Source organism: Tenrec ecaudatus, chromosome 1 (genome assembly GCF_050624435.1).
Source record: "Tenrec ecaudatus isolate mTenEca1 chromosome 1, mTenEca1.hap1, whole genome shotgun sequence".
Classification (NCBI taxonomy): domain Eukaryota; kingdom Metazoa; phylum Chordata; class Mammalia; order Afrosoricida; family Tenrecidae; genus Tenrec; species Tenrec ecaudatus.
The window spans coordinates 72194273-72338451 of record NC_134530.1 but is presented as its reverse complement, the minus strand read 5'-3'; the positions used below and the strand labels follow the sequence as shown (position 1 = coordinate 72338451).

Below are 144179 nucleotides of genomic sequence, written 5' to 3'. Positions count from 1 at the left end.
TGCTACAGAGCAATGGCTCTGGATCCTATAGCCATGTGATATGAATGCTATTGCTTAATAACTTATGCATTCCATCAGGTCACCTTTGGAATGGGCACAAAGGTGGGCTCTCTTCAACCGGGTGGCCAGGTGGCTGTCTCTCAAATTTATTGACATAGATGCATGAGTGCTTCCAGGCTTCATCCGCTTACTGAAACATTTTAATCGCTGTTTGTAACTAACGCTGCAGTCAAAGGTATTTTTCCTTTTTGGTGTGTTCTCGCAACAATTATTAAGTTCCTATATGCGCAAACACTGGGCTAGGCTTTCGGAAAGCGGGATGAACAAGATAGTCATACAGAGAGCGATAGGATCCGGACTAATAACTACCTAGGGGCATGGCAAGAAAGGTTGAGGGGACACGGGCGCTGCCAGTGAGCGTGAGAAGGAAGAAAGTGTTCTGAAGTTGGCTGTGGTGCTGACTGCTCAACTCCCAATAGGTGCAGCTACTAAATTGTACAACAGGTGAATGACAAGCCAATGCATTTTTTTAGGGGCATTTTCCCACAAACTTTTGAAAACCCCCTTTGATGTGCCAAATGGGTCAACAAGTTTTTTGTAACACGGTCACTGAGTGCTAGTGTCATCTCCCAGTCTGGTTTCCTGACGCATCACCTAATGCAGGCACAGACAGTAACAGACTCTGTTGTCAGGTGCAGGGGTCAGCCCTTCTCTAAAATTTAACTTGCACAACTGAGCAGTTAGATAATTGTGCTTCTAGACTCTTGAAAGAATGCTTATAAACTACAACATGCCTTCTCTAAGCCTCGAGTTCCTATTTTGCCACTGGCCATCATCTGTATGTTGTCATGTATGATGAGTTCCTTTTGGGATACTTACAGAGCTGCTTGTTAAACACGCACGCTAAACTCAGAAATACCCATCAGATGACTAAAACTACACATTAAAGGCAAACGAAGCCCAGATGGCTTGGTGTTAAGGGAGTCACCGTCTTCAAACCCATTTCCATCAACAAAATATTCATGGAGAGGAGGAGAAATGTGGTCCTGGATTAGGACAACTTTCAGACTGATTAGGTAAGCTCCTGAAAAAGCCACCTGATATGAATTAGGACAATTGAGTACAACAGTCATTAGTCTCTACTCCCATCCTATCCCTGAAACTACTAATCTTCCATCGGCACACAGCAGCAGCAGCCCAGTGCCGTAGGACAGGCATTGAGCTGCTAACCGTGGGGTCAGCGGTTCAAACATACAGGCAGCTCAGCAGAGGAAAGATGAAGCTATCTGGTCTTAAAAAGACTTAGTTTTATAGTTTCAGAAACCCTGTATAATGTCCACTGTCTGTCAGATGTGTCCATTCTGTGCCTAAGGTTTGCAGGGGCTACTTCCTGAAAGTGGGCAACTGATTCGTCTTCAGTCTGTTCTTGGTCGGGAAGCTCAGCTGAAACCTCTTTGCGTTGGGTGACCCTGCTGGCATTTGAAATACGAGTGACAGAGCTTCCAAGATCACAGCAACACACAAGCCACCACAGTACGACAAACTGAAAAGCAAAGATGTTATTTTGAGAAGTAAGGCGCACATGTCCCAAGCCATGGTATTTTCAATTGCCTCAAATGCATGGGGAAGCTGCACATGAATAAAGAAGACCAAAGAAGAACTGATGTATTTGCATTATGGTGCTGACAAATATTGAAAGTACCATGGACTGCCAAAAGAACCATCCAATCTCTCTTGGAAGAAGTACAGCCAGATTACTCCTTCGAGGCAAGGATAGTGAGACTTCATCTTACATACTTTGGACATGTTGTCAGGAGACCAAAGGGCAGTGAAAAAGAAGGCCCTTCAGTGAGATGGATTGACACAGTGGCTACAACATTGGGCTTACGCATAGGAACAATTGTGAGGACAGCACAGGACCGGGCAGCGCTTCCTACTGTTGGGTCGCTATGGGTCAGAATCAACTTGATGGCAGAGGGGTTTGGGCTGGTCTTTCCCTACCTAGTACTTACCCAGACCTCAGTAGAGGTGCCACACGGATGAATAAAGCCTCTGCTCAAACATGTCTCATCGTGGGTCTGACATGGGCATTCTGACACATCTGATGCCTAGGGTATTTTGACATAATTGGTCCAGCTTGATCATTTTGCTGTGGGAATACTCTGACCCAATCTAAATGTTTGCCATTAAACTTTAGCATATTTCTTCCAAATGTTTAAAAAAAAGTGTCCTTCATTTGGCCTCTACTCAAGTACTCCCTCAATGCAAGAATACTTTGTTCTATTAAACTGACATTCTATGATGCTCACCTTCCCGACACGATCGCTGAAGACAAAGCGGGTGTATAAGCAAATGTGATGAAGAAAGCTGGTAGTGCCTAGCTATCAAAAGATATAGTGTCTGGGGTTTTAAAGGTTTGAAGGTAAACAAACAGCCATCTAGCTGAGATGGAAGAAGCACACCAGCCTGTGTGATCAGAAGGTGTTGACAAGATCAGGTAGCAGGCATCAAAGAACAAAAAAATCATATCATTGTGAATGAGGGGGACTACGGAGTAGAAACCCAAAGCCCATCTGTAGGCAACTGGACATCCCCTTACAGAAGGGTTGCGGGGAGGGGACAAGCAAGTCAGGGTGCAGTGTAGCACCAATGAAACATACTTTCCTCTAGTTCTTTAATGCTTCTCCCCCTCCCCCCTCCCACAATCATAATCCCAATTCTACCTCACAAATCTGGCTAGACCAGAGGATGTACACTGGTAAAGATATGAGCTGGAAACCAGGATAGATAAACTCCTCAGGACCAATAATGAGAGTAGCAATACCAGGAGGGGATGAGGAAGGTGGGGGGAAAAAGGGGGAACCGATCACAATGATATACATATAACCTCCTCCCTGCAGGACAGACAACAGAAAAGAGTGAAGGGAGACATCAGACAGTGCAAGATATGACAAAATAATTATTTATAAAATATCAAGGGTGAGGGGGGGAAGGGAGGGAGTGGGGGAAGAGGAGCTGATACCAAAGGTTCAAGTAGAAAGAAAATGTTTTGAGAATGAGGAGGGCAAGAAATGTACAAATGTGCTTGATACAATGGATGTAAGTGTGGATTGTGTTAAGAGTTGTATGAGCCCCAATTAAATGATTTAAAAACAAGTGTCCTTCTTGACCACTCTCTGGTTGAGTACATGAGGGGAGTGCCTGCTGTGCAAGTTTCCCGGAAACCAGAAAGAAGAAATGTTCTCCATTTGATGCAGCCTCGAGACTGCAGTCACTCGACTGCTCTAGTTCTCGAAGCAGGTTTGGAGCCAATGGTTAAACAGCTTCTCTATAAAGCTAGCGTAAGAGTGAGCCACGTGCCCGACAGCTTTGTGCTTTAAGCGCTGACTGCTTGTCAAGGACTGAATTGTGTTGTGTGTGTTGCTCCCCGCCCCCCACCCCAATATGGGTCAACTTGACTGAGCCACAAGTCTCCATGGTTTGTCAGTGTACAACGATGTAAATCAGCAACCATGCAATGATGTCATGCGGTGTGATCAGTTCGTCAGTTGTGAAGGGATTAAGGGGGATGCAACACCCTTACTCAGGCCACAGCCCTTATCTGATGGACCAGGAGTTCCCCAAGGGTGTGGCCTTGTAAGAGCTTTGATCTTACAAGAGACAGGGAGAGAAAAGCCAGAAGAGAGGGATCTAACAAACATCAAGACAGAACTGCACGTGGAGCAGTCTTTTGGGCCCAGGGTCTGTGCTGAGAACCTCCTAAACCCACAGAAAGACTGATGCAGGACCCATGGACATCTCCAAGGCACCTGAATCCTAACTTCTGGCCTCAAAAACAGAGAGAACTGACTGTGCTCGTTAAAGGCACCCACTTGAGGCATTCCTGTGGCAGCACTAAGTAACTAAGACCCTGCTTGCCTTGGAGCCGAGGCAGCTGGGAGAGGGCCACTCACAGCCAGAGTCCTCAAAAGACTGCAAGGATCGAGAACATGGTAAGGCAAGCCCACCAAATATCATGGAAGTAGCTAACTACGTTCCAGAACTAGTTGCTAGCGATCACTCGGATTCAGGGAGACCCCAAGTGTGTCTCAAGAGAACTGCAGTCCACAGTCCTTGGACAGCAGATCACCAAGCCTTCCTTGAGGCTCCAGTCTAGAAGCAGCTACTGAAAGTATATTTATGAGGGAAGTCTTCAATCTCATACAAAACTCATACCTGTAGCTTTTTTGTTTTTTAAATACAGTTTCTCGAATGAAAGTATATGTTCTATGCATGCAGTATGTTGCTTAACTGCTGGATTTCAACTGTTGAATACAATTCCCAGTTTATGATAATCTAATATTTAAGCTGGAATATATACAACTGACCACATATGCTTTTCCTCTGGTTGATTAAAATGTCAAAGGCCGATTTCAGTAGTAACATAAAGTTGCTTCAAAATGTAGTTAATAAAAGAACCTCCATTACACAAATGTTCTCATTTGTTACCCTGTTTCCTTAAATAGCACAAAGCAGTTGGACCCTCTTATGTCCGAGTCTTAGGAGGTCAAAGTCATAAGAGAGAAGCCTTTTGAAAAGAGACCCACAAGAAGCAGGTTCACTCTTTTGAGCAGGCCAGCTGGGATCTCATGAAAGTAGAAGTCCTGTTAATAGTCCGAACCTGGCACGGTTGCTTAGAAAGAAGGCCTGAAACGTCGGCTCTCCCAAGATAGGAAAGCAGACTTGACCCAAGTCGAGAAGCATGACAATCACAATAACCACATCCATGATAAAGGGAAGCATGCTTGGATCCATGAGCATACTCATTTATCCACTATCTCTTTTTGTGACATCTTACACATCACAATTATAAATAACCTCCTATCTGTTTTGTGCAGTAGACGTAACAAATACTAAGGTACGAGGTGAGAAGAACACTGGATGTCATTTTAAAGACTGCATGTCAACTTCCTGGGCCATGATTCTCAGTGGTTTGGAAGTTATATATGGATGTGATCTGGCAGTCATGTAATGATAGCGTCATCCTCCAAATTATGATCTGATGAGGTCTTCCTCCATTTTTGCATAATGTTGATTTTTGTATAACAGCCTAGTCTTTGGAACCTAACTATATTGACACATGAGGAATGGGGTGTATTTACCTTGCAGACAGGGAGGAAAAAGAGAGGGGTGATCAGGACCATATTTACTTTTTCTCTTTGACACACAATGAGCTTCCTTTTACTTTTTTTTTTAAGTGCTTTAAAGAGTAGTTAATGAAGATGAAGGATGAAAGTGGGGTACAGAGAAGTGAAATGCACTAGAAATGATTAAAGTTGGCAAACAAAAGATAACTGAAATGTGGCCCACCACGTACTATGGCTGATGCAATCAGTAGTAAGTTTCTGAAGAGTGACCAGCCCTGGAGGAAAGATCACTGGACCTGGCCAGTGCTCTGGACCCCGGGGATGTTAGGCAACCACTTAAATTCCATGGACAAGGCACAAGCCTACTAAAAAGAAAATCATACTTTGAGACCCACTGCCGGGGGCAATTTGCCCCCGAAAGGGACAAACAATCGGTGCTGTGGGCGGGTAATGAAATAGGCTACTTGTGCCTCAATCCAGATTAGTTCTTGAAAAAAATCAGAAGTTACACTCTCCTGCTAATTCCAGATACACAGATATAACACACGGAGCAGAAAATTCTCCAGGATCTCGGACTCTGCTTTTGCCATGTGAGGACACACAGGTTAAACATGATACTTTGTGCTCTTTAATATGCTTGAGAGAACAGAAATCTAAACTAGCAAATAGCAAAGACCACAGCACAAATTTTACTGGAATTATTTACTAGATAATTCATATACATTCAACATCATTAAATGGAAGCGTCAGTTCATTTCATTTAAGGGGAGAAAAAAGGCAGCAAGGGTCCAAGTGGTGTGTCTCAGAATGTAAAGAAGCATCTTGGTGACTACATCTTTAACAAATAAAATAGCCAAACTAGTGGAGGCAGATGCATCTCAATCAACTCCAAAACTAAATGTTGCCAACATGTTTTTCTACTTAGAAGCAAACAAAAAACAAAGTCTCATAATTTAGAAATGACTATGTTTCTTGGTTTTCTGTTCTCATATGCCATAGAAAGATATCTGATGAGTGGAAGTAATGCACCTCATCTAAACAGTCTGCTTTAAAAAATCTTAAGGTTGCTTTTATAATATTAATATAAATATTTAGATCCTTATCTGACAGGTTTCTGCACATATGTGTAGAATTTTAGCCTTTGGATGCATACCAAAGCAGTTTGTTTAAACCGCCAATCCCTTTGTAAGACTGGACTGCATCATTGAATAAGGATGAGTCCATTACAGCCTCTTCCAAGAAACCAAGATAATGTCAGTACAAATTCTGGTGGCCAATCGGTTACTTAGTTACAAAATCACAAAGAACATATGACTCCTACGGCTTCCAAAGGTAAGTATGTTGAAATATGCATCTTTGATAAGTGAATGTCAAAACACACACAGAAATAAATAACTCTAGTACATTTTAAGAGCATTTATCAAACTGTCCCATCTCCCCAATGACTTTAAACATAAAATCTAATTACACTAATTACACAAAATCTTGCCCTGTTTAACCCTGTATTTCTAACAGCAAAAATGCTGAGAATGAGATACATTTTAAGAAATCTCATATTAAGAACACTGGGCACCACTTTTTATTCATCGTCAGAGAAAACAGTAAGAACAATGAAAATTAATTTCCCAAAGAAAATTCATTTAAAAGGAAAACGAATTCATGAGAAGATTCCTTTGGATTGATTTTATATTATACCTTTCAATGTGTCAGCATGATCCAAAAAAATTAAATTTACTGAAAAAAGTAACCAGAAAGGGAATCAAACATTTATAAGACATATTTATTATTTTTCTGACCAAAGTGCAATGATTTTAAAATCTTTTTAAACAACTGAAAAATATTCAAGAAAAAGGAATACAAACAAAAAATTGAACCAACTAGCTTTCCTCTTTTTTAAATTAAACTTGTATTCAGTCTGAAACAAACAAAACAAAAAGAAGCATTACTAAAACTCTATTAGACGAATTCTTAGCCATAAATCCAGCACATGCATTTCAGTGTTCTACTGGTGTAATCAATAATAACACTCTGTAACAGAGCCTAAGGGACATGGCCATTAGATGTGACCCTCGCCCTCAGGTTTATGTCAGAGTAAAGCTGACCTGCTGCCAGACTCTGCGCCCAAGTGCTCCCAGCCCAAGCCCTGAAACCAAAGCACCTGCCCTGTCACAAAATTTTATTCAAGTTGTAGTAAAACAAAACCAGTTTTCTTATTTTTCTACAGGAGATGGTCAGTTATTTGACAAACACTAAAACACTTCTGGGAAGTTATTTATGAGTTTGTTTACCAAACACAATTTTCAAGAAGCAGCCACACGAAAATTCGTTTGAAAATTTGGTCCACAAAGTCACTTAACAGACTGGAAACTTTGGGATCCCGAGGGAGTATAAAGGATGGACTTTGGGGTCAGGACATGGCACCCCACAAGTTTCATCTGGAAAACACTCCTAAAGGTCAACAAACAGACCTTGAACTACTAGCAATCTTTTTCTCTTTGCTATCTTTTTGTTTTGTCTTTTTTTAATCTTGTAAATTTTGTATGTTAGTGGCTTTTTTGCCTATCAGCGTGTTGGTGTTGCTGCTTCGAAGCCATGTTCTTATGTGCCACTTGGGCGCTGTCAAAGCCATCTGCATCTGTATGCACATATTACTATATCAGCAGGTGCACCTAGACAAGACAGGCTGGACAAACAATGAGAGAAGAAAATAATGGGACCAGTGGTCCCGGAGGGACATGAGAGCGTGGGAGGTAGGGGAAGGGAGGAGGTGTTGGCCAACACAGGGACAAGGGAACAACGAGTGGTTCAAAACGAGTGGAGGGAGGGGAGGGGAAGACTGGTAGGAAATGAGCAAGGGCAAGGTAACTGAGAGGAAGTACTGAAACCAGAGTGAAGGCTGAACATGGTAGTGGGACAGGAAGAAAGCGTAAGGAAATGGAGTAGGAGGCAAAGGGCATACAGAGAAGCCTAAATACAGACATGTACATATGTAAATATATTTATGATTATGGGGGAGATAGACCTATGTGCATATATTTATAGGTTCAGTAGGGTAGCAGGTGGGCATTGGGCCTCCTCACACACACTTCCTCAAAACAATAGCACCTTGCCCAGCTAAACGGTCATTCCATGATACCCACCTTCCCAACATGATCACTGAAGACAGACGTGTGTGTAAGCAAACGTGGTGAAGAAAGCTGATGGTGCCCGGCTATCAAAAAGATATAGTGTCTGGGGTCTTAAAGGCTGAAGGCAAATAAGCGGCCATCTAGCTTAGAAGCAACAAAGTCCACAGAGAAGAAGCACACAGCCTAAGCGAATACGTCCACAGAGAAGAAGCACACAGCCTAAGCGAATACAAGGTGTTGAATGGACCAGGTAGCAGACACCAAGGAACAAAAACAATCATTGTGTGATCACCTTCCTCACATAAACGCTAAAGACGAATGTGTGCATAAGCAAGTGTGGTGAAGAAGGCTGATGGTGCCCGGCTATTGAGAGATATAGCGTCTGGGGACTTAAAGGCTTAAAAGAAAACAAGTGGCCATCTAGCCCAGAAACAACAAAGCCCACACGGAAGCAGCACACCAACATGTGTGATCGTGAAGGGCAGAGGAGACCAGGTCTCAAACAACAAAGGTGGTGGTGGTGGGGGAAGGGATCATATCACCATGAATGAGGGGGAGTGCGTGCGTGATGGGGACCCAATGCCCATCTGTAGACAGCTGGACATCCCTTGCAGAGAGGTAGTGGGGAGGAGATGAGTCACTCAGGGTTCAGTGTAGCAACAATGAAACTCAAAACCTTCCTCTAGTTCTTGAACGCTTCCTCCCCTCCCAATTATCATGACCCCAATTCTACCTTGCGGACCTGGTTAGACCAGAGGATGTACAGTGGTGCAGTAGGGATCTGGAAACACAGGGAATCTAGGACGGATGAACCCCTCAGGACCAGCAGTGGGAGTGGCGACACCGGGAGGGAAGGGGGTGTAGAAAGGGAGAACCGATCTTGGAGATCTATGTGTAACCTCCTCTCTGGGAGATGGGCAATGGGAAGGTGGGTGAGGGGAGACACCGAGCAGTGTAAAACAAGATAAAATAATTATTTATAAACTCTTATGGGTGCAGGGGGAAGGGGGAAGCGGGGAGGGAGGAGGAGGGAAAAAAAGGAAACCGAGCTGATTCCAGGAACCCAAGTGGAAGGCGAATTTTGAGAATGATGAGGGCAACGAATGTATAAGGGTGCTTTGCTCAATTGATGTAAGTATGGATTGTGATAAGAGTTGTATGAACCCCAATACAAAAATTAATTTTAAAAAGGAAGAAAAATAAATAAATCTGCAAGAAAAGGGGAGAACTGGGGATTCCTAATCCTAACATATTGCAATTAGTAAGGGGACATATATATACACACTAAAAATTTTGCTCACAGAAGGCACAGACTTAAAAGAAACAGTCTTTTTAAATAAAAGCAAAAAGTAGCCGATATCCTTCTATGTTTTGTGAGCACCAAAACTAACATGAAGCTGAACCTTAATTCACTGTCTATCTAATCATTCCTGTGACAAAAGAAGAAAATCAAAACAAAACAAAAACCCTGAAAGTAGAAATTTAATTTGTCTTACTACACACTTTCCAGCCATTAAATGAGATGTAATTATGAAAGATCAAAATTGCCTTAAGAGGGGTGTGTAGCAGCTATCAAAGCAATATTCAAGCATGATTTCAAGGACGCCTTTGGGTGTAGAGTCAGCCTTCTTTATCAAAAATCTTTACAACTGCATCGAAAACCTGTAATGGAAAAAAACGTTAATTTACAGAGCAGACATTGTGAAAGCACCATATGCTTAAGTCCATTTTATATTAAATTTTAAATGGTTGACCAAAACCAAACTCACTGTCATCGAGTCAATGCTGACTCGCCGCAACCCCCTGTCTGTTTTTAAGACTAGTTTTTTTTAATCATTTTATTAGGGGCTCATACAACTCTTGTCACAATCCATAGATACATCAATTGTGTCAAGCACATTTGTACATATGTTGCCATTATCATTCTCAAAACACCTGCTTTCTACTTGAGCCCTTGGTATCAGCTCACTTTTTCCCCTCTCTCCTCCCCACTGAACCCTTAATAATTTATAAATTATTATTATTGTTTGAGACTGTAACTCTTTGCAGGAATAGAAAGTTCAGTCTTTCTCCAAGGAGCTGCTGGTGGTTTTGAACTCTTGACCATGTGGATCACAGCCCAATGTATAACCACTAGACCACTAGGGTTCCTTTTACTTTAGAGAAAGAGTAATCATAAATACATTTAAAATTAAGAATATGCTGTATTCAACTTTACAAGTATCTTAAGGGCATGACAGATCTCTTGAGAGATGATCAGTATTTTGATAAAACATAAACTAAAGTGGGTTATCTTCTTAGTTCTGAGTCTAGTGCACAGGTTTTCTTATATATTGGCTGGCCTCTTTAGGAAGTAGTGATGGATGACAAAAAAATGTCAGCGTCAAGACCACAAATCAAGGTCCAGGATAAGCAGATTTAGGGAGTTAGGAGAAGGGAGACTAGGTGAATCAAGAGACACTGGACATCTTCAGCAGGCACTATGGGCTTGTAACTCCCCATTTAGAGGTGGCTGGCTTGTGAGGGAGAGAGGGGCAATGAGTCGGGGAAAGCCTGCCCCTGGGGAGCGCTGTGCTCTGCTACATGATGAGCAGAGCAACCTGGGCTTCTACACGACAATGCTGTTCATGTTACAGTTCTAAATATTAACTCGGTACTTGGGTTTGTTGTTTTTCTTCATCGCAAAATGCCAATTTGTCAATGCTTAAGTAAAGGCTCTGGGATTAATCACCAAAGACCACTTCACACACTATCCCCAAAGGAGACGAAGCATAAATGAATCTTTCATTTAGCCTCCAGCCTTGAAAAAAATTAATGCCACGGTTTTTTTGTCTGCCTGCCTCAAAAGAAATCAACCATGTTCGTTTAGCTGACTTCTTATTAAGGCAGGTTATGGAGAGATACTCACTTCATCAACAGACTTGGATGCATCTATTTTCCTGACTTTCCCCATTTCCTCATATAAGTCAATAATTGGCTTTGTTGATTCAAGATAGGTCTGAATTCTGCAAAAGAAGCAACTATTAACAACGTTCTTGTTAGCCACCCTCTCTCCTCCATGACACAGAATAACTGAGAGGCCAATGCCGGCCCTGACCCAAATGCTCTTAGATGAAGCAGTGTACGCATTTTATTAGTCTAGGCCAAAAGGTGGCAGATATCTCATCTGTCACCAAGCTGCGCAGTGAGGCTGAGGTGGAAATAGATGAACTTGGCAAGTACCTCTTTTCCAAGCTCTCTCTGTTGTCATCAGTTCTACCACTGCTCTTCCCCCTCTCGAGACATCGTTCAGTACAGATCTAGAGACAAAGGTCATCAACAGAACAGGAAGATAGGAATTTGTTATTCACTTAAACTGAAAAAAAATCTAAAGATGTTACCCAAAAAAATCTCTACATTAAACCCAATGTATCTAATTCATTAATCAACATGCAAAACTCTTTTAAATTTAAACATGTGGTTCAATTTATATAAACTAGCATAAATAAGTACAGAGCATAAGAATTCACACATGACTCAGTTTTTCCTGTGCGTGCTTTTTATAAACCGCAATAAAAAGAAGATCTGTAAGTATGTGGCTCCATCTAAGATATACTATTAACTTATTAGGTATGAATTACATGCTTTAAACTTCGTTCCCTTTTCCCTTATTTGTCAATAATTCCATACATATCCAAATATTTAAGAGTCGACATATTTGCATTGAATAAAGCATCCCTTATTAATGGTGAACACACATTCCTTGGTTATAAAGCTGTGGTAACATTCTAAAGTTAACTTTGAAGAATAAGTGAAAACACATTTTGGGGAGTTGGAGGAAGAGTTATACTTTAAAACAATGCAAAGACTGCAGCCAGTCTCTCCACGGAAGGCACAGCATTTGCAACTTAGCCTAAGAATAGCAACCCTTCAAGGCACAACTTCAGACTCCTCTTCCTTCAGGAGGACGGCACTGATTCAAGGAAGTTTATATTCCAGCAGCTGTCAGAGGCTGGCATTTGAATGAACTGATTCTCAGAAGTTCCATTTAGTTATTCCAAGGTAACTCTGGGTATGTCGTTCGAAGTGGCCGAGGAAAAAAAGAACACTTTTCCCAGGTCATTTCACTCCCAGAAGACAAATTAGGCTGTTCTGTGGGTCTCTACATGCCTTCGTTTTGGATTGTAACTCAATGTACAGAAAGCCAAAGTCCTCACAACTGGACCAATAAGTAACATCATAATAATCAGAAAAAGACTGACGCTATCAAGGATGCCATCCTGCTTGGACCCACAGTCAACACTGACAGAAGCACCAGTCAAGAAGTCAGATGACATAATGTGTTGGGCAAATCTGATTCGCAAGACTTCTTTAAAGGAAAAAATAACAGGGAGGGCTCTATTCACCTTGGGGACTCAGGTACACCTGACCCAAGCTATGGTATTTTCAACTGTCTCATATGCAAGCACAAGTTAGAAAATGAATAAGGATGACTGAGAAGAATTGATGCATTTGAATTATAATACTGGCCAAGAATACTGAAAGTGCTATGGACTTCCAGAAAAACAAGCAAATCTGTCTTAAAAGAAATGCAACCAGAATGACCCTTAGAGAGCGGGGTGAGCTTCATCTAACACACTTAGGGCACGTTATCAGGAGCAGTTAGACCCCAGAAAGGACACCATGCTGGGTAAAGTAGAGGAGTGTGAAAAGGGAGACCTTGGCGAAGATGGGCTGATGCAGGGGTCCCAACAAGGGGCTCAAACAGAACCACAATGGTGAGGATGGTGCAGGACCAGAACTTGGTGTGTTGCATTGCACACGGGTCTCTAGGAATCGAGCTGACTCTGCAGCACCTCCATAACAACATATTTTTAAGGAGTCCAAAGGGTGCAGTGTTTAAGTGCTCAGCTGCTAACCAAAAGGGGATTCAAACCCACCAGCACCCCACAGGAAAAAGACTTTACAGCTGGTAAAGCTTTACAGCCTGGGACCCTACAGGGGAACTCTAATCTGTCCTATAGGGTCACTATGAGTCAGAACCAACTTAATGCCAACAGCGTTCTTTGTTGTCTTTAATTTTACGTCTCTTTAAAATAGATTGCTTTTTCTAAGTCCAGAAATGTCTTTCTCTTCCAGTAAAACTACCCTAAGACTAGATGCTGATCATAATGCATGTTTAAGAAAACAGTAGCTCAGCTTTATTGGGGATAACAATGTTGTGCATACCAATGCTTAAAACAACCAAGCTCTTATTATTCTAATGATAAAGTTAATTTTAGGTCCACAAGGCTATTCAACAGCCAGACAGTGCTGTTCTGTCCATCCAGCTACCGATTCAGAAAATAATGCTGCCACAAGAAAATACAGATCTGTTAAAAATCACTTTGTTTGACCAGCAGTTGCTTAAAGCCCATGTGGGCTGACAACAATCTTCATTACCTCATTGTTACAGTCAAAAAACAGGACGAAAGATACATCTGCCTTCCCATCCATAGTCTTGTTCCAACCTTGAAGGTTGTCTTGGTTTCTTGGAAATCCATCAATCAAGAATTTATTCTTCTGAACATTAGCAGTCATTGCTTGATCCATTTCCTAATGGAAAAAGGAGGGATTTAGCTTCAACACTACATTAAAAATACATAGTTCTAGTAAGCAGGGTGGTGGATACAGGATGTGTGTTCTATACTGTATAGCATAAGTAAAGATTGAAGGACGCACAGAAGAAATACACAACCAAACTTGAATGCGCTATTAATACGGTTGTCCCAAGCTGGTAGAGTTATAGGGTTATGTGTGGGTATGTGTACATGTATAGGTACGTAGATTTTCACTTCCAAATTTTCTACAATAAACAGAAGTGTCCATACAAAATGCAAAAATAGGTTTTAAAAAATCACTGCTTTGAAAATAAAATCAAGCATTCAATACTATCTATATGTATAAATCAATACAGAACATATGTAAGATAATGAAGACTACATTAGCAATCCATGCACATGCAAAATAGGGCCTGGTTTGCACATACAGTTGTGTTATGTAAGCAGCAAGTAAATAAATAGTCATGAGAAATGTAGTTTGAACTCAACGTTCTCTCAGAAATACACTTTTCCCATGTAGACTGAGATGATTACAATCTACAGGAAAGTATATGACCAACTGATGGTCGACTATTAGAGACTATCACGGCTTTTCTCTAAGCGATGATCAACAGACCATCAATTGATCATATACTTTCATGTACTCTGCTCGGGCCACTGGGCGTCTTACTTCGCCCTCCTCTATGCGCCTCTGAAGTCACGGTGCTAGGCTCGGAAAGACACCACTCCGACCAGTACCCAGCTTGCAATGAGCTTGACACAAACACAGGGTTAGCACTGATTATTAGTGCTGCAGTACTTCTCCCCTCAATGCGCAAACTGTTTCCCTGGTTCTTCAAGGGAAAAAATGGCTGAGTACCCCCAATTCTTTATCTGAGGCTAAGCTTTATCTTAGCCTCTGCTTCCCCTCAAGTACTCACAGAAGCTTCTACTGAATGCTTTTGAGCCCGTGACATGTCATTTCTGCCTCAACTCTGGTAGTGGGGGAATCTGAAGGAGGCAGGCCAGTGTCTGCCCACTCAGTACACTCTGATTGCAAGCCTGGTATCAGATGCCATGAAGAACAAGTGCCTGACTCGGATTCCCAAGGGAGGGCAGCCACAACAGTGATGGCTCAAGATGAATCAACGGGTTAAATGCTTGGCCGCTAACGGAAGGTTAGCGTTGGAATCTAGGGAGGAACGCCTTTGAACAAAGGTCTGGTGATTCAGCCCCTGAAAACTCGGTGTAGTACATGTCTACTCTGACATATCTAGGGTGACCAGGAGTTACTTAAAAGTTCCTTGATGGCAACTAATATGTCTCGGTTTTAGTAGTGGTGTCGAGGTAAGCAAAAAAATTAAGAAAGATATGAACTAAATTAATAGAGAAAAGAAAGCGGACAATTAGGAGAAACTAATTGGAACGATCCGCTCACTGAAGGGATGTGGAGAAATGAGATGAAAGAGAAAAATTTAGGATGGGTTGGAATTTGTGGTCTGTTTCTTCTCTTTCCTGGGAAGGTTAATAGATGGCTTAGCTCAGTAGATGGCAGAATCATTAACCCGGGCAGAGAATACAGGAAGATCACATTTTAAAATATAGAAAGTGGATTAGGTCCAAGAACGAGAAGAGAAGATTTACTCTGGAATGAAAACAACTTTCTCCAACCTGAGGCAAGAGTGCTTGGGAGAGAGTTGTTTCTTCATCTTTACATGGCTCTGGTTTGAAGTGAAAAGAGGATGGGGGTGGGGGAGATGGAAAAGTTATAAGAGAATCATTGTCTGAAAATTGGGAAGGAACAGTCAAGTGTTCATAGTCAAGTCTAGGTGCTTACACAAGGCTAAGCCAAAAATCTTACTAGGGCTCCAGCTCATACATGCATGAATCTATCTCAAACAAACCATGTTTAAACATGTCTTAATGATTCCTGGATGGCTGCAGACAAGTAGTCTCCGTAATACATCTGTCGGGGTCTTGCTAAAGTGTCTTCAAAGAATCCAATCCAGGGGAGAGTGGAGAGGGAGGGGAATAAAAAAAAGAGGACCTGATGCCAAGGGCTTAAGTGGAGAGCAAATGCTTTGAAAATGATGAGGACAATGAATGTACAAATGTGCTTTACACAATTGCTGTATGTATGGATTGTGATAAGAGTTGTATGAGCCCCTAATAAAACGTTAAAAAAAAAGAATCCATTCCAAACAGTGACTTCTGAAAAGATCAGCTGGGCCAGTTAAATGAAAAGCAGAGACGTCAGCTCAGAAGTTCACAGGAGGATCACAGGGGCTTATTCTGAACACTGTTTGAAGACAGAAAACTGTACTGGAGAGAAACAGGTCAGGAAAGCTGTGGGGGGAGGTCAGATGCTCACAGACATCATCCCAGAGGGCGATCAGTTGCCAGACTATAGGGGAGGCCCCACTCCCTGCTGTTAAAGACAATGGAGGCCTGCAGTCATCTATTTGGTTCCAGTAGGTGGGGTTTACACCATACTGAAAATGGTTCTTATGGAGATCTAGGGAATAGGTCAAAATTAAGCCGCCATCCTAAACCTAGGATCTGCCCATCTTGTCACATGTATAACCTCAATCCCTCCCCTTCCTACTGCGTGGATGTTCCTAGACCACCCCTCTCTCATTACTGTATACCTATAGGACAGCCCCTTCCAGTGACATATGTCCTCACCTATAATTAGGGGGCTTGCACGTCCCCAGAGAATATAAAAAGCCTGGGCTGGCATTAAAGATCTCTCTCTCTCTCCCTCCACGTGGACCATCAAGTGGAGCAGAGGTGAGCATGCTACCATGAATCGTGTCTGACTCCATTTATTTCAATACTTCTATCTCTCATGCTCTCTATAACTTTACTATGATCTTTACTTATCGCTGTACAATTGCACCTACTGGACCCGTAATGATGTGTTAGGGGCTGGATTCCCCTGACAGAAAGCAGTGCCATGACAGCAATGCACCTACTTATCCTTCAGGGATTGCCAGGGCTCCCCCGGGAGAATTCCATTGGGAAAGTTTACCCTATCCACCCTACAGTCTCTTCTCGACCCTTTCTGACTTCCTTTTGTTTTCACGACTCAAAGAATATTTAAAAGGAACAAGACTTGAGTCCTTTGATGAGGTCATAGAATGTAAATCAGAGGGCACAGAATGCTCTGGGGAAGGATTACCCCAACCAACTGTCAAGTAGTTGATGCCAACACATAGTGACCCTATGGGACAGAGCAGAACGCCCCTGTGGGCTTCCTAGGCTGCCTTATTTTTCTCTGGCAAAGTGGCTGGTGAGTTCAAACTGCTGACCTTGATGACACGAGGGCTAAAACACCTCTTTCAGAAGTGAATGGACTTAGATGGAGACTGTATGCAAAGACAGTTAACTTCATATTGTGATATTTTTAATAAGTTCCTATAATTTTGTAGCAATACTTTTTCATTTACTCTCATTTATCTCTTTCTCATCAGGCTTTAGCTAGTTCTTGTTCCCAGTCTTGCTTTTCTCCTTCAACACTTCTTCTGTACGAAAATACCTTCTCAGGAAGAAAAAGAATGTTTGGAACCTGATTGTGGTAGCAATTGTACATGGAATAACTCCCCATTAATAATAAATACATTTTTGTAAAAAGAAAGAAAATACCTTCCAATCACTGTGGTCTTCAGAATCTACAGGGGAAAGTTGTCGAGTCAACGCGAGAGACTTGTGCTGTGGAAAGGACATCCCTATTCATCTTAGGACTCAAGATAAAGCGGCAAGACCGACACTGGAAACGCAGGCATGCAGACCGAAAAAGTTCAACAGCGGGTGGGCCCCAAGGTTTGAAAGGAAAAGGAGAAAAGGCATACAAGAAAACTAAAAGGAGGCCGTGTGGTGGGGGCGGGGGAGTAAAAACAATCGCCATGCATGTCTTGATGCTGGAAAGGAAGAGTCAAGTGTGCACACATACGTGGATGTCACACTGAGCCCTACCTCATCCACAGCAGTGTTCTTGCGACTACTCAAGAATAGCATTTATGCCCAAGTGGGAACAGGATTTTCTGTTTTACCATTCTCAAATGGCATGACTTCCTTCTACAAGGGAGAAATTCAATCCCCTGATTTTTTCCTTACTTAAACAAAAGGTAGACATAATTCTGTCTTCTTGCTGGTTTAACTGGTCACCACTCACACTCCTTACCCTTTTTAACAAGCTGATGGTTATCTCAACTGGCACAATCTTTCCTTCTCTGATGCACTTTTCAATGAGTTCACCATACTGGGAATCTGGGTTCCTTCTTTCATCTCGAAGAAGTTCTCCTGCAGAAAGGTGTGTGTAGCCATATTTCTGAAAGAGAGACAATGAGGGAAAATCTAAACCAGAATACAACCAAGCCGGTAATAGGATTAGTGATTTTCATCCTTTGCTAATTTGCATATTCTATGTTTACACAATAAGCATGTTTATCTGTATGCTAACTAAATAATAAATGTAAGAGAGATTTCACACATTTTGCTTAACAAATATCTTTAATTTACATAGCGTGTAAGTAGTTTTGATGTTTATACACCATAAACCCAAAATCATGACGAGTCAGTTTCCACTAATACCCCTATAGAGCAAGGGAAGGGAATCTTTTTACTGCCGACGCCATGCAGGTATGTATGACATCATTCTCAGGCTGCACTAGTCAAACATGTAACTAACTCACCCTTAAAGTGATGGTTGGACCTATTTCTCTCTGGTGAGGCATGTGACATTACCTGGAATTAGTGATTTTGCAGGCCTTATACGCCCTGTGGGCCAGACATTTCCTAACCGTGCAGAGGGTTTGCAGAGCTGTAAATTTTTACTTAAGCAGACAGCCTCACCTTCCTCCTGCGGCCAATGGGTTTGAGGCCCCAACCTTTTGGTCAGCAGCCCAAAGCTTACTGACTACCACTACCAGGGCTCCTTACATACCAGGAGATCACCCTCAAACTTGCTGAACTATTCAAGATGGATTGAGAATTTGATACATAATGAGCAGCTCACTATACAAGGAGGCGGTCTGCTTCTGTAAAGATTCATACTCTTGGAAGCTGTATATAGGGTCATTACAAGACGGAATCAACTCAGTGGCATTGGGTTTGGTTTGGGGTTTGGCTTGTACTTTCTGCAGTTTTTCTAGAAAACTAAAATTGATCTAAAAAATAAGGTCTATTTAAGACAAAAATAAAATCTAGCTATAAAATTCAAGGCAAAAAAATTCTAAATTTTATCACTACTGACTAATTCTTTAAGTGGCTTTTATTGCTTCCAAAGAGTAACAGTTAAGTAATCAGCAAAGGAAAATACAGCTATGTGCTGACTAAAATTGTATAAAGTTTGATGAGAATAAACATCCCTGTCTCTCTTAGCTGCTTCCTCGCCACTAGAAGAAATGATTGAAAGTATTTAATTTTGATACTTTTTTCTAATCACTAGAATGGAAATAAGTACAAGAGAGTTTATGTTTATTTTCACATCATTTATAAATTGCTACTCTGTTCACCCAATAAGCAAACTTTGAAAGCCAGGGACAAGAAATGGCTTTTTAAATGAGGTAGGACCTACTCTAAAAAAAATAGCATCCATCGGGCGCTGGAGACTCAGCATTAGCAACCCAAGGCTGAGCGCACTGAGGAGGGACCTTCTTAGCGATTCTGACACCAGCCATCCCCTTCTCTGTTTATAAGGGATCTGAATAGGTGTTGCGATAGTCACACAGAACTTACACACCATACTGTGAGTTATACTGTTCACTAAGGAAGGAGCAAGTTACAATTCAGGATCAGGACTGTCTCAGGATACAGTTCTCAGGTACAGATAGCTTCTCAGCTGTGCACACCAGTAAGTCTCTTGACTTGCTCCACAGACTAGCTTCTGCCCCGCTCAGGCAAATGTTACAAAGTTCTTATAGATCTGCTATTAAGTGCCAGGAGGCACCCCTCCCATTCCACCAGCAAGTCTCCTATCTGAAGACACTCTCTTCCTCCATGGGTTGGCACCCCCATGGTAGCCACCTTACTCCAAGGACTGTCAAGCTTACTATGCCATCTTGCACCAGTCTGCTGACTATGCTGCTGCTATTTCTCTGCCATTGCTTCTCACCACCTTGAGCCATCTTCTGGATTGCAGTTCTCTCACTATGTATACCTGGGTCAAGGAGGGTTCAGCCCAGGGTTCTCAGGTCTCAAGTATACACTCCATCCTGGCTCTTCTTTCTTCGTCGTAGTGAAGTCCCCCTTCCCACCTCCAGGATGGCTCATTTGAAGTCAATCCTTTCATTATAATTCTGTAACTTCATTTGCATGACCTCACCCCTACAAGGATGCCACATTATTAGTAAAGCTTCCAATCCCCTTGGTGGGCCACGGGTCCTAGTTTTGCATAGTTGCACCCAATCACTTGGGAGGAGTTACAAGACCGTGTAGAAAAAGCAATCTTACCATTCCTACTTTTCCACATCTGATAAGTTTTTAAAAATCATTTTGCAGCTACTGTCCACAAAATTTCATAGCAGCTTCATTTTCCCACTGTTTATCTTGGCTCTTGGTTGGTAGTCTATGCTTGCCTGACGCTCTAATCTGGTCTAGTGATTATAGAATATGGTAATATGAATAAATGCTGAAACAAACAGTACTAAATGGCAAACAAACGCTCATAGTGAAATACCAACAATACAGATTGTAACACTCTGCTGTATGAATAACATATATACTTGGAAGCCTAGCTAGTAATTTAGAAATTAGTGTATATGCTATTTGTTTGCTAACAGATATAGAGCTCAAATTAGCAAGCTTTAAATTGCATTAAAATGGAGTTTTAGCATTTTAACAAGTTTAAATATAAATTTATATAAAATTTAGCAAGTTTATGTACTTTTAATTTTTAAAAGTAGTTATAAACTATCTAAAAAAAAAAAATCAAACTCATTGCCGTCATGTCAATGGTGACTCGTCACAACCCTGCCAGACTGCCTACAGAACTGCCCCTGTGAATTTCTGAGATGGTAACCCTGCAGTAGAGTAGAAAGCCCTGTTTTTCTCTCATGAAGCAAGCAGCTGGTGGTTTTGAACTGCCAATCTTGTGCACTCTAGTCCAACATGTAAACACTCCAACGCTCCTCAGTTATAAACCATGGAGGCATACAATTGATATTTTATAAAACAATTACACAATTTGTCAGGAAGAGAAAATCATCTTACCCACAAAATCCAAGGAAACCAAGAGTTTAAGTATGATCATATCGTGTTTCTTTTATTTCTCATTATATTCCATGTTTTAATATCATCTGTTTACCAGTTATATTTTTATACTGCATGTTTATTTCCAGGAGGATTTTGCCGAAATTTCCTCTCACCACAGTTTCAATGACAAAAAATAACAACTGCTATTTACACACTAGTTATTATGGTATTTAATAATTACTACACTTTAAAGAGCATTTAATGTGTTCAAAGCATTCTACTGCCATTAAGTAGTGACTGATGCCAAATTTGAGGAAAGAATGCTATTTTTCCAGTCTTAATCAAAACTTTTTTACATTCTCTGTAAGTTCCTAGCAATTAAAACTTAATAGGTCACTAACTACAGTCTTAAAGCAACATTCAAAACCACAGCAGATTATAAATACTATAAACTACAGTAACTATAATTACCAGTAGTTTTTCTAATGACAAAAGTATAAACTCAATTCCTTTAGAGTAACTGTCTCAAAGTTTTACTTTCACTTTCTCCCTAAGAAGTTTACAACACACAACTCAATGACCTTCACAAATCACACAGTAAGAACTGGATGGGGAGAAAAGCACCATGTTCTTCCTAAATTCAGAATGAGCCTCTATTTTACTACAAGTAGGCAAATGTTGACCATCTATGGCATCAAATCAAAGACAATCTTGATTAACATAGCACTTACATTTTAGCATTTTCCTCCTTCTAAATTCAAGGGATGTGCTTGGCTCATCTTCCCATATGGATAACAACAGCAAATAAGTAAAAAATGAAACAAAACAATAATAATAAACAGTATCCAGACTACAGAAGACACACAACCAGCAAGTCCTTGGAGGCAGGGAGAGATGCAGGTGGCAGATGTGCATTCAGAAAGCGCCACTGGATCACTCCTGAGCTCACGTTACAGTGAGAACAGAGCTCCGGATACAGACTTGTATACGTGGTTGAAAAATACTGGGTGTTCTTTAGCTAACTGACACAATTATGAAGCACTGAGCACTAAAATAGCAATGAACTTCAAAACCTAGATGTTGGTTACATTCTCTCAACACCAGAACTGCAGCAGGGACTATGTTTGGATTGCAAACAGCATGGTTTGGGACCCCAGCATCCCAATTACACCCTGTGTGCTCTGGATAGCCTTTGTTATACTCACTCACTCACTCACTCACTCACTCACTCACAGCCATGGAGTCCAGGCTGACTCCCAGCGACCTTATAGGTCAGAGCAGAACTGCCCCCGTGAGTTTCAGAGACTGTAACGGTTTACCAGAGTACAAAGTCTCATCTTTCTTCCACTGACCAGCTTGGTGGTTTCAAACTACCAACCTTGCAGATTGTAGCCCAATGGGTAAACCCAGGGCTCAAATGTGTTACAAAGACATCACAAATCTAACTGATCTAAATAAGACGTGTGAGAAGGGCTTCCCAAGGAGGATCCCTACCTGTCCAGGGGAATTTACCTTTGAATTCTAAGTACAACAGTACGGTGACTGTGGGCAGTGCCACAGCAGCTGACTCTAAAGGGTTCTTTCCAAGTCCACCCACAAAATGGCAGGGGGAGGTTTTCCTACAATCATCATTAAAGAAAGATTATCATTAACAAAAAGTCTATTATCCAGTAAGAGAACTTTGTGTAACATTTGACTTAAATTGCTAGAGGATTTCCGATCGTGTTCAGTCTGCCCTTACTATATTTCTAAATGCATACACTGCATCTGGCCATATGATCTAACTGCAAATTTACCTATTAACTACAAAGGATAGGAGTCACAATTAAGCTAAGTCTTCTTAAAGAAGAAGCTTTAACAGAGATTCCTTCTTTCTCTAATTACAGAGTGATATTTTAAAGGCTTACACTGTGCAAAGGAAAAAAAGAAGAGGGATATAATCCATTCAAGGGAAGACAGCTACAGCACCATTTCATTGTCCTTGCTGCTTAGCTCTTCACGCAAGAAAACCTTAATTTAAGCAATCCTCAGAACTTTCCTATTTTAAATCTGTAAACCGGGAGTGTCTGCAAAATCACAGGCAGTGTGCTGATCAGGGAGAGGTAGGCAAGCTACATTTAAAAAGGGATGGAATAGTAGCTGGTACCTATAAAGTGACTGGAGCTCGATTATGACAAATAAAGGCAACTTATATTTGCAAAAAACTTTCCTAAGGAATTAAAAGTCTTTGCCAGCACTGGGTACTTGGAGCAGTTGATTCTTCAAAGACAGCATTAAGAAGACAGGACAATAAATTAAAAAAAGAAAGACTGGACTAGAAGTCACTGAACAGACTGCTTCCTTGTCTGTCTGAGGTGAGACTGCTCCCCTAACAGTTCACCGCAGGCTGCTCCAGATAAGGGAGCACTGTGGTATCTGATTTACATAGCCCAGCGCCCCTACAGCAACTGTGAATTGGAATTTTCAACTCTAATTTCATTCCACAGTGGGCCATTTCAAAGGTATATATATTTTTCTTTTTCTTAATTCAACTCAGTTGTCTAAATCGATCTGCATTCCCTTCTTAAAAAGTAGATGGAAAATAGTCAGAGAAGGTCAGTCCCAGAAACTACCAGACATTCCAGGCTCCCAGAGGCTGTAATGTGAAAACTTTCACCATTAATGGACAGGTACAGAGGCTTCAGGACCCATTTAGACACACAGAGTTCAAAAGGATCACAAGAACAATAGAACCTCGCACGAAGTCAGATACTCGGTGCATGACTAGGAAGTAGAAGAAAGGTCTTAACTAAGCTGTTAAAATCCCGTATGATTCTAGGGGACGCATTTAGCCTTTTTTCTATCTTGTTTTCTTTGTTTATAAACTAGAAATACTACACTACTTATATTCTTACAATAACAAGATATCATGATTGGCTGTTAGCACTAGACACCTGGATTATATATATTAAAGACCTGCAAAAGCACGCCAAAGGATCAACTCATACAGGTTACTCCTAGAGCAGAGTCCAAAAAATCAAACTCTAAACTACAAATTACACACCAATAAAGAAACAAAAATATCAAATTGGCTCGACATCAAATGAACTGTGTATAAAGGAGCAAAGTCAAAGAACGGTATGATACATAAAAAACCATAAAACCAACTCACTATGCAAATATCACAAACTTCCAAACCAAAACCAAACTCACTGCCATCGAGTCAATTCCAATTCTTAGTAACCCTACAGGAAAGGGGAGAATGCCCCTGTGGGTTTCTGAGACTGTAACTTTTTATAGGAGCGGAAATTCTCATCTTTCTCCCTCAGAGTGGCTGGTGGTTTCAAACTACTAACCTTATGGGTTGTAGCCCAACATGTACTGACTACATCACCAGGACTCTCAAAAAGCAGTATCACAAATGTGTTTGAACATATAAATATTATTGAGAACAATAATTTATTTCTCTTCCCATCTTCTTAGAAATAAAGATCAATGGCTTCCTAACACACAAGTAGTGACTAATTAAAATATATGTATAAATTCTACTCAAAGTAGTAATAGAAACTTACATTTAAGCTAATTTTAAAATTAAATGCACAAGAATTACATAGAAAAATTAAAACTATTTTAACTAAGAAACATAATGAATATTAGAAAGGCCTTAATACTGTAAATCTAAATTTTATAAAAACCAATCAATAACTTTATTGTAACCTCTATCAAAATTCAACTGGGATTAGTTTTTTTCTTTTTAAAAAATAAAATCTGGTAAACTGATTCATCAGGAAGAGTAAATGTGAGTAAATGGCCAAAACTTAAAATATTAATTACAAATGGGAATTTATCTTACCCAATGGCACAAATATGATACAGTGATTATATTTAAATCACTGCACACAAAACTAGACAAACTAATGGAACACTTTCGGTTCCAGAAACAGACTCACATATAACAGCTGACTCACCCACCTACTGGAAATTCAGTCTGTGCTAACAGAATTTGAAAATCAATGGAGAAAAGATAAATAAATGTTATTTGTGCCACTATCTACCCATATGGGAAAAAAATAGACCCCTGTCTCATACCATACACAAATCTAAATTCCAGTTGAATTAAGCATCTAAAAAAATACAAAAGCCCCTATGGTAGTACAGGAAGAAAATAAAGAATTGTATTTTCAGTTTTGAGATTGGGAAAGGTATTACTAAATTAATACCAAAGACAGCAAAATTTGTTTTGCCACATAAATAATAAAATATTCTGAACATGAAAAACATCAAAAATATAATCAAATGACAAGCAACAGCCTGGAAGAAAAGTTCTAGTATGAAAAGATGACAGAATAATATACCCTGGTGGTAGTGCAGGACAAGTTGGACTGCAACCCACAAGGTCAGCAATCTGAACGCACCAGCTGCGGCACAGAAGAAAGATGAGGCTTTCTACTCCCTTCACGAGTTAATGTCTCAGTCACCCACAAGGGCAGTTCTACCCTGTCCTGCAGGGATGCTATGAGTCAGAGGCTACCAATGACAATGAGTTGAGTTGTTTTGTTTTGATAAAGAGAACCTACTAATAAATAAAGAAAACAGCCTAAAAGAAAACGAGTCAAAGGGTAAGAACACTTTCAAAAAAGAGAAAAAATAACAGATGCTCAACCTCACCTAGTCATCAAGAAAATGCAAATGCAAATTAAACTATGTGATTCCATTTTCTACCCACTGGATTGAAAAATAGAAACGATTACATCCAGCAATGACACAGATGTGGGAGAGACCCTTAAATGATGTCGGAGTGTAAATTGGGTCAGCCTTTTTAGAGGGCAATTTGGCAGAATCTATCAAATTTTAAGTTTGCATACCCTTTGACTTAGAACGCTACTGAAATGGTTACATATCTGCATAAAGCCACACATGTACATGAATGCTCACTATAGCGTAATTTGTAAACAACAAATCTAAATGTCCACCAATACATGTATGGTTAAATTAGCACATATTCATAAATACAATGTTGTATAGCTAAAGTAGAAGTAGCTAGCTATGTTTTTATATAGAAATCTGTCTAACATACACTTAAACAAAACATGCAAGTCACAAAATAAGTAACAAGTATGTGTGTATGCACACATGCATAGGTGGATACGTGTATTAAGTATGTGTATAAAAACTCTAAAACAGAACCTGAAAGGCTTCTAAATGATTTTAAGTGAGTATGCAGGGGAATAGGACAAGGATGATTAAGGTGACCTTTCCATTTGTGCTCTAGGTACTTTCAAATGTATTTAATTTTTTATAATGTACACACACAAGCATATATATAATTTGTTAAAGCATCTACATGCATAGGTAACCACACATTTTAAAAAGGAAATTACCTCATGGCAAAATTGATGTTTTATATGTTGTATTAATAGCAAATCCTACGAACAGGGCAAAATGAAATTCAAAGTATCCTCTCATTAAGTGAGCATAAGAATCCAAATACAAAAAAACACCATCTGATTTGAAGGAAAAAGAGAAACCGTACCTACAACATACTATAAACTTACTTAAAATTTAAAACTAAATTGCTATATATACAAAACAGCAGCTTTGAAGACAGATATTGGTGAGATGTTTAAATGAATAAAATCACTTCAAGTGTTTAGATAAAAATTTCTCTGGAAAGAAATCCATTCCTCAAACAAAGGAGAAAGAAAATCATAATAGAGTAATGCAGAAACACTGCATGGGCGCGAAGTCAAGAGTCATAGAAGGAGACAGAAAACAGTCCAGTTTTACAGTCTAGAAACAGATGGAAATGTAGAGATCCTCAGTTTGAGAAGACCCAAAAGGCACAGCAAGCAAGCATTTAAGAGGAAACATATTTGAATGAAGTCCTAATCCACATAATAAAGTTAAAAATATAAGCAAGATGTTCTGCAAATGCCACCTCCATGGCAGAGGCAAAGTCCCACACGCCTAGTCTCCCCAGCGATCAGCTTTTAGAGTGAAACTGTACAAGCAACCTCGCTCAATTAACTTTTAGCGAATAGTGATCATGGCTTAGACAGCTAAGAAGTCCTTCCATTTTAGTCCCAAAGCCCGTGCAAATTGAAGAAAGTGGAAGCAAAATCATTATTTGGTTTTCAAAAGCAGTACTTTTTAAAATTTCTGATATAAAACTTTCTTTCACGTTTACATCCTGTTCCATCTAAAATTAAAGCTGGCCTAGGAATATATGTTTTTTTTTTATGATAGCCATCAAATTCCAACATAGCCTGGGATACAGTATTGACAAGAAATAACAGTATTCACTTATATAATCTAGAAAAAAATATTAATGGCTTCTGATTCTAGTGAAAGACCATTTCTTTGTATGAGGGAATTATGCCCTAAAATGTAGCAAGCTTATGAAAAAACTGCTCTCTTACTATGACTAAGCAACTGAAGAGCTCTGGAAACCATTTGCAGAGCCTACAATTTCTCCCACCCTCCTAGTCTGACTTGTCACTTCAACCCAATTATGTGCCTGCATGGGTCAAGTAAGTAATGAGTATCCTCACCCTTCCTTCCCATCTACTGCTGACCCCCTACCCTTTTCTTCTACCGCCAAGTCTCTGCCTCAGGCACAATACAGATCATTTCCAATTATGTCTTTTTTGCAATTTTAGATGTAGTCTTTTAGTTCCTGCATGATAAGTAATAGAAAGTATACTATACATTATAATGGGCAAGATATAAGACTTCATTAAAAGTTTCAATATTTGCATATCTCATCTGGATAAAGCATGTATCAAGATGTAGAATATATAAACAATAATTTAAAAGACAGCCATTTAAAAACAGGACAAAAACTATTTTAAAAACATTGTTCAGCGGGGGAAAAAAAGAAGAGGAGTCGGGGAGACAAAATGATGTAAACAACTATTTCTCCAAAGAAGGTACATAGCTGCCCAGCAATTACATAAAAAGATGCTCAGCAGCATTAGTTCCCGGGGAAACCCAAAAGTAAAGCACAATGAGATGCACCTTCAGCCTTCCACCTGGTGCTATCCAGTCCATTCTGACTTATGGCGACCGCATGTGTCAGGGCTTCACTGCACTTCACAGAGTTTCCAAAGGCAGAATTTTCTTAAGTAGCTCACCAGACCTTTCTTCCCAGAGGCCTCTGGGTGAACTAGAATGTTTTGCTTAGCAGTCATGCTCATTAACCTTTTGTACCACCAGAGTGTCTAATAATAGCACAGTGTATATAGTATTAGCTCGTGATACTTATCAGTTTATTAGGCCATTAGCCTCATTTGGAATCTATTCGGCTGCTTTGAATATAACTAGCATCTATTATACTATCAATTTTTCCTTAAATCTATTTCCCAATTTGTTACAGATTAACTAGTGTGCTCAAAAAAGTTATGCTGTCCTATTCCATCTATCTGTAAATAAAGACTGCTTAGAAATAGGGGTTTTCTTCTGCTGTACTAATGAAGTCATACCAGTGTACAACCAATCCTAAACCTAATCCCCTCTCAATAGTGTCACATAAAAATCTAAGACTAGACATGCAAGATTGAGCATGTGCGCACACACAAAGGACGCACAGATCAAGATATTTCGACTAGCAGAAAAGCACTACGACAGGGGGACCAATGTCCTGATTTAGACTTTCAGCCTCTAAAACTGACAATAAGGTCTTATTCATTAAAGCAACTCACTTGTGGTGTTTTAGTTGTGATGACAGCACTAGGTAACAATAACACCCTTCTAGCACTGAAGTCTAAGTTAATGCCAAACACTTTCCCTAAATATAAAGATCTTTATTATTCAAAAGAATAAGAAAAAATACAGCAGGATTTTAAAAATAAAGTTGTATTTTACTGTGTAAAATATGACCATGTAATTATGCTACACATTGTACGGAGAACATCTCATTTAATCTTTAAATTAGGTCTTTAATGTTTAAATCAGATTAAATCTCTACCTAATTAATCTGTACAACCTAGTAGAATTGGCATTATCATTTTAACATATGAAAATACAGCATCAGACTTCCTAGAAGTCAAACCAGTGTCTGACCTCAAAGCCTACATTCTTTGTAATATTATGCTATACTGTAAAAGTCAGTCATAATAGTTCATTTTTAAATTAAATCTATACATATACACCATTGTTTTATTTCAAGCAGCCATTTGTTTTCCTTGCCTTTACAAGTTCTTGCTACCACCTTTAAATTCTAGGTAAACAAAAATTACAAAAGAGATTTTATTAAACACAATTCTCTTTCTTGATGCTCCCATTCACGTAGTATAGAATAGCAAAGAGGGCCTATGTAGCCATATAGAGTGAATAATTTGTATTTGTGAGTGACTGTATTAATCAAGATGCCATCTAACACTGAAGCCTTCAGGTATAGGTATGACATATTTTAGAGCTGGTAAGACCACCCACTCTCCACCTTTGATTAAACCCTACATACGGCTTCTTAGGCTATAAATCTTTACAGGAACACACGACCTGTCTATTCTCCCTCAGAGTGACTAGTGGGTTTGAACCACTGACCTTGTGGTTAGCAGTCTAGTGCTTTAGCCTTCAAGCTATTATTCCTTTCCAGCAACAGAATCAACTGATACAAAGTAAAGATTCTGAAGTTGATACCCTTTATCATTTTGTTGTATCCTGTATTCCACCAATTTTTAAAGCCTCTCATATGTTTTAAACGTTTTATTAGGGGCTCATACAACTCTTATCAAAATACATACATACATCAATTGTGTAAAGCACATCTGTACATTCATTGCCCTCATCATTTTCTTTTTTTTTGTTGCCCTCATAATTTTCAAAGCATTTGCTCTCCACTTAAGCCCTTTGAAGCCTGTCATATTTTGACCACCTTCACTCAGTCAGATTCTGACCAACTTTCTCTTATTACGACCTTTCTCTACTTCTGAAGCCTTTTCTAGTTCCACTTTCCTCTCATCTCACTCACTAATCATTAAATAAATAAGCAGCAAAGAAAATATCCAACTATTTAAAAACCAAAATTGGCCATTAGGTCTATTTCCAATTACATAATTAAAACACTTTCTCAGCTGTCTGTCTCTTCCCTGTAAACACCAAGAAAAGAGAAATTCATGTTATTATCTCCATAAATCATATAGATTGATAAAAGTAACACCTATGGATAGAATTAATCACAATACTTTCTCATGGTAAATATCAATAACTAACATAGGTTGTCCAACTTACAACATATTCAAGTTACAAGGAACTGCACTTGTGACAATCCAGTGATATTGCTGTTTTGGGAATCGTTATCATTAGTAATATGCATTGCATTCAATGTTGTAACATGTAGTTTCCTGAGGTTATCATTCTCAGATGTAATGCTGCCAACCTCCAAAGACACAGAGATCATATTTATAGATACCAATAAATGAAAGTAATAATAATAAAAACAGGGGGAGGAGTGAGGCTTCAACTTACATCAGAGCTGACTTATGACAGAGTGGAATTGTCAGAATGGAGTCCAGTCTTATGTCAGGGACTTCCAGTGTATGGTGGAAAACACAAACACAAAGTGGCAGGTAAGCAGTCTCTTATGTGGCCCACGTTAGGCATATTTAATTGCCTATTGATATGGGTTGTATCCTAATGGTGATTGGAACCAACCCCTGGGCTGAAGACTGACACAAAACAGATAAAGAATGAATATATGTTTTATGAAACCCAGTCTCTCAAACTTTCTCAGGACAGTAGGTAACAATTGGAACTTTTTACTTTAACAAAGTGATGTTTGTTAACTTTTCTTACAAAGCAGCATAAAACTGTTGGTCAGCAAACAATATGTCAGACACATCTGTTATCTATTAGGTCTAAATGTGCTTATCACATGTTTCGTCTGTGAAAACGTTCTTGATTTGTCAGGTTAAATGCTGGATTTGTTAACTGAAATGCTAGAACAAATACATTTTCTTGTTCACTAAACTCAAAGTATTAGCTTTAAGGTCGCAAGAATGAACGTCATCAGGTCAAGACAAGAGAAGATTATCCCCTCTCTGACTTGTCTCAGTGCCCCACTACTAGAGGGCCAGAGAAAGACTAGAATTCACACTAAACAGAGAGTCCCCAGCTAACAACACATTAAAAGTTACTCTGAACCACACACATGTAGTTTTTAAGTACCTGAGACACTGCATTTTTCCGGGAGGATGCAATGGGGAAATGCATGCAGAGATTATAGGAAAAAATGTTGAGCTATGTGAACATGCTTCCAGCATCTGATCAGGATAATATGACAGAAGATAGTTTATCTCCTCTAATGCTCATAAAGACTAATAATAATCTATATGACAAGAATACTGAATTCAGAATTTGATTATCATCAATGTGAATTACAAATAGAAGCTGGCAAATCACTATTTAAATTTTTGAAGAAGAAAATGCTGAAGAAAGAAAGGAAGAAGAGTGATGAAAAAGGTTATCAAAAAATTTTTTACAGGGAACCAATTACAAGGATCTACATATAACCTCCTCCCTGGGGGATGGACAACAGAAAAGTGGGTGGAGAGAGACTTAAGATATGACAAAATAATAATAATTTATAAATTATCATGGGTTCCTGAGAGAGGGGTGCAGCGAGGGAGGGGAATAATGAGGAGCTGATGATACCAAGGGCTCAAATAGATAGCAAATTTTTTGAGGATGAGGGCAATAAATGTACAAATGTGCGTGACACATAATGGAGGGATGTCTGGATTGTGATAAGAGTTGTACGAGCCCCCAGTAAAATAATTAAAAAACAAACTCTCACCACTAAGTCTAGGACAGATAAACCCCTCAGGAGCAGCGAGGGTGGGGAAAGGTGGGGGAAGAAAGTGATCATCGTATAAACCCTCCATTCCCCTCCCCCAGGAAGATGAACAACAGAAATGTGGGTGAAGGGAGACAGTGGATGGTGTAAGACATGAAAATAATAGTAATTTATAATTTATCAAGGGGTCACAAAGGGGGGAGGGGGGAGGGAGGCAAAAAAGAGGAGCTCATACCTAGGGCTCAAGTAGAAAGAAAATGTTTTGAAAATGATGATGGCAACATGTACAGATGTGCTTGGTACAATTGATATATGGATTGTTTTAAGAGCCCCAATAAAATTATTTATAGTATGTTTGCTTCGGCAACATATGTGCTAAAATTGGAACGATACAGAGAAGATTAGCATGGCCTCTGCACAAGGATGACACACAAATTCATGAAGCGGTCCATAAAAAAATTATAGTTTAAAAAAAGAAATAAAAACTATAATACAAAAAATGTTTTACAGTGACAGATTGTCTTGATTTTTTTCTAAATTAAATCAGGGGCTCCAGTTGCTAAAGAACATGGGTCCAAACCACTAATCACTTTGCTAAAGTTAATGGGTAGATTTGGAGAACAGAAGGTCACTACCACAAAATAGAGAAAAAATAGAACAGAATCATACAGGCAACTTTCACTAATTTTCTGACTAGAAACACCATCCTCATTCCCAGCAATGATCAACAGAGTCTTCCAAGTGGAGTTATTACTACAGCTGACAAAATATCAACTCATCCAACTCTTCTGCATCTTATGTTCAATTTTTATGATTTGTGTGTACCCAGTCCTCACTTAACAATATGGTTAGGTTGCAAAGACTGGGTAGTTACATGAAACTGGCATTATACAGGAGTATGAGGATTATACCCTGTCTTCAAACACTTGTGTCACTGACTGCCTGTCAGACACCCCCACGTCTTGGTATGTGTGTAGTGTAGCAGACCTACCCACAACCTCCGAGCACCCGCCCTGGATGGAGCCCTGCTTGTCCTGTATCCATCCTGGCCCTGCAGGTCCACATAAACCCCTTATCTTTCCCTCCTCCCCCAATGTGCTTTTGGGCCCTGGCCTGTTCTGTCTGCCAGCAACCTTGTGTTGTCCCACTACCACCCCATGCCGTCTGGGGCCAGACTAAGTCACTGCAGACAAATGGGAGATTTTAATAGCCAGCCAGCCACCATCCCTCACATAGGGCCGTCATCACTGGAATCTCTGACATTTGGTTTGGGATAACCCATGGAGATTCCCCACGTCTGACCACAGCCCCATAGAATCTAGATAATTGGAGTCGCCACCGATTTTTCCCCCCACTTTATCAAAAATGCAGTTAAAATATATTTGCAAGTTTATATGTAATATCTTCAACCCCCAAAGGCAAATATCAGATTTATAAAAACATTGATCATGAAAGGCAATAATAATAATAAAAGGGGAAGACTTGGTTTATATCAGAATCTACTTCTGATGGAGTTATCACAGTAAAAGCCTGCCTATACATCTATGTAACTTGGGAGATCTTCAGTGAGGATGGAGTTCCTGAGCAGATACATAAGATTACAGAGGTTGGTTGCTAACTGAAAGTTTAGAGGTTTATTAAACTATTATGACTTATTTTAATGTGACCTTTATTATAGATTTTCATATATATTGAGATCTGTTCCAGTTCTAGATCACTCATCAATCAAATGTTTTATACCTGATCAAGTATATACTATGTTAGTAAGGGAAATACATATTTTATAAGCAGTAGAATATGATTCTACTACTCTTATTTTGCTTTTTCCACAACCCATTTGATATCATACAATTGCACATATTAAATTAAATTTAAAATAAGCTTATTAATTTTTCTTATAAAAGTTATTTGTGAACTTGATTGGAATTGCAGTGTATTTATTAATTGCTTTGAAATAAATTAATATCCTTATAAGACTAAAGTATTTCATTCATAAAATTAATGCATGGTCACTTATTCACATAAAACATCAGGATTGTTTAGATATGTTTTATTTTTAGTTTAACCAATATTCCTTTATGAAGAAAACTTTTTTAAACTAAAACTTCTCTTTGGTTACATTTAGTATGTAACAAAGCAAGAATGTTCAATTTTTTTTAAAGTTTGGAGGTTTGAGTCCACCAGAGATACCTTAAGAAGGGTCGCTCTATAGGGGAAGTTGGGGAAAATGGGAAGCTAATAACTGGTTGGGGCTGGTCTGGACTAAGGCAGCCCCTTGTAGAGAAGACAAATGACCTGGCTGAATTTCAAAGCACCTGCCTTCAGTGTTCACAGAGCTTACCTCCCTGGACAGAACACGGCCCCCCTCTCCCTAGCATTGTTTCCTAGGAACATGATTTACTAACAAAACGTCACCTGGCCCGAAATTTGCAACCACGGCACAAAGAACTTCCCTTCCCCTTACAGGTTCATGTGCCTTTAAGCTGATATCCTATATAAGACCCACTGCCAAACATCAAGGGAATGGAGCGGCAAGGTCCCCAGGGAATGCTGAAGGTGGACTTTGGGGCCAGGGCATGGTACCCCAAAAGACTAGACTAGAAAACACTCATAAAGGCCAACAAATGATCCTTGAACTAACGACAAGCTTTTCTATCTTGTTGTGCTTTGGTTTGTTCCTTGTCAGTGGTTTGTTGTTGTTTTCTTGTACATTGTTGCTTGGTTTTGCTCTTTCTTGTTTTTGTGCATGTTATTATCTCCACAGGTCTGTCTAAATAAGACAGGCTGGATGAACAAGCTGAAGGAAAAACAATGGGACTGACAGTTCCGGGGGGGGGGGATGGGAGAGGGGGAGGTAGGGGGGTAAGGAAGTGGTGTTAATAAACCCAGGGACAAGGGAAAACAAGTGATACAAATTGGTGGTGAGGTGGGTGTGGCAGGCCTGGTAGGGAATGATCAAGGGTAATCTAACAAAGGGGTACTGCTGAAACCCAGGGGGAGACAGAGCATGATAGTGGGACAAGAGAAAAGTCAAGGGAAATAGAGAAAAGACCTGGGAGGCAAAGGGCATTTATAGAACTCTAGATAAAGACATGTACATATGCAAATATATTTACATATGAGGATGGGGAAATAGATCTATGTGCCTATATTTATAGGTTTAGTATTAAGGTGGTGGAAGGACATTGGGCCTCTACTCAAGTACTCCCTCAATGAAAGAATACTTTCTTCTATTGGCATTCTATGATGCTCACCCTCCTGACACAACCGCTGAAGACAAAGAGGGTGAATAAGCAAATGTGGTGAAGAAAGCTGATGGTGCTCGGTTATCAAAAAGATACAGCGTCTGGGGTCTTAAAGGCTTGAAGGTGAACAAGCGGCCATCTAGCTCAGAAGCAACAAAGCCCACATGGAAGAACACACCAGCCTGTGTGATCAGGTGGTCTCCGAAGGGATCAGTTATCAGGTATCAAAGAACAAAAATTCATATCATTGGGTGCACACCTCCATGATACAATCGCTGAGGGCAAACGGGTGCATAAGCAAATGTGGCAAAGAAAGCTGATGGTGCCCGGCTATCAAAAGAGATAACGTCTGGGGTCTTACTCAGAAGCAACAAAGCCCACATGGAAGAAGCACACCAGCCTGTGCGATCACAAGGTGTTGAAGGGATCAGGTATAAGTCATCATCAGAACAAAAAAATCTTACCATAGTGAATGAAGTGGGAAGTGCAGAGTGGAGACCCAAAGCCCATTTGTCGGCCACTGGAGATCCCCTTGCAGAGGGGTCTAAGGGAGGAGATGAGTCAGTCAGGGTGCGATGTATAGCACCGATGAAGAATACAGCTTTCCCCCAGTTCCTAAATGCTTCCTGTCCCCCACCCCTCTCCACTGTCATGATCTGAATTCTACCTTGCAAGTCTGCATAGAGCAGAGAATGTACACTGGTGCATATAGGAGCTGGAGGCACAGGGAATCCAGGGCAGATGATACCTTCAGGACCAGTGGTGTTAGTGACGATACTGGGAGGGTAGAGGGAGAGCGGGTTGGAAAGAGGGAACCGATTACAAGGATCTACATGTTACCTCCTCCCCGGGAGACGGACAACAGAAAAGGGGGTGAAGGGAGACGTTGGACAGGGCAAGATATGACAAAATAATTATTTATAAATTATCAATGGCTCATGAGGCAAAGGGCTTAAGTGGAGAGCAAATGCTTTGAAAATGATGAGGGCAATGAATGTATAGATGTGCTTTACACAATTGATGTATGTATGGACTGTGATAAGAGTTGTATGAGCACCTAATAAAATGTTTAAAAAAAAAAAGTTTCACTGCCTCACTGCCAGGCTCGACTTCCCTGACTCCATGGGTCGTGGAACCCAACCAGGGGCTCAAGATGCCCCCATCCCTTTCCCTGCCCTCCCTTCCCTCCCCGGAGTTCTTTCCCTGCCTCACTAAAATCTTTCTCAACTTCACATTCTATCTCTGTTCCATGGCTCCGTCTCCAATCCGTCAATAACAATGAGTACAAGATTAAAGAACATGTTCTAAAACTGTGGTGATTGTACACTCTTCCTGATGTGAGGGAACTATTAAATTTTATGATATGTGAATCATAAAACTGTTGAGGGGGAAATGAGCCACTACAAGCCTGTGAAGCACAGCTCTACAAAGATATCCACAGAGTTCCAAGAGTCTGAAGCAACTCTGTGTTAGGCTGGGTTGACCAGAGAAACAAACCCAGAGATATTCACATAAGGAGCTTTATATCAAGAAGTAATTGAATGTAAAGAGAAATCCCAGCATAGTCCAACTCAAATCCATAGGTACAATATTGGTCTGTAAGTCCAATTCTAGTCCATAGATCCCTCCTCAGACTCATGAAGCCATATGCAATGAGACAGGAAGGTCATATGCAGATGGGTGGAGCCAATGGGAGTAAACGCATCTCCAGGGCTCTGCAGGTCTCAGTGTGGCTCACAGGCATGAAGGCAAAGGCAGAAAGAGAACAGCTTGCCTCCAGCAAGCCATTTATCTTGGTGGCAAGAATGAGGTCATCAAGCTGTGACCTGACTGACAGGCTACACTCCACCCAAACTTTCTTAAGGGTGCCATGTTGGCACAAAAAAACCTATCATAAACTCCATAGCAAATGATTATATTTCTGGTTTTTAATGACTCTCTCAACAAAAAATTCAGTCATCCAATGGATTCTGACTCATAAACAACAGAGTAGAACTGCCTTTATGGGTTTCCGAGACGAAATCTTTATGGGAGTAGAAAGCTTCATCTTTCTCCCTTGGAATGGCTGGTGGGTTCGAACTTCTGACCTTGTTCTTAGCAGCCCAATGCATAATCCACTATTCCATCAAGTTCCTCTTCAATACTAACTTAACTATAATTTGGATTTAAATTAACAAATTGTTGATGCTTTAGCCCAGAGGGCTAAAAATTCAAAGGGAGTAATAAGGAAAAAGGGAAGAACTGATATTGGGGAGGGACTTTGAGCCAGGGTAAACTTAGATCTTATTAACCCATTGCCATTGAGTCAATTCCAACCCTCAGCAACCTTACAGGGCAGAATAGAACTGCCCGTAGGATTTCCAAGGCTTTAAGGATTACAGACGCAACCTGACCTATCTTTCTCCAGCCCAGTCCTCCTCCCATGAAGCTGCTGTTGGTTCCCAACTGCCCACTTTAACTGTTAGATATTTCTTTTGAACTAAGTGTTGTTGGGCAGGGGAGATACTCCTGAGGCAGAAAAGGCTATGAGACCATCTGGGAATCCCTGAAATAAACTAAAATCTGAGAGATGGTGAACAGTGAGGAGAAAGCACAAAAGACAATCGCCCCCACCCCCGCTTTAAAAAATTAAAAAAAAAAAAATAGCCTCACCTTGAAAACATTACAACTTAGTTCAGGCAAGAAAGTTATTATTTGTAAAAGCTCACTCATATGCTCATAAAATTCTATCCCCGCAAGCATTTCGCAGTCAGGAAGTAGTTTTCTGGTCAGTCTCACTGAAAGCGGCTTTACTCTCTCAGGTTTCTCTCAGACGGACCTGAAACTTCCAATAGCCAACTATGTCTGGCTTAGCGCCTGCTCCTGATGCTGTCCACTCACTCACAGTTCTCAGCTCCCTTCCTACTGAGCTGACTTCATACAGATCACCTCTCTGGGGAGTCTTCCCTGACCGACTGATTTCGTGCCCCACTGTTTATATTTAGATGCCCCTTATACATAAATGGTATGGTTTGTATATTTCTCTCAAAGACACTCTACAACCCAACCTGCAGCCACCAATTAACTTTGTGGTCTTCCCTGCACAGTTAAGCCCTTGTGATAGTAGTCACCTGTGTCTTACTCATCTTAAGGAACTTGGCAGAGTACATGGCTCTCAAAATGGATTGTGAGTAAATAGCTAAGTATAAAGGAAAAGAATATTTTTCTTAAATGAAGTTAACTATACCCTTTCATCTTAGTGGACATTTTGGAGGTAAACAAGGAATTTATTCGGTAAAACTTCAGAAAGAGAACCATCAAACACCAAATCTGCAAAAATTAAAATGATTGGTAATATCCAATACTAGTGAAGAATCATACACTTCTGATAAAAAAAGTAGTAAGCATGCTTTTGAAAATAATCAGACAATATATCATTGAGAAATTTAAATGCATAAACCTCTGACCCAGCAATACCAATTTTAGGAAGTTAGCCTACAAAAATGCAAACATCCTTCATATGCAATGCTGTATTCTCAAGGACATTTATTGAAACACTATTTTCAAAAGCCAAATAGCCCCTAGAAATAATCTGAATATATAGCCTCTACACCACTCACCAAATTCTTAACATAAAAACAGGTTATAATCCCTTCGAATGAAACTGTGGTGTTTCAGGATCAGAGATTCATAGTATCACCTCTTTTACAGAAAAGATCAAGTGTTTTTCAAATGCCACAGGAGCCCTTGTGGCATAGCTATTAAGTACTGAGGTTACCTATAAGGTCAGTAGTTTGAAACCACCAGTTGCTTTGTGGGAGAACGATGAGCCTTTCTACTCCAGTAAAGAAGTGACCGTCTCAGAACCACACAGGGGCAGTTCTACCCTGTCCTACAGCATCACTCTGAGTTGGCATTGACTGGAAGAAGTTACATCAAACCCCATCCCATGAAAAAGATAAAGGCGGTCTGGGAGGCTGGCCCCAGTACCAAATATTAAGTGGATGCCTGCCCCTCCCCCCAAAAGAATTTGTTTCAAAGGACGACATTGATTCTGCAGCTCCGGGAGAGGGACATATCTGATCAGAGCACACGGAGCAGATGAAGGGGGAGGAGGAGAGAGTGGAGCACAGCCTGGCCCACCAGGCCGTGAAGATGATGTTCCTGATTAGAGCAGCCAGTCCACAGAGAGGACAACATGGCTGGCCCCACTATGAGATATGACGCCCCTCACTGACCCATGGCGCTACAGGGAACAGCACCAGAGACACAGTGTGGGAATTGCTCCTGACCTGATCCCATCACACCGAGGCAAAGCACTGGGGGAGAGCAGCGGAACAGCAAGGGAATGGAGTGGCAAGGTCCCCAGGGAATGCTGAAAGTGGACTTTGGAGCCAGGGCGTGGTGCCCCAACAGACTGGACTGGAAAACACTCCTAAAGGCCAACAAATGATCCTTGAACTAAACAAAAAGAAAAAGATAAAGGCCTATTCTTGACCACCCTTAGCATCCAAGGGATCTTCCCATTTGGTTTCTTATATAAATGGAACTCTACTTTGAAAATTAGAAATTCTAGAACTTAGAAACTTTAGAATGATAAGGAGATTTCCACAATACGACAAGAGCTAAGTTTCACATTCAAGCAAACACTAACTGCTACTTAAAGGAGCCCTGGTGGTGTAGTGATTGCGCACTGGGGTGCAAACCTCATGGTTGGCAGTTCAAAATCAAACCCACTGGGCTTTCTAATCCTGTAAACAGTTAAGTCTCAGAAACCCACAGGAGGTCTCAATGAGTCAGCATGGCAGTGAGTCTGTTTTGTTTTGCTTTATATAACTGCTACTAAAGGAGCCCTAGAGGAGGATTGAGTTGGGTTGCAAACACAAAAGCGCAGCTCAAATCTACCGTCTGCTCTGTGGGCAAAGATGAGGCTTTCTGCTCCCATGTAGATTGACAGCCATGACAACCTGAAGGCAAAGTTCTACTCTTTCTATAGGCTTGCTACAGAATCTACTGGAACTTTTAGTTTGGGTTTAACTGCTACTTGGGCGCCCCCTAGAGACCAAATTTTTAAATGTTTCAAACACCTTCAAAAATCTGTCTTCTAGAAAACGTTCACAAACATTCATTCCACAAACACTTAATAAGCACTGTGACATAAAAACGGGACTGCTAACCATAAGATAAGAGGTTCAAAAATCTACCAGCTGCTCCCTGGGAGAGAGATGAGGCCATCAGACTGACTACCTCAGAAACCCTACATAGGCTTGCTCTGAGTCCCAATCAACTCACTGACAGTGGGTGTGGTCTTCTTTTGTTCATAATGTGCTAGGCAAGAAGCCCTGGTGGCTCAGTGGTTAAAGTGCTTGGTTGCGAATCCATCCACAGTTTGAGGGTTCAAACCCACCAGCTGGTCTGTGGGAGAAAGGCATGGCGATCTACTTCAGTAAAGACTTACGGCCTGGGAAACCTAGTAGAGAACCGTATCGACTGGCTAGAGGTCAAAATTGTCTTGATGGCAATGGGTTTGGGGGTTTTGTTGTTGTTCGGTATATGTCCAGGACAATGCTCAGTGCTAGAGATACAATATATAAATGTCTAGCCAAGTTTCTGGTTTCTACAAACTTAACGCCAGTATCTGCCTGTCGTGGAAGGATAGCAGAGGCAAAGACAGTAAGACGTCACCTTACATACTTTAGACCAGTCCCTGGAGAAGGACATCATGCTTTGTAAAGTGGAGAGGAAGCAAAAAGGAGGAAGGCCCTCAGTGAGTTGGGCTGACACAGTGGCTGCAATAATTGGATCAGGCATAGGAAGGAACACTTGTAAGGATGGGGCAGTGTTTTGCTCTGTCGTGCATAAGGTTGCTTGGCGTCGTGTAACCGGCTAGCGGCGCCTAACAAAACGTCAGTATCACTCTAAGCTTTTTCTAAGCACGACAGTTAGAACAGCTACACAATACATGGTGTGGCTGGATGACCTGGAGTCACTCCCAACTTAGTGACCAACCTGCCGGAGCAGAATTGCCCCATAGATTTATCTTGTTATAATCTTACACAACCAGGTCCCCAGGCCTCACACAGAGCAGTCATTCACTTACCCCTTGCCCGTCTGGGCTCCTTATGTATACATCCTATGGAAAGTACCCTATGGTTTCTGGAGGAAGTTATGATAAGAATACTGGGTGCTACAAAAAGCAAGAAGATTTAGAAGACGGCTAATCTTCGAAAACAAGTTTAGTACTAGAGGGCACAAATTAGAACCAGTCCGCTAGAAAGTAACAAAAGAAAACATCTAATTGGAAAAGCACGATACAAGTGAACAAAGTCAATTCTAAAACCTCTCTCAAATAATTTGTTCCCAATTCGCAATACTTCAGAAGACACCAGTTTGGTCTGGCAGAGCAAGCAGCAGAAAAAGAATTTGCCTTCAGAGAGAAAACAAGTACAAGCTGCTCCTACTCACAGCCCAAGCCCAACGCTCCCCTACTGCAATGCCTCAGGCCCTTTCACGGCCTCAGGCTGTGTGGCCAAGGGTCCAAGATAAGGCTTCTTGGAAAAGTAGCTTGGAAATCAAAGTAGCTTTGTAAAAGAAACTATTCTATTTTAGCTACAAGTCAAGTACCTGAAGAGGCTGAATTACTAGTGGCAAAGATACTCCGGGGAATGTAACCTTGGTATATATTGTTCCCTACAGAGGAAAAAAAATTGGTTCCAAAAGTCTTTGGCGATTCAGTTTAAGTGCCTGTATAATAAATTACTGAGCTAAAATACTACACACACACACACACACACACCCTCTGACCTAACCAACACACACACACACACACACACCCCACACACACCCCCTCTGACCTAACCAACCATACACATTCCAATGTTCTGTTTTATCACCTAAACACTCAAACCCAGTACCATACAGTTGACTCTGACTGTTAGGGTTTCCAGTCTCATATCGCTCAGAGCAGCGGGTGGGTGTAAACCACTCACCCAGCAGTTAGCAGGGCAAATAATGCTTAACTGCCAATGCCAGTCAGCTAGGGTTATCAACTGCTTGATTATTAGCTATTTGCAATTAGTTGATACCAGCTTAGTTGCACAGCAATAAGAATCAAAAGAAAATGCAAAGTTTAAAATTAAATAGATCGTATAATTGCTGAAATGCTAAATGTTATAGAACATAGTATCCCATCATGGAAATCTTACTACTGACAATCAACAAGTTTAAAATATCATCAGCCATCACTGAAACAGAGGAACGAATAAACACTAGTAACAAAATGTATATATAATTTTTAGACTAGTGGAATAATATATGATTATTAGTTTGGATGTATACACCTTAAGCCACATTATGAGTCAAAAACAAAATATTAAAATGAGTTCAAATGTAACAGTTATAAACCAATTTCAACATAATACTACTTCAAAGTAAAAATAATCTAATAAAATCAGAGTCTAAAAAAATTATTTGCATCTTTCTGCACATGTTAGATATTTTACATGAACCTCATGTACAATTCAAAATTACTATGCAAGATGCTATTATTTCTCCCTTTTTCAACAGAAAAACTTATCTAAAAATAACTTCTTTGAATCTAGAGAAACAGGAAATCAAGAGTCAGGTTTCGAATCCATTTGCTGTTTGGCTCCAAAGGCTTTGGGTCCTTACCCTCTCGTGCTGTTTCCAGGCAAAAGTCATTTTATATATAAAACAAAAATTGCAAATAATCTACTTGCCATATATCTTTTAGAAAAATGAGAAGAATGCATTATACAATTGATGTATGTATATGTATGGGCTGTGATAAGAGTTGTATGAGCCCCTAATAAATTGTTAAAAAGAAAAATGAGAAGAATCGACAAAAATGAAAAAGTATGCATACTTTTTAGGTAACACTTTTACATTTAAAATTGATAGTAATTATAAATACAGAAGCAGGGCAATGAATCATATGTTATCGATCACCACTTTTGGAGGGAAACTCTTTAGGCAAAAATATAGGGCAGAGGTTGGTTGTACAAACATAGATGGTGAATGTAAAAGTCCACAATAGCTCTATCCCAGAGAAGGGAAAAGGGTGGGGATTATCCTCAGAAGTTCTGTTAAAAAAATAAAACGTTTGTTGATCACGGAGTTTCACTGTCATTCATCTGCGTGTTTTGCACAATCACAACTCCCTATTTCTGTTCTGTTGCCCAATCTCTCCCCCAACATGCCTCAGGTTCTCCAATAAGCCTTTTTCCTCCCAGTCTCTACGCGGCTGAGCACCTGTGTGCTACTCGGGTAGGAAATATAGTGCAAAAGAATTGCACTGCTAAGTTTTAAATGGTAACACCATTTCAGAGTTGGGAGATATTTTACAAATGCGGGTAAATCTGGGTGCCTGACCTCTTCTTATTTTACAGAATGGGCAACTGAGACTAAGGAGAGGAGGAAGTGACTCGCCCAAGGACAAGAGTGAGTTGGCAGCAGGGCCAGAGGTTGAAGCAGGATCTCCGCCCAGGACTGCACAGCTGGCTTTCCAGCCACGTAGATCCCGGCACTGCCTGAGCTGCCACTGCCCAGGAGCCTCCTACCGACTGGGTCAGAAAGAGCTCTCGGGAGATTCCAGAGCAGCTCGAATAGCCCCACCGCCCCCACGGGGCTCCTTTCTAGGGAAGAGACCGGTCTGTGGGGTTTCGGGATAGAGAGGTCCTGCGACACGGGGCGGAGAGGAAAAGACCAGTCTCTCCTGTGGGCACCAAACCGCCTCTACCCTAAACCCCCGTTCCTAGCTACACACACCTAGCGACACACTGCCCCGGCGCTGGGAGGTCCTGGAAGCCAGTCCTCGCGGGACGCCCTCTCCCAGCCCACCCTTCAGTCCGATTCCGTCTGCGAATGAATTACGTGAGGGGCCGCCGGAACAAAGCGACCCCAAGCCGTCCCCCTCCACTGAGAGCCCCCGGCGCAGGCGGACGCAGACTACGAGTTCCGGCAGGCTACGCGCCTGCACGCCCTCGGTCCCAGGCACGCTGCCGGCGCGAAGGTTGCCGGGACTCGTAGTCTGTGGCCCGGGATCCTGGGGGCGGCGACGGCAAACGCCGCGGGACAAGCAGGCCCCGCGTCCCGTCAAGCTTCAGGGAGCCCATCCGCTACCCGGGTCTGACCTCCACGATGCGGGTGCACTGGGTCCCCTTGCCGGCTCCCGGCCCTCCGAGGACGAAGACGACCAGCGGCTTCATGAGGCGGTGTGGGCCGAAGAGAAGCGGGCGGCGCGTCGGCAGCGGGAAACGAAAGCCCAGGGCGCGCTGCAGCTGGCGGCAGTAGCGGCTCCGCATACAGTGTGGGCCCGAAGGAGCTGACAGCGGCCGGGCGCGGGGCGGGGCGGGGCGGCGAGGCGGCGGCGAAAGGGGCGGGCCGAGCTGGCACCCGCTGCGGCTCAGCCGCTGTGGCAGCCCGGGCGCTCGCCCCGCCTCCGGAAAGGGAGGAGCTTCGGGCCCCGCCCAACGGCGGCCTTGCCCTGGCGACTACTTAGGGCGCGACGCGTGCACGCCCCGCTTCGTCCAGACTGGTGTTGCTTTCTCCATTCCTCAGAAAGTTTGTATCGTACCTCCATCCAAAACAATGTGTTATCTCTCCTTGCATAGATTTTAACTACTGGTGAGAAGCCAGGCGATGTGAACAGATGAATATATAGAGAGAGATAGGAATGGTGATAACGACTTTGGAAGAAACATGGACAGCTAAAAGAACAAACAAATCTGACGGGGCGCGTCCGGAAATGCGGCCGCCCCCTCGCCCGTCACGCACTGCACGTTCGTGGGGAGCCTGGTGCTAAACCATTCGTAGAGGACCTGCTTCTGGGTCGGGGTTTCATACTTAGCAGAGCAGCTCCCTCGCTGCGATCCATTGAAAGTCAGCCCTCAACACAAGGGTTTGTCAAAAGATAAAAAAATTTTTTAAAAAGAAAAGAAATACAAAAGAACAAAAAATTAAAAAGAACAAACAAATCTGTCTTGGAAGAAGTACAGCCAGAATGTTTCTTAGACGCAAGCATGGTGAGTGAAATCTCATGTGCTGTGGACATGTCATCATCAGGAGAGGCCAGTCCCTGGGAAAGGACATCATGCTCAGTAGAGTGGGGGAACGGAGGAAGACCCTCGACGGGATGGATGGATTAGCAAGGTGGCTACAACAGTGGACTCAACCAAGCACAATTGTGAGGATGGTGTAGGACCGGTGGCCTTTCTGTTGGACATAGGATTAATGTGAGTTTGAATTCACTCGGCAGCACCTAACAACATATACAAAGTCTATAGACAGGGATCTCTTTATATGTCCATTATTACTATCCTTTAACACTAAAGGAATTGTGGTTAGATCTTTTGCCAACTTCCTGTCACCTGTGTGGATACAGTCCTTTGGACAATAGCACGTCATCTCAGCCATGCTTGCAGTCACACCCAGGCCTCGCTTATGGCCTGCTGGAGCAAGTGAAACAAAGTTCTTTTAGCTCTGGCCCTCTCAGTCCCATGGTTCCTTGTCTTCAGTCCTGATTAAGTGCCCACTCCACCAGTAAGCCTCAGCCAAAAAGCTCTATCTGCGTCTGTAGGTTGGCAAATTTAGCTATTCCTAATTAATTTCCCAGAGGCATCCCTCTGCCGGCAAGTCTCCTGCCCAAAGGTACCCAGCTTTCTCGCTGTAAGGGCCAGAAGGCCACTACTCGGTCTCATGCTCTCGGTTCTGCTGCCTTTGCTACTGCAACTCTTAACGCTTCTCGGACACCACTCACTGCCGCCAGAGTCATAGCTCTGTTTCCTGGATTGAGGAGGTTCCATGCAACCGATCCTGATTGCTAAAGGATACACACCATCCTGCAGCTTTTTTCTTGATGGTAATGAGATTCATTTGCCCATTTCTGAAATGGCTCATTTTAAACCCAGTGGGATAGCAAAACTAACCAATCCCCACATTAGGGTTCCACAAGCTTTATGTGCATGTTTCCACCCCGTGTACATTATTTCCCTTATTAGCCAACTATCCAATCCCCTTGGTGGGTGACAGATAGCTCACAGTTTTGTAGTCCTGCACAATCATTTGGTAGGAATTGCAAAGAGTATGGGCAGAAGTGCTATATCAAGTAATTCACTGTACCACACTTATAAAATCCTCATAATACTATGAATATCATTTTATAAAGAACCAGACCTCCAAGGCAGTAAATGTCAAAATCAAACTATATGGTTTTTAAATTGGCAACTTTTTGTACAATATTGACTCCCTATGAAATAAAATATTTTCACAAAATTCCTTTCAAGTAAATTGTATTACAGGTAGAAGGCTGTTTTCAGACAGAGGTATAGCAAGAGCTAAGCTCAAAGCCCATCCCACCCCATATGGGCTTACCATAAAGTGTATTAGCCTATTGGCCTATATTTTCCAGGCAAGTATTCCCAGTGTATACCTATGTTCCTAGTGAACTCTCTAAGCTAAGGGCTTAACAAAGTAAGCCTTATTCATCTGCCCTATTAATCATAATTGGCCTTTAAGAGAGACCATCTGTTCCCACTTTCCATTCTTGAACACTGGACAGGAGCGAAGAGCAAGGACTGAACACCCACAAGACTGAATGCTAGCCCTCGGAACCTCGTCCGGGAGCTTTCCTCTAATAAAGCTACTGCTGTTTCTGCACGCCCTTGTCCTGTCAGCTATCTTTGTCTGTCTCCTTGTGCCTCAGTTTACCTTATAATCACTCCCATATTTTATTCACTTCTCAGGATTCAATTCAGAATTTATCTTCTGGAAGTCTTTAAATTCCCAAGGCTGGATTAGGTAGCCCTCTTTTGTGCTTCTACAACTCCCTGCCTCATTCCTGGGCTTACTCCTATTGTAGCAGTATGTATATTGCACAGTGATCACTTTATATATTTTCACACTAAGCTCTGAGCTCCTTCAAAGTAGGTACTGTTGATACTATTATCTGATTATCAGTGAAGTCAGTGCAGGACAAATGTGTTAGCTATACCATGGTTCACTCTCAAAGGAACTTCAAGTTTCTTGGAAAACTTAGACTATGATATTGTTGTTACCATTGACTTTATCTACTTTATCTTTGGCAGATATTTTCTTAATTCCAGAGATACCTTTCTTAGAACAATACACCTTAGAGTTGGTCTCCCCTAGGATGTCTGGGTGATAGAGCAAAAACATTGTATTATAGGTTGGTGGATGGTAAGCTACATACATTGTATTCATGTCGTGTTTTGGTGTGCTTTCTTTCCTCCTACATAGCCCATTGCATAACCAATTATTTAATGGAGCTTAACAAATAAAGGTCCCTGTTAGTCACACTGATGTGGTTATTACCCTAATGCATTATCAAGGGACATCTTATCAAATAATCTGAATTCATTGGTTTAAAATGTTTTCAACAAGCTAATATGCCAGATGTGGCTGAAGCCAACATGCCTACTGCACAGAAGTGACTGTGCTGAGCTTGGTCTGTTCCATTATGCAAAATGATAGCAGTGAACTTTCCACTAAAAGGAAATTTTTGTTGACTAGTAATAGAAATTTCTACAGCTTCTTTGTTCATTAATTTCATAGGTTTGTGGAGGTTAGCTATACCTTGTCTGCAAAATCAGGATGATGACATATTAATTAACTTGGTGTACAAAATATTTTTTGGCCAGTGTGCGATTTTTGATCAATTTAGTCTTTATCCCAAATTATTAAAATAAGAAAGTCAACCTGCTTAAGCTTTTAGAGTCTGAAACTTTTTCCATAAATCAACAGATTAGTAATCCTTCTTAAAAATATATTTCTTATTGTGATAAGAGTTGTATGAGCCCCTAATAAAAAGATATAAAAATAATAATAACTTATAAATTGTCAAGGTTTTGTGAGGGAGGGAGGGAAAAGGAGGAACTGATACCTCGGGTTCAAGTAGAAAGAAAATGATGATCGCAACAAATGTACAAATGTACTTGCATGGATGGATTGTGATAAGTGCTATATGAGCCCCCAATAAAATATATTTTTAAAGTATCACTTTGAAGATGGAGGTATCTGACCTAAGTCATGTTTTTATCCAATTATAAATGATATTTACAAAATTTCTCACATGCATGCAAAAATGGTACAATGAGTAAGGAAGATGGAAGAATTGATGCACTTGAATTATAGAGCTGACAAAGGAAGTTGAATATTCCACGGACTGTGAGATTGATCAAATTTGTCTTTGATGAAGTACAACTGAATCCTTCTTGGAAGTAGAGGGAGAGACTTTATTTCAAGTACTTCCGAGATGTTATCAGGAGGCACAAGTCCTTGAAATCACAGCATGCTAGGCACAGAGTCAAACACCCTCCCCCCCCCCGCCCACCCCAAAAAAGGAAGACTCTGAGATAGATTTACACAATGTCTGCAGCAAGGGTCTCAAATGTAACAACAATTATGACCAGGCAGTGTTTTGTCTGTTGTACATAGGATCAGGGTCACTATGTGTTGGAACCAACTCAACAACACTGAAGAACAGAATGTTTTAGAAACTAAGCATCTCACACCGACCGCTGTCGCCTGTCCCCTCAAGTTCCTGTTGTTCTTCTTCCTGGAGGAGTGTGTCTGGTTATATGTCATTCATTAATTGAATGATTCATAGCGATTGATAACAACCTATAATCTATCAAGGGGCCACATGGTGATGGGGGAGTAATGGAGAAAAAAAAAGAGCTGATCTCAAGGGCTCAATAGAAAGTAATGTGTAGAACAGAACGAAGACAATATATGCAGATATGTCCGATACAATTGCTGTATGGATTGTAACAAGAGTTGGTGGAGCCCCCAATAAAATGATCTAAAAATGCTTTACGTATGTTTTAAATTCTATAACATTGTACTGTTAGGTTTGATGATCCTCTTGGACAATAGAGCGTATGTCTTCCTTCATTTTGCAGAAGCTAGAACACAATAGATGTTCAACAGTTGATTGTTGACTTGAATTATATTTTAATGAAATTCCAGAATAAAAATTCTTTAGAAAGAAAATATATATATATGTAACAAAAAATAAGTCCATCTTAGCTCAGAAGTATAAATTGAGAGTGAAAATTGGCTAGCTCTAGAAACTTAGTAAATATGTGAAGGACAGAGGAGAGTACGTAGTGATTCCAACTTCCTACGTCCTGGTGATAACAAAAGCTCTTTCATCCCTACAGTCAAGTTTTATAACAGTGATTGTTTACCTGGTCTAATAATAAAGACCGTATCATGTGAATAGGAACAAAAAATGAACAGGGGAAAATGAAAAATAATCACGGTGTTAGGATGTAGAATTTGGGATGAATTCTTCTTTTTCAAATGGCCCTTTCTTATAATGTTGTGTAATTTAATCATAATATATATATTTTTAAGTATAAAAACCAAAAACCTCACCCCACCCCACCCAGAGACAAACAACAGAAAAGTGGGTGAAGGGAGACAGCGGTCAGTGTAAGACATGAAAATTTTTTTTATAAATGATCAAGGGTTCATGAGGGAGGAAGGGTGGGGGAAGGAAGGGAAAAAAAAACATGGAGCTGATACCAAGGAGTCAAGTAGAAAGAAAATGTTTTGAAAATGATGACAACATATGTACAAATGTGCCTGACACAATGGATGGAAGTATGGATTGTGGCAAAATCTGTAAAAGCCCCAATAAAATGACTTAAAAAAACCACCTTCAAATTCAATGCATAGATTCTACTGCGACTCATAGTGACCCTATAGAATGGGGTAAACTGCCACTTTTTGGGTTCCCAAGCCTAAATTTTTACAATAGACAGCCTCATCTTTCTCCTGCAGGTGCAAATTGCTGACCTCGTAGTTAAGCTCAGTGCATAGCTAGCCCACTACACTACGAGGCCTCTGGAAATGGTCTATCTAAAGCAAATGGAAAATTGGGTATTCTAAAATTAAGGCTGCTAGCTGTCCTCTGTGAAGCCAGTTGTAATTGTTAGCTGTCACTGAGTTGGGTCTCATATAGACCCTATGTACAAAAGAATGAAACATTGGCAGTAGGGATCCAAGCAAAATGAATTCCTTGACAATTTCAGTGGTTTTATTGTTTATTGAAGCCAATAGCCAAATCAATGTTAGTGTTCTGAAAAGGCACATAAATATATAAACAAAGATCAAAGAGTGGTTGCAATATAGGGGCCCACTCACAGTCATCGAGTCGATTGTGGACCCATAGCAACTCTAAATAGTGTTCCCCTAGAGACTATAAGTCTTTATGGGAACAGACAGCACCACTTTTTCTCATGGAGTGGCTGGTGGATTTGAATTCTGACCTATGGGTAACAGTCTAACACTTACCTGAAAGCACCACCAGAACTCTTCATATGTGGGCAACTTTAAAAATTAATTTTCATACACATTAACTTTTTAATGCAATATGCAAATTCAGGTGCCACCAATTTGTCCTCAATGTAAAGTTGAGTCATTCTAACCCTAAAATTATGAATTGAATATTTCTCTAGATTCAACTTTTTAAAAAGTACTTATGCATTAGATGTATATGCTGTGCAGAAATAACCAGTCTTGTAGTAATAAAATATTTAATTGAGGTTTTATTGGTATTTATTGTTTAAAAATTAGTATGCTTCAATCCTGCTTTCACTCCTTCCTTTTATTTTTAATAGGCGTTATTTACTGGAACAGTATTAGACTCACAGAAAAAAAAAGAAATAATAGTTATATTGAAGATTAGTACATTTGTCTTCATATGGCTTCTTTAAATAAGTAAAACCAGGGGAGGAGACAAGGCAGACAGGATGCGATGTAGCAACAATGAAAAATACAACTTTCCTCTAGTTCCTAAATGCTTCCTCCCCCCGCACTATCTTGATCCCAATTCTACCTTGCAAGTCTGACTAGAGCAGATGTACACTGGTACAGATAGGAACCAGAAACACAGGGAATCCAGGGCAGATGATCCCTTCAGGACCAGTGGTATGTGTGGCCATACTGGGAGGGTAGAGAGAGGGTGAGTTGGAAAGGGGGAACCGATTACAAGGATTTACCTATAACTTCCTCCCTGGGGGGATGGACAACAGAAAAGTGGGTGAAGAGAGATGTCAGACAGGGAAAGATATGACAAAATAATAATTTATAAATTATCAAGGGTTCACGAGGGAGGGGAGCACGGGGAGGGAAGGGAAAAAGGACCTGATGCCAGGGGCTTAAGTGGTGAGCAAATGTTTTGAGAATGATGAGAGGAATGAATGTAAAAATGTGCTTTACACAACTGATGTATGTATGGATTGTGATAGTTGTATGAACCCCTAATAAAACGATTAAAAAGAAATAAATCCTGAATAAAAAAGTAAAACCAGTGAACACTGTATATGTATACACACAGAGAGAAGTTTATATCAAAGGAATGGCACACACAGTTGCAGAGATGGTCAAGTTCAAGTCCCTGGATTAAATGTCAGGCTCGAGCTTCTTTCTTTTTAAATTTAACTTTTTATTGGAAATTAGGTGAAGGCTTACTGAACAGATCATCAGTTTGACATTCTGCTTCAACTCACCCATTGCAGTCTCTCAATGGACCATCACTTATCCCACTTCCTCTCTGTATTTCCAGTTTCTATCCTAATCCTCTATATTTTGGCCTTGGGTAAATACTTCCCTTTTGGTCTCAAATGATTATTTGAACACAGGGGTGAGATTATTTCCAGACCTGAAGGGTAACTAAGGGCCATAATCTTGGGGATGCACCAGTCTATCTCTGACTAGTAAACCTTCTCTTTTATGATTTGAGGCTTTGCTCTACATTCCCCCCACCCCCACTCAATCCAGAACCTCTGGGGTGATCCTTTTCTGAGCAGTTAGCAGTGGTGGCCAGGCATGATCTAGTTCTTCTGGTCTCAGGGTATTGGAATCAGATGTTTACATTCTTCATTAGTCCATTGGACTAAATGTTTCAACATGCTGATATATATTTAACTTTTCATTTTCTTTTCTCCCTTCACAGGGAGAGGCCAATAGTTACACCTTAAATAGCTGTTCAGGGGCTTTTAAGGCTCCAGTCACTTTTCACCAAAATAGGATGTAGAACATTGTCTTTGTGAATTGTGTTTTGTGCAATCTTAACTCATGTAGCTGTAGGGGCTGATAAACTCAAGATCAGCAGGTCAAACAGCATGTTTCTGGTTGCAGAGGTGGACGAATCCAGAGCTGATGGGTAAGATGACAGACTGCTGATAAGTCCCAAGATTGGGAGGCATTATGGCAGCATGGTGGCTGAATATCAAAGAACCAGAGATCAAATGATGAGCCAGATGCCCAATCCAGACCCAGTAAAAAGCAAACAAATTTCTCCAGTGTCCACTTATATTGGAAGCAGGTCAAACCCCTGAGGAAATCTCCTTTTAAAGTCTGGCTGTTCGTAGACGATCTCATCATGGAAGAAGTGATTATATGTTAGCTTTCATCACCGGGGTGGGGGGGGGGGGTGGGGGGGGGGGTGGGGGGGTGGGGTGGGGTGGGGGGGGGTGGGGTGGGGGGAGGTTAAAGGGGATTACTAAATCCTAACTGCCAAACCACTGAGAACCCTGGCCCAGCCAAACTGACACCATAGGTCTAACAATTTGTTGTAATTAATGAAACAATGTTGATACATGAGCACTAATACGGAATGGTTTAGTTAATTTCCTTAGTTTTCACCTAATGTTCTTTTTCTGCTCCATGATCCCATCTAGGATAGCACTTTACATTTAATCGTTGGCGTCTCTTTAGTTTTTTTAGTGCTATTCCAAAAAGAAGTCACTACCTAAAGCCCACACTTGCATATGGAAAGTTATGTGTTGTGCCTGTTCCATCCTTTTGGTCTAACTCATAACACTTTTTGTACTATTTTTGTACTATTTCAGAGCAGTTAAAAAACATAAATCTTGAGGAGCCCATACAAAGCCCCTCTCACATCCTATACTTAATAGGCCATCAAATCTTGCTGATTCTACTTCAAAATATATCTAGAATCCAACATCTCTCATGATTGCTACTATTTTGGCCCAAGTAAGCATCACTTTCTGCTCTACATTATTGTAGCAGCCTTTGAATTCTTCTCCTTGCTTTTTGCCCTTGGTCCTTAGTTTCTTTCCAACAGAGGAATCATAGCGATCCCTTTAACGCTTACAAGTGAAGTGATGTCAGACCTGTAGTTAGAATCTGCCAGTGTTTTTCTATCTGACTCAGAGTGCAGAATGTACTATCGTGCCTTCTTCCTTGAAGAGCCTTTGTACTTAATGTGCCCATGGCGGGCATGTCATGGAACTGTCTTTCAGATAACCTTCCTGGAAGAACCTGCCAGTCAGCTGTAAGATATGTGGTTTGTAGACAACTTCCTCCTGGGACCTTTAGAAGGTGTCTCATGTCAACTATTCCACACATAACTTTACAGAAAAACATTGCTTTATTCTCCCCATGCTATTACTTACCTAGCAGAAATTTCTCACACTTTTTATTAAATTGAAATGCTCTAATTGTCACTTTTTTAAAGGTATTTTGACACAGTGGTTGCAAGAATGGGCTCAAACATAAGGACAATTCCACAACTGTGGGGATGGCACGGGACCAGGCAGTACTTCACTCTGTTGTACAGAGGGCTGCGAGTTGGAACCAACTCGATGGCACTTAACATCTTTAACTGGATTAAATCTTGCATCATCTACTTCTTTGGCTGTGTGATCTCTTCTCAGTTAACAAATATTAACCGAGTACCTATCAAGTTGCAAGGCTTTTTTCTGAGGGTAGAGGGTCAAAAAAAGATGTACAGACTTTGTGCCCATGAGCTTAGAGATAGCAGTCTGACCAAAAAGTTCTTTGTCCTTTCCAAACCTCTAGCTCATCGATAGACAAGGAAAACCAGCTATACTTTCCCTTCACAATCCCATGTTCCATAAGGTTTTCTTATGATCCATACGTGTTCCCAGGGCTTTTCTTTCAGAGCCACTAGCTGGGTGGATTTGAATTTGCCCAAATTCAGGCTAGCAGTTGCACACAGCAAATAGATGACAACTACTATTTCTTCAGGGGAGATGAGATGGTGGCATGTCTGATGCCTCTCCCACAATTTCCACTTACTTTTTCCTATTCAAGGAGATCTGGTAGCTTAGTGGGTTAGGTTTGGTCTGCTAACTGCAGGGTCAGTAGTTGGAAACCACCAGCCAATCTGAGGAAGAAAAATGAGGCCGTCTACTCCCGTAAAGATTTAAAGTTCTCGAACCCGTTCTGTAGGTTTGCTATCAGTAGGAATCAACTAGGTGGCAATGAGTTTGAGTGTATTCAAGCTTTCACACTCACTGGACATAATTTTCAAGAGGTGTGCCCTAGATTACAAGAATTTTTCCAGGACATATTATGACACTCTATGGGATATCTAGTTTGGTGCATTGCTCAGAATAGTACTTTCATTTGCTCAAAAGGGCAGATATTAGCTCGCACTTTGTAAGTCAATCAGCCGACTAACAAAAGTGAAATCTGGTGTGAACGGCGATAACTCTTGTCTAGTCTGGTAGAATAAAATGACGGAGAAAGCCAAACCGACGTTAGGTGTAGACTAGATGAGTATAAGGGTTATTATACCTTTAAGTCATTTTTTTTTATGCTTACCAGGAAATATCCCGTAACTTACAATTATGTTACGGAGAAGAGGAAAGGTTTCTTGAGAAAAGCCTCTGGAAGAAACCTACTTCCCTTACTCCTTGCTCTTTCCAGGTGGGTTTGGGGACTTCCTAACGCGTCCTCCTCCAAGGGTCGCAAACGCCAGCAACAACTTCCGGGTTCCTCTGCCGCTCCCTTCTCACGGTTCGCCAGCGGGGCTTCTCACTGCGCACGCGCAGGACTCCGCCCCACCCCGGAACTCAAGACCGTTGCGGAAAAAGCAGCATTTAAATCCTCCGGATCCCGATCCTGGCGCGCCCGTGGCGCTCCGTTCTCTTTCTAGGTTTAGGATTGGCCGAGCGAGGGGCCTGTTCTGCCGCTGATTGGCTGGTGGGTTGGCCGGTTGCGGAAACCACGCTTGACGTCAGTAGCCCCGCCTCCGCCCCGGACGGGCTGGCTTTCTGACCACTCAGCTAACGCGGCGCGGTCTTCGGTTTCGCGAGCTGGTGTTTGCCGCTCGGGTTCCCGCGACCCCAACGTCCTGGAGGCGGGGCTGGCGTGGGCCCTGGCGTTCCTAGGCGCTGCCCTGTGTTCTGGCCTAACAAACACCCCAGCTTCGGAAGAGGTTGACGTGAGTGGGCTTTTTCCCTCTGGTTCTTCCCGAGCGGTGGCAGCTAGGAATGGGTGGGTTTTCTCCCGGGTTCTCGGCGGGGGGTGGGGAAGGACCGTGGGTAACACTTAGGGTCCTGTAGTGGGCTCAGCCTAGGGCCGCCAACCACACGAGGCCCTAGTGGGGGAGGCTCAGTGGGTCGGTCACATTAAATTCATTGGAAACCAGGCCCGGTATGTGCCAAGTTTAGAATAGATTGCATGGCGCGCTAAGTAGTTTTCATTGAAAAAGGCTATTGAGGACTGAGATCAGGTATTCGTACTTGTCATTTCTCTCAGTCGATACCTGGACTCTCACACAGGAAGGAGTCATTCAGCTTTTGACGTTCGTTGTCTAGTGGACGGGAGCCCTGATGTTGCGGGGTGAAAGCGATGGGCTGCTAACCTAAAGGTAATCGGTTTAAATCCACAGTCCTCCCATGGGGGGAACGATTTGGCAGTCAGCTTCTGTAAAGATTACATCCGGAACACACTCCCAGCGGCAGAAACACCACCCCAGAGACTAGGAGGAGGTTTCAGAGGGAGTGACACGAATTATGTTGTGAAGCATGATAGAATCCTCACAGGGCAAAGACAACCCAATGCGGGTGGGGAGGGCGGGCAACTGCCAGTAGTTCAGTTGGGGGATGTTAGAAAAATGGGTGTGTGTGTCAGATTGTGAAAACTACATTAGGGGTCTAAAGAAGGACATCCGGATTTTTAAACCTCAGCAATTACTTGGTCAGATTTGTATTAGAAGTATCCTTCAAGCAACACTATGGAGACTTCTCAGTAAAGCTGGTGAGGATGGATTAGTCCAAGATTTAAGGCAGGCAGTGGCAAAAAAAGACAATTTGTATATATAGCAGTCAACATAAAAAACAAGAGGTAAGAAGGACCTTCTAGTTTACATTCAGTAGCTATAAATGCCACTATCTGAGGATATATTTTGTAAGCATAGCAAAAAGAATGTGTTTTGATAGGTGTTGATTAGGTTGGACTTTGCTTAACTAATCATTTGTGTGCTATTTGTCAGAACACCTTAACGTTTTGCTTTAAAATTAAAAAATTGATCATTTTCCTATTTTTTGTTAAATGCAAAAAGTTTTAAGGCTTAAGTTTAATAAAGAAATTTGCAGTTTCATATAGCTTCTAAAGTTATATATCCTATTATTCATGATGGGAGGAAAATGCAGCTTTTTACTCCTGTACACATTTACAGCCTCAGAAACTCTACCCTGCTCTATAGGGTCGCCATGAGTCTGATTTGACTTGTTGGCAGTGAGTTGAGTTAGCCATGATAACCACATGACATAAAAAGGCTTTGGAAAACCGGACATTCCATAGGCATCCCATTAAACCTTTGAAATCCGTGTCTCCAAAAGGAACTTTTTAGGCATTCTTGCAGGGGTATAGAAAGATTATATGTTTTGGTAAGTAGTCAGTGTTATCTAATGGGAAATTAGAAGTTTGGATTTGAAATTCAGAAGCGAGGTGGAAGCTGTGTTTATGTAGATGGATGTGGAAACAATGGGAGTGAATAGAATTACCCAGAGAGGATATCTGAAGGCGACAAACAGCCACTGATTTATCACCGATAAGGTCAGTTTGTGTAGGTGAAGTTTTTGTCTTCCATCTCTACAAAATTGAAGATTTTTTTGTTCGGTTCATTGTAGATCCAATAGATATCTAACCAGAGTTGTTCCTGTCTGCGATTTTGTGATTTTTCTGTACACTGTGAAATTTTTGTTTAAAACTCCCTTCCTTGGCAGTTTGTTATTGCTACATTTAACTTCTTTCAAGAGTCGAAGAGCAAGGATGACTTTGAGCACTAATGTGCGCCTCACTCAAGCCCTGGAATTCCAATGGTCTCATGTCCATGTGAAAGTTAGACAGTGAATAAGGAGGACTGCAGAAAAACGGATGATAGGGAAGAATTTTGTAAGTACCATGGACTGCCAGAAGAACCAACAAACCTGTCTTGGAAGAAGTACAGCCAGGAAGCTTCTTGGAAGCAAGGATAGTGAGACTTTGTCTCAAATACTGTGGTCTTGTTATTTGGAGAGATCAGCCCCTGGAGAAGGACATCATACTTGGTAAAGTGGTATGGCAATCAAAAAGAGGAGTGCTGTTTAAGAGATACATTGACACAGTGACTCCAACAATGGACTTGAACATGACAATTGTGAAGGTGGCACAGGACAGGGCAGTGTTGTGCTTAGAGGTGCTATGAGTCATCCTACAACCAGAAGAGCATATTTAATTAACATTGGATGTGCTAATATATTTTTTAACAATTTATTGGGGCTCATATAATTCTTATCACAGTTCATACATATACATACATCAATTGTATAAAGCACATCTGTACAGTATTTGCCCTAATCATTTTCTTCCCCTCTTTTCTTTGTTTACATTTTATTAGGGACTCATACAACTCTTATCACAATCCATACATATACATACATCAATTGTAGAAAGCCTCATCTTTCTCCTGTGGAGAAGCTGGTGGTTTTGAACTGCTGACCTCATGGTTAGCAGCCCAAGCAGTAGCCCATTATGCCACCAGGACTCCTGATTACATACATCAATTGTATAAAGCACATCCATACATTCCCTGCCCCAATCTTTCTCAAAGCATTTGCTCTCCACTTAAATGCTAATATATTTTAAATATTTTCATACCAGCTCTCGGAGGAGTAAATGACAATAGCTAGGTACATACAACAGGCTTTCAGACTAAATCATTGTTGCCACGTCACCATGAGCAAAGATGTTTTTTGATGTTTCTGTAAGGTGTTTCTGTATGCCTCATTGCAAAGAAGGTCATGTTTTAGATCCTTTTCTTAGTCCTTAAGAACCTGTTAACTATAAAGTAGCAATAAATGTTTTAAAATATTGCAACAGTTCACTACTTTGAAGAAATGGCAAGAGAGCAGAGGACTTGAGGATGTAAACCAGAGGTCCTCAAGCTACGGCCTGCCGAGGACATTTATCTGGCCCGCCGGGTATTTGTGCCCCGTGTTGTTTTTTTGCTTCAAAATAAGATATGTACAGTGTGCATAGGAATTTGTTCATAGTTTTTTTTTTTTAAACTATAGTCTGACCCTCCAATGGTCTGAAGGACAGTGAACCTGTTTTAAAAGTTTGAGGGCCCCTGATGTAAATACTGCCAATTCTGGTTATAAATTTTGTCAGAATGTTCATGATGTTGGCACAGTCATATGACACACATCTTTGCATCTAAGAAAGAAAAAGAGACAAACTGTCGACAGACAGATTGACCGACTGTGTTGAAATGCTGGCCCTATCCAGCTCATTAAGTTAATGCAAGAATCTTAGGGAATACTTAATTTATAAGAAGAGTGATTATAAAATATGAAAATGGTTAGTAGAATCCATAAGCATTTTATTAACCTATAATATACATCATATAAGTAACATTTTTGCCTCTAATTTTGTTAATAAGTAGTTGAATCATGTTTTTGTTAATAAATGGTTAAACCTTTGTTTTTGTCACTCATTCATATTATGCTCTATTTTTAGGTAACAGCATTTGAAATTGAGTAAGTCATTCAAATTTTCATGGAGCCTGTGTATCCTCTTGCAGGACCCCTGATAAATGGCAGGTACAGAAATATTTTTACAAAAATAATTATTACAATAGCTGTTTGCTTACGTAACTTGGGAACATAGGTTGGAATAGAACAGCGGTTCTCAATCTTCCTAATGCTGTGACCCTTTAATACAGTTCATGTTGTGGTGACCCCCAACCATGAAATTATTTTCATTGCTACTTCATAACTGTCATTTTGCCACGGCTGTGAATTGAGCAACCTCTGTGAAAAGGTTGTTTGGCCCCTAGAGGGGTCCCGACCCACAGGTTGAGAACCGCTGGAATAGAAGAAACTATCCACTTGAATTGGAAAAAACTGGTTCAGTATTTCCAGCTTTACCACTTAGATTGCTGACTTTGGTCAAATTGATGAACTTCTCTAAGCCGTAGATTCCTTCTCTGTAAAATTAAGATAATTCTCAAATTCCAAACATAGTTGATTTCAGCTCCTAGGACCCTGCATCCACTTCCTGAGTGGTGCAATTGGTCCACACACTCAACTGCTAACCAAAAGGTTGGGGGTTTTGTTCACTTCGAGGGCTCTGAGAAGAAAGTCCTACTGATCTGCTTCAGAAGAGTCAGCACCTGAAAACTGAAGCCACACTGATGTAGTCTCCTGTTTTCATTTTCTCTTAATCTCTTACCAGATTTTTATGAGGGGCTCATTAAGATTACTAAAACCAAGAGCCTGCCTTTCTGTTGTTATAGGTCTGGTAACCCTGAGGCTAAATCTCCTACATCCTGTGGGAAAGCGATTGGGTTTCTTTGCTCCTTCAATCGCGGTTCATTTCTGGACCAGAAGCGTTGCACAGCGGGTGCCTCTCAAAGTCCCCACACTCCCACCCATGCGGAATAGAAAAGGAGGAGCTGCCACCTGCCTCCTGATTTTCTTACTCTGTCATTACTATGAGGGCCAAGCAAGTTGGCATGTGTTATTTGGCTTCTTGGATCATTTATTGTTTTTCCCTTGGGAAGAGGAAGTAATGCTGCTGAGATGTGATTTCTTCTTTCTCCTCCCTCAATGAGAATTGCATCCTTAGGGTGCCTTTCCGCTCCGTATTGTTTCTTTGTGTGCCAGATGTTCTTGATGAAGACAATGGGAAACAGGATCTGAGGAGCATATCATATTCCTTTTGCTTTAATTTTAGCCCCTTCTGTTCTACCCTACTCCTCCCTCCTAGATTAAAGCAATTGAACGCTTTTGAGAATGTGTCGACCTTTTTAAAGTTCTTCTAAAGATTCTGTTGTGTGGTAGGTTTAATACAGTCTTATTTTGTTATCAATATTTGTCCTTTCCCTCATTTCGGGTAAGATACTCATGCTTTAAATTATTTCTAGTATATTCAAATCTAGCTTGTTGTACTCATTTTGAAGTCTCTTGGTTTTCGGTAATTTCTGAGTTCTGATGCCAAGCTAAACATTTATTTTAGTTTAGCTGAGAGACCCTTTGGAATCCCATTTGCAAGAAAAAACTATTACATACACAGACACACCAGTTTGCCCCTGATTTCAAGGGGTTTGTCTCCCTAGCTCTAAAATCTCTCTTTTTAGCCCAGATGAAGAAAAAAAGCTAAAAGTAATAACAGGCTAAATCATAACTTTTAGGAGTCCTGGTGGGTAAAGTGGGTTACTTATTTGGGTTACTAGCCTCATGGTCAGTAGCCGTCAGCCACTCTGTGGGAGAAATATAAGGCTTTCTGCTCGTATAAGGATTTACGGACTCAGACACCCACAGGAGCAGTTCTCCCTGCCATACAGAATTGCTATGACTTGGAAAGCTTTATAATCTTCTTCGTATGTAACGAACTGTAATTTTTCTGACTCCATACAGCAATTACAGTATTTGGTAGCAGATTTGGAATGTGAATCTAGGTGTGTCTGTTATCAAAACTTGTGTTTTTAAGTATGACTGGTACTTCTAAGCATGACTAAATAAAAACTGCTCAAACATCCATTAAAAATTGGAATGTGTCAAGAGGTGTCGACAGGCTCAGGTATCAGGCATCAGAAGACCCCAAATAAGCAATCATATTAATTTGAACTAGGGGAGGGTGGAGTGGAGACCCAAAGCCCATCTGTAGACAATTGGACATCTCCCACAGAAGGGTCACAAGGAAGGGACGAGCCAGCCAGGATGCAGTAGCACCGACAAAACACACAACTCTCCTCTAGTTCTTTAATGCTTACCCCCACCCCCACTCTCATGATCCCAATTCTACCTTATAAATCTGGCTAGACCAGAGCCTATACACTGGTACTAATAAGAGCTCCCAAGACAGGGTCCAGGAGAGAGGAGCCCCTCAGGAACAATAATGGGAATAGCAACACCATGAGGGTAGGGGAAAGGGTGGGGGCAGAAAGGGGGAACTGATCGCAGTGATGGACATATAACACCACTACCACCCAGGGTGACAAACAACAGAAGATGAGTGAAGGGAGACAGTGGATGGTGTAAGATATGAAAATAATAATTTATCAAAGGTTCATGAGGGAGCAGGGAGGGAGGGAAAAATGAGCTGGTACCAAGGGCACAAGTAGAAAGAAAATGTTTTGAAAGGGATGATGGCAGCATATGTACAAATGTGCTTGACACGTGGATGTATGGATTGTGATAAGAGCTTAAGAGCCCTCAATACAATGATTTCTTTTTAAATGAAATAGGGTGCATAAAGAGCAATATCCTCGTTTCTAGTGGCTGAAATCGACTAGTATTGGCCACTTTTAATCATATGTTTTACTATACCTGGAATAACAAATTGAAGAGGAATGGCGTTAGGTTCACTGAAAAAAGACCATTTCAAGATATATTTTGACATGTAATACTGTGTGTATATAGAAAAAGGAAAGGGTTATACCCCAATTTGAAGTGTTCTCCTGATAATTGGGATTACAAGTGAGTGTCCTTTTTTCTTCATAAATATTTTTCAACTTTTCTAAATTTATAATTTCAAATTCTTTCATGTAATAAAAGTTAACTGTTGCAAAATTTGATTTTCCTTGCACTTTCATCATAAAGTGTTTTTTAATTTTGTTTAAAGATTTTCTTCAAAGATGGTACCTTTCTACTTTCCTCCATCAAAATGTGCACTTTGGAACCAAACTCCAATTGGGGATTTCACCTACTTACATCTTAATTATTACAGGTATGTTTCTCTTTTCCGACCAAACTAGTATAAACAGGAGTCCTAGAAGAATGTGTATGACAGAGTTGCTTACTTTGATCAGTTTGCTCAGGTAAGTCGTATTTCTTTTCTATGTAGGAGATCTCAGACAAAATGATTCTTCTGCTTCTTCTTAAATCTGTTCCTCATTTTTAGGAGAAATTCACATTTAAAATACTCCACAAACCAAGGCGTCTTGAGTAGTGTAGGAATTCAGGAGAGAAGAATAAAAAAACACGATTTTTCATTATGCTTCAGCATAATGTCGATAAAACCATGAAAAGATTGAGTTGATTTTGTCGTCGTGAACAGAACTGCAGTTAACATTGGTGTTCAAGTATCTTTTTGATACCCTGTTTGCAGGTCTTTGGGGTCTGTCCTTAGGAGCGAGAGTGCTGGGTGCTTTGGTAATGTTTTAGGAATTGCAGTTCCTTCTTTAGGTATTGCCAAACTGTCTGGCATGATCAGTTTTGATAGTATCTTGTTCCTAGAGTATAGTTTAGAGTCTCTTCTATATGTCTTTAAATATTTAATCATTTTACATTCTGTATTCAGTAGTGATGTACATTTGCTTAGTTTGCACAAATGGGATATGTGAATAAGTGGGTATTGCCATGTTCAAACAACGTTTTATTCACACCAATAGGAGACTTGCTTCATAACTTGTGAAGCCCAGGTCTTGTTCATACAGTTAAGTAGGGACCTGGAGAAAAATGATAACAGAAGAGGTGGCTCATTTCTGCTGTGGTTTCCAGGCATTCCTCCCTTTCACAGTGGTTTCGCTGATGACCTTGTACATTTTCAAGATAGAGTTTTAATTTTAATAAAATGTATTTTAGGCAGCGTTTTATGATAGGAGAGTTTAAAATGTTTAAATATATTTTAGCTCTAATTTGGCAAAGAATCCTACAATAAAAGCTTTTCTTAACAACCAACAATTGTTTTAAAATTTCTCAGGTTAGCATTGCAGCAAAAGAAGGTCTAGCAGTACCTAGACATTAGACATAGCTTTACTAAGATGAGAACTTTACACGGAAGAGATTCAAATTATATGTCATTTGGTTTGGCTTCAAAAACTTACATAAAGGTTTTAGTTTTATTTTATTATTTTTATTTTTTTTACATTTTATTAGGGGTGCATACAACTCTTACAACAATCCATACATATACATACATCAATTGTATAAAGCACATCTGTACATTCTTTGCCCTAATCATTCTCGAAGCATTTGCTCTCCACTTAAGCCCTTTGCATTAGATCTTCCTTTTTTCTTTCCCTCCCCGCTCCCTCCTCCCTCATGAGCCCTTGATAATTTATAAATATTTTGTCATATCTTGCCCTATCCGGCGTCTCCCTTCACCCCCTTTTCTGTTGTCCATCCCCCAGGGAGGAGGTCACATGTAGATCCTTGTAATTGGTTCCCTCTTTCCAACCCACTCTCCCTCTACCCTCCCAGTATCGCCCCTCACCCCCTGGTCCTGAAGGTATCATTCGCCCTGGATTCCCTGTGCCTCCAGCTCCTATCTGCACCAGTGTACATCCTCTGCTCTATCCAGACCTGCAAGGAGTTTTAGTTTTATAACCTCTTTATAGCCTAGCGGCTTCTTAGGTTGTGAAATAATTTTCCATAATCTTGACATTTTCCTCAGATAGCCTGTTTTTCAGTTGTACCTGTCTTATCAGATCTTTGAAAGACTTCAGTCTAAAAGAAAGAAAGACTTCAGTCTTTAGAACTTGTTCTTGTAGTTCAAGAAGAATTCTTTTTGGATGTAGCTTAGGAACATTCTGACAAAAGCATTCCTTCTTGATATCTTGTTTGCAGTAAGAACATTCCACTTGTTAAACCTCTTTCACAGTCAACATGCTTGTATCAGGAGTCTTAACTATCTATATCCTCCATTTTCACGGTTTCTTGGCAGGTATAAAAGAATTCATCGTAGGCATAGGCCTTTAAGGGGCACAAAAATGACAATAATAGATTAGCATGAGAGTGTTTTAGTGTATCAGACTCACCATATTTAAATGACTTTTGTTATTTTTCAGAAACCCAAAGCTTGCAGTAACTGAAAAAGCCATCCGACTTGCTTTTCGTCATGCTAGACAGAATAAAAAAAACCTGCCATGCTTTTTACTGGGTTCTCTCACAGTGGATCAAGGTAGTATTGTTTTAAAAATTATTTATGCAATTATAGATCATCAAATTTATCTAGCAAACTGTTGTAATAGAAGGGGCCTTCAAAAAGTTTGTGGAGTGTGGAGGGAGTAAAAAGAGGAGCTGGTACCAAAGACTCAAATAGAAAGTAAATGTTTATAAAATGATGAAGGCAACATATGTACAAACATGCCTGATGCAATTGATATATGGAATGTCATAAGAGCTGTAAAAGCCCCAATAAAATAATTTTTTTAAGTTTGTGGAAAAATAAAATTAAAAGATAATGGAAATTTCCGCAAACTTTGAAGTCCATTGTATACTTTGTATTAAATTTTCTTCTTGCTGTATACCAAGGATATATAGATAAATGAAGCCTGACCCTTCCTATCCTAGACTTCACAATCTAGTCAGAATATAAAATTAAAGTGATTTTTTTTTCAAAGTAAAAACTTAAAGTATGTTATTAGTATGAGCACTGTGGGGGTTTTTTTTGTTTGTTTGTTTTAATGTTGAGTTCTCTTTTTAATGTTGAGTTTTAATGTTGAGTTCTCTTTTTAAAATCATTTTATTGGGGGTTCATACAACTCTTATCACAATCCATATATACATCCATTGTGTCAAGCACATTTGTACATTTATTGCCGTCATCATTCTGAAAACATTTGCTTTCTACTTTAGCCCTTGGTATCAGCTACTCATTTTCCCCTCCCTTCCCATCACCCCTCCCTCATGAACCCTTGATGATTAATAAATTATTATTGTTTTGTCATGTCTTACACTGTCCGACATCTACCTTCACCCACTTTTCTGTTGTCCATCCCCCAGGGAGGGGGTTAAATGTAGATCCTTGTAATTGGTTCCCCCTTTCTATCCCACCTTCCCTCCACCCTCCCAGTATCACCACTCTCACCACTGGTTCTGAAGAGATCATCTATCCTGAATTCCCTGTGTTTCCAGCTCCTATGTGTACCAGTGTATCCTCTGGTCTAGCCAGATTTGTAAGGTAGAATTGGGATCATAATAGTGTGAGGGGAGGAAGCATTTAAGAATTAGAGGAAAGTTGTATGTTTCATCATTGCTGCACTGCATCCTGACTGGCTTGTCTCTTCCATGTGATCCTTCTATAAGGGGATATCCAGTTGCCTACACGCCCCCTCTTTCACAGTGTTATGTTTTTTGTTCTTTTTTTTTTGTTCTTTGATGCCTGATACCTGATCCCTTCAACACCTCATGATCACACAGGCTGGTGTGCTTCTTCCATGCGGGCTTTGTTGCTTCTGAGCTAGATGGCTGCTTGTTTACCTTCAAGTCTTTAAGACCCCAGATGCTATATCTTTTGATAGCCAGGCACCATCAGCTATCTTGTTTATGCGCCAATTTATCTTCAGCGATTGTGTCGGGAAGGTGAGCATCATGGAATGCCAGTTTAATAGAACAAAGTGTTCTTGCATTGAGGGAGTACCTGAGTAGAGGTCCAATGTCCATCTGCTACCTTAATACTAAACCTATAAGTATATGCACATAGATCTATTTCCCCATCATCATATAAATACATTTACATATGTGCATACCTGTATTTAGACTTCTATAAATGTCCTTTGCCTCCTAGTTATTTCCTTTTACTTTCCTCTTGTCCCAGTATCATGTTCAACCTTCAGTCAGGTTTCAGTAATACCTCTCGGTTCACATTTCTTTATTAGCATGCAATATGATAGGTGTTTTCTTTATTCTTTAGATGAAGAAGGTGTGACGTTGACTATAGATCGCTTTGATCCTGGTCGAGAAGTACCTGAGTCTTCAGAAAGATCTCCAACTGCTTCTCTTCCTGGGGACTTTTTGATTCCATGTAAAGTTGATACTGAAGGACTTTATTCAAAAGAAATGATAGTTCACAATGCAGATGACTTCAGTTCAGTTTTTAAGGTGAGGCCCACTTGATAACTTCATTATCTGTCATTCAACCTAAGAGTCAAACTAAGAATAGTGTGTGTTTTTTAACCAGTATTAGGGAAGAATTCATAATTCATGATATGATGTTTATTGATCTAAAATTCAGATACTTTTCTGAGGGCTGAAAGGCTGGGTAGGGGATGTGGTTAGCAATCTGCCACACCAGAAAGAGGAAGGAACAGGATGGGACAGAGGTGAGAGCTGCTCAGGCTGACATTGTGGGTACAGATTTTTGCTGGATTTGTCAGTGTAAAAAGTAGAGTCGGCCTTCGGCCAAATTATAGAGGCTCTTGCATGCAAGGTTGAGTAATTTGGACTTTGTCATGTGGGTTCTGTAGAGTCACTGGAGATGTCTGAAAAGAACAAGGACTGTGAAGTCATGAGTGGTTAATTTGGTTGGGAAGGCCGACTGAAGTCAGAGATACCAGTACCAGATGCGCATGTTAGAGGGGCATATTAGTATGTAGTCAGACTAGAAAGGACAACACAGTGAGATTGAACAACTCTAAAATAAGAACTAACTTGACAATGGAGTGACAGGAATCAATGTGGAATGGACTTTAGATATCTATTTCCTCCCCTTTCCCTATGTACATATTTACTGTGGGTAACATTTCCCAATAGAAAGTTGAAGTAATAAGAAAAAAAGAAAAAGAAAGAAGGTTGAAGTACTACTGGAATATAAATTTGAATTTTTTTTAATTTGAAATTTATAATAAAGTTTGAGGCAGTCCATTTTAATTTCCTTTGAAATAATGATACATGTAGTCTTCTTGGTCACAGGGAAGAAATAAGAGCAAGAAAGTCTTACACGTCAGAGCTCATTTTGTTGTCAGTATAAGATACGCTGGATGCTTGTTGTCAAGTGTTGTGCACCACCCCCTGGCACCTGATACACATCCGAGTGAAGCGGGGCCTGGCCCTGCCCATTTTGGGGCTGTTGTTATGGCCATTATGTGTTTGGAGTGCTTTCTCTGGTGGTGGAGTGGTTACTCTGGTGGTGGAGTGGGCTATGGTCCAAATAGAAGGCAGTTCGAAACCACCAGCTGCTTCTCAGGAGAAAGACTGGATTTCTATTCCCATGAATAGTTCAGTCTCAGAAACCCACAAGGCAGTCACTATGAGTCAGCATTGAGTCGATGGCAGTGGGTGTGATTTTTTTTTTTGGTTCCAATTTAGGGGCTAAGTTTCTTCCCCAATATTGGATAATATTCTGTATGAGCCATAAGGTTTTCTTTTTTTTTTTTTTTCATAAGGTTTTCATTGACTGGTTTTCAGAATTAGATCTTCAGGATTCTCCCTAGTCTCTCTGTGTGGAAATGCTGCTGAAACCTGGCCACCATGAGTGACCCTGCTGATATGGGAAATAAATGCCAGTGACACAACATCATAGCCACATGCCAGCCTCCACAGTAGTGCAGACTGAAAGTTGGGTGGTGGACACACACACATACACCGCAGATTAAACAAAAGCATGTAGAGATGTGGACATGTTTCAGAGTTTTAAAGTAACTGTATAATATTGGTTCCTTAGGCGCTACAGCACCATGTATGTAGCAAAGATTCCTTGGACTGTGGTAAGCTGCTTTCCCTACGGGCTCTCATATCATCCAGGGAGAGTTTGGACACGCTGGATTTAGACTTTCACTGGATGGCAGTAACGCTAGCAAATTCCTTTAAATGCACACCTGTGAAGCCTATCCCCATAATTCCAACAGCCCTGGCAAGAAACTTGAGCAGCAATCTGAGTATTTCTCAAGTTCAAGGAACCTATAAATATGGGTAAGTAAGGAATATTAATCTAAAATTTAAAATATTGGTTATAATCATGCATTTTCAGGATGGCTACATAATATAATTGTGTGGTCTGTGTACATGCTAGAGATTTGAAGTGGCATGCCAAATTATCAAAGAAGATAAAAGTTAACTTTTTTGCTAAATGTACAGTTTCTTCTCTAAGAATTGTACCCATTATCACAAGAAAAACTGATGGTAAAATTATAATGAATTTTTGTGATTTAAAAATGTAAGGAGAAACTATCCTCTTACCATTTTATCCCTCCCAGTTGCCTTGGTGTCAGGAGAGCCAGCCTCTAACAACTAATTATGGGTCTGGTAGGCACAATTGTGCAGCTACAATATATAAAGGTTACAGTAAAGTCATAGAGAATAAGAGAGCTAGGAGAGAGTAAAATAAAGGAGTCAGACACATTTCATGGTAGCAGGCTCACTTCAGCCTCTCTTGATGGTCCACGTGGAGGTGTGCAAGGAGAGAGCGATTTCTTTCTAACCAAGGCTTTTATATATTTGGGGGCATGTAGTCCGTGACAACAGGTAACGACATACGTCACAGGAAGGGGTAGTATCATAGGCAATACAACAATGGGAGGGGACGATCTAGGGGTGTATATGTGATAAGGAGGGTTTAGGGGTACACATGTGACAAGATGGGTGGATCCTAGATTCATGATGGTGCCCTAACCATGATTGTCCTTGAGCTGGTTGATTTATTCTGAGCCCTTCAGGGAAAGCAATCCATGGTCCTTAACAGCAAGGAGTGAGCCCCACCTACGGTGGACCAGACAGTAGTCTGACTGCTCTGGATGGCTGATACCTTCTGGATGGCTGATAACTTGACAATCATTTACCATTAGTTGCAAGCAGTGTCCTAGGTCTGACATATTTGGGGGAAGCAAACTGGGGAAAGCCTCTTTATATCCCACACCTTGGTTGGACCTTATTTTGCTTTTATGACTCTAATTTGACTAACAGTAAACCTAAGGAGGCTTGAGAATTTATTTATATTAAGTAGTTTTATTAGTGTCCATCATAAAGAAAGGTCATAATGTAATAAAAGGTTTAAGAACTGTTACTTACCCAGTTGTCCAACTACATGAGAGTAGAGTTTCCTTGTGGAGCTAAAGCAGTATCTTCTGCTTCCTGCCAGGACGCTTAGGTTTCTTAGAAAACAGAAGCCAGGAAATCGTGCTTTCTAGTCCTCGGCAGGGATGCTTCCCTGCATCCTCATGCACTTTCTGTACCTGCTGGCTGCTGAACCAGGTCAGGCAATACTGGCATGTTTCAAAATTAGGCTGACCAGAGGGAACCCAAAGGAACTCACTTCTGGCTTCTTTTCCCATTGACTCTACCCAACTTCCTGTTAGGTTTCTAGAGCCTAAAGATTTTTGCTGCTATGCAGTCTTCTCCACGTCTCCTTCTTTGAAAATGTCTCCTTAAAAGAGAGTGAGAAAGAGGGAGGTCCTTCTGTTAATAATCCTTGGTGTGCTGCTGCCATTATTAACCCGGGACGTCACTCTTCTCTTCTCCCTCATTCGCTTTGCCCTGTTCCTGCCTAGACACATCTATTGGGTTTGACATTCGCCTCCATTCTGGCCTAGGTATTGGATTAAGCACTAGAAATAAGTGTATATTAAAAAAAACAAGGAGCCTTGGCCTCTGGTCGGCTCCCCCTTTTCTCCCTGTCCTCGCTCCCCTGTTCCCTTTCCACTTGTCCTCCTTCCCCTCCCCCTCTCCTGCCCTCCCGTCTCCCATCTCCACGTGGACCACCAAGCAGAGCTGAGGTAGTGGAGTGTAAAGGACAGGGAAGAAGACTAATTGGAAGAAAGGAAAAGAGAGAATAAATGCCGATTCCTAGAAGAATGGAGAGAGAAACTTGGGTACATAACACCCTGCATCATTAAAAAGCAATGAGAAAACCACGAAACACCTCCTGGCCCAGATGGGCCTAAAGAAGAGGCTGAGTGAAGCTGGAGGATCACAGAAGGACAACTGGTATAGGGGGGCCACTGTGAGAAAAGAGGGAAAACAAGCAAGAAAGGCTTTTATACTAAAAGAAGCAGATGTGGAGAGAGTAAGGGGTAGAAATGAGGGAAAATAAAGCCATCGCTTAAACAGGAAACTGGTGTGAACTTGTGAGAAGTGGAGTCTCGTGTCGGCAAGAGGGAGCAGAGGAGGAGTCAACTACTGGGTGGAGTAAACTGTTGAGTACAAAGTGGATGATCTGAAATGTAAAACCTCACCTAATTTACAATTTTTTTAAAGACCCACATACATAAATAGGGGAAAAACAAACAAGGAAGCACACTTACGGGGTAAGTATGAAGAGACATCCAAAAAGTTCATGAAAATATGGAGTTAAAAGAGAATGAGAAAAATGATTGTAGTGTTAACTGCACATCTATTTACAGTCATGTTTGCACCATTGAACTGTGTGATCTGTGAATTAGGTGGGGTCGGAATTGTGCCGGGCGAGCAGAGTTTTTGTTGTGTGCCATTTTCCCGCTAGGTGAGCATTAAGCTGCTCACTGTGAGTTAGCTCACTCAGTGGCATCCCTGCGAGGGTTCTCTCTGGTCACAGTGAATTTTTCTGTAAAAGTAGTTTTGCTCGAATCTTATGTTTTGTGATGGCTGATTTAAGAGAACAGCATGAGGCTGTGAAATTTTGTTTCCTGCTCAGGAAAAATGCCATAGAAACTATTTGATATTGAACACAGCTTACAATGGAGGCACAATGGAAAAAACCCAAGTGTACAAGTGGTTTTCTTGTTTCAAAAAAGGTAAAATGTTGACTGATGACAAACCTTGTTCTGGATGTCTGGCAACTTCCTGAACAGATGAAAATGTCGGCTGGTGTGCACTTGGAATTCTTTCCCCCAGATCAGACAATTCTATGTAGAGGTTCTGAAAAGATAGCATAACCATGTACGACAAAAAAGGCCTGATTTGTGGCAGACAGGGAGCTTGTTTTGCCACCCACGACAATGCACTTGCTCAGGCAGTCATCTCAGTGTGCCAGTTTTTTGGCCAAAAAAAAAAAATTCACATCTCTCCTGTCGCACGGACTTATCTGACCTCACTCCGTGAGATTTCTTTTTGTTTCCTAAAATGAGGAAGGCCATGAAAGTACAGTGATTTGAAGATGTAGAAGAGGTGAAGAACACAGTCATCCAAACAGATGCATTTGAAAAATGTTTCCAAGATTGGAATTGCAGATCTGAGAAATGTATTAAGTATAATGGAGAGTACTTTGAAAGTGATATGGTTATTTTGTAAAAAAAAGTTTAAATACAGAGCTTTGAAAAAAATTGTGGATTTTTTTGGGTGGTACCCCCCCTTGAATGTCAATGAAACGTAAATTTTTTTTAATGGAGTTTCTCCATGAACTTTCTGAAGCTCTCATCTTAACATGTAAACATAAAACATGATGTGCTATCATGGTGCATTTGAATCGTGCGAGACTAGCATGAAGGTGTGTGCATGCGGCCTGGAAAAATCATTGAACCCTGAGTTGACTCTTTCAAGTATTTCTTTATTTCAAAGAAATACATTTCAACGGTTTTATTAGGTGGACAAGTTATACGGAGAGTTTCCAAAGCAGGACCAAGTGTCATTTTGATAATTAAATCTGCCAACTTAGATGTAATCTTATAATATATTCTGATAAATTTATTATCTCTGTTTTAAGGTTATAATAGCAACAAAATATATTCTCAATGGTACTATCAAGTTATTATATCATTAATGCTTCGTTTTTATAGCGTAACAATCATTTTATTTTGAATCTCAACAGTTCTGCAGTTTTTCATATTTTTGAAAGTGTAAGTGTAAGATAGAAGGAGCTTCAAACACCCCCTTGATGGTTCCAGATTTCTTTCATAATTACTTTTAGTGGTTGGAGGGCTGTCAGATTTGAAACTTGAATGTAGCTGACCTAAGTCAGGGTCCTTCAATGAGTGGTCCCCTCGGTCGCATCCTTGCCAAATCACCTGGATGCTTAGACTTTCCAGTGAAGGGGAGTTCATTGCTCCCACGGAAACTTAATCAGTTCAAAAATAATGCTTGCTTTAATTTGAACACTTGATCAAAGTAAGTGATGTTGATACTTTGGGAAGCATTTTTTTAAGAATGGTTAATTCCTAGTGACCATTTTAAAAGTTTCAGGTTTTAAAATATTAAATCTCTTCTCACCAGTCTTTCTAAAGACATTTTCTCTGTGATCCAAGAGCTTGTGCTCACACATGGAGAATCGTGGGTAACTCAGAGCCACTGCTCAATTTGAACCGTCTCCCTACCTAAAATTTGCTTGTTCTATATTTAGAATAATCATCTCTTTCAGGTAAAAGTATATCATGTAATATTTTCCATTATTTTTAAATAAATGTCTTCTATTTAGATACCTTACCATGGATGAAACACGCAAATTGTTACTTTTGCTGGAATCTGATCCCAAGGTTTCTTCCTTACCACTAGTGGGAATGTAAGTTTTGCATTGTTTATGAGAATCTTTTTAACTAACCATATATCAAAGTAATTATGGTAAGCATTTAAGTGAATATATGATGAATCTTTAAATCAGCCACAAAGGCCAGTTGTTCCTAACTGTTCCTTTTTTTTAATACTGGAATCAGCTAGAAAACAAGATTTGGCTGGATTTTATAAGAACTCCAATATATAAGAGACACAGGCCTACGAGCCCTGTTCCTCCAGCCTTCTTTATGCCCTCTGCCCTGAGGCACCTTGACACTGAATAAAATTCGCTGCCAGATAATTTTATAGAAATTCTCTTTGGGGTGAATGGCTTTCTCTTTAGAGCTAACGGCTAATGACATTTATATTCAATCAGTAGTAATTTGAGTACTTGCCATATGCATTACAATATGTTTGGTGTTATGTTAGGTTATAAAGCTTCCCAAGGAATTTATAATTATAATTAGGAGATAAATATTCAGGTATTCACATATAAAAAGATAATAAAGAAGTATATGATTGAGTATGAAACAAGCAGTATAGACCTGAGCATGACAAGTTATTTATGAAAAGGACATTTTCTTACATGAGCTGGCCCTTTAAGGGTCAGGATGGTTGAAAAGAGGATTGGTGGGAAAGGGTATTTATATGAGCAGGCAGTATGTACGGAATTAAAAGATGAAAATGCACAAGTGTTCTATAGACCCTTAAGTACCCTTACAGTCTGTTTGCTATGGGGCTCTTATTGGCTATGGGTAATTGATGCCCAGGTGAATATTAAGAGTCCCTTATGTTTTAGGCTATCTGTGTAAGTTATAAGGAATCCTAGTTGCATAATTGGTTAAGCTATCAGCTGCTATCCATAAGGTTGGGGTTCGAATCCATTCAGTGGCTCCATGGAAGAAAGACCTGACTATAGCATGGAAACTGAATAATTAAAACAAGACAGCCCAGTAGGACAGTCGTACTCTATGAGGTTGCTGTGTGTTGTAATTGACTTGCTGGTACCTAGCAACAACCTATCCGTTACACTGCAGCATTTAGTTCTCTCAACTGCATGCAGCTGTTTTTATGCAAAAACCACCCTTTCCTCTAGAGCAGCGGTTCTCAACCTGTGGGTCAGGACCCCTTTGGGGGTCGAACGACCCTTTCACAGGGGTTGCCTGATTCCTAGCAGTCGCAAAATTATACTGACGAAGTAGCAATGAAAATAGTGTTACGGTTGGGGGTCAGCACAGCATGAGGAGCTGTCTGGAAGGGTCGCGGCCGGAGGAAGGCTGAGAACCGCTGCGCAAGCATCCATTATCTGTAGGCAGCTTTGTTCCAGCCTCCTGCTTTTCTGTCTGTTTCCCAGTTTCGCCCCCACATCTAAAGTGGAGAACCAAAAGAAGGTAATTCTGTACTTTCTCCTTTTAATAATCATCCTGATCTAGTGCTTATAGCTTTTTTTGTTTGTGAAGCTTGCATTGTATTGCTGGTGAATACCCAGGATCTATCATAGTACTTTGAGAAGAATATAATGTAAGTTGTCCAACCAAAGTCAAACGCACTGCCCTTGAGTTGATTACTGCTCGGCATCCTTATATGACAGGGTAGAACTGTGGGTTTCCGAGTTTGTAACTCTTTTTTTTTAACGATTTATTAGGGGATCATACAACTCATACTTCAATTGTGTAACGCACATCTGTGCATTCATTTCCCTCATCATTTTCAAAGCATTTGCTCTCCACTTAAGCCCTTGGCATCAGGTCCTCTTTTTTTCCCCCTCTCTCATGAACCCTTGATAATTTATAATTATTATTTCGTCATATCTTGCCCTGTCCGACGTCTCCCTTCACTCCCTTTTCTGTTCTCCGTCCCCCAAGGAGGAGGTCACTTGTAGATCCTTGTAATCAGTTCCCTCTTTCCAACCCACTGTCTCTCTCCCCTCCCAGTATCGCCACTCATACCCCTGGTCCTGAAGGTATCATTCGCCCTGGATTCCCTGTGCCTCCAGCTCCTATCTGCACCAGTGTACATCCTCTGGTCTAGCCAGACTTGCAAGGTAGAATTCGGATCATGATGGGGAGGGGGGAAGCATTTAGGAACTAGAGGAAAGCTGTATTCTTCATCGGTGCTACATCGCACCTTGACTGACTTATCTCCTCCTCTAGACCCCTCTGCAAGGGGATCTCTTTAACTCTTTTTTTTTTAATACTTTTATTGGGGGCTTTTATAGCTCTTAACACAATCCATATATTTATCCAGTGTGTCAAGCATATTTGCTCATATGCATTCTCTTACCACTTGAGCCCCTGATATCAGCTACCCATTTCTTACCCTCACTCTCCCACCTACCCTCCAACACGAACACTTGATTGATAAGTTATAGATTATTATTTCTATATCTTACATGGTCCTCCATCACCCCTCACTCACTGTTCCATTATTCATCTCCCTGGGAGGGGGTTCTAGATTGATCCTTGTGATCGATTCCCCCTTTCTCCCCACAAACTCCCCTAATCCTACTGGTATCTCTACTCTCACTGTTGGCTCTGAGGGGTTTATTTATCCTGGATTCCCTGTGTTGCAGGCTCTTATCTGTGGCAGTGTGCATGCTCTGGTCTAATCCAGTTTGTAAGATAGAATTGAGGTCATGATAGTGGGGTGAAGTAAGCACCAAAGAACTAGAGGAAAGTTGTGTGTTTCATCAGTGCTATACTGCACCCTGACTGGCTCATCTTTTCCCTGTGACCCCACTGTGAGGGTTGTCCAATTGTCTTCAGATAGGCTTTGGGTCTCCACTCCATGCCCTCCCCACCCCATTCACCTTGGGTATGGTTTTGTTCTGGGTCTTAGATGCCTTATATATGATCCCATCGACACCTCATGATCATACCGGCTGGTGTGCTTCTTCCATGTGGGCTTTGCTGTTTCTCAGCCAGATGGCTGCTCGTTCATCTTCAAGCCCTTAAGACCGCAGCGGCACCATCAGCTTTCTTTACCACATTTGCTTTTGCACCCGCTTTGTCTTCAGTGATTGTGTCTGGAAGGTGAGCATCACAGACTGCCGTATTGTTAAAACAAAGTGTTCTTGTGTTAAGGGAGTACTTGAATGGAGGCCCAATGTCCATGTACAATCTCAATTCTTAACGTATAGATGTGAATACACAGTTCTATTCTGCTCTCATTTTATATATATATTTACATAGGTACATGCCTGTATTTAGGCCTATAAAAATGTCCTTTGCCTCCTGGTTCTTTCTTCCATTTCCTTTTACTTGCCACTTGTCCCACCGTCATGTTAAGTACCATAATCCCTCCCTGCTACATTGCCCTTGATTCAGCCCCACTAGGTATCCTACGACCTTCCTTCCATTGATTATAGTTCACTTGTTCTCTTGTCCCTGGGCTGGTTCTCCCCCTCCCCCTTCCTTTCTCCCACCTCCCCTTCTCCCATATCCCCCCAGAGCCATTGGTCCCATTCTTTTCATCTCCGATTATTTATCCCACCTATCTTATCTAGATAGACAGTAACTCTTTACAGAGGTAGAAAACCTCATCTTTATCCCTCGGAGCAGCTGGTGGTTTTAAAGTGCTGGCCTTGCAGTTATCAGCCCATTTCATAACCACCACACCAACAGAGCTTCTCAATACAAGTTATAGTAAGTATTAATTTGTGAGTAATTGCATTTTTAAAATTTTTAAATTATTTTTTCTTTTAGTTGGCTGTCTGGAATTATTCATGTTTATAGTCCTCACACATGGGCTTGCTGTTTGCGATATATATTCAATTCTTCTTTTCAAGAAAGGCAAGTAATATTTCCTCTCTTGTAGTTTATTTTGATCTTTTGGGGCTGATCATATTTTATTGATCTCATTTAAAAGTCATGCAATGCCATAACCTTTTGTAATACTTATACAGCAGATGAGTAATCTCATTAAGAAAAGCATTTTTTAATTCAGCAAAACTACACAATTAGGATGAGGTTATTCCATACCTGAAAATAAGAAATTCACTTGTCTAGCCGTTGAGTTCTAATACAGAAAATAAGCTTTTTAGAGGTGGAAAAGCAGATCATCTGCTCCAGTGTGTTGCCTAGAGCTGCTGGAACACAAATGCCACATGTAGATGTCTAACGAACAGAAACTTAACTTCTGGAAGTTCTCATCAGGGCCTTGTTAATGCCTTCCTTATCTGTAGCTGTGGACCGCGTTGGTCCCTTGGCAATTCTCAGATGACATCGATGTCTCCTTAACCAGTGATACCTCGATTGTTTAACTCAGTTCGTTCCAAATTCATGTTCAAACGCTGAAAAGTTCAAGGATTGAACACATTTTTCCCATAAGAAAAACCAAGTAATTGGTTTTGAGGCCCCAAAATTGCACTTATAAATTAATTTTTCTGGGACCTCAACACAGCTCTAGGTTGTGGAAATACCCTTTAAACATCTGAATGCAATAAATAAGTACATTAAATATCAAAACACAATATAGTAAGTAAAATGAACTTATTTTTCATTATATCTTCTTTAAAAACTAGGAATTTGCAGAATGGTATACTAACATGGGCTTCACTTTAAAATCCCCACTAGCAGTCCCACACAAAAACAGAGTCAGCCTATTTTTCATAGGCTTGTAGCTTGGCAGTGCCTTACTGTCTTTAGTAATGAAGGTCCTTTTGGATAATTTTTCCCAAATAAGTCCAGTTTCATTGTAGCTGAACACTTGCTGGGGAACGAAACCCTCAAGTGTCCACCTATTCAGCACATTCAGCCACAAATTCATCAGCTAGGTCCAGATCGCGCTGGGCCCCGGCCTCACTACTCTGTGTGGCTGTTCTGTGTGAGTGGGTCGCAGCAGCCGTGGCTGGCTTGGAACCCTTGGGGCTGCTCAGCACTCGCTCCTCAACGGTTTTCATGAGATCCCTGTGGAGCCATCTAGTCTCCTTGCGTATCACTGTCTTCCGTGTGCTCTCGCCATCGAGTTGCTTCTAATTTATCCAAATTCACAGTAACTTTTCAAACTCTTCGATGGTCTGGGTTCTTTGTTTCGTTGTTAACAATTTCACTCCTTTTGGCTATATTAGCCGCTTTAATTATACTTTTTTCCCCCAAAATTCTGATAATGTGGAGTGAGCCATGTTGTATTCAGCTGCCAAATGAGACAAACAACCAATTGATTCAAAGTTCGCAATTATTTCTTTGTTTTACTCCATTGTGGTCCTCAGTTTTCTCTCAGCTCTACTGCTTATATTACTAACTTGCTATTTACACAAATAAAGTGCAGGCGAAAGCACAGTGCCAAGTGTTTAATGCACTACCACAAGCACTACATGTTGTGTGAGAGCAGCGCTCGAGTTGTGGAAAGCTCGAGCTTGGAGCCATTGGACTACGGAGGTATCACTGTATGAAAGTGCTTCTGTGTCTAATCTCTGTTCTTTTAAAAATTCAGAAGGAAGAAGATTAGCTCTACTCTGCTTTAAACTAATTAACATAACAAAACCCGGTTTCCAAACAGGATCGCATCACCGGTATAGGGGTTTGGATTCCAACATATACTTGGCGTGCTATTTTATAAATAAGCTAATTTTCAATGACAACTGCAATTGAGTTTAAATTTGTTACCTTACAAATCTTTTATCAAGTTGTACAATCTGCTACTAGTACACAAAGAAACATCTTTGTCTCCAAGGAACATGCTGGCTGCCCTTCCAAGACAGGTCTTAGTTGTAGTGGACTTTAAAAAAACATTTTTACTGCAAAGGCAAGTGCATGATGATAAATCAGACATACACAGCAATACACATGGAAATAAATTTCCCCTTGATCGTACAACTGTTCTTGATGTGATTGAACTATTTAATTGTATGCTATGTGAATTATATGCCAATAAACGGTTGAAATAAATATATAAGTTGAATCTCCCTTTACTCAATTCTTGGAGTAGTCCATGCACTGGGAATAATGCCCTCCCAGCAAAGGCTGCGCACCGTTCTTTCCCGTATGCTGCTGTGTTTTCTCTATAGCAGTAGAGCTTGGAAATTATTGTACAGATAGTCAGCGCATTTTTAAGAACTGAACAGGATGCAATATATGTTATATATTTTCAAACAGATGCTTTTGCTCTTACAGACAGTGCTAGACTGAATATTTTGTGTCTAATTTGTGTGCACTTGCCAGTACATTTGTAGGATAAGTTTCTAAATGTTTCTCCTGGGTTAATTGAAAATGATGGTAGATAATGTCATTGCCTTCCAAAGAAATGCCTTTCACCTTTGAGTTCATTGCGACTCATCCCAATCCAGTGGAGCAGAGCGGATGGATCCCCATTGGCTTTCTAAGACTGCTTTCCTTGCCTGCCGCGTCTTTCTCCTACAGAGTTGCTGGGGGGCAGGTGGCATCTGTCATTAGCAGCTGAACATTGAGTCACTGGACCACCATGTTTCTGCAAAAAGACTGTACAGCTTTATGATTATCACCATAGTAAATGTTCATACATTTTCTCCCCTCTCCTTCACGAGCATTTGCTCATTCATTCAGCAAGTAATAGCTGAGCACCTTTGTGTTTCCTGAATTGTCCAGCATTCTGCCTCCCTACCCCCACTGCTTTATCTTATGGGTGCTGTAACATATCCCCAGGTTATTTTTCACTCAACAGTTGTTTTCCCTGTTTATTTTTAAGGACTTTGATGACTTCATAATTATCTATTTTTTATAAGTTTATGTAAATCAGTTGTGACTCATAAAGTATATGATTGGGTAGTTGCCTAAAATAATGAGACATATAAAACATGACAGAAAGAGAACTGAGATATATTTTCAAATGATAAATAGCGAGGTACATAGTGAATATAATATAACCCTATTTTGTTAAGTTATATAAAATGGTTTTTTGTATGCTTAAGAATAAATTCTGGAAGTTTGTATGCGAAACTAGAACATGGGCTTATCTTCTATTTTATGTATTGCTATTTTCAAAGCTTTTATAAGGAGTATGCATTCTCTAATAAAAATGTATTTAAAGATTAAAAATGAGCGACATGAAAAAGTAAGCATAAATCTGCTTCCCAGTTTCCTTTCAAAAATTGGGAGACTCACATGAAATTCTGTGCGTATACTCTTGCTATCCTCAGGAAATTTTAATTAAATGGGTGTTTTTGTTCAGGGTATTTTCAGAATCTGGAAGTTTCATCCTAGTTCTCTATTCTATGACACATAAGGAACCTGAGTTTTATGAATGCCTCCCTTGTGGCAGTGGGATTACTGACCTTCAATTTCAGCTACTAACCAGCAAGGAAACATTACAGCTTTTCAAAGTAAGTGACTTGATTGCTTAGTAAATTAATGATTATTTGGAATTTTGCTTTGGCAGATTAGATACAATGGTCTTTACCCTTTCATATTCTCTTTCAACAATTTGACTTGTGTGTTTATAATTATCTTTATTTTAAATCATATAGCAGTATTTAATCGCACCATTTCTCCATCAGCACAATAAAATCACATAATGAGGATTATATTGGCCATTTTCACTGGTTGGCAGGGGCTCTTCCGCTCGAGGCGCCCATGGTTTCCACTGGGTCATTTTTCTCTCCAGACTTAGTTCCTTTGCAGCCTGCAAAATCCCTTCCTCAATTTGCCCTCCCTGAAGGTCTTCTCATATTTTACCATCAGATTCTGTTTTAACCATAGTTAGCTTCTCCTTGTAATCTCGTCTGAATCCTTTTATAGGTTGCAGTTTTAGGATTTGCTCAAGAACATCAAAGATCTTTTTTTTTTTTTTAAGATCTTTGTGTATAATATTCCTCGTCTCTCGTGGGGACTAAGTCACATACTACCAATCCCACCAGGCCAGTGGTCTTCTTCACCAACCTATAATCATCTTTATTAAGTGTCAATTTTGTTTAGTAAATCTTAGCGCATATCTACAGAACCAAATTACAAGAAGGAATCCAAGATTATCTATAAAACAATGTGCTTGTATTTATCTACAACCTTTAGTGAATGTATGAATAATGTTTTCTGATGTTGATGGTTAAATTTATTTTTTTGTGCTTTCTTTTGTTACTTTGAAAATATATATGTAACATGATTTTTCCACACTTAAAAATTAATACTTATATAGAATAATCATACTAATTGGAATAACACACCAATTTCAGTGCCGCCGAGTTGATGCTGACTGATGGGGGCCCAATAGGACAGGGTAGAACTGCCCCCGGGGGTTCCCTGTACTGTAACTATTTATGGGAGTAGAAAGCCCAGTCATCCTCCTGTGGACCTGGTTTCAAACTCATTCATGTGGATCGCTGTCCAATGTGTAACCTCTATGCCACCAGGGCTCCTAGCTTAAATTAAATAATATAATTCTACTTTATGAATATATCCTTTAAATGGTATATTTCATTCATAACTTATAACTTAATCATTGATTAGTACATTAGTTATTTAATTGAGATGTTTAACTTTTCACTTATGTGGGAGCATTGGACAGATTGAATGAAAAAGGTACAGGTGTAGAAATCAAAAATCCTCAGTCCTCTCCCCTTCCTCCGTGGCTTGCAGTTGCCTTTTTTGTCTAATTAGAATCCTCTGATGTTTTATTTAAGTCGTATCTCAAAGTGTGAACTACTTCATTTCAGAATGCTGAATCATCTGACAAGAATCCAATCTATTTTGAAATGACTGCTGAAAGCCAGAATGCTGAAGCAGAATTTTTCCGAAAGGTTTCCAAGAATCTTTCAATTACGAGGTAAAGGATCTCTATTTTCATGTATTCATTTTCTTTTTTCTTTTGAATTAAGGTAATTCCCAATTATTTCTCATGAAACTACTTATTAACCTTATGAACTGTGGATATCGGTGTGAAATGCATTCCTTCATGTGCAGTAGGAATTGCATGGTAATTTTAATGAAATGACAACTCAGTGGTTGTCTTTGAGTTGATTTATTATACAGAGAAAGCAAAAACTACACGAAGCACTTTTGCTTCAGCAAAAAACATCCTATTTGTATTTAATTTGCCTTTTGTTTGTTATTCCATTCCTTAGAGTTTTATACCTAGGCAGATCCAAAGAATTACTTTTAAAAACACAAACAAAAAATCTTTTTAAGAAATATAGCTGGAGAATACTCTGACTTTTTGAGTCAGTGAGAGCACCGTAGTTGCCCATTGGACTGCTCACCTGACTGTGAGCAGCTGGAACCTCGCAGCTGCTGCATGGAAAGAAAGGTGGGGTACTTTCCTCTGTGAAGGGTTACCGTCTCAGAAGCTCACGGGCATTCCACCCTGTCCTCAAGGGCAGCTCTCCTAGAAGGTGGCCTCAGTCAGCGTTGACTCGCAGGCAATAAACAGACTCCCCCGTGTGGTGGAAAAGGAGATATTATTTAGGGTAGCCTTCTTGTTTGTATTACTGCGCTCTGTGATGGCCTGGGGGTACGGCCATCTGCAAAAACAGATGCAGACTCGGTCCTCCTCTGTATGCCTTTTATTTATAGTTCAGTGTTAGAGTATTCTCCATGTTACCTTCAATATCGTTGGTTTGCTCTGTGTTTGCCAAATGTTTAATAGCTTCATTTCAAAATGAGATTTGCCTTGGTTCATTCTTTGACTCTCTTATGTAGAAGCTACTTTTATTTTTAGTACATCCAAATTGTTGATTTGCCCTGTTCTCAATTTTTAAAAATATTATCTGTTTAGTATCTTGCATGAGAAATAGGAAGATATAAAGTACAGCTTTTCATTATTAATCATGCAGTGCCTTTTAGAAGAAAATGATGTTTTCTATTTTTGTGTGACATTTGTCTGATCTTAACACTTGAATTCTAATAGGTGGATATTAGCTATGATACAAATTTGAAATAAATGTCAACTATTTATAGAAGATGCATACCTAATAATTATGCAGTTACATTATGCTGTTGGACATATCTCTGGCGCAGTCCTGGTTCTAACTTCAGTATCCTGTCTGTGAGATAGGAATTACTGCGCCAGCATGGCTTCCTATTGTTGCTGTAACACATTAGTTCATGCTCAATGATTTCAAGAGGATGACTGCGTTACCCCTGTGGTCCAGAGTCAGAAATCTGAACCAGGCCTAACATCGAGGCGTTGGCAGAGCAGCATTCCTTTTGAAGGAGCTAGTGGGCACTTTGTTTTCTTAACCTCTTCGAGCTTCTAGAAGCCACCTGCATTCCTTGTCTCCTGGCCCCGTACGCCATCTTCAGGGCATCTTCAAAACTCTCTCCCACACTGTGACCTTTGCTTCTGTCTTAGATGTTCTCTGATTCTGGTCCTTTTGCCTCTCTATGTGCATCCTCCAGATCCATAATCATATCTGCAAAGTCCCTTTTCGCATGTCAGATAACAGGTCTCAGGGAATGAGGCACAAACATCTCCCAGGAGCCATTGTTCTGCCTACTGTGGACTCCATCCAGAAGGGTGGCTCAGAGATCACGTTTAAAAATATGAAAAGTGCTCAGTAGACGCATACTATATAGAATGCAGACAGTAAATTGTGGTTGCTGCTTTTATATCATTGTTACCTTTTGTTGTTATTTGTTAGTTCCTGTTATAAAACCTTATCAATGTCATGGACAGGGTGGAGTGACTGATAAAATTTTATTAGATTTCCATTCCAAATGACATAAAGTTGGATACTATCTTAGAGCATCTTTGGTTTGCATTCAGATAAAATTTTTGAGTGAATTAGATGTATGCCTTCCTGTATACACAGAGTTATTTATTGGAGAGAAATTTTTATAGGGAAAGTGATGCCATAGTTAAAGCATCATCTCAAAGAGGTGCAAAGCAGTATTTTTTTGTTTTGTTTTTTCCCTAAATGAATAGAAGAGTGTGGCTCATTCTAGGCATAGAGAAAAGAGCAAGTAAATGCTTCAGGAGGAATCAACCTCACTGCCAGTGCATCATTTCTGCCTCTGAGTGACCCTGTAGGACAGATTGTAACTCTTTACGGGAGTAGAATGCCTCATCTTTCTCCTGAGGAGCAGCTGGTGGTTTTGAACTGCTGACCTTGGAGCCCCTGGGGCTCCTCCAAATAATTGCTTGATGAGAACACTGAAACAATCTGTTATGTTCAAATGACTGCATGTGGTTTGCTATGCCTTAAAAGAAGGGATGTGGTAGCAGACTCACAATAAATGACCTGAAGCGGCAGGTCATTTAACAAATACTTATTGTCACTTGGTATAGTATGCCATTGCATTGCGCTAAAGGCTACAAATGTAATAAGAAACATACAGTCTAATCATAGATTGGTTGGTAAGTGAGTTAATCAAGTACAGTTTACAAAGTGCTAATTATGAAAAATAATAATAGGCAGTACAAGAAGCAACCAGATTATTTGAAAGATGTTTTATGCTAAGATATGAAGTGGTACTGTTGAGTGATAGAAAGAATTTTAGTAGAGTTTGGAAGTGTGTGTGTGTGTGTGTGTGTGTGTGTGTGTGTGTTTCCTGTGAGGCATAACAAGGTGATGTCTGAGGTTAGAGCTCAGAGTTGTGGACTAGAGAGTGATAGGAGCATCACCAGCACATAGATGGATGCTTACACAGAAGGTCATATTCTGTGCAGCTGAGAAAAAGAAGTTTTGGTGAAATAAATCAACTACAACATCGTAGCAGTTCTTTGTGACATAGGCAGGGTGGTACTAGAAAATGGGAAAATCTAAACATTTTTGCAAAAATATAAGCCTTGAACGAGTGGGCAAATTATGGGTTTTTGTGTTTTCTTTCTCCTTTTTTTGCAGTTTTTTTACAGTTTTCAAGTGACTGAAGCGTTAAAGGTGTCTCTCATTTTAGAGTTTAGTAAGCTGTTTGCATCACCTAAAGAACTGGTAAAATAGTTATGGAACATAGGGGGTCCTCCCCCCCCTTTTTTTTTTTTTTGCCTTCGGTGATTAAAAACTCACAGAAATGGATTTTTTTACTCAGAAGCAGCAACTTTATACAACTAATGAATTCATTCTCAATTTTTTATATTAACTGTGGTGTGTGTGTGTGTATGTACTTACCACAAGTTGTCTTAGGTCTTTTGTGGAAATGGTTGAGGTATAAATAAAGATACAGCATTTTTAATCCCATGCCACAAACACAAATATAGAAGTAATCTAATTTTTTTCCCTAGTAAATGAGCTATATTTTCCATTTGGGGCCCCTGTTCATTTTGCTAGGTCCTAGGTAAGTTTCAGTTCAGTGTCTCCTCGTTTCCTTTGCTGTGGGACTGCATGTAGTTGGGACTGCGGGGTTTCACGGCTGGTGATGTGTGGTGTGACTCATCCGTCGTGCTGCCGTCGCATGAGCGTTTCATTGCCCCTGTTCTCTGACAGATGTTCTGGGCAGGTTCCTTTATTCTATGCTGGTCGCTGCTTCTTTGTCTCATGTCCATACATACTGAGGCGCGTGGGCCATCATTGTATATTTCCATGTCTTTCTTGGGTTTAGGAAGAGAGGGGGTTTTGTGGGCTTGTACAGACTTGTCTGCTCAAACACATCATGTACCTATTCTGATTACTTAAAGGCGATAACTTGGCTCAGTAAAGCATGCTGAGCTTCTCTGCTTCTCCAGAGTACCAGAGTCTGAAGCCAAATCTATGTGGGGGTTTCTGTTGCTCTCCCTTCTAGGGAGGATTTCTCAGATTCCAGTAATGTCTCCACTCTGCACTACTTCTGGCTCATCTTTCTCTTCCTAACTCATCCTTATCGAGACTTTATTTAGTTAGGGTCGCAGTCTTTCAGCTTTCTTTTTCAACTTCAGTTCTCAAAACTCAATACTGACACAACTCTTCTGTGGTTTGCTGGGGGCTTGCCACGCATTATACAATGATTACAATTGACTAATTGGGAAGAGGTAACCTGCATGTCCCAAAGGATGTCCTGACTATAGATAGAAGTCCATAGGAAATTATAAGTCTTTATTTAATTTTCCTTTTTAATGAAATAGTATATCGATTTGTAGCATCAGATTATAAATTTGTTGACACTGAGTACTACCTTGCATATTTCTAATTCCTCAAACTTATTGTGGTATTAAGAATACTGTTTTTTTTAAGAGGCCAGGCTTATAGGTCAGATAGAGACAAGTGGGCCTCCTGGCACTATGGCCCTAAGCCACCCTTCATTCAGGTCTGGAACTGAACTCCCCCCTCTGATAGAATAAATACACAGCCAGTTAAAGTCAAAGGGTAGCATTTGCCCTAAGACAAAGTTAAGAGGGATTGGAAAGCAGGAGGAATGGAAGTTGGAAACGGGGAGAAAGCAGAATAAGTGATGGTACGTTATTGAGGAGGTTTCAGTGGATGAGTTGAAACAAATGAATTGTCGACGGTAAAACTAATGATCTAATTCAAATGAAAACTTGAGAAAATACAATGCTGGGCTAAACCCACCGTGATCAGGTACAGGATAATTAGCATGAGTCTGGCCACTTTTTCTGGTTAACTAAAATTGGTTCAGTGGGGAAAATTGGTGCTATCAGATACTGAATTCAAGGATCCAAACACTAATGTGGCTTGTTAGAGCACTTTGTTCATTTTTTAAATGACCAGGTTGCTGAAGAGGTTTTTGGTTTCCCACTCCTTAGGTCTTCTCAGAAGTTGCCTCCAGGGAAAATGTTAATAAATGACCATGACTCTGGCGTGGAAGATGAAGATTTTTCTCCAAGACCAATTCCCAGTCCTCATCCAGTGAGTCAGAAGGTATGTCTGATCTTGTAACAAACTTAACGTGTGGTTAGAAACCTAAAGACCACTTCATGTTAAACGCACTAAATAATACTATCTAGAATTTATTTAACTATTCTAAGGTGGTGGTGTGTGCCCACGAGTTAATTCCAACTCACTGTGACTCATAGGACAGAATAAAACTGCCCTCTAGGGGTTCCAAGGCTTCAATTTTGCAGCAGCAGACAATTACATTTCCCCCATCTAGTGGGCTCATGGGTTCAAACCACCAATCTTTCATTTAGCCGCTAAGTACTTCACCACTGTCTCCCCAAATACCTTGTTCTAAGATATGTCTATGTATCTGTATCTAACTACATATATGGATGTATCTGTTTGTCTTTATGTATGCTTATATATTTAGGTATACAGATACACACACATCTTAGAAGTACATACAATTATTACTACCAAGCAAAACAGGCACATTGGTTAAGTTGCCTGCCCAGGATCACAGAGCCAGGATGCTGTGTGGGTGAGCTAGGGTTCTCATTCAGGAGGTCTGCTTTCACAATTTAGTGCTTTTAAACCTTATGCTACACCTATTCAACATATTGCACTATTATTAGAGTTTGGCATTAGCTTTTACTACCATTGTAAAAGTAGTGTGGGCCAGCCTCTGACCTGTGACGTTGTATGGGGAAGGGGAATCAAAACCAGCAGCTCAAGGCTGCTTTCCATAGGGTCAAGGGCAGACTGGCTTCCAGCTGTAGCTTTCTTTACCAGTTCAGACACCGATTGTCTGTGGCATGTGCTACTTTTCTGCTGAGTTTGAAAATTCATTGCAGTGGTTACACAGAACTCATAGCCCATATTCATAATTGGGGGGTTTATTAGGGAAATAACTAGTTACAATTCAGGATCAGAAGTGAGGCCATTGGCGTCATGGCCTGCTTGAGCAAGTGTAACAAAGGTCTTTCCGTTCTTAGCATCTTAATCCCATGGCCCCTCAACTTTCTGACCTGTAAATATTGTTTTTCCAATTAAAATGCCCACTCCATTTGTAAAACTTGCTCTGAAAGCACTCCGTTCTAGCTCTGTGGGGTGGCAGTGCCTGGAGGCAGCCTCCTCTGCCACCAGGTTTCCTGCCCAAACATACCCAGCTTTCTTGCTCTGTGGGCCAGGAAGCGCACCACTCTGTCACACGCACTTGGTTCTGCTACCACCACTTGTCTGCCACTGCTTCTCTATGCCTTTGGCTGCGTGTAGTCTCACAGCTCTCTGTCTCTTGAATTGAGGAGGTTCAATGTAGACATCTCAGGATCCAAGGATAACGTCAGCTACTACTGGCTCATGTCTTGATGATAGTGAGGTCCCCTTTTTACTTCTGAGATGGCTCATTTAAGTCTGGGGGGATTGCAAAACTGACCAATCCCCATGCTAGGGTTCCATACACATAATGTGTATGTTTCTACCCCAAGAATACTAGATAGATTGACACAGTGCTTGTACCCATGGGCTCAAACATCCCAACAATGATGAGGGTGCTGCAGGACCAGCAGGGTTTTGTTCTCTTTTGCATATGGTCTCCTGAGAGATGGAACTAACTTGATGGTACTAACAACAACCCTAAGGGTGTTTGTTACATGCCTTATTTACACTTGAGCACGCTGTTCAGTTCCTCTAGAGGCCATAAACATCTCACCTTGACGTAGTCCCAGTCAGTCAGTTCACAGGAATTACAGACTATGAATACAAGACCCCATACCATGCCATTCACCTCAGTAGAACCAGATTCTGAAAACATTGTGCACGCTTCCGAAGGTTTCATTGCCAACAACCTCTATCAGAATGTTTGATTGCTACCCATCAGTGGGTTTGTGACTGTTGGCTATCTTCGGTAGAGTACCAGGAATTGAAGGCCTAGGCAGGAAAAGAGTGGGAAAATAATATCAAATTGTAACCAAATTCACCACAGCTAGTTTTTTTAAATTCTTTTCTGCTTTCTTCCACATCTTTAGCTGCTGACAATAGAAGGAATGATAGTGAATAGTTTCCTTTGGTGGAGAATATTTTTTTGGAAGCTCTTTGTTATTTAAAGTGCAAAAAACCACTCTGCTACTAGATGGGTTGAAACCGTCTGGTTGGGTATTTGCAGGGGGCAGAAAGCCTGGAGTGTAAAGGCGCTGTCTGTGTTTTGGCTGGTGATCTGAGTAATCAATCAGTATGCCTGTAAAAGGAAGGCCATTATTAAGTAAGATTGAGAAATGCTTGGTTGGATTCTTTGGGGTCAAGGACTGTGTTTAGCTTAGAATTGTAATCCTCATGGTTAGCTCATAGAAATGCCCAGATAATATTGTGGTGTTTAAATAAATATACAGTTGTGTGCTTTTTAATAAATAGTTGTATATCGTTTGGGGCATGTTGGTCTGAAGAAAGTGATTTTTTTTCCTATTTCCCATTAGTTGTCCAAGATCCAACCATCGGTTCCCGAACTTTCGCTTGTGTTGGATGGCAACTTTATAGAATCAAGTGCTCAGCATAACCCACTGGAAATGACGAATAAGGAAAATGCTTTGCTGGCTGATCATTCTGAACACTTGCAGCCAATGCATTCCCAGCTTTATGAGGACCAGCACAGCCCAGCTGCTGAGGCTGGAGAACCAGCCATGAAAGAGCTACCAAATCGGTTAGACCAAGGCACTGCTCCACTGAGGCCTTGCAAAGTTAGACACCCAATGTGGAGCACCCACATCGGGAACAGTGTTAAAGTATCTTCTCTTAATGGACTGTCTCCTGAGACATCTGAAAAGCGTCAAGTACTTCCTGCTGAAAATGTCCCAAGAGAAGAGTATCCTGTACGATCCTCCACACTTGATTCCTTGCAGCCTTCTTTTGCCCACCAGACTCACCCACACAATTTTGTTTTTTCACCTCACACTTCAAGACCAATGGAGCTTCAGATAGCTGCTGCTCCCACCCCATCTTATTACCCCACACATGTCTGCAGTTGTTGCCAACGTCATGGCCACGTTCAGTATAACCCCATACCTTCTTGGCAAGGAGGGATGAATTCAGTGGGATCTGTTCAAGACCTCCAATGTGAGACCCTTCAAAAGCATTCAGTGTTTCATCCAAGTGGATATCCAGCTCTGTATCATACTGCATGTTATTCTTCAAGCAGTCCGACAGCCATGCGATGCCAGGGAGGCATGGGGGGTGGTTCTCCCCACAGCACCACGGAACCATCACCTGTGGCCAGACTGCCTTCACATGGAGACTCTTGTAACCCACAGCCATGTGCAGCGTGCCTGCACACTCCCACAACTGGAGCAGATAATGGGATGATGGGACTCTCTCCAGATGCTTATCGATTCCTCACAGAACAAGACAGACAGCTGAAACTACTTCAGGCACAGGTTTGCTTGGAACATTCTTAGTTATGGTGCTAGATTCTTAGTGTAACATGGCCCTTGCTTTTTCTAGCTTCAGTATGAAGGTTTACAGAGAAAATCGGTTTTCCATTCAACAATTCATACATGCTGTTTCATCTCATTCGGGTCATCCCCAAACGTATTGCCCCGTTTTCTGTTTCCATTCCTCCTCCTTTCATAACCTTTTGAACTTTGCCCTTGGTTATTGCTGCCTTTTTTATCTCAACTGGTTGAATATTCCAAGGTGTACATACCTCCCTCGTGCTACTGTTCCCTTTATATGACAGACCTGTCTGTTGTTTGGCTGAAAATTGAGTTCCATTTCAGACCGGAAGGATGACTGAGGACCATACCCCCAGGGGTCCCCTCAGGCTCTATTCCACAAGTAAGCCTGGTCTTTTTTTTTTTTTAATAAATCATTTTATTGGGGACTCACACAACTCTTATCACAATCCATGCATACATCAATTGTGGCAAGCACATTTGTACATTCGTTGCCCTCATCATTCTCAAAACATTTGCTCTCCACTTAAGCCCCTGGCATCAGCTCCTCACTTTTACCCCCTCCCTCCCCACTCTCCCTTCCCTCATGAACCTTGGTAATTTAATAAATTATTATTTTGTCATATCTTACACTATCTGACATCTCCCTTCACCCACTTTTCTGTTGTCCTTCCCCCAGGGAGGAGGTTATAAGCGTGATCTTTTTCATCATTTTTAGTTTTGTTCCATATTTGTCTTCCACTCTCTTCAGGACCTTCTATGATCTAATGTTATCAAATCAGTTGCTCGTGGTCACTGTGCATGCATACATCTTTCGATCTCAGGGTTGAGGAGGCTGATGTTTCGCACGGTCTTTTAGTCCATTGCATTGTTTCCATGCGTTTTCTTCATTCTTCTTTACTTCAGATAGCAAGCCATCAATAGATGAACCTTAGGTGGCTGCTCATGAGTGTTTAAAACCTCACTGCAGCTCACCAAAGCAGGATATAGAACATTGTCTTTGTGGATTATATAATAAGGCTTTAAAAAAATAACTAGAACTCTTCTGTAATTATATTAGAATATAGAATAGGATTGTAGAAAATCAGAACTAGAGAGACCAGTAAATATAATTCTAGTATTTTTGTCCCTAGTTGACATCTCTAATTTACTAGGCCTTTATGTGCAACTAAATATAAAGTCTGTACATAGGTTTGTTATGATTTGGTCAGTCAGTTCTGTAGTATATATGCATCCTAGTCTTAGCCAGTGCAATAGGGACTAGCTCTAGAATGCCCAGACTCATTTTGCTCTGGATATTTTCTTTCTTTAGGGGGTTTACTACAGTGATCTTGGGTGGTTTCGTGGGGTTTTTGTTTGTTTTTGGTGTCGTCATTGTTTGTGTATGTCCTAACACAGAATTTCTCTATATAGGTATTGTGTCTCTTGTTTTTTCCTTCCTTACTAATTAATACCTTTCCTCCGTCTGCCTAACCAATTCAACTACTTTGCCTTTCCCTCAATAGCATTGTGAACACACTGGAATGTAGTCTTTCATATGCTTTCCCCAGGGTTCTATGACTATAAATGTACATGTGATGGACATATATACATATTTATGGTTTTAAAAACAATCTTTGCTTTCTAAAATTAAAAAAATTCTTCGTAATTTGCAAATTTTAAAAGTCTGACATTTTCAAATTCTGCATAAAATGCTTCAGATATGAATTCCTAAGACGAATTTAGCTTCACTGTATAATCTAGCTAAATTCTTTGTAATGGTAAAATATAAGCTGAATCTTTATTATGAACATTTTTATTGTCACTAATTTTTTTTTACATTGAGAAGAATTCTCTGTTCAAATATAGACTGATAGAGGATAGAAAGATCATTTAAGCTACTTAGAAATCTGTTACTTGTGATTTGTATAGTTTAATTATCTAAAGCACTATGCTCTGAAAATAAAAGTTAATGTACAAAATGCTTCTATGGTAATCATATATAGTATGTTTCTCACATGTAAACATTTTTTAAGATACCATTTTCTTTATTCCTTGTAGAATAAATGGAACTGGCGCAAAAGGAAGCAGGTTTTTTTCCCCTCTTCAGAGATTAATATGGTCTATACACATGTAACAAATAAGTTCATGATCTATACTTCCCTGCCATACTTCCAGAACCTTAAGAGTCAATTAAAAATGAAATTATAATCATACTGTTCTATTACTTGCTTTTTATTAAAAAAATAGGTATGTGAAGGAGCTTCAAAAAGTTTGTAGAAAAATCCACTCATTTAAAAAAAATAATTTTATTGGGGCTCTTACAGTTCTTATAATCTATACATCCATCCATTGTGTCTGTACATCTGTTGCCATCATTTTTAAAATATGTTCTTGGTATCAGCTCATTCACTCCCTCCCCCATGATCCCTTGATAATTTATAATTTTTTTTTCATGTCTTACACCAACCACTGTCTCCCTTCACCCACTTTTCTGTTGTCCATCCCCCTGGGACAGGGTTATATGTAGATCATTGTGATCTGTACCCTCTTTCTCCCCCCACCTTTCCCTTACTCTCCTGGTATCACTACTCTCATTATTAGTCCTGAGGGATTTATCTGTCCTGGATTCCCTGTGTTTCCAGCGCTTGTCTGTACCAGTGTACATGCTCTGATATAGCCGGATTTGTAAGATAGAATTTGGGTCATGACAGTGTGGAGGGAGGAAGCATTAAAGAACTATAGGAAAGTTGTATGTTTCAACGGTGCTATACTGCACCCTAACTGACTCAACTCTAACTTGTGACCCTTCTGTAAAGGGATGTCCAATTGCCTACAGATGGGCTTTGGGTCTTCACTTCTCATACCCCCTCATTCACATTGGTATGATTTTTATTCTGGGTCTTTGATGCCTGATACCTGATCCCATCGACACCTCATGATAACACAGGCTGGTGTGCTTCTTCCATGTGGGCTTTGTTGCTTCTGAGCTAGATGGCTGCTTGTTTATCTTTAAGCCTTTAAAACCCCAGACACTATATCATTTGAGCTGGGCACCACCAGCTTTCTTCGCCACATTTGCTTATGCACCATTGTCATCAGCGTTCGTGTCAGGGAAGGTGAGCATCCCAGGATGCCAGGTTAATAGAATAAAGTGTTCTTGCATTGAGGTAGTACTTGAGTGGAGGCCCAGTGTCCATGTACTGCCTTACTACTTAACAAATATATATACATCGATCTGTTTTCCTATCGTTATATATAAATGTATTTACATATGTACATGCCTGTATTTAGACCTCTATAAATGTCCTTTGTCTCCTAGTTATTTCCTCTATTTCCTTTGACTTTCCTCTTGTCCCACTACCATGTTTAGCCTTCATTCGGGATTCAGTAGTTCCTCTCGACTACATTGCCCTTGATCAAGTGTCGTCCCCCTCCCCCCCCGGAAAATCCACTATCTTTTCATTCCATTTTTCCACAAGCTTTTGAAGCCATCTCATATATTTATGTCTTAGACATCTTTCTAAATAAATACATATAGAATTGTCTCCTGAACTGCATTCAATATGATGATATATAACAATTTTTAAAGTTTTTGAGTTTTTCCTATTGGTTATTACAATCACTTGAAGTTTCTGGGATTGCAAACAATGCAGCAATGACTTTGGGGTTTTTAAATCTTTTTATTGGGTGCTTGTACAACACTTACCACAGTCCATACATCCATCAAGCACATTGGCACATTTGTTGCCATCATCATTTTCAAAACATTTTCTATCTCTTGGTGTTAGCTTCTCATTTTTCTCCTCCCTCCTGCACCCTCTACCCTCATGAACCCTTGATGATTTATAAATTATTGTTATTTTTTCATGTCTTACATGCTGGTGTCTCCCTTCACCCACTCTTCTGATCTGACTGTTCTTATACTTGCATCCACCCTCACAGGTGCAAATATCTGTGTAGCACTCTCAAAATCAAACGCACTGTCGTGGAGTCAGTTTCAACACGGAGCAGCCCTGTAGCCCAGGGTAGAACTGCCCCTGGGGCTTCGAGACTCTACCTCTAGAGGAGTAGAATGCGGCATCTTTCTCCTGCTGTGTAGCAGATCCTTAGAAACAAATTGTAATGTGTCAAAGGGCACTGACATCTTGAACATTGAAACATCCTGAGACTTGTTCTTGCCCTAATATTCCAAGTTTCATTTTGATATTGCGCTCAAAGGCCTGGGCTCTGGCATCAGGCTCTTTGTTTGTTTTTTTTTTGGCATCAGGCTCTTTGGGTTCTAGTCCAGTTTCTGGATAACTTGCATTATGTGATCTTGGGCAGATTAACTCACCTCATTGACTTTTAGTCTGCCTATTTATAAAATAAGGTGTGTAGATTTGCTGTCTATATAATAGATATCTTCTAGGAACCCTGTTGGCACAATGTTGAAGTGCTTGTATGCTAACCAAAAGGTCAGCGGTTCAAACTCACTGCCTGCTCTGTGGGCGAAAAAAGAGCTGACATTGGGCTGCTGTAAAGATTGCAGCCTAGGAAATCCTGTGGGGCTGTTTCCCCTGTCGTATGAGGTGCTGTGTGTCAGAATTGACTAGATAACCCTCAATGGCCTTCATTCACTCCTACGTGTGCATGCGCACATATACATAAATGAATATGGGTTCTAAGGATTTTGTGAGCTTAGAATAGTGCCTGGAATTTAATTAGTGCACATAAGTATTATTTTCTTTATCATTATTATTTCATTTCGTGTTACCACATTTCATAGAGTCAAAGCTCCCAGGCTACTTTCTGGAGGAATCCTGCACCTACCCACTTTCTTTCAGCACTTCCTCCACCACCCAGATTCAGTCAGCTGTCTTCTCTTACCCACCCCTGCCGCCTGCAGTGTTGCCCCCAGGTTTCCTCGAGATGAAAGTACAGCCGTCTTTGCCAAGCTCGAGTCCCAGCTGCACGTGTGCCATCCTTACTTGGTTTTCTTTCTTTTCTCGCTCTCACACCCACCCATCCCCAATGGTTTTCTATTTCAATTGAGTAAAATAAAATACCCCTTGGTGATCTTTCCAAGGTCACCACACCCTGGCTACACAGTGGTATGAATTCCTCCTACAAACATGCCGAGATGTCTGTTCCCGCGTTAGATTTGCATGCCATCAGGTCACTGTGTAGGGAGCTGCTTCTCCTGATTCTTCTAATAGCTTCTTATCTTCTAACCGTGGTGACCTGTGTTTTGGTGTGGTGTGTTTACAGTAGAGAGTGAGCTGTGTGGAGGGAGCTTCTACTCTGCTCTGGATTCTTAGCACCTTGAATGTTGGTAGGTGCTGTTGAGTCGCGTCTGCCTCATAGCGACCCAGAATGGTGCTTGGCGTGTAATAATAGCTCAGTCCATATTTGGTTAACTGAATGAATAAACATGGCCACCAGAAAGGCTAGACCATTAAACCCATTTTTCTGCATCTTCTCCAACTTTGGGCAGGTTGTTGTGTGCTGCCAAGTTGATTTGGGCTCATAGCAATTTTAGGACAGAGTACAGCTACCTCATGGAGTTTCCAAGGAGGTCTTTGTCGTGGAAGTCGACTGTCACAGCTTTCTTCTGTGAAGACCCACCAGTCTGTGGGTCAGCTGCTGAGCACTGAGCCACTGTGCCACCAGAGCTTCTTCACAATAGAGACAGAAATTCGGTTCATGATTGTTGGAAGTAGGAAAAATGGGAAATTACTAATGGGTATGGACGTTTTAGAGAAATTAAAATATTTTGAATTAGTGGTAATGGTTATGCATCTTTGTAACAGTACTAAAAACTATTTTAAAGGGGTACATGTTAAGAGGAGTGAATTTTATGATGTGTGAACTACATCTCAATTTTTCCCCCTTAGTACAACTTTAGAAAAATTTTTTAGTACAACTCTTATAACAATCCAACCATCAATTGTGGCAAGAATATTTGTACATATGATGCCATCATTATTTTCTAAACATTTACTTTTTATTTGAGCCCTTCGTATCAGCTCTTGTTTTTGTCCCTCTTCCCCGACCCTTACTACCCCTTAATAAATTATAAATTATTATTATTATTTTCATATTTTACACTGACCACTGTCTCCCTTCTCCAATGGTTTCTGTTGTTCGTCTCCCTGAAGGGTGTGTGTGTGTGTGTGTGTGTGTGTGTGTGTGTGTGTGTGTGTGTGTGTGTTTATACTACATCTCCATTTTAAAGAAAGGGAGAGGCCTTCTGTGTTTGAACCTCCATTTGCTACTTATTTTTCAATCATCTATGAAGTTGAGGAAGGCCCTCCGGGAGTTGGATTGACACAGTGGCTGCACCATGAGCCCAGCATAGAAGCAGTTGTGAGGACCAGGCAGGGTTCCTTCTGTTGTGCACAGGGTCGCTGTGGGTCAGAACAGGCTGGATGGCGCACCTAACATACAACTAACCACGTTATCTTAGCTGTTAGATACATTGTAGTAGCTCCTTCCTGCATTTGTTTCAAAAATCATGCATAGAAGCTCTAGGGCTGTGTCTCACAAGCAGGAAACACTCACTGACTATTATCTATTGGCATGAATATTGTTGCCAGTTTTTGTGAGCCTAGGCATGGGCAATTCTGAAAAAGCTTTGTAAGATCGATCTGTGTGAAATGTACTGTATGTGGTGCATAGAGTCAGAGTATATCTGTGGTCTTGCTTTGATTTGTAAGTGAAATAGAAATTAAACACTGGTTTGAAATGGTACCTGCTCAGGCAGGTTTTCTACTTGAGTGGCAATTTGTGAGCCACTAGCCTTTATGTTTTCACTTGTAAGTTTATCCCTAACATAGAGTGCTTTCTAATGACTACTGACAGTGGTGCTCTGCATTGAAGATGTTGCATGGTAAGCTGTATGGAGATAGGAGAAAATAGAGTTCAAAGCCAGTTATTTACAGTTGGGAAACTTCAGTTACTAATTGAGCTCTGCTGCCAGGTTTGTTGATACCGCCACTGTCGACTTACAGTATGTCTGTAAATGATGCAGATTCAGCGTTTGTTGGAAGCACAGCCCCTGCCGCCTTGCACCCCCACGACGGCCCCTGCTGAAGACAGTGCGGGGCAGCTGGAGTTGGCTTCCATGGCACCACACTCGCCTGGCCTGCCCGTGAGTAACGGTGTGAGCGTTGCCGTGAGCACAGGTAATTGCTCAATTTTTTTCCGTCTTTATAAAAGTTTATTAGATTGATATGCTAACCAACTCTCTGGTACCCTGTCATTTATTGGCACCAATACATCAACTGGAGGCAGGCACTTAATAATTATTAATAACTCCTGTATTTCTTGGCCTATTTTATAGCTTCCTTACATTGTGCCATATTTTATCTTTATCTTCAACCAACTCCTTTTTTTAAAAATCATTTTATTGGGGGCTCGTATAACTCTTATCACAATCCATACATGTATCCATTGTGTCAAGCACATTTCTTGCCATCATCATACTCAAAACATTTGCTTTCTACCTGAGCCCTTGGTATCAGCTGGTAATTTCTAAATTTTTAAGGACTTGTTTTGAAAATGCTGTTTTCGTATCTGTCTTTAAATTTTTACATTGAAATTGGTGTACAGTAAAAAATCGAATCAAAACCAAGTCGTTCAGAGTAACTTGTTTAAGCCTCTGTGAGAATTTTCTCTTTATGAATTAAAACAATACCTGCACACAGATGTGAAACCATATCATTCGATATATTGGTTGCTTTTGCTTCCAACTCCTAGTTAGTTAACTTATCTCTAGTTTGAGGGATCAGGAGAGGTTTCATGTGTGCCGGGCTTTGAAAATTATATATGGTTTTAGTGGGTGGAGTAGACCAGGAAGAGCATGGTGGGTAGGGAAAGTATGGGTTCTGAGGAAAATCACAAGGCTCTGTGAATTCCTTACTTTGACTGATAATCTGAAGCATGCTAAAGGGAAACTGAATAAAGCAGTAACCAAACCAAAACCAAACTCACTGCCATTGACTTGAGGCCGACTCAGAGCAATCCTATTGGACAGGGTAGAATGCCCCTGTGGGTTTCTGAGAGTGGCGCCCTCTACGCGAGTGTAGCGCCCCATCTTTCTCCTTTGGAGCAGCTAGTAGTTTCGAACTGCTGACCTAGTAATAACAGCCAACACTTACCAAGCATTTACCAGGTGCCTTGCCTCTTCTAAGTGCTTAGTGTGTGATTGATTTAATCTGTGGAACCGTTTTAAGAAGTAGGTTTAATTGTTAACCTTTAATAGATGAGGAACTGGTGACATAGGTGAAATTGCTTGGCCAAAGTTACGCAGGTAGTGACCATCAGATTCTAGAATGGAACTCAGGCAGTCTGGCATCATAACATAAACTCCTCCGCACGATGTCTCGGAGCGCCTTTATTAACATTGTCCACAAAGCAAGGTCAAACCATTCCATTAATGATGGCAATGACGTGTTTGCTTACCACTAGACAATGAATCTTCAGGAATATCTTTATGTCTGCAACATCTAGCTCGGTGTCTAGACCATAACCCAAGTTACAACCGTTGTTAAGTCCATTCCAACTGATAGCAGCCCTAGAAGGCAGAGTACAACTACCCAAGCGCTTTCCAAGACTGCTGTCGTTATGAAAGTCCATGACACTTCTTTCTTCCAGGGGACAGCTGGTGGCCTAGAGCGGCCAGTCCGACTCTGGTCTAGCTGAGTGGCTCTTTGGCTAGAACGCGGCGTGGGGGTAGTACGAATGAACAGAGTAGCGTAAGATGCGAGGAAGAGCTAATCATTGGATTTGCTAATTGAGGGCGGATTTGAAAGTTATGCCAGCCAAATGTCCCATTCCAGGTGTCCCGGAGCAGAAAATGGACCTTAGTAGAAAATCCGGTGGTGGGGAGGAAGGTTGGGGGTGGGAAGGAGTCTATAGTTTTGTTGTTAATAATTACTAATGTTGGTTTCCTGATTTTTGCAAATGTTCATAAAAATATAAGGTGAAGTAAATTAAAGATAAAAAGTTATTCTGGGCTCTAAACCTGCATAATAGGCAAAATACTAGTAACTTTAAACAAAATTAGGCAAGTTAGAGTTCTGAGTTGAGTATAAATTCCTGTTGAGGCTGAGTTACTTTTGGACAAGAGGCTGGAGCTGCTCAATGTCAGGAGATAGGGAGTGGAGTGCAGGTGATGACTTAGACTTTGTGTGAAGATTTGAGGCAGGAGAATAAAAAATTGCAGATTTCATACTCTTTCTAAACTCACTCATGCATTATATAAACTAGGTAAAGTAAGGAGTGTAATATTAGCTTCAACCACACATACGCCCATACAGCATATTCTAATAGTATTGTTAAGAGCCTTTGGCTGCAAGTAACATAAACTACCGTGCACTAACTTTAACAAGGAAGCAGAATTTGCTGGAAGTGTGCGGAGATGTTTGAATAAAGACAAGGCCTAAAATGAAGGTGTGGACATCAGAAAATGTACAAGAACAAGAAACTGGGCCAGCACTGGGATTTCTTGCAACTCCATGGCTCTTTTCTGTAATCAAAGCTCTCTGCAACCTTGCTTTCGCTGCTTCTCTTGACCCAGAGCACTGAAGTTTGTATGTTACACAGTGACAGGCTTAGGTAACCAGTGTACTGTCCCTCAGTCCTTGTGCCAGTTACAAATTCTAGAACCTGAGCGGCCTAGTTTGCATTAGGCTTTAATTCCTGGCTCAGTAGTACAGTGGAGGGGGTGTGTCTACAGCTTCGAAATAGCTGCTGGAGGCCCTGGTCCGTGGGCTGCAGGAGGTCGCTCCCAAGGGAAAGTTGGGCGGATGGGTGTAAGGGCACCAGTGAAAGCGATGTGGGTATTGTGAGCTAAGTAAACAGACCCAAAAGTGTCAATTTACTTATTAAATTCGGGTTTTCTTGTATTAAAGTTGCTTATCATCTATATCTGCTACTAGAATGAGCTTTCGGAAACCTGGGACACAGGCTTCCCAATGGATCTCAGTGCTGCCATAATGCCTGATAGAGAGTAGATGCCCAAGAAAAGAATTGAATTAAGTCATTTGTGTCTTTGAACTGCTTTTCTGAAAATTAAGTGAAACTAGTTTTCAAACATGGTTTAAATCTTCACCAGAGTTATTTATATGACAACAATATATAATTGATCAAGGATTCACAAGGTGGGGAGGGGATGGGTGGGAAAAGAGGAGCTGATACCAATGGCTCAAGTAGAAAGAAAATGTTTTGAAAATGTTGGTGGCAACATATGTACAAGTGTGCTTAATACAATTGAATGATGAATTGTTATAAGATTTATAAGAGCCCCTGCGATAGTTTATTGTGCCAGCCTGGCTGATAAACACAAGTAGGATTAACTGAAGGGCAGAGGGATAAATGGCTCAGTGAGCCTCGCCTTGTTTGTTCTGTGCCTCAGTTTAAAGGGGTACACTACCTGTGGGATGCCTAGCCTGTGGACTGTGTCGCTGTAAGTTGAGGTACCTTTAAGCCCACACAATTGGAATGTTCAGCTCTGGAGCTGGGGACTGACAGTTGATGGGGCACAGTTGGGGACCTGCCTTGCTGTTTCCTGCCTGGATATATATAGCCCAGCTCTCTCTACAGAAGGGGACTGGCAACTGGCGGCTCTCAAGCCTTAAAGGACTGCTCACTGCTTTATAATTTAACTGTTAATTTCTTAAATTATCTATCTGTATATAATTTAACGGTTCATTTCTTGTATTATATATCTATATAAATATATTTATATATAATTACTAGCAATCTGATTTGTCTCTCTAGAGAACCCTGTCCAACACAGCCCCCCAATAAAATGATTGATAATTTTTTAAAAGTCTGTTGAAGCAGATGTCTTTAGAAATATAGTATATTCTACAATGTACTTCTAAAGATATGTATTGTATGTGTTCAGGAAGAGCAGCAGGACTTAAAGACAGGCTTACAAGACTATTTTTTATTGTTTAAACTAAAACTAAAAGGTTTAATGCATGCAAAAATAAAAAGTCATTTATTTATTTTGTTTTTGTAAATGCATCTAAAATGACCATCAAGTACTTGGATTAGCATCTTTGCAACCATTTTAAACTACTGTGTATATAAACATTTCCTTAAAGTGTGATCTTTATATACGGAGGGTAAAAAGATGCTTTTGGGTGTTATAAAGATGAATATTGTATGTATTTCAGGGGGAAAAGTTACATTTAGTATTGGAAAAATATAGTTTCTTCAAATCTAAGATTTTACCGGTTTTATTTCTTTGATGATAATGGCAAGTAAAAATTAAGTGAATTAATTTAAAGAAAAATAGTAAGCAAATAATACATGCACATAGTTCTCCAAATATTGTGATAGTGATTCATAATATTTGGGAAACTTTTGGTTGTAATATAATGTTTCCCAAATTTTATGGTTGTTAAATGATAAAATGTGAAAGAATTCAGATTTTCAGGATTCTTAATTTTTTATTGTTTTTAAAACCACCGGGCATGCTAAATACCTGCTGATATTTCACAAGTCTGATGCACCCCAAATGTAGTGTCATAAGAATTGTATTTAGGGATCAAATCAGAGTCAGAGCATTTGTATTTTATATGTTTTCTCCTGGTATTCAGAATAGTATTCAACACTCTTTCCCAGCCCAAATTGTATTTGGAATTTTAATATGGAAAAGATCGTTTGCAAAAAAAATCATTTGAAAGCCCGTCCTTTCCAAGAGGCTGGGGTGTGACTGTGTACAGCAGCGGTTCTCAACCTTCCTAATGCCGTGACCCTTTAATACAGTTCATGTTATGGTGACCCTCCACCCATAAAATTATTTTCATTGTCACTTCATAACTGTGAATTTGCTACTGTTGTGAACTGGGGAATCACTGTGAAAGGGTCGTTCTACCCCCAAAGGGGTCGTGACTCACAGGTTGAAAACCACTACAGTAGAACCGTTCACTTCTGTAGCTTCTCTATCTCTCTACCCGTCACCTACCGCTTGGTTGCACTTCTGAGGAAATACTAGCTGTAAACTGTTCTAGATAACTGCACTAAAATGACATAGCCAGTCTTACTTATAGTTGTCAGATAATTAATTTTAATAGTTGAATGTTTGTTTCAAAATCTGTTCAATTATTTAACCCCCAGGTGCTAGCTTGTTTTGGAATGCAGCAGGTGATCAGCAAGAGCCTGGATCTCAGCTGAAAGATGACACCAAAATTTCCAGCGAGGACATGAACTTTTCTGTTAATATTAATAATGAAGGCCCAAGTCTTCCAGGCAGTGCATCTTCATTAAAAGCAGTTGACATCCCCAGTTTTGAAGAGAGCAACATCATTGTGGAAGAATTCAATCAGCCACTTTCTGTATCCAAGTAAGGACTCTTTCATTCAATATTTTATCTTTGTTCTTTTTGTTTGTTTTAAACTCTAAAACTTTTGGGTTTTTAACTTAAACTTTTTATCTTCTTTAAGAAATTTTCATTGGTGTGTTTGCCTGGTAGAGTGCCTACGTAACTCTCAATTTTGAGCCTTCTGGACTCCCTCGGAGATGGCTGGCTGGATTGGGAATATCTGAAGAACACACATAATGCGCGCCTCACCCTGGAGGTGCTGACTCATTTCGCCCAAAGGGACATGAGGCCCCACATTTTACAATTTTAAAAGTTCCTAATACTACAATTACATATAAAAGATCTCTGTTTTGAGAGCTAAACCTTGAATATTTTTATACAAAACGGTAGTTGTTAGGAATTAGTTTCAAATGAGAGATGAGATTAAGTGACTAGGGGTATATTTGAAACAAGATTGGCTGTCAGTTGGTAGTTGCTGAAATAGATTGTGAGTATATGACAATTTATTAAGCTATGTTCTCGTTTTTGAAATTTTTAATTTTAAAATTGTCCATTACCTTGGGCCTCTCTACTCAAGGACTCTCTCAATGCATGAATACTTTCTCCTATTAAATTGGCATTCTATGATGCTCACCCTCCCGACACAACCACTGAAGCCAAAGCGGGTGAACAAGCAAATGTGGTGAAGAAAGCTGATGGTGCCCGGCTATCAAAAGAAATAGCATCTGGGGTCTTAAAGACTTGAAGATAAATAAGCGGCCATCTAGCTCAGAAGCAACAAAGCCCACATGGAAGAACACACCAGCCTGTGTGATCACATGGTTCCGAAGGGATCAGTTATCAGGCATCAAAGAACAAAAAAATCATATCATTGTGTGCATACCTCCATGACATGATCACCGAGGACAAACAGGTGCATAAGCAAATATGGTGAAGAATGCTGTTAGTGCCCGGTTATCAAAAGTGATAGCGTCTGGGGTCTTAAAGGCTTGAAGGTAAACAAGCTTCCATCTAGCTCAGAAGCAACAAAGCCCACATGGAAGAAGCACACCAGCCTGTGCGATCACGGGGTGTTGAAGGGATCAGGTATAAGGCATCACCAGAAAAAAAGAAAGAAAAAAAATCTTACCATAGTGAATGAAGTGGGAAGTGCAGAGTGGAGACCCAAAGCCCATTTGTCGGCTGTTGGAAATCCCCTCACAGAGGGGTCTAGGGGAGGAGATGAGTCAGTCAGGGTGCGATATAGCACCGATGAAGAATACAGCTTTCCCCTAGTTCCTAAATGCTTCCTCCCCCCAACTACCATGATCCAAATTCTGCCTTGCAAGTCTGGATAGAGCAGAGGATGTACACTGGTGCATATAGGAGCTGGAGGCACAGGGAATCCAGGGCAAATGATACCTTCAGGACCCGGGATGTGAGGGGCGATACTGGGAGGGTAGAGAGAGAGTGGGTTGGAAAGAGGGAACCGATTACAAGGATCTACATGTGACCTCCTCCCTGGGGGACAGACAACAGAAAAGGGGGTGAAGGGAGACACCGGACAGGGCAAGATAATGACAAAATAATAATTATAAATTATCAAGGGCTCATGAGGGAGGGGGGAGCGGGGAGGGAGGGGAAAAAAAGGACTTGATGCAAAGGGCTTAATTGGAGAGCAAATGCTTTGAAAATGATGAGGGCAAAGAATGTACAGATGTGCTTTACACAATTGATGTATGTATGGATTGTGATAAGAGTTGTATGAGTCCCTAATAAAATGTTTTTAAAAATAGAAAGGAATGATGGCAACATATACACAACTGTGCTTGATAGAATTGATGTATGGATTGTTATAAATCATGTGCTCTTACAGAACCAAGCATGGGCAGTCATGAGGCAAGGTAGACAGCACTTAACTTACGTAGGTTGGAGAGATGAGCAACCAGCTGAAGCAATCAAAGAAAATCTAATGATAACTGTTCTTATAAAACAGACTGATAATCAAGTGAACTATGACTAGCACACTCGTTAGGCACGTGACTATCAACTGAAAGGCTGGCACACTCGTTAGGCACGTGACTACCAACTGAAAGGCTGGCAGTTTGAACCCACCCAGAAGCACCCTGGGAGGAAGACCAGCATTCTCTTCTGATAAAAAGAACAGCCTAGGCAAGCCCTCTGGAACATTCCTACTCTGACATGGGGTCACTGTGAGTGGGAATCCACTGCATGAGCCCCAGCCACAACACGACAGTTAGTTTGGGGAGAATGAATTAAAGAAAGCTAAGAGTGGAAGTGGGAAACTGGTCCATAGATTAGAGATGAAAGTAACTTGGACTGAGTAAACTGGCAGAAGGGATCAGAAATGTAGGTATAACATAGCAAGAACAGTATGAAGCCATGGACTTGGTGTAGACTGGTGTGAGATACAGTGGATCACTATATTATTATTATTATATGTTGCCTATTTTTATTAGTCTGATTATAATACAGATTAAAACCATGTAAACCACAGAGAAATATTTATCCTCATATATGTTAACCATGTAATTCAATTAAGTATACACTATATTATGTACTACAGTGTATTTAAATATGTCTTATATACATGTCTCACACTAGATTGAGTTCCTTAGAAGACAGGGATCATATTTCTGTGTTTTCGGAATGTGACTTAGTGTGTTTTCCCATATAAGTGACTTCAGACACATTCACAGATGCATAGAGCATTGGAGTGGACCCCAAGGTCCGTGTTTTACTTTGAATAATTACAGAAAATGAGGACAGGGAGAAAAGAACCACGTATACCCTTGTTTATCCTCCTCAATTCTGTAAACTGCAGATGATTTTCTTGAATTACGGGTTTCTACTCTTAAAATCGTTTTTTAATCAGAACTTTAAAAACACTCTCAGATCCATTGTTGAATTTTAACTTTGGAAAGCAGATTTGAGTTAATTGATAGAATGCTGTTAATTGCTTTTTCGGAGCAATTAATCAGCTCTATTGATTTTAGCACATGAGTAGATGCAAATCTAATCTTTGTGCAGCATAATGTATTGATCTGGATTAAAGACTATCTCCAGTGTTGTCCCTGGTGGTTTTAGTGTGTCTAGGATCCTTCGCAGACATCTGATGGTTCCCTTTGTTGGGTATTCATGGATGGCACCGGGCTCCATGGGGTCCCTCTTCCTCTTGGATGTCTTGCTGGCCTGTATCAGACCTTCTGATGTTGAAGCCGTCTGTGAAGGATACATTTATTTGCCTTGCAGTGTAATTGGTTATTGATTGCTTTTTTCTCCAGTGCAGAGTACAAGTAGTGATATTTATAGAGAATTTTAAAATGACCCTAATTTTTTTCCAGAAGCCACACTTTAGAAATACCTACTAATATTTGCCATAGTAGAGTCATCATTGAAAGTCGGTGCTGCTATTGTTTTAAAACCTTTGAGGATTGAGAAAATCTTTAGTGTTTGGTTTCTCTACATTTTTCTTTTTCTTTTTTTTTAAATCTTTTTATTGGGGCTCATAAAGCTCTTATCACAATCTGTACATACATCAATTGAGCAAAGCACCCTTATACATTCGTTGCACTCATAATTCTCATAATTCACCCTCCACTTGGGTTCCTGGAATCAGCTCGGTTTCCCTTTTTTTTCCCCTTCCCCCTCCCTCCCCGCTCCCCCCACTGGTCCCTTGACAGTTTATAAATAATTATTCAACTTCAATTTTTGCTTGCGAAGTTAAATACCAAGACGGATTATTTCAGTTCTTGAAGGGGATATATAGCAGCAGAGTGGCGGAAAGCAAGGGCCTAGATTTGCATCACAGCAGGGTGACCACGGGCAGGTCTCAGAACCGCTGGGTGACTCTTGTCTATAAAATTGCATAATACAGGTTCCTCCCTCATACAATTATTGTGAGGGTTCTGATGATAATTTTCTTCCACTACAAAATGTTTTAGACTTCACTTGAATTTCCCTAGCCTCAGCTCTGGAACCAACAACAGATGTTAGTGTTTTGAGAGCGTCTTAGAAGACACCTAAGAAGCGTGTGTGTGTGTGTGTGTGTGTGTGTGTGTGTGTGTGTGTGTGTTTGCGCGTGCACGCACACCTATTTATTCCTCAGTGTATCTATCTGTAATTAAATTACTTGAATTCCTACTGATCTTCTATTTCCAATTCAGTGTTCATTTATTTATAATTTCTTTCCCTAACAGCGAGGAACCTGCCTCTCATTGTACAGTGTGTCTGTTCATTTGTTCTCTCTTTGTGTACATATTGAGTATACTAAGAATTGTTAACCCATAGCCCTGAAAGAAACAGTGTTACTAAATTAGTAGAGGTTTTTCTTTTTTAATCTTAATAGATCATTTTATTGGAGGCTCTTACAGCTGTTATAACAATCCATACATCAATTAGTATCAAGCACATTTGTACATACTTTGCCATTTATTTTCATATTTTACACTGTCTGTTGTCTCCTTTCACCCACATTTCTACTGTTCATCCCCCAATGGGGAGGAGAGGCGTTGTACGTCATTCATAGCGATGAGTTCCCCCTTTTCCCCCCACCTCCCCCCACCCTGAGATTAGTATAGTGTCTGTCACAGTTCTTTTTATCTTTAGCATTAGTAATATCTACTCAAATGACTTTTCCAGAGTGATTTAGGTTAGTTCTTCCTCCTTCCCCTTCAGTGTGGTTATGTCTCTCATTTGTAGTACCATCAGGTTCCTTTGTTACTTGTTTTGACCCTAGTTGATTTTATTTCTTTTCTGGTTAAGTGAAAACATTATCGTGGTTCTAAGAGATAAAGTTATATAAAAACTTGTCTACTCAAACCTAGTGTCTCTCTCTTCTCATCCCTGTGACCCACTCTCGCCCATTTTTTCCATTCTTTCCCACTTCTCCCCCCTTCGTAAACCAATCTCTTCAGTTCCCACTTATCTGCCCTGTTTTTTCGGATGCTCCTTTCATACATGAAGGGTAGCTTGCTGTATGTACGCTTTTACATCTGCTCTATTCACTTCACAGTATGCTTGGGAAGCCACTCCAAATCAGTTTCTAGAGCTCTTCCGGGGTTTTTTTTAAAGGCACATAGTATTTCACTATAAAGTTGTACCATAGTAAGCTTATTCAGCCACTTTCCTATGTATAGACATTTAGGTTATTTCCACTGTTAAACCATTACCAACAATACTATAGTGGAATTATCTTTGCACGAATATTTTGTAAGATTTTAGGAGTGGGACTGCTGAGTCCAGAGTTAAGCGCATGTGGAATTTGTTAAGGATTCCCCAGTTCCCCTCTGATAGGGTTGTGTTAAGTTTGTGATCTCCCCGGCAGTGTCTAAGATTACCTGTCTCCTCACAGGCTTGCCAGCTTTTTTCTTTCTTGAGTCATTGGACTGGGGACTCTTACAGCTCTTATAACATAACATACATCAGTTGTATCAAGCATATTTGTACATATGTTGCCATCATTTTCTAAACATTTACTTTATATTTGAGCCCTTGGTATCAGCTCCTCTTTTTACCCTCCCTTCCCCCACTCCCACCCTCATCCCCCTTGATAAAGTTTAAATTATTATTATTATATATAAAGGGAGACTTGTCTCCCTTTCTGTTGTTCATTCCCCTGGGGGTCGGGGTATTTATGTGTCGATGGTTGGGATCAGTTCCTCCTTCCTCCCCCTTTCTCCCTACCTTCTCTCTACTCTCCTGGTATCATTATTCTCATTCCCGTTCCTGGATTCCTTGTGTTGTAAGTTCTTATTTCTTATCTGTACCTAGCCCACAGTGAAAGGCAGAACTGGGATCATGATAGTGGGGAGTGAGGAGGCCTCAAGGAACCAGAGGAAGATTGCGTGTTTCATCGGTGCTACACTGCACCCACCCTGGATGACACATCCCTTCCTTGTGAGGGGATGTCCCATTGTCCACAGATGGGTTTTGTGACTCTCCTCCAACCCCACTCATTCTCAACAATATGGCTTTGTTTGTTTGGGGTTTTCTGGTGCCTGTTACCATCAACACTTCATGATGACACAGGCTGGTGTGCTCCTTCTATGTGAGTTTGTTGCTTCTCTACTACATGGCTGCATGTTTAACTTCAAGCCTTAGGTCCCCAGGTCCTGTATCTTTTGATAACTGGGCACCATCCTCTTTCTTCGCCACGTTACTAATGCACCCATTTTGTCTTCAGCAATCATGTTGGGACAGTGAGCCTCACAGAATGCCAGGTTTTTAAAACAGTGTTCTTGTGTTGAGGGAGGGCTTGAGCAGAGGCCCAAAGTCCATCCACTCACTACCTCAGTGTATTGTACATAGGCCGGTGGCTTTCTTTTTATGAATTAATATATTTACATCAGTGCACACCTGTGTTTATACCTCTGTCTATAGCTTTGCTTCCTAGAGCTTTCGTTTGTTTCCTTTTACCTTCCTCCTCCCCCACGATCACACGCTCCTTTCTTCTGCCTCTTGGTAGTTCCTCTCAGCTCCATTGCTGTTGTTCCAATGCCCCCAGGGTGTCTATGTCCTTCTCATTGTTGATTTTAATTCCCTAGTTGTTTCCCTGTCTATGGCTTTGTTTGCTCATTGCTCCATTCCCCTGCCTCCTCCTTCCCCAAAGTCCCTCTGGAACCCTCAGTCTTGTTGCTTTCTCCTCAGGCTGGTTCCCATGGCGATCTTATATAGGTAGGCAAAACAGCAATCAGAGACCAAATAAAAAGAGAACAAACAAACAAAAAAGAACTAGCCAGAAAAGGCCCTAAACAAGCATACATAATTCTAGGTTTGTCTGTTGACCTTTATGATCATCTCCCCACCAGTCCTGGGGGATTCTGGGAACTGCCGCTCCTGACCTGAAGTCTATTTTGGGGGCTCCTCAGAGGTTTTGTGGTTTGGATTTACTCCCGTTGCTGATCTGTTATGTTCCCTTCTTGGTTCGTCCCATAGGGGGGTGGTCAGACCAGCCTCACTCCCTGCTGTGTGTCCCCAGTATTGTCCTCTGTCACAGTGTGCTCCAGTTCGGGGACAGCATGTCTCGAGCGGTTGTCAGCCCGTAGCGGCTCCGTGCAGGGACAGCATCCTCCAGGCTTGGCGTGCCAGTAGGGGGTCTAGTCCCTCACTCTTTTTGCTTCTCTATTACCTGGCAGGCCTGCCCCTCTCCCTAACCTGTAGGTTTACTGTTGTCCTCTGTAGCATATACTTCAGGGGGGGGGGGGTCATTTTTGCCTCTGAATGGGGTTGGCCCTGTAGACCTCTCTGTTCATGAGTTGCTCTGCGTGGTTACGGTGCCCTCACGGTTCTGCGCACCGTGGTGGAGTCTGTACTCACACTCCCGTTTCTGTGGAGACATAAACAATACCCTCCCCCTTGGTAAATTAGTGCCCTACTCCCCCAATGCCATCATCTCCCTCTTTTTTTCCTCATTTTTTGCCCTTTTCTCCCTCCCCACTGCCTTTCCCCTTCTTTGTGTTCATCCTTTGTGTACATCCTTGGGTTTGGTCTGTCTCCCCGCCTGATTGCCTGTACCTCAGCATGTAAAGTCTGAGGTAAGTGGCATTTCTTCTATGCCTACTGAGTTGATTATACTTACCTCAGTGGACTCATGTTGTACTTGCCCTTTTGGGATTGACTTCGCCTAGCATAATTTCCTCCAGCTCTTCCCAGGAGATGATGTGCTTCATGCAATCATCAGTGTTTTCAGTGATGCTTTCGACTCTGTGTATGTGCTAGTTTTCTATTCCACTCCTCTATCCATGGAAATAGAGGTTGTTTCCGATTCTTAGTGATTATTAATTGCACCGCAATAAACATTGGAGTGCAGACAACTGGTCTTTTACTAGAGGAAAGTTATATGTTTCATTGTTGCTACCCTGCACCCTGACTGGCTCGTCTACTCCACGAGACCCTTCTTTAAGGGGGTGTCCAATTGCCTACAGATGGGCTTTGGGTCTCCACTCAGCACTCACCCTTATTCACAATGATGTGATTTTTTTTTTTTGTTCTTTGATGCCTGATCCCTTTGACACCTCATGGTCACACAGGCTGGTGTGCTTCTTCCATGTGGGTTTTGTTGCTTCTGAGCTAGATGGCCACTTATTTACCTTCAAGCCTTTAAGACCCCAGACACTTTATTTTTTGATAGCCTGACACCATCAACTTTTTCCCACCAAATTTGCTTATGCACCTGCTTTGTCTTCAGTGATAGTGTTGGGAAGGTGAGCACCATGGCATTCCAGTTTAATAGAACAAAGTGTGCTTGCATTGAGGGAGACCCCATGTCCATCTGCTACTTCATACTAAACCTATAAATAGATGCACATAGATCTATTTCCATATCCTCATATAGAGATATATTTACATATGTACCTGCCTTTATTTAGATCTCTAAAATGCCCTTTGCCTCCTAGTTCTTTCCTCTATTTCCTTTTACTTTCCTCTTCTCCCACTATCATGCTCAGCCTTCATTTGGGTTTTAGTAATTCCTCTCGATTACATTGCCCTTGATCAGTCCCCTACCAGGCCTCTTACACCCTCTTCACCACTGATTTTGGATCACTTGTTGTTTCTTTGTCCCCAGGTCGGTTAACATCACTTCCTTTCAAACCCCCTCCCCCATGACCCTCCAGAACCATCGGTCCAGTTGTTTTCTCCTCCAGATTGTTTATTCATCCTGTCTTATCTAGATAGACCTGCAGAGATAATAATGTGCATAAAAAAATCTAGACTAGTATTTTGCAAAGATTAATTTTAGATAGTATCTTTGAGCATGTGCTAACATTGTGCTGGCACTTCGCATCGTTAAAATTCAAAGATGTGGAAAATATTAGAAATAACCTAAAATTTTAAAGGAAGTTTAAAAGGTATTGTTAGGGATAATAGAAAAATATATCATATCCATAAAAGAAATATTGTATGACCATCAAAATTTTGTTTTACGACTGTTTCGTGAAACAAGAAGATACAGTATTTGGTATAATGATTGCTTTTAAGAGCTTGTAAAAAACTACATATTGAAAAGAAAACTACATATAGAAAAGCTTTTCAGAGAAAATACAGAAAAATATAGATAGAAATATTCTAAAGTCTTAGAAGTGACTGTCTTAAAAGAAAAAGAGTGACTATCTTCAGTTGTTAACTTACTTTTGATTTTTCTTTTCTTACTACTGAGTACACTTTTAGGTTGTTTCCTAACCCCTCTCGGCCTGTATTTCCCTGTCTGGTAAATGGGGGTAATGTAGAACATAGATTCCCAAATCTATTTGGCCACTGCCTCCCCTGGCAGTGAGAAGCTTTTGTTCCATAGCCCACAATCCAGGACAGTGTGTAAACATCTGCTTTTGTACGTAGCCGTCATCCAGAATAGCGTGTGGGCACCTGCTGTGCAGCCTCCTCCCATCACCCGCAAGGTCCCCAGGGGGTGGTTTCATCCACTTTAAGAAGCACTGATGTGTATGATTATATGATACGATTCACTTAACAGCGTCTAGCCTATAATAAATATTTTACTAGCCAATATTAGTTATTTTTAAGATACGTGTTGGTTAGTCTTTAATTTTGAAAGTAATATGTCTTATTATAGGAACCCTGGTGGTGTAGAGGTTTTGCGTTGGGCTGCAATCCATAAGGTCAGCGGTTGGAACCACCAGCCGCACTGCAGAGTAAATCAGGCTTTCTGCTCCCGTCAGTTTGTCTCGGAAACTCGCTGGCAGTTCTTCCTTGTCCTGTAGGGTTGATATAAGTTGGCATTGACTTGATGGCAGTGAGTGAGTGACCTCTTTGTTATATAAGAAGTTAAAGTACTTCAAAACATATGAAAGAAAATAGTAGTACCCAACTATATGTAATTACAGATGACATTTCATGAACTTGAGTTGATTTTTTTTAACTATATCTTAAAACTTTAGGTGAAAAAATGATATATTTTAAATTTTGGGATTCTCCAAGAACACTTATGCCACGTCCAGGTGAAATCAGTGGATTAGAATAGGAGGTATATTTTCCAGCCTTTAGATGAAGCTGCTTAGATATATTATAAATAATGTAGCTTAAAACACTACCATGATCTAGTGTGTGTGCAACTTCCCAAGAACAGGTACTTATGTAGTGTCACAAGGGCTGAAAAGAAGAACCAGACTGCTGCCCGAGTCCCCCCCCTCTTAGGTACCGCACCCCCAGTATGCATTAGTGGTACCATGATAACTAACACTTGCTTCGTGTCTTTTCAAACAGCTCTGCCCCTCAGAGAAAAGAAGCCGATGCGCCTGTGTTCTTCCCCAATTCCCTGTTGGCGGAGAGTGTAAGCATGTGCTTACAGACTGGGCCAACAGAGGGTGCTAGTAACAACTCGGTCACATTAGAAGAACCAAACATTGAGCAAGTAATACAGCCCTTACCTCATCAACCAACGGACAACCAGAAAATTTACCAGGATTTGTTGGTAAAAAACTATCTAGAGAGCCTTTCTTCTTCTTGAGAGCTTTGTTTAATACAGGGTCCTTTCCTGGAAAGCAGTTGATTGGATCTTGAGATAAAATCGTTTTTGCCTAATTGACAATATATGGTTTATTTTCTTGAACTTTTCATGTATATGATACCCTAAATTCAGTAATTTACTGTAAACACACCAATCATCAGAAACTATGCCAGAACAAAAAGCCTCATTTTTTTAAATGAAAGGGGTGATGATATATCAAATTCAAACTAGATTTACTATCAGAAAAAAACAAGCAAGAGTTTGTAGTCAGTTTGAAAATTGGAACCTTGTGGGTTATTTATAATATTATTTTCTGATTTGGATCCAGGCAAGCTAATGTTCGCTGATATTTAGCTTAATCTTAAAAAGTGGAGGCAGTACTGTGGATAGTCTAAAAATAAACATGTCTGTGTCCGTTCTCATAGCCCGGGAGAAATAACTGTGCCGACTCAGTAATGAATGAATGTAAAGTAAGACGAGGTATGTTAAAACCGCAAAGAACACGTGTAGAAAGGCATCATTCTGGTTGAAGGAAATAGTCTTGGAAAAGTTAGGGTGGAAAGCTGAGATTTAAAGGGTGAATGATTCTGACTTTGACATCTGCCCAGTTTATAAACAATGGAACATTTGATTTCTCCATTTGTTAGTAAAGGCTGGTAGACATACTTCATAGGGATTTATTCGCTCAGCAAACACTTCATATTTGTTATGTATCTGCTGGGCCTTAGTCTAGTGCCACAATTTATAGTGCAACAGTTTTGAGACCTAGAGGCACAATCCATGCGTATGAAGTGACCACTATCATTAGTGCTCAGGGATGAAATATGCTTTGGTGTCAGGAGGGCAGAGATAACATCACAGGCCACTCTTGGCTGTAGAAAGGAGCCAGATTCTGAAAGTAACATGAGTGTTTCATGTATAACCCGGAAACACATGATCAGTATTTCAAATGAAAGCAGGCTTTTAAAATTATTGTTTATAAAGATTTTAACATAAATCATTGAAAAGACAGAATATTGCTTTTTTTAATCCTTTTATTAGGGGCTCATACAGCTCTTATCACAATCCATGCATACATCAGTTGTGTAAATCACCTTTGTACATTCATTGCTGTCATCATTCTGAAAACATTTGCTCTCCACTTAAACCCCTTGGATCAGCTCCTCGGTTTTTCCCCTTCCTCCCAGTTTCCCTCTCCCTCATGAACCCTTGATAATTTATAAATTATTATTTTGTCATATCTTGCCCTGTCCGGCGTCTCCCTCCACCCCCTTTTCTGTTGTCCGTCCCCCAGGGAGGAGGTCACAGGTAGATCCTTGTAATCGGTTCCTCTTGACAGAATATTACTTAACTGCTTTTAAATCTGTTGACATTTTAAAAATGAATATGTCTGAACATAGCTGTAAGTTCTGATAAAAACTCATTAGAGTGGACTTCTTTTACTCTTTTTTATTTACTAAAAGATCATTTTATTGGGATCTCTTGCAGCTCTTACCACAGTGCATACATCAGAGTGTCGAGCACATCTGCACACACGCCGCCCTCCTCATTTTCTAGGCATTTCCTTTCTACGGAGCCCTGGCATCAGCTGCTCCATTTTCCTTTTGCTCTCAGTACTTGCACTTCCTGCAGTGTGGCCTGTTACTGTTACTATTTTCCTTTTCTAAGATGGTTAATGGTGTTTAAGTGCATCCTTTTTATTTTCCTTAGGGTCAAGTGAACCACCTTTTAAATAAGTCTTGCAAAGAAACAGAACAGCCATCTACAAAAGCAGTGATTATCAGCCATGAATGTACCCGGACTCAAAATGTCTACCATACAAAGAAAAAAAAACATGATGCAGCATCAGTGGACAAAGATTGTGTTCTTAATGCCACCCTTAAGCAACTAAGAAGCCTTGGAGTCAAAATGGATTCTCCCACTAAAGTGAAAAAAAATGCACATAAAGTGGATCATGCCAGGTAATTTCTTACAACCTATTTTCAATTCTGAATGCATTGTAGATGTGTTGTAGCGGTCCTGATGAGAAAAGATAGCTTTGCCTTCAAATCAGCTAAGTCATTTATCCAGTGCTTGCTACATGGTTGTTGGATGAGAAAGCATCTTTACATGTTAGATGCTTCCTTTTAGAAGGCGAGAGAAATACATTGGAACATATTTTGAGAGAGACTGTGGAATGTCTCCTGAGAAGAGATGCCAGCGAAGTGTGTTGACAGGGTGGCGTGTCTCAGAAGTGAGTTCTCTTGGTGGAGAAAGGGCTGGATCCAGCTACGGGACCCGCACTCACACAGCCGGCCCCCCAGGACGCAAAGCACTCATTTTCTAGGGATTATTTTGAAAAGCGTAGTTCGGTGACCTTCAGCTGGCCTTCCTTTTTAATTAACTTCAGGTTTCTCTTCCTCAAAGATGGTCTCAGCACATACTTATTAAATAAAAGGGATAAAAGCTGGGGATTATGAAAAGCTGGCATGCTTTCTCTTAATTAGTAGTTGTTGTTTTCTAATTACAACAACAATACAGTCATCTCACCAGAACAATGATGCAAAGGAGAGTAGACTTACTTCCCTTCTGCTTTCCTGTTTCAGACACTGCAGAAAATGAGAGAATGAGGTGCAGGAAGAGCAGAGAAAGGGCCCCAGACCTACCCAGACATAGGTGCCAACCAAATGCACGGCCATCCAGGGAGCGGAGAGGACAGGTTAGACCTGCCCCTGTGGGTTTGTGAGACTACAACTGAACGGGAGTAGAAAGGCCCGTCTGAGAGCAGCTGGGGGTTTTGAACGACTTGGGGTTAGGCAGCCACTTAAGCAGCCAGTGCTCCTTCCAGAAATGGTGGAGAAAAGGAAATGGTGGGTTTGAGGTCTACAGAGACTCTGCAGGCAGACTCCCAGTGGAAGTGACCTTTGAATTCAAAGCATGTCTTCAAAGTCTCACTAGTTGCTTTTTTTGCCTTGCTTCTTGGCTCTGCGCTCAGTGGGGACAGTGAGTCAAGGTTAATTTTCACCTTTGAGTAAATTGGAATCATCTTATTTGTTGGCATATGACCGTCATAGTCTCTGCGTCATTGGATTGGGACTGCACACTAAGGGGGTTCTGACACGGTCTGTTTGTGCACAAGGGTTTTAAGATATACCCTCTCTTTGATTTCCATCTTAATTGGCCTGGTGGCGATGTGCTTTGGCTCTGAGTATTGTTTGATTTGTTTCCTTCCAAAAGGAAAGGAGCTGTGCTGGGGAGCCCTGAGGGCGCAGTGGGTGAGTGTAGGGCTGCTAACTTTGAAAGCACCAGCCACCTTCAGGGGAAAGATGAGGACGGCTCAGAACCCAAGGGTGTGCTCTCCTGCCCGGTAGCGTCACTGTGAGTCAGAATTGACTCCGTGGCGGCGAGTTGGAGGTTTTTGAGTGTTCGTGAAACTTGAAGAATCTTCTGAACTAATATTGACTGCTTAGAGATTCTTTACCTATTCCTTCGCAGGAGAAACCAAATCAAACTGTCATCAAGCAAATGCCAACTCCTAGTGACCCTACAGGACAGGGTAGAACTGCCCCGTGAATTTCTGAGACTGGAACTCTTTCAGGGAGTAGGAAGTCTCGTCTTTCTCCCATGGAGACGCTGGTGGTTTCTAACTGGGTACAAGTAACCACTATGCCACTGTAACAGAACATACAGTTAAAATTAAATCTACCTTTTAAATACACTTGTGAAATTTTTATCTGCTTTGACAATTTTTATTTTAGTATTATTTATAATTATTATACAAGTAATTATTTTAATATGTACACACTTCCTAATATGCTATGCCTATGATTTATGAGGAAATGACCAAACAGTAGAGTAGGAGGAGACTTTGTGTAGAAGTTATCTTTGCTAGGGATGTAACATAAAAGCAGAATGTCTAGGTAAAATAGTAGCATCTCTTCCATTTTATTAAATTGTCTCCCAAGCATTAAACTTACAGAAGATTAAGGGAGTTCCGTAGTTATCAAGCTCAGCATTATTAAGCACACTGTTCATTGTTTAATAATAGCACTGGTGTCAGGGAATAGTAGTAACTTGGAACTGCTTCTTGCAAGTTCCTTACAGGAATGAAAATACCTGACAGTTGTCTGGGCTTTGTGGAGTAGGGATGCCGGCAGCAGCAGTCATATGTATAAAACAGAAGGATATAGAAAGTTACAGCATATTATTTTTTTACTAGAATATAATGTTTACCACAACAAGCAGTGCACAAAGGCCTTTTAATGTCTTAGGAAACAGGAAAACTGAGAGCAGAATATAAGTTGTTGAATACCATATGGTGAAACAATGATTTCTAGAGCTTTAGAATAAGGCAGCCAGGGGTAAAGCCCCAGTTTGCCACCCGCTAGCTGTGCAACTTTAGAGAAGTTAGTTAAACTCTCTGTGCCTCACTTTTCTCAAAAACTGTACCTGTACAGTAAAGATGATAAAAGTACCTTTGCTTCTTTTATCAATTCACGTATCTATTGAGTGTCTGCTATGGGTCAAGCATTGTTCTGGGCACAGAGAGAGAGAGAGAGAGCGCAGATAAAAATCCCTTCCCTTGGGAGGTAAGAAAAGTAGAGGAAGGGCAATCTACAATGCTAGAGTAGAGAATGCGGTTGGAATTAGATAGGGAAGGCTTACTACTAGTGAAGGTTTAGGGACAGAAATAAGATAATACATGTCTAATGCTTCGCAGAATGGCTGGCACGTAATTAAGCCTCACCAAGAGGTAAACAGCTAGTATTGTACACGAGTCCCTGGGTGGTGCAAGCAGTTAAGCGATCAGATACTAACCAATAGGCTGGCCATTCAAATCCACATAGAGGCATCGTGCAAGTGAGATCTTAGATCCATTGGAAATCCTATGCAGTGCAGTGCTGTTCCGAAATGCATGGGGTGGCCATGAATTGGAATCAACCAATTTAGATTTTTGTGTGTTTTTATATACATATATGGAAAAGCCAAGCCATTTGCATTGACACTGACCAAAGTGAGTTGAAGATGATATCGAATGCTAGCAGTTAGCCTGCTAGGTGATAGCCCTTATCTTGAGACTGGTTTGTGCTTTCAATTGACAGAATTCCAAAACATGGACTCTCATCAACAGTTTAATTTTCTGTGCTGTTCATCAAAGCTTGTACTATACAGATCAAATATGGTTTTTTTTGTTGTTGATGTTGTTTGTTTTGATTTACATTGAACATTAGGTGTTCTCTCCTATTTTTGGACTAGTCGTAAATTAAACAACTCACAACAGTTTGCCTGTTTGGGGTGTTATGTTTGGTCTTCACACATCGACTAATGTCTGAACTTGGGAAAATAGCATGTGTCGCACTCTCAGCGTGCGAATCTAGATTCTTACGCTCAGCCCATGGCGGTATGTGTACATGGTCAAGGTTTGCATGTTTGAACACCCAGATCAGAAGCACCAGGAAGCTTCACACAGATAGCCTTTTCTTCCTTCCGTAGAAGGCCGCATTTCAGTGAGTGCCGTCTAGTACGCAGAATGATGATGGCTTCCCGCTTTGTGTTTTTCAGTGTGTTGGCATGCATCAGCCCTGAAGCCGTGATCTCCGGACTAAACTACATGTCATTTGCTAATGTCGGCACGAGTGGCTTAAGCCCCAGCGGGGTGGATCTGAGCATGGAGGCAAACGCTATCGCGCTGAAGTATCTCAATGAAAATCAGTTGTCACAACTCTCTGTCACTCGATCAAACCCACATAGCGGTGACTCGGCCTTTAGCCTTTTACAGATCAACACGGACAAAAGCACCGTGGGCCTTAGTTTAATCTCACCAAGCAACATGTCGTTTGCAACCAAAAAGTACATGAAGAGATACGGACTCATACAAAGCAGTGACAATAGTGAAGATGAAGAGGCGTCTCCGAACACCACAGCTGGCAAAAGTGAGCAGGTGTCGAATCACAACCGCTCATCCGGGCCAAAGCAACGTGTGTGTCAGAAAGAGCCGTCTCGGAATGCCTGTGAGCTCATCGGTTGTCCCACGCCTGCGGGCGTTCACCCAGATGTGCCGGTGTTGAGAAACATTACCAATGAAGGTGGCCAACCAAAGGCAGCACTGCAGTTACTGAACAGCCCGGCTTTCTTATCAAAGAACCTTCAGCCAAGTCCGGCAGCTAACCTCCGAACTGGTAAAGCGGAGTTTACCCAACATCCCGAGAAAGAAAATACAAAGGATGTTCCGGGTTTTCCAGAAAGTGTGCAGCCTTCTGAAACTTTAAGGCAGATGAACAGCATGAATTCAGTAGGCACATTCTTAGATGTAAAACGTCTTAGGCAGTTGCCCAAGTTATTTTAAGCCTTTAATGACACCTTTCCTAAAGATACTTAAGGAAGCCAGCGCCTTTTGGAGTTCTTAACCCTTCTCGAAGTAGTGTCTGTCTCATGGTAGCCGCTCACTGCACTGAGCTGAGTCAGTGAGATGACTGGCAAGGCTGAGTTCTCTTTGTTCAAGCATAGCAGTTCCAGGAGCTGAGACCATGAAAAAGAAGAAACCCAGAGATAAGTTATTAAAACAAAATTGGGGACACAGACATTGTCCCTCTAAGAATCTAAGGCGCCATTTTATACTGTACATTCTAAATAGTACACTTGTTTCCCAGCGTGTTCACCTCAGCACAAACCCAGCATCACCTAAAAGAATATACAGTTATCATGACTCTGATTAATTAGCATAATCAACCCTTACAGAATTTCAGTGGAAAGTTTTTGGTTCGTTTTTTTTCGTTTTGTATCTTTTGTACAAGGAGTGTATTTCCTCTTAGTTGAGGTGTATGTTTCTTAAACTCTCTGGAAGTAAAACTTTTGCAATTTAGTGGGTTACTGTTCATGTGACACCCTCCATGTCTGTAGCACTAGTTGTCGCAGAATAAAAGTACTGGGTATGAGTGTGTTTTATAAACTCAGTGAGTTTTTTTCAAGTTCTTTGCTAGTTTTTAATGAAACTTAGTAAAAATGTCTAGATTGTTTTCCTCAGTCCTCTGCCATGCCATATCCCTTCCTCACTTGTTTTAAACTTTTGGTAGACGCACAAGGCACAAACAGCACAGAGAGCCCAGGCATACACTTACCCAGCATACTGACAGTGCACTACCGGAGTCAACTCTCGAGACTGACATTGGTCCAACACTAGTAACGAAACTACACATCTTTGGGATTCGACCAGTTTTTATGTGGACTCGTTTGGTACTTAGTTCTAGCCACCGTCGCAGTCTCAGAATACAGAACTGTTCCATTGCCCAGGAGAAGCGAGTGCTGCCCCTTACCCCTGACAGCCCAGGAGCTGCTCTCGGTGGGTCTGAGACGATCTACTGAGTGGGATCACATACTCTGGCCATCCTCAGCGTAATGCCCTCTCGAAACCAAGTTTTTACATAGGTCCATAGCTTATGCCTTTATCTTCACCTTTGAAGAAATTGTTTTAAATTATTTCTGAATGTAAGCGGAAATGTCCCTGTTCAACTTGAGAGAGCTTTGCTACTGAAATAAAGATGGTCTCCTGTTACACGCTTCTACCTAGACACCAGATTGTTAGGGAGCAGGCTGACATGGCTTTCTCCTGTTCCTGTGTGTGTGTGTGTGTGTGTGTGTGTGTGTGTGTGTGGCATATTTTGCCACGTATTTTTTTCTGCCCTTTTTTTTTCAAAGCCATTTTATTGGTAGTTAATACAGACATCCTGTCATGCTATAGTTCACTCACATCAGGCAGTTGTGTACAATTGTTCTTACAATCCGTTTTAAAATGTTCTTTTCTTTTGAACTCCTTTTCACATGCACCCCACCACTGTACCCCCAGAAACCCTTATACTATTCGCTGTCCCTGCAGACTCATCAATCCTAGGTTTCATATACTGGAAAACGGAAAAAATATCACACAAATTCAAGAGGGTCATAGTCATTCCATCATTTTCTGTAACCATTCTTTGAATGCATGTTTTATGCTGCCAGGTATTCACCATGGCAGGAAGTACTGTAATAAACTGCATGTCCATTCTGCCCTTATATTTTTATGGCCATTGTTTGTGGCGTTATTTTACTAACTAAAAAAAAAACTATAAGCCTTGAGATTTTCTTTGCTAAAAAAATAAGTCTTGCTTAAAGTAGTTTTAGATTTATAGGAAAATTACAGAGCATCCCCATTTCAAGGACGTAAATATTAAGGAACAGAATTGTCAGTACCACTTCAAGTAGGCTGTTTGACCCTCATTAACCAAGAAGTAAATGTAGGGATCATTTGTATTTTACATGATTAGGGGGAAAAAATGAAAGAATTAACCGACTACAAACATCCTAGATAGGTCTGGAAACAGTCATACAGCATACATAGGAGGCATTTTGTGCACAAGAGCCAAAAGGAGTGATCCGGAACGGAGAGGGCCCCAGCAGTGCCTAGTGAGAACACCCGTCTCCTCTTGGCTTTCCTAGGTGCTCTTTGCTCTTCAGTGCCCTGCCCTGTGTCGGTGAAACACTTGTGCTCCAGCCACTAATCCTGGATAGAGTATAGATTTCTGCTTTTGCCTGCCCCGCTTCCCGCTTTTCTGGCACATTCCTCAGATGTGGTATCATCCACTTTGGTAAATATTACACAATATAGTTGATGACCGGGATAGCAGCCCAGTGTCCTTCCGTAGCTTAATTCGGGGCAGCTACTTCCTCGACCCTCCCCACACCAGGACTTTTACTCCTGCCATTCCACAGGAGCATACCGTTAGTTCTGCTTGGAATTGAGAGAAGTGCTGAGCAAGCAGTGATGTGCAATAGAGAGTCACCCTGGAGACATGTGAGCAAGAGGAAAACAAACATTAGCAATACTTGTACACTCAGGTCAGGGTTTATAACACGACTATATACTATGCCATGAGACTGAGAGACACTGGGAGGAGGGTTATCAGAACATTCCAGAGGGATGGTGACGTTTCCACAGAATCTTGCAGAAAGAACAGGGGAGACAAGGAGCCATTGGTGTTGGAGGAAACAGCTCTGAAAGCATGGAGATCGATCGATCTGCATAGTATGGGTTTGGAGGGAGAACGAAAGACTAAAAAGAGCACTGGATTGAGAGTCGGCAAGAACTGAGTTTGCTGCTGTGCTCCAAACTGACCTTGGGCAAGTCGTTTCCCATGTAGGCTTCAGCTGACCCATTTTGGAAGTGGGGGTTGGTCCCTGCCACTCCGACACAGCATGGTTATATGAGTTGCTGCAAGGAAAGACGTCGGCGGTGGGTTGACAGGAGAAGCTTGTTGGCGGGGATAGTGCTGGATGTTGGGCCTTGAAGGATTTTAAGAAATGTCCACAAGTATACTTGGAGAAAAGATATACCTGTTCGAATTAATGCTTTAACAATTTCATAATTTAGAATACAAAAAGGACTTCCCTAAGGTGCAACTATTGTTGGTGTCTTCCCATCCAGAGGAAAACAATGAAAATTGAAAGACGTGTGGAAACTTAGCATAATGGCCTAATGGACCACACCAACATCAACCTCTATGACCCGTAGACCAGAACTAGGTGGTGATTGGCTACCAGTACCAACTACTTAGAAAAGAATCATTTTACACGGTCCTGGGAAGAAAGGGAGAAAAATGTGGAACAAAACCTCAAGTCATAAGAGGCCAGGCTTTCTGGTTGGGTAGGGCTTGGTGGAATAGCTAACACTATGGGCCTCGATTCACCCTTGAGGTCTGGAACGGAACTCATCGTGTGAGAATAGCCCATCACTTAAGATCAGAAGGATAGCATTTATCCAAGGACAAAGTGCAGAGGGCTTCGGGAGAAGGAGGCATGGAAACAGGGAACCCAGGGAGGAAGTGGGATATAGACGGTATTTTGAAGGAATTTACAAGGAATGACTTGAAACAATAGTTGAGTGTAAACTGATGGTCTGATCTGCTAACCTTTATCATACACATTTAAAGGGGCCGGGGATTCCACTTCCCCCACTAAGATGTGAACATTTTTAAAGAATGGGCACCACTCCAGCTCTGAATTCTATGTTCCCTCTTTCTAAGGAGCTCAAAGTCTGTGGGGGTGGAAAACATAAACCTCCCCCCAAATACTTTAGGATTTGGAAGCCTGAGCAATCCTCCCTATCTCTTCCTCTCTCCTCCCCAAACCGGGACTGTCTGGGTCTCAGAACATCCTTAGAGGAAATCCTGTTTTCCCACTTCCTGGATGGAGACCTACCGGAAAAGGATGGATTTGAGGAAAGTCCTGTGTCCTGCCTCTTCAAGGGAGGTCTGGGGCCCAGAGGGCTGTTGAGGCTAATTAAAAACACAATGGAAAAGGTGACGTCTGAGCTGCAAGGGGAGGCAGAGCAGCAGGCCCCCAGAAATCACTCCAGTCTCATGTTACTAGACAGGACCCTGGAGGACAAACTAGGGAAGCGACTCTCCGGAGCTGCCCCAGCTAACACACGCAGATCTCAGGACTCCGAGCTGCCAGTAAGTTAGGGGTCAGGCAACCAAACCCAGGCCCTGTTACCCTGGACTTACTAGAACAAAGAAAGCGAGACAATCCTAGCCCTTCTTGCCTTTGCTCACATTATCTCCTTTGCATCCCAACCCTCCTTGGCCTCAAAGCCCTGTGGGCTCTCCCAAGCCCAGCTTGAAAATTAATTCTCTGTATCCTTTCTCTATCCCACAGTTGCACAGGAACTCTTCCCAGAGTCCCCACCTGGACATGAAGTCGCCCCTCGGAGCTTCCATCGAGCCCTTTGCCTGCTCCTCTTCTCGCCCTCTTTTATAGAGGTTACTGCAGCCAACTGTGGCAGACATGCCCACTGCTGGGAGCTCTGCGAGGGCAGGGCTCTTGTCTGACCCCTTGCCCAGGGAAGAGTGACATGGAAAAGGCCTGCTGGATGAGCGATGGTCCCGCTTTGTCTGGGGCCTTGGTTTGCACTCAGGGAACATAACGGAGACTGCGAGGTGCCATTCGGCCCTACCGTGGTAGAAGCATTTATGTCCACACTGGCACGGAGGCGCAGAACCGCATTCACATCAGAATCCCACTCAGATTTCCCACTTAGTCCTCATGGGAACCCTGTGAAGTAAAGAGAAGCCAAAAAGTGCACACAGGCACAGAGAACTTTGCGACCAAAGTAGATAAAAAACCCACGAGGAATGGCAAAGTCCTGGCTCAGGACAGTGTAATGAGGACCAAGACTCGCGAAGGATGGGATTATCCCTGGAGGTCTTTTTCAAAGACCAAAACCTGCACTGTTGGCCTGTGCATCCAGGAACACTGGGCTCACAGGATAACCCACCAAACCCACTGCCATCAAGCCCATTCCAACACACAGCAACTGTATAGGACAGAGCAGATTGCCCCTTTGATTTTCCAAGGCTTTTCGTCTTTCTGAGACCAGACAGCCTCATCTTTCTCCCTTAGAGTGATTGGTGGGTTGGACCTGCTGACCTTGGGATTAGCAGCTCACTGGGAAACGCATTCTGCCACCAGCACTATGTATTACATGTCTAATCATCGTAGCAATTAGGTAGCTAACATTTAGTGAGCACATCCCCTATGCGCTGCACTTTGCTCGAAGCCCTTTTAGATCTGTTAACTTGCCTCTTAAGCAATGGTATGAGGTAGATACTGTTATTATCTCCCATTTTCTAGGAACAAAGATTTGAAGTAACTTGTCCAAAGCCACAAAGCCAATAAGAGGAGCCAGGATTCAATCCCTGGCAAGATGGTTGCAGACTTCATGCCCTTAACCTGCACATTGTGTTGGGATTATTGCCGTGAGAAAGTAGACTGGGGTGAAGTGTTGCGCTAAAGTCACAGCGAAGTAAATGATTAAGTCAGGATTTGAACTCAGGCCTGCATAAGTGAGGAGGCCACGCTCTTCTCAAGAGCAGAGGGCTAGGGTAATCGTGGGTGTCAGCTGACTTAACGGTCATGTTCTTAGCTGGATGAGATGGTACCAGATCTCAGGCATTGGTTGGCTGGCCGTAAGAGAAGGTACACAAGCCACAGCTGAGTCACTGCTGGTGAGCAGCTTGCTACAAGCCCACCTAACGACCTGTGCCATGGCTCACTCTCCCCTCCCCTCCCCAGCCAGCACAGGTACTTACCAGGAAAGGGCTGCGGCTCATAGCTGTGTGACCATGGAGCCATTTCTCTCTCCTCACAAAGGCCACACGGCACGGCACACTTTCATGGTTCTCTGTGGCTGGCTTCTAGGAGCAGACAAGCCATCCAGTTCTAAATTCATGGCCCAGGTTCTTGCTGGGTGAGTGCTTGCTTCCCCAATTGTTTTCTCTGGTTTCCATCGGCCTTATTTGCCCAGCATGCTTTGCTACCTGATTCTGTTATATGCTGGGGCCTAAATAAACCAGACGTGGTCCCCTTCTTCCAGGGGCTCAGTAGGGCAGACATACACCCAGAGAAGGGTGGTCAGAGCCATACTGGAGAGCACAGAAAAAAGACAACAGGCAGGGACTTCTGCTTGCTGGGAGGTTCAGGCCAACCCAAATCCTTGGCCCACTTGGCCTGCCTTGAGGTGGTTGTGCCTCCTCCCCCACCTCCTCACTCCACTTCTACAGGCCCCCAAAGCCCAGGCCGGGAACCAAGAGAATGGTCAGAACTCCCTTGGGGCAGCCAAGAGCCTCATGCAGCACTGCCTAAGGAGGGCCTGTGCTCAAGTTTAGGATTCCATTCCATCCTCCTATCTAACTAGGCTTGAGACTCACTTCCCTGAGGGCAGCCCGGCCCATTTCTCAGTCCTCTCACATCCCCACGAGCCAGTACAGTGTTCAGCATGGCTGCTCAACAAATGTCTATTTAACAGGCAGAGAGCATGCCAGCCCACACACAGGCCACACACTGTTTTCTTGATAGTCAGGAAAGAACCCAGTGTTTTTCACTTATTACGGACATGCTGTTCAACAGTGGGGAATGTATCTTATTCCTCTCCAATTCAGGCACTGCACAGTGTATCTGGCACACAGTGGGTGCTTAGTGAAGGTTTGTGGGATAAAAGCGAATGAATGACTGATGTTCATGTGCTCGGGATAACCCTGGGCTGCCTCTCATCCCTCTGCTACACAATTTCTGTGTCTAATGGGAATGGGCTTAGCAGCCCCTCTGCATTTCTCCATCTCTGGGTCTTTTCACTTGCTGCGGCCTCAGTTTGGAATGTTCTACCCTGCTATCTTCCCCTGGTTATTCATAGCCCAAAGAAAACAATAATCAGTTTCAGAAAAGGTTTACATGCATTATTTCAGCCAGGATAACCAACACACACACACACACACAGAGTTTTGGACACTCCCCGCTAGGAGAACATGTGTCTGTTTCCTTCATCTCCGTATTCCCAGGGTGTAGCATGAGTACAGGTTTACAATAAGAATACCTTCTATTTATTCAAGAGTGTTAGGCGCTGTGCTAAGCTGTGGACATGGTTCGCATAACTTTCTCCCACCTGCTAGGAGTCACAGCCTCATGTTGCCACTTTTCTTATGGACGAAGACACGAGGCATAGAGAAATGATGTAACTTGCGTGAGATCATCAACTACGAGGTCGTTATGGGATTTTCATCAAGGATGGACGCACACCCAATTGCATATTCTTAGCCAGCCTGCTCTTCATTCGTCCCGGCACACAGGACCCGGGGTAGCGCCTCCTCTATGTTTGCCTGGTGTCACCACCGCTTTTCCTGGGACCCGAGACAGAATGACAGACAGAGCCCACCGAGACGGATACCTGCCTCCGTGGCGTAAGTCCGTGCAGCTCCTTTAAGGGTGCCTCTTAGGAACGCCCCTTCCCTTTCCAGCTCCTTTTTTCCCACCCCTCATACAGCTGATGGACCAGCTTGTGACTTCTGCGGGTTAGAAACATGTTAAAATGTGATGAGAAGACCAGGATGCCCTGTTTCTACAGCCATGTGTGGGAAACGAGAAACCGAACAGAACCCAAGAATGAGGAAGGAGGCAGAGATGACAGACAGATGAAAGGCAGTTACAGAGAGGTCAAGCCAGAGGCAGGAAAGAGGAAAAGAGACAGAGAGAAGGGGGGTGGGGGTGGGGGAAGCTTGAGATAGAGCTGGGGGAGATGAGAGTAGAATGAGGGAGATGACGAGAGATAAAAGGAAGAGAGAGCCTGTGGCTCCCCAGCCCTCCGACACCCACACCGGCCATCCCTGTTTCAAATAGGGAAACTGAGGGTCAGAAGAGGAAATGACCCTACTTCCTGTCAGATGTCTCTGTCCTTTCCTGTCCCCTGATCTCCACTGATGAAGCCCCACAAGCCTGCCACTGAACAGCATGTGTTAGCCTGGAACTGGGCTTCAGGCTGTGTTCGTCAGGACAGTAAGGGCTGAGAGGAGGAGATGATCATGGGGGTTGGGGCAAGGATGATGTTCTGAGGTACAATTTACATATAACAAAACGCCCCATTTTAAGCTTACAGTTTACTGAGTTTGGACCACTGCAAACACTCATTTAGCCAATACCACCACAGTCAAGATAAAGACTGTTTCCATCACCCAGAGAGTCCCCTGTGACTTTTTGAAATCATCTCCCCACCCACTGCCTCTCATCTGATTTCTGCCATTAGACAATCTTCACTTTTTTCTGGAGTCCCTAGCGGTGCGAACTGTTAATGTGCTCAGTTGTTGTTGTTGTTTATAAATTTATTAATTTTCTTAATCATTTTATTGGGAGATTCTACAGATATTATAACAATCCACAATTCAGCTAGATCAAGGATAATTCTAAAATTTCTACCACCATCAGTTTCAAAACATTCTCTTTCTTCTTGAACTCTCTGATACCTAACCCCCAGGACCACTTGTTATTATTAATTTTGTTATTAATAATAATAATTGTTAATTTTTTGCCATATCTTACACCATCCAATGTATCCATTCACCTGAAATTCTATTATTCATTCTCCTCAAGTAGGGTTATAAAGTCATCATTGCTATCAGCTCCCCCTTCCCTGTCTTCCCCCTACTCTTCCCATACCCTCAGGAATCATTACTGTTTCTGAAGAGTTAGTTATTTTAGTTTTCATGCATCAAACGTTCTTGATTATACAAATGAATAATCACAAGTCTAACAAGATTAATGATGGAAGACAAAGGTCATAATAGTAAGGGGAGGAAACAATGAAGAACTAGAGGATAGCTATGTGTTTCATCTGTGCTATACCGTTCCCTAGATCTATCATCCCTTCCAGGTGGCTCTTCTGTGAGGGACTGTCCAATTATCTTACAGGTGGGTTGTGGGTCTCTACTTTGTCCACACTCCTTCATGTCAATTTGATTGCTTGTTTTTGAATTTCTGATACCTATCCCCTTCAATAGCTCATGATCACACAGGCTGGTGTGCTTCTTCCATGTGGGTTTTGGTGCCTCTGCTAGATGGCCACTTGTTTACCTTCAAGCCTTTAAGACCTCAGATACTATATCTTTTAATATCCAGAATGTACTTAGTTGTTTATGTCAAGGTTAGAGGTTCTAATTCACCCAGTCACCTCAGAAAAAAAAACCGTTTCTTTTCAGAAGTACTTAATCAACCAACCATTGAAAACTACATAGCACACATTTCTACGCTGACACACATGCACTAGCCACAAGTGGGAACTGACTTCATGGTAATGGGTTTGGGTGGGTTGGTTTTTCTAGAATGTTACATAAATGGAATTATGTAATCTATCATCTTTTGTGTGTATGTGGGGCTTTTACAGAGCAGAATGTTTGTGAGATTACTCTATCTTTGTGCATGTACCTGTAGTTCACTGCTTTTTCATTTAAGTGACATTTTATGATATGGATACACCAGAATTGATCACTCACACGATGAGGGCCATCCAGCTTATTTCCAGTTTTTAGCTGTTATGAGTGTAGTGGCTTTGGGTCATTGTGTCCAAGTCCCTTTTCAGGTACATGGTTTTCAATTTTCTTAGGTACGTGCTGCAAAGCGCTTGTCTGTAGGAAGCTGTTGAAAAGGTCTTCCAAGTGGTCCAATGACTTTGCAGTTTCCTTCAACAATGTATGAGTTCGTTTGTTCCATGTCTTCAACGAAACAAGCGTCTTCAATCATTTTAATTTTAACCATGTTAGTGGGTGTGCTGTGATGTCTCATTGTGGTTTTAATTCGCATCACTCTGATGCAACGTTGAGTCTCTGTTTCTGAGATTCAAAATTGTTTATCTTTTTTAAGGCTAGCCAGCACATAGCACAGTGCTATCTAACATGCTCACAATTTTGAAGTCGTTCTTACAATGTGATAAATCTGTCATTGAAGCCAGTAGGTGCGGAAAGCAGGAGTGGTACCGAGCAGGCTTGAGTCAGACCATTTGGGTAGCTCTTAGTCCGCTGACCCTGAGTCTTCTCTCTAAGTAGGGGTCCTAATGGCAACCCAAGAGGGTTATTGTGGAGGAGCAAATGACAGAACAGAGGGAGAAGCATGGAGCAATGCACACACAGACAGCAGGTACTCTGTACAGAAAATCTCCTTCAGAGGTCCAGGAATCCCACCCACATGCACACACTCTCCAGGGTCCTGTCGGAGTGACCACCAGCCACTCTGCTCACCGCAGGGCTGATGGCTGAGCATATGTTCTTTCCTTTTCTAGGAATGCTGGAAGAAAAATAATTGGTGGCAGAACTGTCTGAGGTCCTCTGCTCAGAGGATGCACATGGTTAGTACTATGCATTCTGGAAGTTTGGGAAGTAATTTTGGTGCAAATATTTAATTTTTTCCATTATTTTATTGGGGGCTCTTAGCACTCTTGTTACAAACCATACATCAATTGTATCTGACATATTCGTATGTATGTTCCATTGTTCTTTTCTAGACATTTACTTTCCATTGAGCCCTTGGGATCAGCTCCTCTTTCTTCCCTCACCCCCCAACCCTCGTTGCCCCCTAATAGATTGTAGACAGTTAATTATTAAGGTGAGAGTGAATATTTAACACCTTTGTTTGATAACCAAAACGTTGGCATTTCTAGTCCACCCAGAGGCACGTGGGAAGAAAGGCCTGGTAATCTACTAAAAATTCAGCAACTGAACCCTCAAGGAGCACAGTTCTCTGTGACGCACGGCAGGTTGTCCTGGGTCAGGATCCACTTGATTGCAGCTGGGTTTCGGTTATGCTTCTGTGGGATGTATGGGTTAGGGAAAAATACCTGACTGTGAAAGTTTAGAAAGCACAGGGACTCTATATTTTGTTTATTTTGTGGTTATTGAGAATCTATGCCACAAAACACACACCAATTCAAGTTTCTGTTCATAAAATTTAGTCACACTCGATTGCTGAAGAAAAATGTGTGCATAAGGATACGTGGTGAAGAAAGCTGATGGTGCCCAGCTATCAAAAGATAGAGCGTTGGGGATATTAAAGACTTGAAGATAAACAAGCGGCCATCTAGCTGAGAAGGATCAAAGCCCACATGGAAGAAGCACACCAGCCTGTGTGATCACGAGGTGTAGAAGGGACCAATTATCAGACATCAAAGAACTAAAAATCATATCAGTGGGTGCCCACCTTCCTGATACAATCAATGAAGACAAACATGTGCATAAGCAAATGTGGTGAAGAAAGCTGATGGTACCCGGTTATCAAAAGATATAGCATCTGGGGTCTTAAAGGCTTGAAGATAAACAAGTGGCCATCTAGTTCAGAAGCAACAAAGCCCACATGGAAGAAACACACAGCTTGTGTGACCACGAGCTGCCAAAGAGATCAGGTATCAAGCATCAAGGAATAAAAAATCATATCATTGTAAATGTGGGTGAGTGCAGAGTGGAGACTCAAAGCCCAATGGTAGCCAACTAGACACCCCTTACTGAAGGGTTGTGGGGAGGAGATGAGCCAGTCAGGGTGCAGGGTAGCAACGATGAAACATATAACTCCTCTAGTTCTTAAATGCTTCCTCCTCCCCCACACTATCATGATCCCAATTCAACCTTACAAATCTGGCTACACCAGAGGATGTACATTGGTACAGATAGCAGCAACCAGAAACACAGAGAATTCAGGACAGATAATGTGTTCAGGACCAGTGGTGAGAGTGGTAATGCCTGGAGGGAATGTGGGGTAGAAAGGGGAAACTGATTACAAGAATCTACGTATAGCCTCCTCCCTGGGGGATGGACAGCAGAGAAGAGAGCGGGGGGGAGACGTCAGACAGTGTAACATATGACAAAATGGTAATAATTTATGAATGATGAAGGGTTCATGAGGTAGGGGCAGTGAGGAGGGAGGGGGAAAATGAGCAGCAGATATTAAGGGCTCAAGTAGAAGGCAAATGTTTTGAGAATGATGATGGCAACAAATGTATATATGTTCTTGACACAGTGGATGTATGTATGGATTGTGATGAGAATTGTATGAGCCCCCAATAAAATAATTTTTTAATAATTTAGTGACACTGATTACATTCTTCAATCGTGTAGCCAATCTCATAAAACTTTTCAGAGTTGTTCCTCCCCCAGTAACACAAATTCACTGTCAGCTAAGGTTTCTATCAATCTTCTGAGTTGCCAGTGGCAATTAGATTCCATATATAGGTCTTTTTTTCCCATTCATTTTATTGGAGCTCGTACAAATCTTTTTTTAAAATATGGAACGCTTCATGAATTTTCATGTCATCCTTGTGCAGGGGCCATGCTAATCTTCTCTGTGTCGTTCCAATGTTAGTATATGTGCTGCCGAAGCGAGCACGGCTCGTTCAACTCTCATCACAATCCATACAGCCATCCATTGTGTCGAGCACTTTTGTACGTTTGTTGCCATCGTCATTCTGAAAACATTTTCTTTCTACTTGAGCCCTTGGTATCAGCTCTTCATTTTTCCCTTCTCTCCCCTCTTCCTCCCTCATGAAACCTTAGTAATTTATAAATTATTATTATTTTTTCATGTCTTAGACTGTTCAATGTCTCTCTTCACCCACTTTTCTGTTGTTCATTCCTCTGGGAGGGGGTTATATGTAGATCATTGTGATCAGTTTCCCCTTTCTCCTCCAAGCTTCCCTTTACCCTCCTGGTATGGCTATTCTCAATATTGGGCCCAATGAGTTTATCTGTCCCTGGATTCCCTGTGTTTCCAGCTCTTATCTGTACCCATGTACATGCTCTGGTCTAGCCAGATGTGTAAGGTAGAACTGGGGTCATGATAGTGGGGGGAAGGAAGTATTAAAGAACTAGAGGAAAGTATGTTTCATCGGTGCTATACTGCACCCTGACTGGCTCATCTCCTCCCTGAGACCCTTCTGTAAAGGGATGTCCAATTGCCTACAGATGGGTTTTGGGTCTCTACTCTGCATATCAAAATGATATGATTTATTGTTCTTTGATGCCTGATACCTGATCCTATTGACACCTCATGATAACACAGGCTGGTGTGCTTCTTCCATGTAGGCTTTGTTGCTTTTCAGCTAGATGGCCGCTTGTTTATCTTCAAGCTTTTAAGATCCCAGACACTATATCTTTTGATAACCAGGCACCATCAGCTTTCTTCACCACATTTGCTTATGCTCCCATTTTGTCTTCAGCGATCGTGTCAGGGAAGGTGAGCATCCCAGGATGCCATGTTAATAGAGCAAAGTGTTCTTGCATCGAGAGAGTACTTGCGTGGAGGCCCAGTGTCCATCTACTGCCTTACTACTTAACAAATAAATATATGTACATTGATCTGTTTTCCTATCATTATATATAAATGTATTTATATGTGTACATGCCTGTATTTAGACCTCTATAAATGTCCTTTGCCTCCTAGTTATTTCCTCTATTTCCTTTTACTTTCCTCTTGTCCCACTACCATGTTCAGCCTTCATTTGGGTTTCAGTAATTCCTCTCAGTTGCATTGCCCTTGATCAGGCCCTACCAGGCCTCCTACATCCTCCTCGCCATTGATTTTGGATCACTTATTGTTTCCTTGTCCCTGGCTTTGTTAACACCCACTTCCTTTCCCCCACCTCCCCGTCTCCCATGTTCCCCCAGAACCGTTGGTCCCATTGTTTTCTACTCCAGATTGTTTATCCTGCCTCTGATGGCAGAATTAAGAGAGAGAGAGAATTTCCCAAAATCCCCATGAGAAGGCCATTCCCACAAGGAGGAATCATCAGGCTGTGTGACCTGATTGACAGGATAGATTCTACCCTTTCATTCTTTACCAAGTTTACCTGAAATTGTGTAACTACCACACAAAGCCTGGGGTTCTCATGGTCCATTAGGCCTATGTATTAATTGTTTCCTCACATCTTTGATGTTTTTCACGGGTTTTAGTTCTGGACAAAGAGAGACCAATAGTTGTATGTTAGATGACTGCTCACACATTTTGAAGACTCTAGTCATTAGTCATTAGTGACAAAAGAAGGATGTAGAATATTATCTTTGTAGGCTGTGTTATGACAACTGATCTTGGAATCTTCCAAGTCTGACCCATCTCCCCAAGGTATTTGGTTATGGCTAAGAAGTTGTAATAACTTTTCTGCTTATAAACTCTATTATTTACATGAATATAGTCACAGTACACAGAGAAACATATGTAGACACATTGTATTCAAGCATGTTGACTAGAGAAACAAATTCAGGGACACTCACATGTGTATAAGAAAGAGCTTTATATCAAAGAGTAATCCTATGTTAAGAAAACAACCCAACCCAGTCCAGATCAAGTCCATTACATCCAATGTTAGCCCATAAGTCCAAGACCAGTACTGAAATCATTCTTCAGACTCACTCAGTCACATGCAGTGATGCATAATACAGGGAGAGCACAGGCCAGTGGGTGCAAAGTCTTGTGGCTCCAATAGCATTGGATGAATCTCCATGGCTCTTACTGCCATCAGTGTGGCTCCATGTGGCTCTTCAAAAGGAAGGTGAAGCAGAGAAAGAGTACGCTCCACCTCGAGGGAGAAAAGAGCAGAAGTTCCCAGGATGCTCATGAGAAGGCCACACGTACAAGGAGGCATCATAGCCTAGACTCCACCCCTTCACTCTTAATATCCTCAAGTTGTCATGAAATTATGTAACTACCACTCCCATCCTCTGTCAAACCTATGTATATTTGTGGTCTCAGTCCCCTTCCCACCTTTGTTCAGCTTGAGTGTCTGTATGTACCTGTCGAATATTGTTATTACTGTTATTGCAGGGCTGGGTAGGTAATAGTATTTACCTCTGTTGCCTTTGCCTGTGTTCCTGAGCTGTTTGATAGTCCAACGTTGTACCATCCTTGCACTCCTAGAATAAATCCCACTTGTAGAACTATTTGATATGCTATTGAATAATGTTCACTAGTATGTTGCTGAGGATTTTCCATCTATATTCATAAGTGATATTGGCCTGCAGCTTTCTTTTCTTGTGATGTTTTTGTCTGGGTTGGCTCTCAGTCATTTAGAAATTAGTAGTTTGCTTCATGGGTCAATTAGGGAGTATAGGCAGTTCCTGGATTTTGAATGCCTCAGTTACAAATGCCTCCCACTTTTCCTTTAATGTTATGTCAATTTGCCCTCACTTTGAAATGACTGAACCACCTCCAACTCACAACAAGTTCTTCATCACAGTTACCTTTACTTGCTGCACATGCAGCTTTTAAAGAATTGAAAAGACTTCAAGCTGGGAGGGGGGGAAATGAGGAGCTGATGCCAGGGGCTTCCATGGAGAGCAAATGTTTTGAGAATGATTAGGGCAATCAATGTACAAATGTGCTTTACACAATGGATGTATGTCTGGATTGTGATGAGTTGTATGAGCCCTCAATAAAATGATTAAAAATAAAAAGGCTTCAAGCCTTTTCTTGCATTAAATCCATTCCCATTCACTGCCATCGGGTTCATTTTGATTTACGGTGACCTACAGCACAGAGTAGAACTGCTCCTTAGGATTGTTCAGACTGGAAAGACTTAGAGAAGCTGGCAGCCTCATTTCTCCCACTAAGTTGGTGGGTTTAGTGCAGACACCTACCCCACTACACTACACGGTTTCCCCACCTTAATCAAACAAACCAAACCCACTGCCATTGAACGATACCCAACTCGGTGGTTAAGTGCTATCGAGTTGGTTTGGATACTTAGCGACTCCTGCACAGCAGGACGAAATACTCCTCGCTCCTGTACCATCCTCTCAATTGCTTTGTTTGAGCCCATTTTTGGAGTCTCTGTGTGATGTCCTTTTCTAAGGACTGGTCACCTCTGGTGCAAGGATTCAACCCTGGTGCACACCTTTCCTTAGTTTAAACCACGCGGGATTCCCTTGTGCTGTTCACCCAACTGCCTCTGGATCCTTGTACAGGTTCCACATGAGCACAATCAAGTGTTCTGGAATTCCAATTCTTCTCAGGGCAATCCATAGTTTGTTATGATCACAAAGTTAGATACCTTTGCATGGTCAATAAAGCGCAAGTAAACATCTTCCTGGTATTCTCTGATCTCAACCAAGATCCATCTAATAGCAGCAATGATATCCCTTCATCCATGTCATCTTCTAAATCTGGCTTGAATATCGGGCAATACCCTTTCAATGCAACCTTTATTGAAAGATCTTAAGCAAAATTTTACTTGCATGTGTTATTAATGATACTGTTAGACAATTTATGAGTTCTTTTTGGCCACCCTTTCCCCCCCCCAACATTTTTATTGGCAGGTAATTTACATATCATATAATTCAATAGCTCAATCACTCAATCATATCCAGGAGAATTGTACAATCATCCCCCCCATCAATTTTAGAAAATCCTCCCCCATGCCCCCCATGGTCAAATCGCCTTAAGATGAAATGCAACCACAATCTGTCTAGGACTCTCTGCCCTCTCCTGTCTTCATTAGTTACTCCCCAAGTCCCCCCCTTTCCCTCCCTGTCCCCGCCCCCCATTCCTGCATTCCCTAGATCCCCTTGTATCTGTTATTATCATTATGCATGCACGCCTCCTGTGCTTCACACCTGGAGCACAACAGAAAACAGTAACAAAACCAAAATCGCTCTAAGGTGTAAGGGGTAATAATTTAATACTATATAGACAAAATGTACCAATAATGGGTAAGAAGGAAAAGACTCCCAACAATATTCCCAAATCCAGGGAAGAAATTTCTGTCATGGAGCAGTAAGAGATTGTCGCAGTTACATATCTCCTGTCAACTTGCAAAGGGGTGGAGTCTAGCCTGACAATCAGGCCATAGCCAGTGAGCCCTCCATGTGGGCATGACCTTCTCCTGAGGATTCTGGAAACTCCTGTATTCTTCCCTGGAGGTGACAGGCTCTCTGCTTCGTTTGCCTGCTGACAAGCCAGATGTGCTACAATGATGGAACCAGAACCCTGGAAATGGAGGAGCCATGTGGAGACTCACACCAGAGCTGAGATGCTTCCACCACCACTGGATCCACAAGACTTTCCACCGAGTGGCCTGTGATCTTTCTTCTGGCATTCGGCGTCATTGCATGTGCTGCGTGAATCTGAAGAAGAATTTATAGACTGGTTATATGGGTTAATCTCAGATTTATGGACTCCACCTGGACTGGGCTAGGATGTTTTCTTAATGTACGATTGCTCTTTGATATCAAGTTCTCTCTTACACACATATGCGTGTTTCTGGATTTGTTTCTCTAGTCAACCAAAACTAACAGAGAGATTCTTGCACTCAGAGCATCTATAGGATGATCAACTGGCCAGGTGTCAAGTTTGATGCAGCCTAATCAGGATTACAATGGTCTCTGCCTGATAGTAAGGCTGATCCAGACTCTTGCCTGTGGCTAGGGTGGAACTGCCAGTGGCTCAGTCTGACCAGATATTCTGCAGATGGGTTTTGGGCTCTCACTGTTCCCCATAACCCTGCACAAATTGGGTGTTCATAATTTTTACTCTGATGCCTTTCTCCTCAAAACACTATTCGAGTTTCGTAATTGTCATCTTTGGATCACACAACCTGGTGTGCTTCTCCCATTTGGTCTTAGTTGACTTCTCTCTTAGATGGCTGCTTATTTGAATACAAGCCTTTAAGACCCCAGACACTATTTTGTTTGATAGCCAAGAACCATCTGCTTTCTTCACCTCATGTTTCTGTAGCACTCCTACCTTCAGTGGTCATGTGTTAGGCCAGGTTGACTAGAGAAATGATTCCAGAGACACTCGTAAAAGTATAAGAAAGAGCTTTATATCAAAGAGTAACTGTATATTAAGAAAATATCCCAGCCCAATCCAGAGCAAGTCCATAAGTCTGATATTAGCCCATAAGTCTGATACTAGTCTATAAATCTCTCTTCAGACTCACACAGCCACATGAAATGATACAGAATGCAGGAAGATCACAGGTTGATGGGTGAAAAGTCTTGTGGATCCAATGGCAGCAGAAGCATCACAGACCTGGCGCAGGTCTCCATGGCATGGCTTGCTCAGGTTTCAGCATGGCTGTACATGGCTTGTCAAAAGGAAGGTGAAACAGAAAAAGGGAAGCTGACCTCCAGAGAGCCATTTATCTTGGTTGCCCTCCAATCAAGCTGCGACCTGATGACAGGCTAAACTCCACCCCTTCCCTCTTATAACCCTCATGTTGTCATGAGAGTAAGCAATTACCACAGATCATTTTATGAAGGTGAGTATCGAGTAGGGCCTTGGTGTGAGAACTGATTGTTCTTAAGATGGGGCTGGGATTTAGTCTGAGCCAAAACACCCATTCCTGGATTTTTTTTCAATCATATTAGATTTTAAATATCTGGGTAAACTTCAACTTAGGCATTACAAAAACAACGACCAGTTTAAAGTCTTCATCTCATTATTATTTTTGGTTGTATCAAAAATTCCTTTCACAATCTCTAATTCAAACAGCCCGGTGACACTCAATGAGATGGATGGAAGTTTTAATTTCTTTTTTTTTTTCTCCTCGACATTCTTTTTTTTTAAAATTTATACATTTTATTCGGGACTCATACAACTCTTATCACAATCCATACATACATCAATTGTGTAAAGCACATCTGTACATTCTTTGCCCTCATCATTTTCAAAGCATTTACTCTCCACTTAAGCCCTTTGCATCCGGTCCTCTTTTTTTCCCTCCCTCCCCACTCCCCCCTTCCCCCTCTCTCATGAGCCCTTGATAATTTATAAATTATTATTTTGTCATATCTTGCCCTGTCTGGCACCTCCCTTCACCCCCTTTTCTCTTGTCCATCCTCCAGGGAGGAGGTCACATGTAGATCCTTGTAATCGGTTCCCTCTTTTCCAACCCACTCTCCCTCTACCCTCCCAGTATTGCCACTCACACCCCTGGTCCTGAAGGAATCATCCACCCTGGATTCCCTGTGCCTCCAGTGTACCAGTGTACATCCTCTGCTCTATCCAGACTTGCAAGGTAGAATTTGGATCATGGTAGTTGGCAGGGAGGAAGCATTTAGGAACTGGAGGAAAGCTGTATTCTTTATCGGTGCTACATTACACCCTGACTAACTCATCTCCTCCCCTAGATCCCTCTGCGCATTCCTGGATTTTTGCCTTTATTTTATTTATTTATAATTAACTTGCTGTAAGTTGGAATTCAGTATATATGTCATATCATTCCTCAGTTCAACCATGTCCAACATAATTACAGTTTCTTGCATAACCATACATGATTTCCAAAACAACTTTTTCTTCCTGGACTCCTTGGCATCTTTCCCCATGTCCCCCCGCCCCTCCCCATTCCCCTTTCCTCAAACTCTTTTTATCTTCTCTTTCCTGTAGGCTCATCCTCTCTGCATTTCATGTAGCAAAACATAATGAATCAAATAGCACAGCTTCAAGAAGGCGAGCCCCACTGGCCGCGCACCCCTGAGACACGCTCCGATGGAAACGAGCATACGCAGAATAAAGCAGATCGACTGTCGTGGTGCTGCCAGCACAGTACGTGTCTTAATACAGCTTACCGGGCATTAACGTGCCACGACCTTGTTTGGGGCACCTTTCTTTGGAACAGGTACAAATATGAATCTCTTCCAGTTGATTGATTAGACATCTCTTTTCCAAATTTCTTACCATTGACCAGTGAGTGTTTCCAGTACTTCATCAGCTTGTTGAAAGATTTCAGTTGGTCAATTCTGGTGATTTCCGAAGTCTTGTTTTCCCACAATGCCTCCAATGCAGCTTGAACTTCTTCCTTCAGTAGCATTGGTTCTTGATCATCCACTACCTCTTGAAATAGTTGACTATCGACCAGTTCTTTTTGGTCCAGTGACTCTGTGTATTCTTTCCACCTTCGTTGGATGCTCCCTACATCATTCAATATTTTGTCCAATAGAATCTTTCAATATTGCAACTTGAGGCTTGAATTTTCCCTTCAGTTCTTTCAGCTTAAGATATGTTGAGTGTATTCTTCTCTTTTGGTTTTCTAACTCCAAATATTTTGTCTTCTTGAATTGCCCTTTGCAATTTTCTGTTCAAACCTTTTACTTTTATAATTTCTTCCATTTGCTTTAGCTTCTCTATGATCAAGAACACATTTTAGAGTCTCTTCTGAATCCACTTTGATCTTTTCTGTCTTTTCAATAACCTTTTGCTTTCTTCATGAATGACGTCTTGATGTCATCCCACAGCTCATCAGGTCTTCTGTCACTAGTGTTCAATGAGTCAAGTATGTTCTTGAGATGTTCTCAAAATTCTGGTGGGATATAATCTAGGTCATATTTTGTCTTTTGTGAGCTTGTTTTAATTTTCTTCAAGTTCAACTTACATTTACATATGAGTATTTGGCGGTCTGTTCCACAGTCAGCCACTGAGCTTATTTTAGCTGATGGTATTGAGTTTCTCCATAGTCTCTTCTCAAAGATGAAGTCAATTTGATTTCTGTGCCTCCTATGTGGAGTAGTCCATATATATAGTGACCATTTGAGTTGTTGAAAAAAGATATTTGTGATGAAGAAGTCAAAGACTGTGTAAAATTCTTCAATGAGATCTCCAGCTTTGTTTCCGTCATTAAGGCCATATTTTCTGACAAGTGAATCTTCCGTTTTGTTTCCAACTTCCTTATTCCAATGGCCAATAATTACCAATGCACCTTGATTGCATAATTGATCAATTTCATACTGAAAAGTGGTAGAATTCTTCACTAGCTTCAGTGGTTGGTGCATGCCCTTGAATGAGAGTTGTATTGACTGGGTTTCCTTCCATGAGCATAGACAGTACCCTGTCACAAACAGCATTGCACTTCGGGATCTTGAAATGTCCTTTTTTTAGGAGTGTGATGCCATTCCTCTTGAACTTGTAACTCCTGGCATAGTACACTGTATTATCATCTGATTCAGACTGACCAATACCAGTCCATTTAAGTTCACTGAGGCCTAAGATATAGATATTTATGCATTCCATTTCATTTTTCACGATTCCAATTTTCCTAGATTCACACTTCATACCCTCCAAGTTCCAATTAAGAATAGATACTTACAGCTGTTTATTCTCGATTTTAGTCATGCCCATCAGCAAATGAAAGTCCCAAAGGTGTACATCTTTGCAGTCGCCTCTGCTTTAATAAGGCACTCTTCCTCAGCCATGTACTTGGAGTGCTCATTCTCCAGCACTATATCTGACACTGCCCCGCTGCTAGTCATGAAGTCACAAAGTTCTGCTGCTCCTCAGAAGTGGACAGCAGATTTCATCTTTGTAGTCGGTTCTTCGTCTCAAAACTGCCGAAACCTGTTTACTTGGGGTGATCCCGCTGGTATTTGAGATACTAGTGACAGCTTCCAGCATCACAGAAACACATAGCTATGGCACTACAACAAACTGATTGACAAGTGGTGGATTCTAACCCACAGTGACTTTCTATAGAATTTCCAAGGCTGTACGTCTTTATGGAAGCTGATGGTCTCATCTTACTCCCATAGAGCACCTGGTGGGCTTAAATCACTGACTGTTCAGTTAGCAATCCAACACCTACCCAATAGTGCCACCCAAGTGTTCTACATATCTGTTTAGTCTAGTTGGCTTATAGTGTCATAGTTTCTGGTTGGTTTATAGTTTATAATTTAAGCAGGTCTTCTGCTTCCTTGTTGATCTTCCTAGATGTTCTTTCCAATATTAAAAATTGTGAATTGAAGTCTTCAGCTATTATTACCAAGGCATTATCTATTTCTCTCTTCAATTCTATAAGTGTTTGCTTTACATAGTAGGGAGCTCTGATATATACATTTATGATATTTAGATATCCTTGGCTAATTGATTTTTGTTATCATTATATATTTCCCATCTTTGTCTTACATCTACTTTCTCTGACATTAAGATCACCACTATAGTCCCTTTTGGTTATTGCCCACATGGAATCTTTTTCTCTGTCCTTTCTTTTTCAAGCTATTTGTGCCTTTGGGTTTAAGATGTATCCTCATAACCAGCACATAATTGGAGTGTGTGTTTTTAAAACCCATTCTGCTACATTCTGCCTTGTGACAGGTGCATTTAGTCCACTTGCATTCACTGTAATTACTGATAAGAAGTGACTTTTGTAAAATGTTTGCTTTTTGGTTATTTTTGTATGTGTTTTAAGCCTTTTTGGTTTTTGTTTGCTTTTATATTTTATTGGTTATCTCATCTTTTTCCTTTGTGTATTTTTAGAATATGTTTCCTTAGTGGTTACCATGAATTTAAAAGCCAACTTAACTTCAGTAGCATACAAGCATATCTACCATTCCCCTCCCTCCCTTTTGTTGCCTGAATTACATATTTATATTTTACGTGCTTGGTGACATAATTATATCCTTACTTCATATATTTGTTATTAAAAACATGAGGGACAAAATACTTAAATTTATTAAGCATGAATACCTTAGTACAAGCCCTTACACTTGTTCATGCATTTCCCTTTATTAGGATATATATCCTTGAATTACTTTCTAGGCTATATTTCCCATCCACCTACATAACTACTATTACTATTTTTTATAGGCTCAGTCTCATGTATATGAATTAATTTGGGTTCTGTTTGTCTGAATTTTTCTGGGCCTAGTATTCTTGGTAGAGAGTGTTTTGTTTTGTTCCCCCTACCCCACCTCCTTAACGCTTTAGATAAATCATTCCATTGCTTTGTAGCCTCCATTTTTTCTGAGGAAAAATTGCCACTTATTCTCATAAGGGATCCTTTGTGTGTGAATGTTTGCTTTTCTCCCATTGTTTTCAGAATTCTCTTTTTATCTTTAATTTTTGAAAGCCTAACTATGATGTCAATCATTTGTCTGTCAGTTTGTCATAATGTGACGGCTTGTATGTTGCTCTGATGCTGGAAGCTGTGCCACCACTATTTCACATACCAGCAGTGTCACTCACGATGCACAGATTCCCATGAAACTGCTAGCTTAAGAACAGACTACCAAGGAGGAGTAAGCTGTTCACCTCTGAGGGATTAGCCCCTGAGAGCCTTATGAATAGCAGTGGAACACTGTCAGATATTGGACTGAAAGATGAGCGCATCAGGTTGAAAGTTACTCAAAATACGATTGGGATGGAGTTGACTCCTCAAAGTAGAGCCAACTTAAGGGTCATGATGAGGTAAAGCTTACAGGACCTGCAGTGCTAGGGTGGACTCAAAACTGAGAAAAAAAACAAAAAGCTTCAAGTATCCATTAATAATTGGAACATGATAAGCAAATGTGGTGAAGAAAGCAGATGGTGCCTGGCTATCAAAAACATAGCATCTGAGGTCTTAAAGGCTTGAAGTTAAACAAACAGCCATATAGCAGGGAAGCAAATAAGCCCACATTGAATAAGCCTCTGTGATCATGAGGTGTCAATGGGATCAGGTATCAGGCACCAGAAGATCCAAAACAACTATATTGATGAGAATAGGGCGGTCGGAGTGGAGACCCAAAGCCCATCTGTAGACAATTGGATATCCCCCCACAGAAGGGTTATAAGGAAGGGATGCAGTATAGCACTGACAAAAGACACATCATTCCTCCAGTTCCTGAATGCTTCCTCCCCACAATACCATGACCCAGTTCTACCTTATAAATCTGGCTAGACCAAAGAACACACATTGGTACAGATAAGAGCTCTCAACACATGGAATTCAGGACAGATAAGCTCCTCAGGAACAGTAGTAGGAGTAGCGATATTATGAAGGCAGGGGGATGGTTAGGGAGGGGGAAGGGGGAGATAGGGGGAACCCATCACAAAGTTGGATATATAGCCCCCCCCAAAGGGGATGAATAACAGAAATGTGGGTGAAGGGAGACAAGAGACAGTATAAAATAGGAAATAATAATAACAATATATAATTGATCAAGGATTCACGAGGGTTGAAGGGTAGGGGAAAAAAGAGGGGCCTATACCAAGGGTTCAAGTAAAAAATGTTTTGAAAATGATGATGGTAACATATGTACAAATATACTTGATACAAGTGATGTATGGAATAAGAGCTGTTAGAGTCCCCAATAAAATGATTGTTTTAAAGTAAAATTAAAAATAATTGGAACATAGAATATATTAAGTATGAATCTAGGAAAATTGGAAGTTGTCAAAAATGAAATGGAATGCATGAATATCATTAGTGAGTGGATATGGATTGATATTGGCCATTTTGAGTTGGATAATCATATAGTTTACTTTCCCAAGAATGACCACTTCAAGACAAATGTCATTGTATTCATCATCCAAAAAGAACTTTTCAAGATCTATCTTGAACTACAATGCTGTCTGTGATAGAATAGTATACAAAGAAAGTCCAGTTAATACAACTATCATTCAAATTTATACACCAATCACTAACGCTAGTGATGAGCCAATTGAAGAATTCTACCAACTTCTTCAGTCTGAAATTGGTCAATCATGCACTCTAGATGCCTTGATAATTACTGGTGATTAGGATGCAAAACTTGGAAACAAAGAAAAAGAATCAATAGTTGGAAAATATGGCCTTGGTGGTAGAAAAAATGCTGGAGATCTCATGATAGAGTTTTGTACGACCAATGACTTCATTGCAAACACCTTTTTTGACAACAATCTAAATTGCGACTATACTCTTGTGCCTCAATGGATGGGATACACTGGAACCAAATCAGCTTTATCAGTTGGAAGAGATGATGGAGAAACTCAGTATCAGCAGACAAAATGAGGCCAAGGGCTGACTGTAAAACACGCCATGAAATACTCCTATGTAAGTTCAGGTTGAAGCTGAAGAAACTTAAAACAAGTCCATAAGAGCCAAAATATGACTTTGAGTATATACCACCTGAGTTTTGAGACCATCTCAAGAACATATTTGATGCTATATCAGTCTTCCCAAACCTAAGACTAGAAGAACTAGATGGTGACTCGCTACACTACTGCCTGCTCTGAAAGGATCACATTAGAAGGTATGGATAAAATGGGGGCACCGGGCTAATCAACCGGATATTAACTATAGGGACCCCAATATGATGGCTCTTACCCCATCGATCTGGAACAGAGCACACCTCTATGCTAGAGTACTCAGCTACGCAAGATCCAAAGCCAGCATCTACCCAAGGACAAACTTCCAAGGCTTAGAAAAGAAGGAGGACAGGAAGAGGAAAGACAGGAGGAAGTGGGTGGTTGATGGTACACAGGAGATGACAAGGGTAAGTCGAGTCATTCTGAATCAGCATGAGTTACTGAATGTCCAGTGAGAGTCTGCCTTCTAAATCTTCCCCTAATTCACACTAATTTATTTTTCTTAAAATAAAAATAGCATATTTGATGCACTGAATACTAATTGCTGAAAACCGATGAACTGGGAGTTGACATTAAGAACATATCCATGAAGAGAGCCAAAGGTCATTAAAAAATTGAAATGAAATGAAAGATCAAAGTAGATGTCGAAAGAGGTCTGGAAACTTGCTCTTGACTGTAGAGAATCTAATGCAAGAGGAAGAAAATGATGAAGTTAGAAAGCTGAGTAGCAAAGTTCAGAGGACAATTTGAGCGGACAAAGTATTTT

General features: G+C 41.1%; 2 protein-coding genes, 2 non-coding genes and 1 pseudogene across 7 annotated transcripts; 2 read left to right on the top strand and 3 right to left on the bottom strand.

Moving 5' to 3' along the window:
• Positions 1-9718: 9718 nt before the first annotated feature.
• On the bottom strand, positions 9719-44379 carry CMPK1 (cytidine/uridine monophosphate kinase 1). The gene is made up of 6 exons (XM_075555811.1): positions 44157-44379; positions 17996-18142; positions 13676-13828; positions 11477-11553; positions 11163-11259; positions 9719-9916 (listed from the first exon to the last, which is right to left on the bottom strand). Exons 1-6 carry the CDS (start codon positions 44325-44327, stop codon positions 9875-9877), a joined length of 687 nt encoding a protein of 228 aa, XP_075411926.1. The 5' UTR covers positions 44328-44379; the 3' UTR covers positions 9719-9874.
• LOC142438206 (U6 spliceosomal RNA) lies at positions 32132-32243 on the top strand. The gene has a single exon (XR_012782630.1). It is a non-coding gene; the product is annotated as a U6 spliceosomal RNA (small nuclear RNA).
• A 10707-nt stretch (positions 44380-55086) lies between the features above and the next one.
• Positions 55087-119219, top strand: STIL (STIL centriolar assembly protein). Of its 4 annotated transcripts, none has more exons than XM_075555788.1 (18): positions 55087-55267; positions 55608-55696; positions 58831-58913; positions 61939-62043; positions 64106-64218; positions 65953-66140; positions 67702-67949; positions 72361-72444; positions 76139-76225; positions 79581-79731; positions 81058-81167; positions 86016-86130; positions 88560-89513; positions 96523-96676; positions 101625-101850; positions 112048-112255; positions 114002-114252; positions 117833-119219. In XM_075555788.1, the coding sequence occupies exons 3-18, from the start codon at positions 58870-58872 to the stop codon at positions 118614-118616; spliced, it is 3822 nt and encodes a 1273-aa protein (XP_075411903.1). In that variant the 5' UTR covers positions 55087-55267; positions 55608-55696; positions 58831-58869; the 3' UTR covers positions 118617-119219. The 4 variants fall into 4 exon arrangements, with proteins under 4 accessions (XP_075411903.1, XP_075411908.1, XP_075411913.1 ...); XM_075555793.1 differs by having other exon boundaries at positions 55585-55696; XM_075555798.1 differs by lacking the exon at positions 55608-55696.
• Positions 79930-80716, bottom strand: LOC142428932 (NADH dehydrogenase [ubiquinone] 1 alpha subcomplex subunit 5 pseudogene; annotated as a pseudogene).
• Positions 119220-130886: 11667 nt separating the features above from the next.
• On the bottom strand, positions 130887-130993 carry LOC142438170 (U6 spliceosomal RNA). Its single transcript, XR_012782598.1, has one exon. It is a non-coding gene; the product is annotated as a U6 spliceosomal RNA (small nuclear RNA).
• Between the last annotated feature and the right edge of the window lie 13186 nt (positions 130994-144179).

Coding starts and splice junctions, on each gene's coding strand:
- STIL (XM_075555798.1), top strand. CDS start 58,870: ATGGAGCCTGTGTATCCTCTTGCAGGACCCCTGATAAATGGCAG. Junction 58,914..61,938: donor GGACCCCTGATAAATGGCAG/GTACAGAAATAT, acceptor TTTTGTTTAAAG/ATTTTCTTCAAAGATGGTAC. Junction 81,168..86,015: donor AAGAATCTTTCAATTACGAG/GTAAAGGATCTC, acceptor CCCACTCCTTAG/GTCTTCTCAGAAGTTGCCTC.
- CMPK1 (XM_075555811.1), bottom strand. CDS start 44,327: ATGCGGAGCCGCTACTGCCGCCAGCTGCAGCGCGCCCTGGGCTTTCGT. Junction 18,143..44,156: donor AGTGCACCCGCATCGTGGAG/GTCAGACCCGGG, acceptor TCTCTCTTTCAG/AAATATGGCTACACACACCT. Junction 9,917..11,162: donor CATCCAAGTCTGTTGATGAA/GTGAGTATCTCT, acceptor TTTCCATTACAG/GTTTTCGATGCAGTTGTAAA.